The sequence below is a fragment of the Chanodichthys erythropterus genome, chromosome 3 (assembly GCF_024489055.1).
Source record: "Chanodichthys erythropterus isolate Z2021 chromosome 3, ASM2448905v1, whole genome shotgun sequence".
Classification (NCBI taxonomy): Eukaryota; Metazoa; Chordata; class Actinopteri; order Cypriniformes; family Xenocyprididae; genus Chanodichthys; species Chanodichthys erythropterus.
Window position 1 is genome coordinate 44,618,070 of NC_090223.1, and position 144,179 is coordinate 44,762,248.

At 38.8% G+C, this 144,179-nt stretch overlaps 3 protein-coding genes across 6 annotated transcripts; 2 read left to right on the top strand and 1 right to left on the bottom strand.

Annotated features, from left to right (window-relative positions):
- Positions 1-11,782: 11,782 nt before the first annotated feature.
- Positions 11,783-14,917, bottom strand: uncx (UNC homeobox). The gene is made up of 3 exons (XM_067375963.1): positions 14,659-14,917; positions 14,045-14,220; positions 11,783-12,793 (listed from the first exon to the last, which is right to left on the bottom strand). Exons 1-3 carry the CDS (start codon positions 14,915-14,917, stop codon positions 11,783-11,785), a joined length of 1,446 nt encoding a protein of 481 aa, XP_067232064.1.
- Positions 14,918-27,791: 12,874 nt separating this feature from the next.
- On the top strand, positions 27,792-36,589 carry zfand2a (zinc finger, AN1-type domain 2A). Of its 3 annotated transcripts, XM_067382463.1 has the most exons (11): positions 27,820-27,923; positions 28,295-28,426; positions 28,524-28,610; positions 30,746-30,840; positions 30,948-31,079; positions 31,156-31,307; positions 31,406-31,528; positions 31,987-32,077; positions 32,170-32,246; positions 33,514-33,595; positions 36,260-36,589. In XM_067382463.1, the coding sequence occupies exons 3-11, from the start codon at positions 28,556-28,558 to the stop codon at positions 36,296-36,298; spliced, it is 846 nt and encodes a 281-aa protein (XP_067238564.1). In that variant the 5' UTR covers positions 27,820-27,923; positions 28,295-28,426; positions 28,524-28,555; the 3' UTR covers positions 36,299-36,589. The 3 variants fall into 3 exon arrangements, with proteins under 3 accessions (XP_067238563.1, XP_067238565.1, XP_067238564.1); XM_067382462.1 differs by lacking the exon at positions 28,295-28,426 and having other exon boundaries at positions 27,792-27,923; XM_067382464.1 differs by lacking the exons at positions 28,295-28,426; positions 31,406-31,528; positions 31,987-32,077; ... (1 more) ...; positions 33,514-33,595; positions 36,260-36,589 and having other exon boundaries at positions 27,792-27,923; positions 31,156-31,311.
- Positions 36,590-39,482: 2,893 nt separating this feature from the next.
- Positions 39,483-99,457, top strand: galr2b (galanin receptor 2b). 2 transcript variants are annotated; one of them, XM_067375973.1, is made up of 5 exons: positions 39,483-39,616; positions 86,614-86,847; positions 89,969-90,051; positions 90,603-91,000; positions 96,999-99,457. In XM_067375973.1, exons 3-5 carry the CDS (start codon positions 89,998-90,000, stop codon positions 97,759-97,761), a joined length of 1,215 nt encoding a protein of 404 aa, XP_067232074.1. In that variant the 5' UTR covers positions 39,483-39,616; positions 86,614-86,847; positions 89,969-89,997; the 3' UTR covers positions 97,762-99,457. The 2 variants fall into 2 exon arrangements, with proteins under 2 accessions (XP_067232074.1, XP_067232084.1); XM_067375983.1 differs by lacking the exon at positions 39,483-39,616 and having other exon boundaries at positions 86,087-86,847.
- The last annotated feature ends 44,722 nt before the right edge of the window (positions 99,458-144,179 follow it).

Genomic DNA, 144,179 nt, shown 5'->3' on the forward strand with positions numbered 1-144,179 from the left:
TTTTCGTTTTAAAAAGCATAAGTTTTGCTATGGTTACGGTAGTCGTTTACACTACGCCGGCTCGATATACACTTTCGAAAATGCTGCAGACACCGTTTTCACCGTTTCCAACGTGGGGTTGCATTTCAGTATAAACGGACCAAAATGGAGACTTTTGAAAAAGATGGCGTGGCTGCCCACGTTCGCTCTGCATTTCCTTGACAACCGTGCAAACAATAACATGGAGAGTGAACTGCAATCTTTGCTGGTTTTGTTGTCATTTTTAGCAGCCATTGTGCAGTTAAACTCTGTGGTTTTTTTAATACTGCAACCACCTACATATTGCAAGAGGCAACTGTTTACACTTGTATGTGCATACCATGTGTGCATGAACAGTCATGTGACGTGTTTTCGGTCGTGTAGTGTAGACGGAGATCGTCTCTGAAACACTGTGGAAACGCCAGTGTAGACTAGGATCATTTTTTTTTTAAAATGCCATTTTAAAATGAAAAAGCACTAGTGTAAACAGGGCTTTAGTATAAAGAACATTTTATAAATCTGAAATGGAAAGTTTCCATGGATATTAACGGTTCTTCATGGAACCATAGATGCCAATAAAGAACCTTTGTAGTTCTTAAAAGAACAGTTTTTTTTTTTTTTCTTAGTGTGAAGAACATTTAGTTTTTTACTCTAAAGAACCTTTTGTGGAATGGAAAGATTCCAGACATGGTAAAGGTTCTTCATGGAACCATAGATGCCAATAATGAACCTTTATTTTTAAGACTGTACTTCACATTAACAGAAGTAGAATACAGTAGCTGTGAATAGCAGTTCACGTGGACTTTTTAGCCATATAACAGATTGCATTGTTAACCCGTAGCATGCCACCAATTCAGTTTTCTAAGATCAGAGATTTCTTTTTCAGAGGTCTAAAATCTACATGGTTTCATGGCATACTTACTAGATTATCTCCAGACATTAGGTGTAGTAAACATCTGTGTATCAGCGCTCACACCATTTGTGGCACTTGCCATCAGTGGCATAGTTATTTAAAACTTGTGAAAGATATTTGAGATATTCTCTGTTAATGTCCTCATTTGAAGCACAAAAAAGCTCCATGGGAGGATTTTTGAATATGAGCGGTGCTAATGCGTGTGATCACACATTAATCGTCTGACAGCATCTCACTCTCCACAGCCAGTCTATTAGGATTTTACACAGAGGTAGGGTCTAAGTGTCAGGTGTCATAATTTAATTGTGTTGTTTTCTAATGTCTCCCCTTCACTTTTGGGATGGGATTGCAGGCTAATCTATGTAGTGTTACAGTATGTCACTACCCTCTTTCCTGTCTTTTATTTTGATTTTAAACAGGGGATGCAAGTAATTCACCTTCGCATTCAAGTCTTCAAATGAGCCCAGCAGGACATCTGGATCATTATCTCAAAGCAATTGCATTGTAATGGGATAAATTAAATGTTAATCTTGCAATAGGAGGAAGAAGTCATCAGTTTGTTTAGTTGTTTTTCTCTGCACAAGACCGTATAATGTGAATTTAAGTACATGGACAATGGATGGACATTGTTGTCCAGCACCTGTATGCTATTCTCATTTTAATAGCTGAGTTAATAACAGCATAAGCGTAAATAATGAATTCTGTGAAACAACTGTTTTTTAATGTTCTCTCATACAGTATTTCTGGTCCTCATATTTTGTCATTTATAAATAAAGGTGATTACTTTATTCTAAGAAAATTCTCTTTGTTCTTGATCACTGGCAACAGATATTAACACATGCCATACACAAGAGCAGCTCCAATTTGGCAAACGCAGGGAATTAGTCTGGTGAATGACAGAATGAGGGGGGAAAAAATCCTTCCTAATAGCCTAAATATTTGGAAATTCCTTCCATGTGTTTATCCGTGCACATTCCTCACTCATGCTCATGTATTTTATTCCAAATAAATGAACTCGGTTTTGATAAGCTACTTCGGAAGCACAATTGTTTGTTGAAGTTAATTACTGAGTCAGTATATCTACAATGAATCTGTCTTCACACTATTGTCCAATGTTGCATTTCCATTTTTATATTATTATACTGAAAATCAAGTTACAGTACATTTTTCCTGTGTTATCCCAAATTAAAATTCTTCCTGACATTTACTTAACATATATCACGTCTAATTGAATTTGTATTTGCTAGCAAGACTGCTAGAGGGAATCATGATTTGCTGGTGGAAAATGAATGTCCTGTTGCTAGACTGTGTGTATGTCTTAAAAGGTATCGGTGGTGCTTTAATTAATTCTTGCCTGCTTTAATCATTTATTTTGAATGGCTGAGCAGCTTATCAATAGCACCAAAATTAGTGTTATGTCCTAAAACTTCCCTTCCTCAGGTTCTCCCCTGGTCGCCAATACAGTGTTGGATAAAAGCAATCCAAAGCCAACCCGGAGCTACTGATAGATATGGTCACACTTTAGAGAGGTAAACAGTATTGATTCAGTTCCACTATTGTCTCTAATTTTCTTCCAGACATTGAGCAGTACAATTCTTTACTAATCACACTCACTTATAGGGTTGGAACAAAAAAGTTTGAGTGTGTTTTTCTTTGACTGTTTTGTTTTATGGTAAGGTGATCTTGTCTGTATTAAAGTCTTTCTGTGCTGTCACATCTTCCCACTTTCACTGCTCTAATGTGATTGATTGTGCCAGCATCGGGGCCGTAGCACTAGACATGTTTGAAAGTGACATTTCAGACCTAGTTAGAACCTATTTCTCCTCACTGTTAAATAAAAAAGTGGACCCTGAGTGGGATCAAGTTTTTGGGGCCTGTCCTTGAGCCTTTCTTAGCCCTAATGGGATAGTGAATGTCTGTACAACCAGGGAGTCCATAGGATTAAACCTTCGGTAATGTGCATATAAAGTCTGAGCCACTGGCCAAGCTGTGTTAAAAGCTTTTGCCATTTTGGTGTAATGATGTTGCTGGGAGGTGTTGACTTCAATAGGGCATTTAAAAACCTTTTGATATAATTGCAACTGAGGGATATTAAGACGTAAATTCACAAAATCGAAACTATCGTTATGAATTGGGTTATGGTGTATTGATTGTAAATAATAAAAAAAAAAAGAATAAATAAAAACCACTTATAACCATTTTTCATTGCTGAAAGTTTAATTTTTGTTATCAGCCATTTTTCCTCAAACCATAGTTAGTCGGTAATCATTACGCTCATTGTTTTGAGTTTAAATGATTTTATAATTTTACCAGTATTATCCATAATGTCACTGTTAGGCAGAAACCTAGTATCTCCAAAAATGCAAAACAAACAAAAAAAACAATGTATTTTTTAAATAATTAAACACTGTGTTGATATTCTGGCTTTATATATGTTTAGACATATTAATATTTTACTAAAATCAAGCTCAAATTGAGTTAGGAGGTTTTTGACCATGCAGTGAATTTCTGAAAATTTCAGACATACCTGTTTTGTCCATCATTGGAATGGCCGCATCTGAGGCAGTGAGTGCATCGCATTACGTTTTCACCAACTTACAGGTTATAAAGTTTATTATAGCTATATGGGTGCTCCGTTTTTTTCTGTCATTTGGCCAAAATCTTATAAAAGATGAAGTGGTACACACAGGATTTTTAAGACAATACTGTTTATGACTTGACATCAATTGCTAGACTAAGATGGTCTTCTCTGTGCCTCAAATACATAAAACATTAGCCTTTATGTTATATAGGGTTTCTTGAGAAAAATTAGATATTTGCAAAACTCACAGACAGACATAAAGGGTGACCAATAGTAATGATTTATGAAGTAAAAAAATAACGAAATATGGAGTGACGGTAAGATTATGCTAAAGAAAAAAAAATCGTCCATTACAATGTACAAATCATTGCAACTTTGGTCTGCAATGAGATGAGCACTGCAACAATATTACAGTTATAGACCTTAGTCCAAGTAGACGCCATATTGGATTTTACACAGAGGGATAGATTTTACAATGGCAATGCATTGTATAACGATCTAATTTTCACAACCGACAACTTTTAAAACTGTTTTATGGAGTTTTTCTTGATAATGAAAGTTTTTGGAAAGATGTTCATTGAACAATCGGTAATTTGCTAAACAACAATAGGCTACAATCAACTGAACACACTGTACTTCCATCCCTCAAAGCCTCGTTTTCATTCCTGTCAAAAATGTAAATTTGGCACTACCCTTACCCAATCTATACTGAAGTCCTTTGAGGTCATTTTCACTACAATCAATATCTTAAGTCTGGAATAGCTACACAACTTTTAAAATCCTATCCTAAGCAAAAAACGGCATCATACAATAAAATACTGAGGATCACACACTAAACTTACAGTAGCCTAACTGAACGTCAAACTCTCGCAGAAAACGATGGAATTACCATAATTTCGAGATTCTGACTTGTAAAAAACACTCGCGTAAACTGGGGATTTTCTAAGAGCTCAGACTTGTACCACCTGACAGCTTCAAATTAAATTTGGCATTGATAGTGTTGCCATAGAAACGCATAATTGACATAGAAATGCATAATCACGTCTGAAGAAGAACAGCTCAGAATTGTCAGGTGTTCTCGTTACGGTTATTAAGACATGGCGTGAACAGCATTATTTTGGCGTTGATAGTGTTGCCATAGAAACAGATAATGAGAGCAAAGATGTGAACAGCTCCAACTGGAACGTCACGGGTTGTCATCTCGTAATTACGGTAATTACGACATGGCGTGAATGCAAAAAAACATATAGGATAGGAGACACATGTTCTAAAATGGTCTCAAAATATTGAACATGTTTGATAACTTCTGACTGGATGGAACCATATTCTGGAGATTAAGCTCCAGACTATGATCATGCACTACACTCCTACTGCCCAAAACCTACAGACTGTATTTGACTTCCGGCAACAAGCATCGACTGCAAATCGAAGCAAAAATCGGGGCAAAAGTTGTGTAGTGTATTCCAGCCTTGAGACACAAGATGGCACCAGTTGGATTTGTATGGAACGAAATCAAGTCAGTGTGCTACGAGCAACACGATCTCCCAGTACTGCATATCTATAGCACGAGTTTGTTTGTATTTGGCATGCTATTTATATGCTGAAATTACTTTTTGCGTGCATATGATACGCAATGGATAGGATTAAGTGTGGGGTAGGGGTGTGTTATATGTATGCCATATATGTACGGTGTTATGTGTACGGTGGCTAATTTGTACGAATTCGTAAGACCTCACTCATATATGATTGTCTAAACCCCAGTGACAGGTAGGTTTAGGGGCGTGGTTAGGGGTAGGTAATTTGTGCAAATTTGTACGAATTTGGCAACTCGTAAAATACGTACGAATTGCTATTATTTTTTGTCAGATGCTGAATGCATCAGAAACTGCAAAATTCTGAAAGTCCTCTTTGCTCCATATAATTATTTTTATGGGCTACTGTAAATCTGTAAATATTGTCAATTCCGTTCTGAAATTATACTCTTCGCTTTTCATTTCATTGTGCAAAACAAACAGAACTTCATGTGTAAACTGGGCACATAACATTATGAATTTTTGTTGTACCTTTTGTTTGCATAATAAAGAAACAGCTCCTCTTAGAGCCTCTCTAGAGTAGTTTGGTAATGGATTGAGAAAGAGCTTTGACACAATGTCCTTCAAAGTTCACCTGAAAGGAAACTTATTTTTTTCAAGGCGATTGTCTCCCTGTGAGACATCTCTTTATGATGCTGTGTATTCCACATCAGGTTGAACGAGTCTTTTATGAATCGGACTAACTGTGTCCTCTCCGTATGAAATGGGGAAGGTTAATGCGGTTTAAGGTATAAAATAATTACCAATTATCCCAGGGTTAACTACACCCTTTGGCAATTCCTTTCATGTCCCGCTATGTTGGACTTGACCCAAATCAATGACAAAAGTTACCTTATAAATCCTTATAACAAAGTTTGACCTTAGCATGGTGGTGGTTGTTTGGAAGAGAGGAACAGAGAAAAGCTGTGAGTGATCTAGGGCGAAAATAAAAGTCTACTATAATGAAAAGCATAGTTAATATTGAATTCAAAATGTCTGCATGTGCTAAAGCCTCCAGGAACAGAAGTCTTTATTCTGAAATCCAGCACTAGATGCAGATTTTTACAACGGCCCTTCAAACTGTCACTTTACCGTTATGTGAAGTCATTTTGATGTTAACAAGTTCTTTACTGAGAACATCAACACATTTACACCTTCTACTGAGCTGTGATGGGTTACATTAGCTTCACAGAATCCATTTTTAATACTGCTCTCTTACCCTGTATATTTTTAAAGAAACAGCTGGATTGGTAAATGGTCAAAGGGGAGCTTATTTATCTTTCACATAACTAGAATTATTTGTGACCCGTAAAGGGTCGACACTTACAAATAGATTTGGACAGTGTTGCCTTAACATCTGGAAACACTATTTAACTCATCCCATCTCAGGAAGTTTTCACACTTCACGCTTCATTAACCTCTAGGGTCTGGAGTCCCTGGGAAGACAGGGGAGTGAAACGCCTGTTTACACAGAGCCTTCTAAATCACCAGCGAGAGCTTTAGCCATCACTGTGGCACATCAGCGCAGGTGAGGAACATACAGGTGCCAGGCTCTCGAGGATCCTTCCCACCCATCTCCATTTTCACTTCTAATTGATAATGAATTAGCTTTCAAGTGAGAATGAACTGCTAGTGTCAATTCACAGTGAAGCAAATTATGTCTATTTGGATCTTACACTGCCAAGGCCTGCATTTTGTGGATGCCTCATTGTGTGTGTGTGTGTGTGTGTGTGTATATATATATAAAGGAATAAAGCTTCAGTTTTTTTGTTCAGTTGTGCAAAGCATGTATAAGAAAGACTATAGGTGCGTCCCAATTTGCGTACTTATGCACTATTCTATTACATTCTATCACAAGTACAAATAGTGCAGTAGTGTGTTCACACAGAAAATTCCAAAAAGAAAAAGTGCACTTTAAAAACTCGGATGATACATTATATTAACGGGAAAAACGGAGGGGGAGGGGGGATCAGACCCGATGTTTAGTGCAAAATAAACTTATAATATTCATACACTACATGGATGAGTACATATTGCATATACAGTGTATAAATGCATAGTGCATAAGTTATTTGGGATGCAATTTTTAGCTTGATGGACATTTTTACTTAATGAAGTACTACTAATTGCCTTTCTTTGTTGTGACATTATCAGTCAGCATTTTGAAATGAGAAAAAAAAAATCTTTTGCCAATAGCAGTTTTGCTTTAATACAAACATTTAAGGCATTGAAAAAGGTTAAATTTTTTTAAACAAAATTGCAGTGTCACAATGTGGACTATTTGTGTCAATGCATTTTCTTTTCATTATAATTAGTAGTGAAATATTTTCATTAAATATTTCATATTTGTTCAAACAAATACAATTTTAGTAACCTATAGCTTAAAGTAGCTGCCACATTTTCAATACTAACATTTTAATATAATGGATAATTTGCTGGAGCCTGAGGTCATTGAGATCCAGAAAGATGTGCTGGCTCCACATATTCATGAATCTCTTGTTGAGATTGTTGTCATGGACCACCAAATTCTTTTTTGGCCAGAATTCAGTGGTTTATCAGATGAAATGTAGGTAATGAAACACATCTCACAAGGTGATAATTAGAAAAGAAGTGCAAAGCAGCAGTCACAGGCTGTTAGATTTTTAATAACCACAATGACCAGGGGAGTTAGTGTTAACATTTGGGTCATGTTTATCATACTGACTTACACCAGGTCAAGAATATGTATGAAAAAAAAAAAAAAAAAAAATTCAAATGCTAACATATGTGATGCTGTTGAGAAAAAGGTCCATTATTTAGTGGGATTGTTTTTAATGAAAATCTGTGTTTTGTTCCCTATTGTACACCTTTTTACTGAGGAGTGTATTGAAAATTCTAGAATTATTAAATTATGAAAAAAATAGTGTTTAAACATACTAATGTAGATGGAGCTCTGTATTTATTTATTTATTTATTTATTTATTTATTTTTTAACTTTTTTTTTTAGTTTGTTGATTGCATGGCTAAACTTAATACCAGAATGGCCCATTCTAAATAAAAAGTGCATTATGAGCTGCTCTTAAAGCTGTTTTCACTCTTTTAATTGCCCTCAAAGGGAATTATTTAATTAACTCACTGAAACTTCCCCATTCTTTGTAAATTAGAAGATGTCTGTGTGAAAACTCGCTTGCATTTTTGTTTCAAGCTCAGGAAAAAAATCGATAATCTCTCATATTATAAGGGGGTGATTGAATCAAAGTTCAGTCATATTTCAATAAGAAGGAGTGTTGAAGTGATTGCAGGGACAGAAGCGTCTACCATTGGTAGCCAAAGAAAAGCAGCGCCACTTAGATCTTTCTCACAATCACTTAAAACGGTACTTGACATTTGGCTCCTATCCTGCAGCTACTCCGCCATGCATTTTAGGATTACTTTACAGCGTATGCCCATTAATTCACCGGCGGACTTCAACGCTCTTATCTCTGCCATGCAAACGCGGGATGGGGGATATAACTGACATGTGCATTGTTTATTCACGATCCCGAAATTGATTAACTCAAGCAAGGTGTAAATAATTGGATATTTTATCACTTTGTGTTTTAGGTTTTAATTTTCGTGAATTTAATTAATAAATAAAGAGCTTTCTGTTATTTATGTAATTTAATCATTCTCAAATTTGTTCGACTGCCTATTTTTGCAGTCAAAAATACTGATCCTCAATCGATTTAGCAACACCTTACGATGGAGTTCTTCTAATTCACCCTCTTTTCGACATGTCATTCCCCAATTAGTTTCATAATCCAAAAAAAATAAAAAATAAAAATGCAATTCAGGTGATTTCCTGGTCTACTCAAAATATATGTTTTCGTCATGATACACGAGCAGATATAGCCTAACTGTGAATATAACATTGCATTGTCAAAGAACGCTGTCAATTAAGGTATAGCCTAACTAAACCCAATGTTTAGTTGGGCTATATATATATATATATATATATATATATATATATATATATATATATATATATATATATATATATATATATTAGTTTATGAAAACCACAATTAAATGCAAAAAGACATCAAGTGAGCTTTAATTCCGTGAAGATTTATACGGAAAGCCATGTTAAAGCAGCACCCTAATAGAGAAGCAGAATATAATCACTATTCGGTTGGCCTTGCACCTGTCCTCGAGGTATACTAGGCGCTCTGTGAGTTTAGCGAAATATAAAACGACAAAAGAAAATAATCTACAAAGCACTCAGGGAGGGGTTAAGACTGGGTGTTGCAAATGAGGCTCTTGAAATCACCTTCATAATTAATTGCGCGAATTTGATTCTATTAAATAAAAATAACACGTATTGAGGAACTCAATTAGCATTAATTAAGCTTGATATCCTAATTTGGAAAATGTGTTGAGGAAAACAAGCGTTTTCCGAGTCGTTTTACCCCTGATGTTGTTGAATACCAGCTTTCTGCCTTTGGGCTGCTTTTCTCTCCTCGGAGAGTTGAAAATGAGAAATGGAGATGGAATATCAGGAGGTGCTAAATTAGCTGCCTGATCTGCACTTATTGCTGCACACACACCCCCATTACTTTGCTGTTCTCTCTCTCTCTTAACATTCCAGGCATGGCGCGGCGTCGAGATAGCAGATTTATCAAATGGGAAAATGAATGCATGATGATCAGTTAAATTGAAAATCAGCGCCTGCATGACAGCCCGACCTGACACCTCCGTAATTAGAAAGAAAAATGATGGCGTCCGATGCATAATAGAGCAAAAACAATTTACACTCTCCCATAATGATCCAGCGTTCAAATTGAAAATTTCTCCGGGTAGAAATTGAATTCATAAAGTATGATTCATGGAGGACACATCTCCTGGAGGCTGCCTGGGCCATATCGATTGATAGTTTGTCCTGAATCATACAGCGTGCTGCTTTCAGGCAAAAGCTTAACTACTTAAGCAAATCGCTAATTTCACCTTAAGGCCACCAGTGTGCAGCCAGCGATACTCCCATTCAGATTGCAAATGAATTAAACATGAACGCGCCCCAGTAGGAAAAGACAGCAGCAAATTGAAGGACACCTCCAGACAACATTTTCCAAACACTTGCTTTTTTTATATAGATATATGTACAAAAGGCAATTCTCTGACTGAAATAGAGATATTTTATTCGTTGACTTTGAGATAGCGCAGGATGATGTCTTCAAAAACCCAATCTTTCAAATATGAAACGCGTAAATAGGCTAATTATTGTTTTTGTATAGCAACTCTGGGCCATCAGCATCATTATTGTGGCGCACTGTGTGCAAAATGTGTTCTTATTGATTGTCCTGACATCTTTTCTGCTCTCCCCTTGCCCACTTTAGTGTAGTCTATTTGCCCTGGACGCCATATGCCAAGTCTTAAGTCTTAAGTCTCTGGTGAAAATTATGTAAATATTATGAAAGAGACACTGGCTTAGAAATTCATTTGCGCCAGCCTCGCTGATTACTTTCAATTTATTTGCAAATCAAGACCAGTGGAAGTGATGAGACGACCAGGAGATGTTTAAGAAGACAATAAACGAGTCCGTGTGACCAAATTAAACACCTTGGAAAATGAAAATGCTAAATTCATTATTGGTATTTGCCGTGCAGTTATATTTCTCACGAAAATTATTCTATGATTTTATTGCCTTCTTTTCTTACCTCGCCTTTAGATCTGGTCAGCAGTGCTAATATTGTCAAGGCGCAGATGTCTGGGAGCCCCCACAGGGTCCCATGGGACCGCCAACCCTATTAGAACAAATGTGTTCTGCTATTGTAAATAGGCACGTTTGCTTCGCCCGTCCTATTACAGCCGACGCATGATCAATAGGCTGATAACACAGGAACATCAATATAAGCGACAGAACAATGAGGGATATCATCGAACATCTATCTTAATATAGCCAGCTACAAGGGCCCTGACAAAGTGAAAAGCTCATGAAAATTCCGCCCCACGAATTCCCATCTCCTATCCAATATGCACAAACACACTCCCAGCTGCCGGGGCTATTATTTTCGTATTTCAATTTGACACCCCAGCCTTTCATGCTAATTCTATTATTCTTGGAAGTTTATGTGATTTCATATCACTAGAAATCGGTAATGTATTATAACCCTTTGGGCTAAAATAAACTGAATCCCTGCAGTAGCCACCGGGAAAATAATTACTTTCATATCAAAACTCTGCAGGAGTCGAACGGGTCTTTTCGCCTCCGGCTCGTAACCTCATTTCAGTGTAGCTTATAGATGAATAAATTTGTTAAAGCAATACACAAAATACAACACAGGGTTTGGGAGAAGGAGCTATAGCCCACAATATAAGCTCTATTTAGGGCCATGCACGCTTAAGTTTGTTGTATACAATCGATTTATTTATGAAAAACTTACATATATAAATATCTTAATACTTTGTACAACGTTTGAGGTTTTGTCTTGGTATTTTTTTTTTTTTTTTTTTTTTTTTTTACAGTTTCTTATACAGGGAGCTGCTGCTATTTGTTCAATAAACATTTGATAGCCCACCACACACATACACAAATTATTCACACAGATATTTCCCCTAATCAGAATATAAATATGTCAATGAAAACGATACGTTTCGATATGTCGACTTTTTTCCTCTTCGCTTAATCTGCGGAGAAGTGTCGTGAGATATCGACACACTCCTCAGTTTCTACTCTGATTTCATTTATTCCATATCGACGTCAACTGAGTCTTTGTCGGTGTCCTTGTTGGTTGTTGCTGATTCTGAATTTTGTGGTGGATAGTCAGGTAACGACTGCTCCTTTTTCTCCGACTGTGGAGACTTTGGATCGACGAGGTCTAACTCTATATCTTGTGGGCATCTTTCGTTACAGCTGCCCGCCGAGTGACCATTAATGGTAGTCTGTGGTGAACTGCTCTGTGGTGAACACGTTATGTTGCCCGACTGACTGACCTGGCCTTTGATTGCTCGCGCGCCGCTGTTTACACTGTTGTCCTTGGCGTTCCTGTGTCCTAGGTTTCCAGCAAAGGAACTGTCAGTAGCTGGCCCTTTCTGGCCATTTTCAGCATCAGGACCTGGTGCTGTGCTCTTCAAAGCAGTCTGTGGAACAATGAAACCGAGAGGTTGTGTAATAGGGTAAAGTAAAAAATGTCCTTTCCCTATCAAAGGCCGTGGTGTCGGTACTGGGAAGTCCATTGGCGGCTTGCGCCTCGGCCTGGAGTCCGACAGAAGGCTTTCCACGCTAAAGGGATTGAGTTTTTGAAGAGTGGAAGACCTACTGTTGGAGCACATCAGGTTTGACTGCTGACCGCTGTCGGACGAGTCCAGCTCGGATCCACTCGCGTCTTGGTCTGCGTTTCTTTGGTTCTGGAGTTTCTGTGGTGTTTGGTCACAGCTTGGTTGCGTTTGGTTTCGGCCCATGTCGCAATGGATGCTTTGTTCACTGTCCGTTACTTGTGACAAGCCACTGTCACTGTCAGATCCTGGGGTGTGAAATAAGTCTCCGGGAAGGAGTTTGTTCTGGGACTTTAAAAGCCTTCTTTCTTGTTTCCTTTTCTTTTTCTCCAGCCTCTCCAGTTCTCTGCGAGCAATTTCCTCTGGGTCCATTGGCTCGCCACTGCAGGTCGTCGGATGAGAGTTGTGTGCAGGTCGCCCCGGCCCTTTCTTCGTGTTCTCCTTTTTTCTCCATTTTGCCCTCCGGTTTTGAAACCATACCTAAACATGAAAAAAGGACATTTATTTTCATGTCATTAAAATACTGAAATAGACCTATATGACCCAATTATGAAACAGACCTTTATATAAAAATACAGACCTTCTTTTAAACATATTATATACACATTATATTTACTTGTACATTTTATACATACTTATTTACTTATACATATTATACTTGTACACACACACACACACACACACACACATATATATATATATATATATATATATATATATATATATATATATATATATATATATATATATATATATACATACCCACTATATTTACTTTATGGTATTATAGAAAATCTTTTCTTTTTTGCTGTTTTACTAAAAATAAAAAACTTACATTTTGCTAAATAATGTGTTGCCAGTATTTTTTTTTTATAAAATTTTTGTACATTTAATGAATATGTATTATAAGTGTGGTAATGTTATAATACATTGAAAATATGACTATAAAATGGAAATAAAACACAATTATCCAGACAAAACAATTTCATAATAATGCTATTGTGCAAATATACCATCGTGAATGTTGTTCTAAAAGTAGGCCGCATCCTAAAACACACAGATTTATTATATTACGCTCCACACATTTTTAGGCAAGGAGTTTTATAGGCCAAATTCAGATCTAGAATCAAAATTATAGAATCAAATATTCTATTACATAAATAATGATAACAAACAAACCCTATTTTGCAAACCTATATCTGTACTTTTCAACGGGGCAGATTTAATAAGATCACATACATCTATCAAATTGAATTTAGTATCCTAACATTTTTATAAGAATTGTGCACAATCATTAATGTATCTTTCCTCCCCCAATATCAAAAAACATATTACCCGACTGTATGTAAAAGAATCATAAAAATATTTTTTTGTATTATATTATTTTATTTTAGTGCAAGCCGGTCTCTTGATATATTTTGGGGCCTACTGTACAGTCTACAAAATGCATTATAAAACAACAACAAAAAGACTATTTCGTACACAAACATTTGCCGTTTTTTAAATAATTTAAACTTTAAATAAATGTTTCTAAACCGTAATGAAGGTATTTTTTAAAACAAAAGCATATTCTGTGCTTTGTACAAAAACCTTTCATGCAAAGAAAAATTACCAAAGCAGAACTAAAAAAAAGGGGGTTATTCATAAAATCATTTTCTGAAATACCTTTTGGATTTATCGGTTTCATAACGTCACACCACAACACATGAAATATAAATTTAGTGTATTTACCTGCACCCTCGATTCTATCAAATCCAATCTCAGAGCAAGTGCTTCCCTCATGAACACATCTGGATAGTGACTTTCATTAAAAGCCTTTTCTAATTCTTCCAGCTGCCAGCCAGTGAAATTGGTACGAGTTCGTCTTCTTTTACAACCCGGGCTATCCTTCTCTGGATCCCCCGAATCTATGTGAGAAACAATAAATTAGCATTGCTTGTAACTTGCACATGTCCACCAAAACAGTGGGCCCACTAAAATTCTTGGTAGTGTTTATTTTTCTGCCTTTACTATTAGTGTATAAGAACGGATAAAATGAAAGCCATCGGGTTTCTTTTCTCTGCGAAGTAATAATAGCAAGAAAATAGCTAATACGAAGAAAAGGAAGTGCGTCCTGATCAATACATTTGTAAAATGTTTTATATTAGCTTCTCTTCCTGATAAAATTCAGTCTGCTTTAATTTCCAAGCCTGAACACATGATGAGAGAATCCTTTGTTTTGTTTCCCTGGGATACTCTTCAAAGCTTTATGGTGGGGAGAAAAATCTTTGTTTTACAAAACACATGCTTTCTTTCTTCCACCAAAGACCCTCATGCCAGTTTAGGACAAGTGTCTGTTTGCTTACCTGTCAGTTTGTACTGTTGGTTATCTCCATTCATACCGCAGCCAGACGACAAGAGGGGGTTAGAATTCACCACAGAAGCCGTGCAGGAGCCGTTAAGTAATCCGTCTATTGAGAAAGGAACCGCGGCCGTGGATTGAAGTTGATGACCGGCTAATTCGTACACATGATGGTGGCTTAGATGGTACGGAAAGCTCACCATCCCACCGAGCGAGCCTCCGAACTGGGCATGAGGTGGATCCAGTATCCTGCTGTCCATCATCTCCCAGGCAAAAGGAAACGACGTCTGGTGGTTGGTGATGTGAATTTAAAAAACATGCAGCGAGAGTGGCCAGCGAGGAGGGGACATGATGTGGAGAGTAGGATGAGCTGTTCTTTATCAACACGAAGCTTCCAATAATTAGCTTAGGCTCTGGGAATTTGAGACCAATGAGAAGCGTTAATCGGCGCTGACGTCAGAGACGTAGTCTGAAAACGCTTTCCATATCGATTGCTAATTAAACCTGACATCCACCTCAATAAACAATATCAGAGCTGTCACAACAAGACAGGAGGGCTTTGATAAGAACTACATCACGACTACACAGGGGGCCTTAGAGGGAGAGCGATCAGATTTGATACCCAGTTAAACGCTAAATAGACACTGAAATCTCACCTCGGACTGCAGCCACACAGAGCGGCGGATTCATCACCGTTTGAGACAATGTCCCTTTATTCATTTCGACTCTTTTGCACACACAAACAAACACACACAAAAAGAAAAGAAAACGGGGGGAAACAAACACACAACCGTACCGATTCGTCAAGTCGAAATGTTGCCATGTGAACAGGTAAGATTGTAGTGCACTGCTAACAAATTGACCAAACCACTATTTTTATTTATGTGGCGATTCTTAGGCAACTTGTCACAAGTCAATCCGAAGATATTCGTCAAACAGAGCTGTCAAATTTAATTCCGAACTACAAACCAGAGAAGCGTCACGAGTCTAACAATGCTTTAAAAAAAAAAAAAAAAAAAAAAAAAATGGAACGACGTACTCATTTGATATGCTGGAGGAATAAATGAACTTTTAATTACACGAATAGCTAATTAGAAGGCACTCGACATTTAACAGAAAATTAGATATATTTCCCCTGCCATAGCACTCCGGTGTAATTAATGTCATTTAAACAACTGATGTACAAATTGTGCGCGGTTTATTTGTGGTCATTGTGTAGCTACAATATCATGCATGCTTTAACTTACAACATTTGCTACACTTAGGCTATGAAACAATATTGGTTTATTAATGTAAGCCGCTCTCCCATGAGTATCAATTAATATTTTATTGCAATCCGACAGTGTGTCATTATGGGGGAAAAATACAAAAGAACAGCGAGAGCGTAAATAATATTTATTAGGCTATCATCATTTTTGATATTTTGAATTAAGAAGTGGTTTGTGCACCTTAATCTATCATTATCATTAATTGATCGTATATTAAAGTCAACAGTGACATATACATTCATGCAAGTGAACTGTGTTTTTGAATACAGAATGGTAATCAATCCCACGTCCTGTCTCCCCCTCTCATTACAGAGAATTAATTCCACTTTATTTGGCCAATGTCTGGAGTTGTCATAATGTTAATCTGAGTTGAAATTTCGCTCCCCACTCACTCCCTGACCCTTGGCACTCGGATTGGCGTGTTGTAATAACCCGAATCTTTCAACAGAGGCCCTGATAATTGTTACCTTATTAGCATGCAAATTGTTTAATTAATATTATTATGAGGAACTATATAATCCGTTCGTCTCTTGACCTCGAGCCCAAATAGCACCCCACTGCATTTCAATGTTTAAATTTTAATGAACCCTTTAAAAATGTCTCAAGATCTAGCCTTTTATCCCTCTATCATACAGAAGCTGCTTTTAGAAGTTTGAGGAATCTTTGAATGTTATTTTCTTTGTGTCTTAAACTTATTTTATCATACTGTACACAAGTATGAATTATTCGGTTTATCCAGATCCCTTTTTGAACATCAGAATTCTATAATTGCAGCTTTGACAGTTCAGGGCGCGGTCCCGTCCTGGCGCGATCTTAGCAGCCCTTGACACGCGTTCCCGGGAGACATTGCATTTAAATCCGTTTTTCTACAACCAAGTGCCATTGTCAGATCCTAGCTTTAATTAACCCGATAATAAGACGAACACGACTTGCTTTCAGGGCCGTTGTTAGACTGTCTGATTTGCCATTTATTTGTATTCTGGAGTTTCATTCACAAATTAGGCAGTGTTCAGTGGGCCACATTTATAAATAATGTCTTAGATTGACCACAGACGTTATTGTGTACCTACTGGACATCTAATTTGGTTTATTAAACATGAGCTCAGTGAATCACAAGGTGTTGTGTTCCTCTTTATTTATTCAGATTTCAGTCATCTTAAGGTCAACACTATCTATTTGTCGTGTGTAGTGCAAAAAGTATGTAACTTTCGAAAGGTGTGTAAACAATAATGATAGATCTTTTATAGCCTAATAATCGCGCATGCTTGGCATGGCTTATCCAAAGTCCACAACTTTATTAGATCAACGCTCCGAGGAAAGGATTGAGTGAGTCAGGACTGGACCCAGCATCCACAAAATAAGCATGCACCACCTATATTTCTGTTATATACTGTTCAAGCTCATTGCCCCGGAACCATTATGCAACTGGGGCATATCTTAAAATCCCAACAACCCTACCCAAGATGTCTTATAATTAGCGAGTGGAATTTCAGTTACATGAAGTTATCTGAACTCAAAGGACGTACTGAAGCGTACCTGAGCAGAACCCACCCAAAGCTACCCTTGAAACCATGCCTCTGGCAAAAAATGAGCATGTGCAATCAAGTAGACGTCACTGACCCCATTAACGGCAGGTGTTCAGATGTAACGCCTAACCAAACAAACTAATCAAAGCGCCCATCCAACACCGACGCCCGCATCACTAACATTACATAAAATCAAATTCATTTTTAATTAGGCTAGCAAATTAATACGCAACAGCTGAGGAGTTTAATTACTCAATTAACTTCACGCGCGTTAATTTTTAACTATCTAAATTAAGTTGCACATTATTCGATTTGATGATAATTATAGAATTAAATCTAAATTAATTGTTGTGGATGATTTGATACGACGAGATGCAGCTCCAATTAAAGAAAGAGACGTGGCGCTGGTGTTTTAAACCAAATCCTTTGATTCGATTTTAGCAGGCAGGAAACGCTGTTTCCAAATTCTCTCTGATCATGAAAATTTGCCCCCTCTCCTTAATCCCTACAATTAAAAGTTTCCTCCATCTAATTATCTGTAATTGTGCTGCTGTCAAAGTAGAATGGAGAAGTGAAAGCGATTGATTTGGACTTTTAATTCACTTCATTTCTGATAGAAGGGAAAGTAATTCCCTTCAAATTACCTCATTCAATCCTGACACCCTAATACCCTTCAAAATCTTTTTACTCACCGCATTTATATATTAAAAAGGAATCTAAAATGAGTGCGGCCTCCTAATAATAATAACCAAACTTCCATTAGAATAATAATTTCATTTCAATTAAAACTGACTTATCACCTTTGCTAAAACGTGCTTAATATGCCGAAAATTATCAATGCTTGAAGGAGCCCAAACTGGGGAGTCTAATTGTAATCAGCAAATCAGAGGTGCTTGTCGCTCCCGTGCCATCGCAGTGAGGCAGTTCGGAAATAGAACTAATTTACTCAACTCCCCCGGGAAATCCGCTCAACAGATTAACATTTTCAAAATATAGTAATGATATAATTTGAGAAATGGTGACGCCAATTTGTGAGAAGCCTTTGTGCAGAATCATTTGCATTTTTTCCACCGCCTGCATTTTTCCCGTTAATTACAGCTCCACAGATGAAGGGTGTGCAGTTTGACTCATTGCTTATTATTCAACTTCAATCTAGTAATATAATACAACGGGGAAAGAAAATAACCAAATCTTCCTCCTAACCCCATTTAATTCCTGAAGTGTCTCAGAACTTGAATGCATAGAGACAACTGTCTCCCTTAAGAACCAAAAGTGGCAAACTACTGGCGCGCGCGCATTATAGGTGTTCAGAGCTGTGGCGTGGACTGTCACGTGAATAATTCCCTCCAAAATTGAAGGAAGGACATGCTTGTCATGAACTTGGCCTATGGGCAAGTGGGCCTAAAGAAAGACCCAATCTAGACATCATCACCTCGTTAACTCGACCTGCCTTTGACAACAAATACACCGCCATGCGAAGTCCTGATCGTAGCCTATAGCCTCTCCGGGCAGTGTGAGCCAGAAATGGTTAAACATTTCTTTTGTTAAGATTTGGCTGTCCGTTAATCTCCTGCCAGGTCGGTAGCTCACGTTGTAGGGATCTGAGGCAAGGAGAGCGTTAACTATTATCCACAGCCTGGCCATCTGCTGCTGTAGAAAATTCAAAGCCCAGGAGATCTGCATATATCCACATCGTAAACGAGGAAAGATGTTTTAATTAAGAGAAATCAGGTTAACTTAGCGCTAATTAACAAGCTATCTTCTTAATGAATTGTGTGTGCTGTTCTCTTTCTATGAAGCGAATAGGACATATTTCATTTCCAAAAACCAGTCCCCACTGCACCATCCATGAAAGGTGCATTATGCTCACTCGTTTATTAGGCCTCCTAAATTTTACAGTACTAAGTTTAATCAACGTCAGCGACTCGTCGCATCAGTTCGCAAGTCACTTTTGAGCATGCGTCGACGTGCTTAATTGATTAAAGTTCTATTGCTCATTAATGAGCTTGTGTCTTTTTAATTACCACTCTTCAAAAACCAATTTAGTCAGAAATCGAATACATGAGCGCCATCACGCGGTGGTCCGTTTGTAATAGGCTATGACATTTCATACTGGTATGTCTATCCTTTTTACCAAGCAAAATAACAGTTTCCGTGCTATTCAAGCTATTTACTTAAGTTCTCGCTATACGCATTTAAGTCATTACACACGTATTAAAGTCATTTTTATTTTTTCATGCCATGGTGATCTTCTATGAACATCCTAAATGGCCCTGACATTTCGTTTCCTCCATACCTCACCCCATCTGTTCACTTCTATCGTCTCTTGTATTAGTTCATTGTCTCTGACACGTTTATTGACGCCTCTTTTACATTCTCCCTCCCTCCAACTTTACTCTATAGCCCCGAGCCGCCTCCTCTTCTGGCCCATTAACTCATTGAGAAAATCTGCTTAAACAAAAGGATGAAAGGCGATCCTCAGCGTTAACAAGTCGCGCTGTCACTTTCGTCAAAGCAGCCGACTTGGAGCATGTTTGCAGCCTCTCCTTCAGCCGTGAACTTACGAACAATTAAAAAACGAGCTATGTTAAAATGCTTTTTTTCTCCTGAAACACAGCAAAAATATTTTTGTATTTATTTATTAGTCTATTTGTATAACAGCCTACATAAAAAAACAAAACAAAAAAATATATATATAATTTTTTTTTATTCAGTTGGATACTTTATTTTACAGTGTCGTAGTTACATTGTAATTACTCAAATAAGTGCTGACTACTATTAATTAACTACATGTACTTACTACAGAGTTACAGTTAGGGTTAGGGTTTGTTTAGGGTTAGTTACTTGTAATTATCCATAATTTTCTATAGTAAGTATGTGTAGTATAACGTGTAACTACGGCACTGTAAAATAATTTATTATTTTAATTTATTAATGTATTGTAAATATGTTATTAAGTAATCATAATTAATATTATTATTCTAGTAGTAATGCATTAACCACACCTTATCCATTTGGTATCACAGATAAAACAGGATGTTATTGCAACCTGTACTGCAAACTTGCATGTATACGGTTATAGATAAAAAATGTTGAGTATTATGTGTCCTATCATATTCATGAGTTTGTTTTCAGTCATCTACACATCCTTAAAATAAAGGTTCTTCAATGGTCACAAAAAAATCTATTTTTGTCTGTATTGGGTTCTAGAGTTGCTATAGTGTTCTTTGGAAATTCTTTCTTAAACACATACAATTGCTTCTCATAACATTTCAGTTCTGAAGAACTAGAGAACAAGCTTTAAAGAACCTATTCTCTTACAGGATCTATATAGAAGTTCTGTCAGGTGTTTCACCTTTTAGAGGTTTCCATCATGGCATAATTTTATGGATTAAGTTTTAATTAATTTTTCATTTTAATTAAATGTCATCAATTACACCACTCATAAATATAATTAATTACTAGAAAATATTGAAATAACCTGTTAAACATGAAAGTATCATGCAATCATTTCTGGCATAAAGGGTTCCTTAAAATTGAGATTTCTATATAGAATCTTTTTTTTTTTCTAAGAGTACGAAAACCCTTCTAACTGCAACCTTTATTTTAAGAGTGTAACTTTCGGTAAACCTTTCCTTTTTTCTTTTTTTGTTTAAAGAAAGTGCTGAAAATTTGTGTTGTGCTTTTCTGACATTTAGACAAATGCCTAATATTTACACATCCAAACCTGCTTTGCAATTCTTAATAAGAATTACTGATATGTCCAATCACAAAAGCTTAACAAGCCTTCAGATGCAATGGTTTATTACGCGCAATTATCATTCAGACAGCCTATCAAAATTCAATCATGCATAAAGGGATTATTAACCAAGAATAATACTATCTCATAATAGAAAATACGTTGGATTGCTTCCCTTCAATTTGTCGTGGCAGTAATTACTATCCAATTTAGAGTCACTGCCTAGCTTATATTTCTGGATGCGCTCAACTGAATGCAAGGACAAAACAAAGAAAGACTTATTTGTTTATAGTTGGACTCAAGGAGTTGGTCACTGCTGGGTCACTGAACACACTTTAGGGCAAAGAAAGTTTGATCATGTACTTTTAAAATAGCCAAAATTATTATTTATCTTTAATTATGGCTGTGTGAATAAGACTCAATTGCTTCCTGTCAGTATAAGTTATATCATCAGGACAACAGGGACCACCTATAAGAATTCTCTTATATAACATTTGCATTGTGTCCCTCTGAATCTCACACCCTTGAGCCTATGAGGATTTTTAGTGCCGGGTGCTCAGCATAGAAAAGTGTAGTCACATTTCAGCAGGAAACCCCCGCAGTTTAGAAGGTGTGAATGTGCGTATGAAGCACGGTATGTCAAACACACCTATGAAAAAAGTGAAATGCTTTGCAAGTACTGGACACCTGGGAAATTTGTGACACCGCTGACAGGGTGAGTGAGAAATGGTGATGAGTGGCCCCTAAACAAAAGTGTTTATGATGCTATTTGACAGACACTGTCACCACACAAAGAAATGGAGGCTGACCTGGAGAGACATTTTGGCAGGGAGCCACCGCACATTTGTAGGCATAAACGTTTGCTCTTGCAAAGAAGGGATAATAAGCGGGTATGAAATTATTACAATCATTTTACTATTCAAGCAGACAGAGTTTCAGCGACGTAAAGGAATCCCGATGATGAAGCAGGTGTTCTCCAAGAGGTGCCATCTGGCAGCAAAATTAGCAGCTTATGAGCCAGGTGCTCTTGTACCAGGGAAGAATCTGAGATGAGCTCAAAAGTGATCTTTTACACGGGCCTCCAGGAGCATGACTGAGCACTGTTGCATAATAAGAGGCGACGACCGGGTGCTCTTTGTTTTGAATTATTTAAATGCGAGGGTGTTTATGCGTGTTGTGTAAACCTATTCTGCAAATATAGGAATTTCAGATCTTTAAATTGGATCAGTGCTTGAGTGATCAATACACTAATTAACCTGTTAGAGATTATTAAGGGTTTCAGAATCCATGTGTTTTCACAGCCTGAACATTAGCTGTTAATCTTCTTGACTGCATTCATTTTTCACACTTGGTTTATGTATAGATGCTTTTAAAGGGATATTTCACCTTCAAATGAAAATTCTGTCATCATTTACTCACCTTCATGTTTTGAAGAACATTGGACCCCACTGACTTTCATTGTATGAACAACAGTCATTCCTCCAATTATCTTCTTTTATATAATGAATGAAAGTCCAACAGGTTTGGATCATGGGGAATGACAGAATTTTCATTTTTGGGTGAACTTAAATGAAAATTATTAGGTTATTTACCCTCTTCCATTTGGGACTAAGGGTACTTTTACACGACAACGATGTACTAAAAACGGTAAAGTTTTCTCTTTGCCGTATGAACGTTTGCCTTGCAAACTACATAATAGGAACAGAGCATGTGTCCCAGTGTGTATCCCTGTCTGGGAAGATTTTTGGTCCTATGTGACGCTGTCTACCCATGTGACACAATAACTTTGACTTCTTATTATTTTGCACTACTTATATGCAAGATCAGTGTTTTTTTATTTTTCTCTCTGTCCCTTTTTCCTCATTTAGTATTTGTTTATTTTTGTTGATTGCAACCACTGTATATATATATTTTGGCCTTATGTGTATATACACATCTGTAATCTGTGTTTTGTATGAATTTCTCATGTACCGGATGAAAATAATAAAAACCTGAATTATAAAAAATGATAAAAAAATGTTTTCCCTTTGCACTTTTTGGGTGCACATGACAAAGTTGTGAAAATGATCCCCCTTCACACAGATTCATGAAAAACGATTAAAAAATCTGTATTATTCTTGCCAGGCCAATAGATGGCGATGTCACTTTAAAAAAACAAAAAAAAAACACTATGCGCATATAGACTAAACACATAATATGCATGCGCATGACATCACTGTTTTCACAAATTCATGTTTTTTTGTTCGTTTACACAGAGACGATAACTCTATCATTTTCAGAAATTTGCAAATTTTGAAATCTTTTTTCAAAAGTTGCGTTTTTAAGCCCCCACAACACTGTTGTCGTAAATGAAAATTTTTCAGAAAACTGAAAAACTTAAAACTTTTTATGTGTTTTGGCCGTTCATTTACACGAGAACAGCGTTTTTGGGGCCTGACATCCCAAACTTTTAAAAAATGGATTTCAAAGTGCAATTTTTTTAAAATGATACCATTATCGTCTCCGTGTAAAAAAAAAGAAAGAAAAAAAACATGAATTTTTGAAAACGGTGATGTCATGCGAATGCATATTACGTGTGCAGTCTATAGGTGCCTAGTGTTTCTTTACAAAGTGACATCTCCATCTACTGGCCTGGCATCAATAATACGGCATTTTTGATCATTTTCAAGGATCTGTGTGAATGGGATCGTTTTGACAAGGACAACTTTTCAGTTTTTAGTACATCGTTGTCATGTAAACGTACCCTCAAAGTAAAATCATCTTTTAAAAAATATCCTGACCTTATCTTGACTCTCTCTCTAATGGTGCTGTTTTGTAACTGACACACAAGTCAGATCCCCAGTTCATGGGATTCATCAAAAGTTATTAAAAGGCATATAAGCCTAATTAATAGTAAAATATACCAAGCAAATGCGGCAAAACTTTGATGAAGGTTATAGATGCAAACATTGAACAGAACATCAGTCCTGCATGGCAGATTCTGAAACATAATATTACCCAATGCCCTTATTTGATTTAGTTATCTCTGAGTATGGGTACAGAAGTGATTCATTTCAAAAGAAATAAAACAATCTCTAATATTGACTGTTTCACCTTGCATATCTATAGCTTAATTTGATAGTAATATTGAAACCATATTATATATACATTGATAGGCATATTTGTGATGACATATAATTAAGAAGTATTAAAAGTATAACATTTTAAGGCTCACTCAAAAAAAAAAAAAAAAGAGAGACATTACTGCCACCTTGTGGTGAAAAGATACGAGCCATGCACACACACACACACACACACACACACACAAAACAGGATTTTGTCCTTTTCCAGCTTGTGGCGTTCCATTAAAGATTGTTTTCTTTAATGATTGCTATTGTCTATGTTCTTCTCAAGACCAAATATTGCCATAGCAAGTAATGCTTAAGTCCTTTACTGACTTTTCTGATGGTAATTTGCCTGTACCTTCTCTTTTGTTACAGGAAGAACTAGAACAAACAGATCTGCAGCAATCAAGGTCCCTTTTTCTAACACATCTTCGCCACGCCGTCGACATGCTGTCAGGTGATCTCAGTCCTGAGTCCTCCTCTGATAACTGGTGTGATGTATCTGGCAAGAGTCAAAAAGAGAAAACACAGCCCTTATTGGTCAGCAAGATGACACATATAAAAGCACAATGTTCCAGAGTCATTTTCAGCACTGTCATCGTGACGTTTACCTCTGATGGTGACTTGACATTTGATTAGCCACTTTCTGATTATCTTTTATTTCTTGTGATTACAATATTTTTTTTGTTTATATATGTGTGTGTGTGTGTGTGTGTGTGTGTGTGTGTGTATATATATATATATATATATATATATATATATATATATATATATATATATATATATATATATGCTCATCTACTTCTTGAGGCTGACAGTATGTTTATGATTAAAATATTAAAATATATTATCCGAGATATCCGAATTAAATTCAAAGTATTTTAGTCTTTTTAGTCACAAAGCATGCAAACCACGTTGTTTATCTCATATCTAACATAGTTTGATCATCTTTGAACACATTTATTTTATCATGTATATTTTTAATATATGCATACATATTTGTTTAGTTATATTATATTGTTATATTAGCCTACTTATTGTTATAGCGCACAATATCAAATGTGTCGTCTCGTGACCAAATCTAATATTCGTGATCACAATCGAGTGATTTGTTTTTGTACTAAGAAAATTGCTGAATCACGTCCTCTGGTGGTATCTTCTGGAAAACTCCAGCAATAACGTGATTACGTCAGCCAGTGCGTGACTAGTCAGGGCGTGCGTGATAAAGGCCGCCTGAAGCCAGAAACGATAAGGAACGCTTAAACCCCATAACCGGAAACACAAGCCAAACTGCTTTTCATTTGTAAAAGTCCTTTAAAATGCCCGTGAAAGCTAATCTGTGTTGTTGTTGTTTTTCTTGTGGTATACAATAGCAGCACAGATTAGTTTAAAAAAAAAAAAAGAAGACGAAAAAATCCTTATGTACTATTTTTTATTTATTTATTTTTTTAATTTATTTTAAAGAGGGCATGATTTATGTTCCCTTGTTTGGTATCATAAACAGGGTTATAATGATGGTACTGCAGTAAACTACTCAATATGCTACTACTTACATTTAATTAGACATTTGGTGCAAGTGTTTGGTTAGTTTGCATCACCCTGGTGGCACATGCTTCTGTAATATAGAGTGGCACACTGTCTGTATAGTTTTGAATAGCCTGCAGAATATAGGCTAAATGGGATTGCACAATGAAAAGCAGTGTGGTGAGTGTATTGCATCTATCAAACATTGTTACTATATAATGACTGCATTTAATATGCATCGCTATTCTGTTCCATACTTTCTTTTTGATAGCAATAAAAGGCTATCCAAGACTATTTTCATACATGAACTTCTGGTCCAATATTCTCCTCTTGTTAAATTACGCACATTTCAGCGTATTACTTAAATAACGATGTTTTGGGGAAAGTGCAGTAGAAATAAAGTACAACTTACATGCTACTAACATTCTGCTTGCTGCTTAAAGGCCCACTGAAGTGCCTTGGAACAAGCAGCTTTATTCACTGTGTTGACGTGATTTCCAATGAAACAGGTAGACAGGGCAGGATATATCTAGAAGCTCCTCCCCTTTTTTCAAAATAGCCAATAGTGTTTTGCCAAGATCACAGGTCGGCCAGAGCCATTGAGCTCGTAAAACCCAATTTTCCTCATAATCTCTAATTGTTTCTCCTTCATATTGCTTTAAATTATTGCATTGTTTGTAGAATTCAAATGTGTCCAAGCGTTTTGTGGTCTGTGCCGACTCGCGCATATGATCCACTCTGTGCTCTCGTGTCTCCAGACTCGAACTCGAGCTGCAGCGGTTCACGTGACAATAAAAATCATATTCACATCAATAAAAATCATATTTACACCGTCTGAATCGTTCCCTATCCTCTATACAGTGCCATATATGCCTTTCACCATGTAGAAACTATTAAATGTGTGAACAAATGACCGATTTCAGCCACAGCTTCAGTGTCTGTTTATAGTGTAGGAGGAGGCGGGACAGGAGATCTGACGAGAAGCTGAAGACCGTGTGACCGATGTGATGTTATGAAAATCCATGATCCATTTAGCGGAATTGAGAGACTGTTAATTTTGAATGCTTGTATTTCCTAAATGTGAATTTTGTCATTGCTTTGGAAGTCCTTAAAGGGTTAGTTTACCCAAAAATGAAAATTCTGTCATTTATTTCTCACCCTCGTGCCGTTACACACCCGTAAGACCTCCGTCAATCTTCGGAACGCAAATGAAGATATTTTTGTTGAAATCCGATGGCTCAGTGAGGCCTCCATAGGGAGCAATGACATTTCCTCTCTCAAGATCCATAAAGGTACTAAAAACATATTTAAATCTGTTCATGTGAGTTCAGTGGTTCAATATTAATATTATAAAGTGATGAAAATATTTTTGCAGCACCAAAAAAACAAAATAACGACTTATAAAGTGATGGCCGATTTCAAAACACTGCTTCAGGAAGCATCGGAGCATAAATGAATCTTTTGTGTCGAATCTGCTGTTTGGAGCACCAAAGTCATGTGATTTCAGCCGTTGGCAGTTTGACACGCGATCCGAATCATGATTCGATACACTAATTCATTTGAGCTCCGATGCTTCCTGAAGCAGTGTTTTGAAATTGGCCATCACTAAATAAGTCGTTATTTTGGGTTTTTTTTGGCACTCCAAAAATATTCTCGTCGCTTTATAATATTAAACCACTGTACTCACATGAGTAAATCAATATGTTTTTAATAGATCTTGAGAGAGGAAGTGTCATTGCTCCCTATGGAGGCCTCACTGAGCGAAGGTCTTACGGGTGTAGAACGACATGATGGTGAGTAATACATGACATTATTTTCATTTTTGGGTGAACTAACCCTTTAACCTTAAGACTAACATATTAATGCTAAAAGCTAAAAAAAACTTTTGATTTCAGGAGGACTTTAAGGACAGCCATAAACAGCTGAACAGCGAATATAAACATTGAGGACTTTTATTTTGAAAATAAAATCTCCTGTTGCTGCCAGATTCAAACTTCCAGAGATGACATCTCAAAAATCCGCAGACGAGTAGAAAAACCCCAAACACAGTGGATGTGCTTGTTCGAAGCGAAAGCCTTTAGAAAGGAGAGGATTTGCGCGCAATTTCGGTAAGCTACACATTTACTGTCATGTCTGTTGAAATACATTGATTAAAATATTACGTTTTTACCGTAAAACAAACGACAACCAGTTATTATTTGTTTCTGTATAATTAGCTGTTATTTAAATCACGCGATTTGGATTTAGATTTGTTAACAGTCGTTTTATTTCACCTTTCCCGGATCGGTCTTTAACTAAATGATGTTGACTTATTGACTAGTTTATCGTGTCACATTTTAATAACAACAAAAGAGCTCTTTTAGTGTTTGTGCCCCTTCATAAAATTGTCTATACTAAACAAGTAACAGTAGAGTTGTAGTATTTTTAGTTGTAGTAGTTGTGATATTGAGATGTTTCTAAGTTGTCCTGTATGATTCAGCATTAGTAGATCAAACTGAAGCCTCTTCCAGATACACAACAGTTACGTAATGGCGTTAGCTTATTATGCTAAACTGGATGGATCACCAACTCAACTCTTGAGAGGCCTTCCGCAGCCTGTTTTAATCATTAGGTGAATTCACAATGTTTGTACTGACAGCTTGTTTGATTGAAATGACAACTACAGGTCACTGTAGGTCAGAGGTGATGTTGTTTTTTCCTGTTTACAGTCCATTAGCTGAAGGCTTTTCACCGCTGTGCCATGGAGTTTCCTGATCTCGGGGAGCACTGCTCAGAGAAGAGCTGCAAACGTCTCGGTATGTATTTTCTCTCACATTACACAACCTCAACAGGAAAGGCCTGGTCAGGCTTGTTATTTTGCTTGTCAACATTTTCACTGGCCTCAAACAATGATACATTTTCTTTTTTAGTAATATATACACCACATTTCAAATGATTGGGGCCAGCAAGGACAAATTAAAGGTGCAATATGTAATATTTTTGCAGTAAAATATCCAAAAACCACTGGCACAGTGTTACATATTTTGTTCACTTGAGTACTTACAATTTCTCAAATGTTTTCAAATATTTGTAAATCGTGAGACAATTGCAATTTTAACCAAGCCTCCGGGACGTGTGAGGAGTCGCCTGTCAATTGCGTCATACCCGCGTTATCCTCGGTTTCCGGTTTTATTTTGTAGAAACTATGGAAACACTAAAGACGCTTTAATATATTACACATTTTAATAGACAAGGGAACAACTGTTTTTATATATTTATAGACAGAAAACTAATTGTTGTTATATAGCTCAACACGTTTAGTCTTATTGTTTAAATCTAATTTTCTTGATCTTTTGTGAGTACCATGTTTTACCATGCCTCAGAGAAAAACACTATTTTGTGAAGAAGATAATATAGCATAATCAGATGCCGCTTTATTTTCAGTAACGGTAATACAGCATTTTCTCCATCATACAATACGTTTTAAAATTAATTTCATGCCATTTATCAACACAAGCCATCCAGCCATCCAACGTTAATAATCTCATCCATGAACGTGGTTTCTTCCTGAGTCCTATCCTGATTATTTTCCACTGGTTGTGAGGTGAAGACCACATGTCCCAAGATTCCACACTCAAACTTGGCATCATCAAGCTACGCCTTTGTTTTGAATAGACCTCTAGCGATCTCTAGTGGACATAAATCTTACATACTGCACCTTTTAAATTGATCAAAAATGAAAGTAAAGACATTTATAATGTTACAAAAGATATTTATTTCAAATAAATGATTTTGCTTTGAACTCTATATTCATCCAGAAAAATCCAGAATCCAGAAAAAAAAATGTATGAAGGTTTACATATAAATATAAAACGGCAAAAACTGTTTTCAATATTGATAATAACAAGAAATGTTTGAGCAGCAAATCAGTATATTAGAATGATTTCTGAAGGGTCATGTGACACTAAAGTCATCATAGGAATGAATTACATTTTTAAATTGTTCAAACAATTTTAAATTGTTATAGTTCTCAATATATTACTGTTTTTACTGTATTTTCGACTTTTTTAATAGACTTTAAACTTTTTTCATTTAATAATTTATTTTGCACAAAAAATTATGTACATTATTAACCTTTTCTTTGGCAATAATAGTTGAAACTTGTACCGCTCTAAAGTAACTCCATGACAGTTTTGTAAAGAGTAATGTATGGTCAACTGCTGGTCAAAATAAACCAGACGGGGTGAAAATAATCATTAGCCTGCTTATTACACAACCATCTACCTAATAATTAAATAAATGAACAGGAATGTTGAGTTGTTCTGGATGAGCGCTCAGTTATACAGTGTTGCTTTAGGCATTGGCCTTTATCAGATGTACTCTGATTGACTGACCAATCAGAATTGGAGAGCATGTAATAAAAACTCATACACATGATGGCATATCGGATTTGCTGATCATTTCAAACCTGTTTTAACTAATGCTTCTAAGCCTATGAAAAGTCACTCTCGCTGTTTCCACCATTAAATGTGAATTATTAATGTTTGTATGTGGGTTTTACCTCTTCCTGATCACATGGTGAATGGCAAATACATTAAATGACATTAGGTGTGGCATTTTCTCTTTTATGACCTTCTTTATAACCACAAAATCTAGTCTTGTGATAGACCAGTGTGTCAGCTGGGGCAATTAATTGTGCAGTATTCGGTCAATTTGAGCAAAAACATTGTCTGATAGATAATTGATTTTTCTGATTTATGTCATTTCAGCAGTTATTGTACATATTATTTGCCATAAATTATTTACATGCATTATAACAGCCACCACCCACTGAAAAATCCATAGGTCACTAAGATGGTTTTATAACATTGCTGTTCCCTTAGTGATTCAGCATTAGTCGATGCTTAACCTTTTTTTTTTCTCTTCATAATGTCTTATGTGTACACTATAGATTTTCTTCCTATGAAATGTGATGCCTGTGAAGAAATTTTCTGCAAGGACCACATAACGTATGCAAATCACAAGTGCACTTCATTATATAAGAAGGTGTGTATAATTGTGTCTAATGAATAATAATCTTGCCCACATTGTATATTTTACCAATGCTTAAAACATAAAGGTTGTTGCTGATACATGTTTGTTTCCTTGAGCAGGATGTCCAGGTTCCTGTATGCCCATTGTGCAACACCCCCATTCCCATTAGAAGAGGGGAAATGCCAGACATCAAAGTTGGGGAACACATAGACCGAGACTGCAAATCTGACCCTGCTCAGAGGAAACGAAAGGTAGTCGATACGCAAGAAGAGAGAAAAGTATGTCTCTGCAAAATGTGTACTGACCCAATTGTTTCTCACCCCACAGATCTTTACAAATAAATGCTCCAAGGGCGGCTGTAAGCAGAAGGAAATGATCCGGGTGACATGTGACCAGTGCCACTTGAACTTCTGTCTCAAACATAGACACCCACTCGACCATGACTGTAAGACTGACAGCAAGCCAGTCTCCAAATCAGGGTAAGCACAGTAGTTTTCATACTGATAAGTTATGCTTTCTGGAGGCTTTGTACACCAGTAATGGTGAGTTATTTATTTATTTATTGTTTTTTTTTTAGGCATGCTGCTTTATTGAGGGCTCAAGCCCCTTCTTCTAGTAATGCTGGGGCGTCATCCACTAGAGGGAGCTCTAGGTCCATGTCTAATGGAGTAACTGGAAACACCAGACCTCAGAGCAGCAGGTAAGCATTTTTTTTTAAAAAGCGATGCCCTCAAGTGTCAAGTGAATATACACTACTGCATGCATGAGGTCCAAAATACAGCATAAAGTGTAATATTGCCTTAATCTGACTGTATAGATATTGAAACTGCTGCAAACTTTTACTAAACAAATGGAAAATGCTAGATTTTCTAATACATTTATTTCATGCATGGAAACCTTGATACATTTTTTCAGGATTCTTTGATAAACAGAAAGTTCAGAAGAACAGCATTTATTTGAAATATATTGAAATTTATTTGAAATCTTTTGTAACATTATAAATGTACTTACTGTTACTTTTGATCAATTTAATATGTCCTTGCTCAATAAAAACTAGTTTCATTGAAAAAAAAAAAAATCGTACTGATCCAAAACGTTTAAACAGTAATTCATTTTGAGTGTTTTCTCAGGTACTAATTACTGTCTTTTGTCCCTCAGTGCACTAAGGACATCGCCTGCATCTCCTCCCATGGTGTCTCCCACAGCACAGAATGTAATTCCCTCATCAGTGTCATATCAAGGCGGGCTGGTGCGTTGCTCATTTTGAGATAGGCTTTTAAAAACATTGTAAACTATGTTTGACTGTCTTTGAACCATGAGTTGTTGTGTTTTATTTCACAGACGGAGGAGCAAGCCCTCCAGAGAGCATTAGAAATGTCACTGGCTGAATCTGCTCGAACAAGCCAGCCAACTCTAAGGTATTTCTGACCTCTTCTGGCCTAACAATAAACCCTCAAGGCTTTTAAAAATATTATTGTAAACAGTTAATTAAATGAATCCATTTAAAAAAAAAAAAAAAACATACTGGAATTTCTTTTTTATTACATTTGGTTCTTTTAACGGTTATGGAACGTTTATGAGATTGTGGCAATGTGGCTAGATCAATACATTTGAACAATTATGAAAGCAGAAAGACTATTGACAGCGCCAGGGCTTTCGTTAAAACTGCAGATTATAGTTGCGCATTTTTATATCCTCGCCCACGGACAGTCGGATCGACGGTGGGTTATTTACAGAACAGTTATTTATAAGAGTAGGTTTGTTTTGTATTAAACTTTGTCTGTTCTTTAAACAGCATAATGGTAAAAATGGTAACAGCTTTCTGAAGGCCAATTCAAACTGCACTGACAGACGCAGACCAACGGTGACAGTCTCCAGATTACAGCATGACACTTTTTAGACATTCTAAATCAGACTCAGCATGTTCAATTGGTGAAAACCCCCGACTCCGACAGGGGGTAACACACTGATCCAACAAAACCCAACGAAGTGTCTGTTGCTGTCTATCAGCGTCTGTAAGTGCTGTGTGAATTGGCTTTTTCCTGTAAACAATGGCGTTTTGCTTCGGGGGAGTTGGGCGGAACTGACAGAATTGCAGTTTCTTTCAGTTTTCCCCTTCCGTTTGGCATAAAACTCTGTATTTGTAGTCATCCAGTTTGAAATGTTGACTACAAACAGGTTTTTCAGATTTTCCATCACAGCGTTCTTTCCATATTTACCATTCTTTGCAGCCTTTAGCCACTGCCTACAACAGGCTGGATCCTTTACTGGAAACCTAAAGTAACTCACTCCCGCTAAATATTTACTCTTTGAATTCTTGCATGTGGGAACAATACAATTCGACACCAATTAAGACTAAAAGTTTGCCAAGAAGTATTTCCTACTAAAGCAAGATGGTATGTGACTCTGGTAACAGCAACATTATGGGTGTTGAAGTTCTCCTACCTATTTGGCAAAAGGGAAGACGATAGCCTTTTTTCTTGTTTTCTGTAGTTGGGTTGCACCGATTTCAATTTTCAGGCATCCAAGTTTTATGGAAAGCCCGTTTTGCCAGCAGTGAAGTTGAAAAAATATTTATTATTATTATTATTATCTATTTATTTTTATTTATTTATTTATTTTTACTAATTTACTGTAACATTGTAATCTGAAATCCATGATGATAACTGACTGTGTGCATTTCAGTCCTCAGGAGCAGGAGGATCTGGCCATGGCTCAGGCTCTCGCTGCTAGTGAAGAAGAATACAGGCGACAGCAGCAGAGACAGGTAGCCAGAAAACTTAACAGTCAGTAGCATGCTATGCTAAAAGGACCTCATCTAGGTACATAGCCCAAGTGGCACCTTTGTTTATGTCTGATCTTTTGGTTGCTGGGCATACTGAAAAATACTGAAATGGTTAGTATTTTTTAATGTATGTAGCTAAAGATTATGAAGTATCAACATCTGACATATTGAAAATGATTGAGCGGTAACATCTGGGCTGCATCTGGGAATGCAATAACATTGTACTATTTAGAGAGAGTTTATTAAATAAACACGAAAGTGTGTTTGGTCCATCAATTATAATTATTTTTCCCAGTTGTTATATGTTACTTTTAATTAAACGTTTATTGGATGCAACCGAACAGGCCTGGGTTTGAAGTGCACTTTAAAACTTGAAATTGAATAAACACTTTGCATGATAGTTGTTTAGATGTTCTCTTGTTAATAGTGATGCACCTAAATGGATTCTTCACCAAAAAAACTCCACCCAAACCGAAATGAAAGAGAACCAATTATTTATTCAACAGTTAATTAATCACACTTACTTATTTAATCAACACTAAAATAAAAGTTGTTGCAAGTAAACATTTAAATTGCACATAAGGCAGTTTTTATGTAAACCTTTTAATAATATAATTGTTTCTACTGTAATTCATTGTTGAAATATTAATCATTTAAACAGTGACTGTAATAAACTTGTTTTCATGACAGATTTATTCAAACAAGATTATTCAAAAAATATTTATTTATACATTAAATAATGAAGACATAATGAATATGTAATATTGTGTGTATTTAATAAAATGCTCCTGTCTAGAGTTTTTTTTTTTTTTCTAGCCAACTAGAAAAACTAGCTATGGTCACTGAATGTCTTTTCTGAGGTAAATGTGTCACTACATAACATTGTTTACAAGCTGTTTTATTGGAACACTGAGTGATTACATTAGACATGATACATTTCAAGAAGTTCTACTGTTTCTTTCAACACATTTTCTGATGTTCATTCATGTTTATTTGGTGCTGTAACTAGTAGTAAAGAGGAAGACATGATCAGTTCATGTGCCGCTTAAACTTAGGCGGCTACAGCGATCTGTCAGAACAAATGAAAGAGCCACAAAATTATGTTTGTTTAAATTTCATTATAGAATTGACAAAATTTGAAAGCTCATACCCTACGGACCCTTTTCACAGACTGTCATTAGCATCGTAAATCTTCCATAGTTTTTTTTTATTTATTTATTTATTTTTAAATGTATGTACATTTATAACATTATACTTAGTATTATATTACCTTTACATCAAATTACAAAAAAAGGTTAACACTGTTGTGAGGGCATTTTTAATAGAGCGGCTATGGGATCATTCTCTCTTCTGACTGCCGTTGAAAGTTGTGAAAACACTGAGTTTTTCTTTTGCTGTTTGAAAAAATGGGGACACAAAAAAATATATTTAATGTATTCTCTCATTCACTTCCGTTTTCGAGAAACCTGGACATGTGAAAAGGGTCTACTGGATGACAGATGCACTACAAATAATGTTTAGTGAAGTTTTATTCAGGCATCAACTGAAAACAGCATAGCATTTCTGTTAATGATTTCAGCCCTCAAATAATTTTTGACTGTAAATTAAAATTCATTTTCGCCTGCTGAAATTTCAATGCATCTCTCCTTGGTAAAATTAACTGATTTGTGGCTGTATGAAATATTTGCAGATTTTATGTTGCTTGCAAAAAAAAAAAAATATATTTAAGCAAAATACTCCATTTTATAATGGTCATCAATGGAAAAATATTTCACCCCCAGTATGGTGTAGTTACTATGAAAGCTTGTTTTCGCCACTAAATTTAAAAATAAAAAAAATAAAAAAGGTAATTGCGACTTTTTATCTCACAATTCTGACTTTTTTTTTTTTCTCAGAATTGCAGGATTTAAACTTGCAATTGCAAGTTATAAAGTCAGAATTGAGTGTTATAAAGTCAGAACGGTGAAATATAAACTCACAATTCTGACAGTTTTTTTTTTCCTCAGAATTGCGAGTTCATATCATGCAATTCTGAGGGAAAAAAAAATGTCAGAATTGTGAGGTCAGTCAGTCTTTTTTTCCCCCCTCACAATTGGACATTATAGCATGCAATTGCGAGTGTGTATCTTACAATTCTGAAAAAAGTCAGAATTGTGAGGGGGAATTGTGAGGAAAAAGTCAGAATTGCTAGACAAACTCGAAATTGCAAGAAAGTCAGAATTGCGAGTTTGTCACTGGCAATTCCGACTTAATAACTGGCAATTCCGACTTTATAACTGGCAATTCCGACTTTATAACTGGCAATTCCGACTTTATAACTGGCAATTCCGACTTTATAACTGGCAATTCCGACTTTATATCTTGAAATACTGAGTAAAAAAAAAAGTCAGAATTGTAAGAGAGAAAGTCTCAATTACCGTTTTTTTTGTTTTGTTTTGTTTTTTTTTCATGGTGGAAACAAGCTTCCATAAGTTACGATATCACCTGCAGGTGCTAACCAGCCAAACCTCATTTAAAAGGCATTTGTCATAAGCTGCATGCTGGTCACCATCAACCAGGTTTTGTTATTTTGTCTGTGAGAGATACTACTAAAGTGATTAAATACTTGATCTCTAATAGTTTTTTCATTGTCTTTGCAATCCACAGGGGGGAGTTTCCAAACAGTCCAGCTGCTGCCTGTCTTAATGTGAGGTGGCACTGACCAACTTTAATCTGCCTCAATCTGCACATAAGCACCAATAATGTACCAGTGAGCTGCACATGTGGATTCCTTAGTCCAGCATATAAAGCTTCTACTTCCCAAATCAACACATCTGAAGGCTATGTCGTCATTGTTTTTCTGTTTCTTTAGTGTGCTTCTTAGACGGGCAATTGTGCCGTTTTGGCAAGTGGTGCTTCATGTACATATTTTATATAGTTATCATGTTAATCTGTCAATCAATGTAGATGTCTTTTGAAATAAATTATTTTAAAGTGTTTATTTCACGCTCTACTTTGATTACACCTTGAACCAGAGCTCCCAACATCACTCGCTTTAGTCTTTATTAAATATTAAGAGAGAGGTTATTATTTTTAAGCAGTATAACAGTGCAAGGCTAAGTTATATAATTCTGAGGAATTATTATAAAAAAGGAATTAAAAATACAAGAACCCCAGATCATGAAATGAATGATGTGCATTAAGTATGTTTCAAACTCCAATGTGAATGGTACAATAATGTAAAATTTTTTAAAGGGAAAAAGAAAAAAGAAAAAAAGCATGAAGGTCCTCTCATGCCATGAGACTATGTTGGCCTAACTGCTCTACAACAAAAACACTGTTATAGATTTATAAAAGAGTATTTGGGTAAAGACATTTTTTAAAGATAAAGATTTTCCTTTTTTTATTATTTATATTTTATTTTTATTAAAAGTGTAGCTTTAAAACAAACTCAATGCATCAATCTTTTGAACGCATTTACCCAGCAGATCTGTCTGTAGCACCAGAACTGGTGGTTTGTCTCTAGTAATGATTAATGTTTCCAATAAAGACACTGTCAATCTGTCATCTGTGAGGTGAGTCACAATATGAAATGCTGATAGATTAATGGGAATTAATATGCATTTTTGTTTTTTAGATGCTGGCAGCACTGCAGCCATCTTTTTGGTTGTATTTATTGTGCTTTCCAAACATGAAAAATAAAATAAACTTAGGTTCTTTCTTAAAATTTAGGATCTAGGTAATCACATCCATTATGAAGCCAAAGCGTTCACGTAATGATGTAACCGATGCATTAACACTGAAAAGCTAAGTGGTATAGCACGTCAGAGCTCCATGCCTCTTCATTCAGGGTCATTTAAAAATTACACCAGACCTGACATCCACAGAGACAATTATATATAATTACACTAATTCATATTCCAATCCTCTGTCATTTTTCTTTTAAATTGATTTAATTTTAGAGAGTCAAATGTACACTGTATTTTTTTTGTTGTTTAAAATGAACAAAATTTAAATAATGAGCCAACACATCATCAACCCTTCTTCCAAAACGTTTTTTTATCTTACCCTGATTGATAATGGTATGCTCATAAATGTTAGCCTAATATTTTGGACCAGGCGGGAAATTGTGTACACACATCACTCATCCACCCTTTTCACAGACTGTGATGACGCGTTTTAACGGTCATCAATATCGTAAATTCGTAAAGTTTTTTTTTATATTTTTTTTTTACGTACAAAAAGTATTTATGTTTATAACACTATAGTATTATACCTTTGCATCAAATTACAAAAAAACTAGTTAACGCTCCTGTGAAGGTGAAGTGACAGTAAAAATCGCTCTTTTTTTTTTCCACTTTTTGAAAATTGTGAAAACACTATTGTTGAGTTTTTATGTTGCTATTTGAGCAAACAGAATAAAGAAATATATATATTTAATGTATAGAGTACCTCAGAGATGACGTGTTTTTGTAGGCCAACCCAGAAGTTAGCGGCGCATGGGTTCCCTCGATCGAAGGCCTATGCATTTTTCCCATTTTGGAAAATTGCAAAAAAATAAGCTCTGTGTTTAACAAAGGGTTATGACACTTACACGTTTTGCCTATCAAGATAATCTTTACAAGTTAACACAACATTTATAGATTTTGAAGCCTAAATAAAGGTAGGCTATAAACAGACTACAGCACACCATGGTCGTGGATCAACGTCACCACCACCAAGCTTCCTCAAACTTTATTTAAAAACATCCTTTCTGATTATGATCTGCGCTGTATATGAATACTTATCCACTTTTTCATGAGAAATGCTGTCCAAATGTCCTGTTTGTCATGATGACGTCTTAAGTCCCCGCCAAAGGAAGTAGTCCAATGTTAGCAACCGCCGTTTTTAAGACGCAATGAAGGTTTAAAAAAATCACAAGCGGGTTATAACTGGTGTGTTTTATGTCATAGATCAAAACGTGAAAATATTTAGAGGCTTTGTTAACCACAGACCTTATTTCATAGGACTTCCGGTTCCAACGCCGTCAAGTCTATGGGTTTTTTGAATGGGTTTTTGCTAAATCGCCTGAAATAAGGTCAGTGGTTAACAAAGCCTCTAAATACTTTCACGTTTTGATCTATGACATAAAACACACAAGATATAACCAACTTGTGAGTTTTTAAACTTTTACTGTGTCTTAAAATCGGCGGTTGCTAACAAATTGCTAAAAGGGACTACTTCCTTTGGCGGGGACTTCAGACGTCATCATTAAAAACGGGACATTTGGACAGCGTTTCTCATGAAAAAGTGGAAAAGTATTCATAACAGCACAGATCATAATCAGCGAGCATGTTTTTAAATAGAGTTGTTTTTAAAATACAGTTTGAGGACGCTTGGTGGTGACGACGTTGATCCGCGACCATGGTGTTTTGTAGTCCGTTTATAGCCTACTGTTAGCTTTTTATATCTGACGACTTTATTTAGGCTTCAAAATCTATAAATGTTGTGTTAACTTGTAAAGATTATCTTGATAGACAAAACGTGTAAGTGTCATAACCCTTTGTTAAACACAGAGCTTATTTTCTGCGATTTAGCAAAAACCCATTCAAAAAACCCATAGACTTGACGGCGTTGGAACCGGAAGTCCTAAAATGCTAACTCACTTCCGGGTTTTGCCTACAAAAACGCGTCATCCCTGGGGCACTCTATTCTCTTACCCAACTATGACGACTTCTGCTTCTGAGAAACCCGGAAATGCGAAAATGGTCTATAAATAAAGAAAAGTTGTTTCGGCTACCTTAATGTGTGTAAAGTGTGGGAATAGGTTAGTTGTCACAATGAGTGAGAAAGGTTGACATGGAGCCGCTAAATCTCGAACCTCCAAAGAACTACCCATTTAAAAATAAAAATAATAATACAGAGGAGTGTGCTGGCAAAAAGAGAATGCGACAGCTCGTAATAAAAATGGCTTGCCGTTTTGGAGATCAAGGGATTTTAAATGTTGTAAAAGCAATGCAGAGATGGCATTTTATTACTCAATAGGTGAGTAAGGTATTTTATTGAACAGATAAATAAGCATTATCTATTGTAAAGGGTCATTTCATTATGGCTGTTGTATCATTGTGATGGAATGTATTTTCAAGGAATTCACTGTGTCTATTAATGAGCAAAGCTACAGTAATGTCTAAGATCCTTTCCATCTTAACTGGTACATCATGGTACACTGACTGACCTAGAAGTGAAAGTGTTATGAGCAGTAGGATAACCATATTCATTCGCACAGTAACGCAGAGCCGAAGCACAAACAAAACAATATGTTCTTCTGCAAAATGAATTAGTTTTTTTTTTTTAAACCCCCAGAGTACCAAAAGTTATATAGTGTATCTTTAAAGACGTCTCAATATTTCTGGTAAGCATACTGAGGAACTGCATGCCACACATGTTTACATCAGTGAGGATGTAGTTTTGGAACGGTGTTGAGACAGATTGATGACGGTATTGGGGATAACAGGCGCAGGTGGGTTTGAGTTAAAGGTGTTGTTTTTTTCTCTGGGCACAACATGAATTCAGGCTTGTTCAGATGTGTGCAGTCGTTCCTCATCGTGACAGAACTGCACTGGGTGCTTTTGCCGTCTGTCTGGTTAGATTCCCATCACAGAGTCCGTGAGGCAAACACAAGTGCACACTAACAGCACCAGCCATAGTCTGCAGCTGTGACACTGTAAGCATCTGTCAATATTTACAAGCTTTTCCAAACTAAGTTGTGCCAATTCAGCCATAGAAGAAAGTATTTGTCACTGCTGTACTCTTATTGCAGTTCAGTACAAGTCTTTATGGAATGCTAATGGAAATGTATATTTTACAAATAACCGCAAAGGGATGAAATAAAGTCCAATATGAATCAATATGAGAATCAAATAAGAGCCTGCTCCCATTTTTCAAAATTAAGTTTATCTTTGGCTTAAAATCGTATACAGACCTTCATCTACAACTTGAAACGAACACATGAAAACAACACTGTGTAAGTCATGACAAACTAGTTCAATGTCCTTGTCTCTCTTTCAAATAAACTATCCTTCAAGCAAGGGATTTCACAAAACAGCACCATTTAGTTTGTTTATATAGAGCCCCATTTGGCCTAACACACTTCAGCTTGGGATAAATTAATTATATCATCATCAATCCCTGGCAAAGATCCCCTAGCATTGTGGGGGCGAGTTTTGCATGGAAAACACTACTCACTTCTCCTTAAGAAACTGTAAAGATCTAGTTACATTTTTTTAAAATGTCTCATTTTGATTTCGTTTTTACTATTCAAAAGCTATATGTTGAAAGTTAGAAATTATAATACATTTATTCAGCAAGGATGCATTAAATTGATCGATTTATAATGTTACAAAAGATTTCACATTCAAATAAATGATGTTCATTTGAACTTTTTATTCATCAAAAATTCCTTCTAAAGAAATATCACAAAAAAAAATATTTAGCAGCACAACTTTTTTCAACATTGACAACATGACATATTAAAATAGTTTATATTAGAATAATATTTCAAAATATGACTATTTTTACTGCATTTCTGATAAAAAAAAAGCCTTGTGAGTATTAGTGTGCTTTTTTATGTAAAAAAAATGTAGAGATTAAAAAAACAACCTCAAACTTTTGAATGGTAGTGTTTATATAAAGCACAGTTTAGGAGTTTGTAGAATTTAAAGAGGTCAACATGGATTAGAAGCATTTGCTACAAATACAAAACAACTGATGAAATGAGTGTAAAACAGTAAAATAAGGCAAGTTGTGATATATGGCTAAGTTTTGTAATTTTGCTTTTTATTTATTCCGGTTATGTCTGTTCCTGCAGTAGCAATGCTTACCACCACCATGCTGTAAAAAATATTTTCATGATTTGTTATCATAATATTTTTCTTTTGTCAAATCAACTTAGATAATTAATGTAGATCAGATAACATTATATTTTGAGTTTCTGTTAATTAAACCAATCACATTCACTGTATTAACTTTTTTATTAATAAAGGGTTAATAAAGGCCTTCTGAAGCTCTGAATCTCTACAGTAGATTTAGTCATCTAAAATCTAATTTAATTTACTATTATAACCCTTATACCTGTAAAATATATAGAATGTGTCAAATAATATCCTTCCTGTGACAGAAGATACAGTAGTTCACTATGAATTAAATAGAAGTTAAATTAAATGAAATACAGTTTACTGTGTAAACAAAATAACAATAATGACCAGGAAAATATAATAATTATAAACCATTCCGAAATACACAGTGACTCTTATTCTGAAATGTAGCCTGTAGCAGTAGCAGCTTGCTCATTTAAGTTCAGATGAGGGAGATAAAATATGCATTCTTTCAACCGTCTAAAACATACAACCATTTAAACATTGTGTGGTAAACATTGTCATAATTCATCAACATTAGCTTATAAGCAATCGCTTGTTATAAATGTGCGCTATTCATTGATTACGAAGAAGTCTGAAGTGCTGCTGCGTGAGCCTGTTGAGCACTTTACACTTCAAATGTCGCATCTTCCACACAGGACAGCAGTCCTGAATGGATATCTTCCCAAATCGTCCCTCTCTATCATTTTCAACTCGTTTTTATTCGTTGACGAAAATTAGAGTAGATTTAAGTCATAGTTTTAGTCATTCAAAAATGCTTTTTTTGTTTGTTTGTTTTTTTAGTCATCGTCTCGTTTTCGTCCATGAAAAAATGTTGTTGACGAAAGTTATACCGAAAATTATTCGTCAACGAAATTAACACTGTTATGAAGTAAAAATATCTAGTCTTCTGTATTAAAGTTACAAAGAAAGTGTCAGTTAATTTTTTCATAAGTTTATTCGTAAGTAGAATACGCAAGGCGGTCTGGCGGAAGCTAGATATTTTATTTCATAACTTGTTAAATTTAGATATTTAAACTTAGATAATTAATGTATTTCAGATGACATAATATATTGAGTTTTCTGTTAATTAAACCAATCACCATTGTATTAACTCAGTTTTTTAATTTAAATAAACTAAGTTAACTTACTTTTTTTAAGTTAAACCAACAATTCTTTTTTATAGTGCACCATAATCCTCTTTTCTTTTATAAATCAATGCATCTTATTTTGACTGGCAATTGCAGTCTTTGTGTCCTTTATCTTGCTTCCCAAGAGCCAGGGTTATAACAGGAAGATGAGCAGCCATCAGACCATTTTAAGAAGAAAGAGATGGAGGAGACACTGTTCATAAACGTAACTGCAGAAAAAATAGCAAGAACCGAATGAACCCAGTGCCTACTGCACATGAAATACATAACAGACATATAGGCAATCAATAGATAGGAATAGAAAGAAACTGGCCAAAAAGATGCAAGAGTGTGAGACGGGGAGCAAAAAACTTGCTTGCAATTACAAAATTTTGGGGATCCTGACATGACATCCTATTATGAAACATAAAGAGTGTTTTTAATTTTTAAAAAATCTACTCAGTCACCTCATACCCTGTGAAAAAAAAGAATGTGATAATAAAAGGGTTTGCTGAACATAGAGCTGCTTTACTGTGGGTATAGTTTATAAATATAAGCTTACTGTGTAGCTTATCAGTTATAATCGTGGGTGCCATCACAAGTTTCGTCGTTACTTACATAGTTCAATGATTTGGTGTTTCCCGAAACCATCGTTCAAATAAACATTCACAAACTGCATCGCAAACTTGTGTGGTTGAGTAGTTAGAAGAATAGTTTCTTGTTTTTATTTTTTGAGCAAAATAAGCAAGTTGACATTAAGTACAATGTATATCTTTTATTTCGAATATATACAAATGTCATTTACATATTTTAGTTTGTCAAGTGATTTTAAGCACCCAGTTTGAAGAGTGCGCATGTGCGTATGTTCTCTAGTGAATGACTGAATCTGGAAATAAAGCAAAATAATGGAGAAAAACAAGAAGTAGTCCTCAGATGTCATGTCCACACTCTAAAAAATAAAACACTGGTTCAACAACAAAAAAAAATATGTTAACGTTTTCCACAGCTAATTGGGAAAATTACATTAATTCAAAGCAATATTTTGAGTTGATCCAACATAATGTTTTAAGTAAGGTGAAGACGTTTTTTGCCACAATAAAAACACATTTCTAAGTAACATGAACTTAAAAATGGTCAACATGAATGCAACTATTTAAGTTGATCCAACATAATGTTTTAAGTAAGGTGAAGACGCTTTTTGGACACAATAAAACATATTTGTAACATGAACTTACCAAGCACCGCTTGTCACCATGATGGTAAATCTCCAAAAACCCACATTAACAGAAACTCTTCTAAATTAGCATAACAAAACACTAATTACTGCTAAATCTCCCTTACCATTAATCTTGTGCAAAAAACATTATATAACACTTAATTTTAGCATTTACTCTCCCTTTCAAGTGCCATGGGCAAAGCATGATGGGAAATATAAATCCCAGCCCAGTTTCACTTAACTTAAGTTCGTCTAAATTAAAAGAAGTGTTCATACAACTCAAAACAATGAAACACGTTTACATGTCATCAGATTGTATTTTACATTAACAGAACTTAAAATTAAATACATTTTTGATTAACTGAAAATGTTAAACTATGACAAGTCATGATAATATATCAAATCAATATGCATAATATGTGTGTGATCCAAGCTCAATAAAATAACAATTACAAGTAAAAAGTCTAACAGCATTTCAGAACTTGATCTTTTATTTCACAACAATATATAATATATTTAAGTAATGACTAAAGGTCCCCTGAATTAGTTTTTAAAATTGCATAATTTATAGCTGAAAATCTAGCACTAATTAGATCTCAAACAGATTCATTTAAAGAAGTTATTACTCCACCACCTGCGTGACATTGTTCACCAACGTGGTTGAATGACAGGTTTGCGACAATACGGTTTTGGGAAACAGTTGTGACTAGCTAGTTGATTTGTTGAGGATGTATTGTACTATGGTAGTGAAGCAGCGTCATTGTACGATCTTTAAATCCAGAAGTTTCAGGTTCAAACCCCAAATGGCCAGATTCATGGGTCATCACCACTGTACCAGATCATCTAACCTCTGATGTCAACAGTTTACTGTATCAGTAGTAAGTGCACTGAAACTTTCATGGGGGGGAAAATATGATGTAAAATATGTGTGGAGAAACAAAGCAGTCTTCCATTTTCTTGTCACAGTTTCATAAGTGGTTATATTTTAGTGGAGTTTCTCTGAAATGGCCAGAAACTCTTGCTTTGAATTCAGCCTTTCTCCATGATTACAGTAGTCAGTGAGACAGGTCACTGTTTACACTGAGTGCTGTGGAGTGTAAAGAGAGCCTCCATTTCCCCTGGCTTAATGAGTGGGAGGGCAAAGGGCCAGTGTACAGAGCTTCACCCTGCCTCCCTGCTCCATTATTATTCTGGTGATGAGCCTATAACTCTCCAAAAGAAAACGCTGTGTGGGCAGTCTGTATTGTCAGGTTTGATGTTACTGATATTAATATTTCACCATTGTCTGCCTTCACAACAGAACCGTATGGTGGAAATAGCAGTTAAAACTGGGACAAAATGAGGTGTTTTTGTGATAGCAGATGCATTGTGGATAGCAAAGTGAGTACACTATGAGACTTATGCCGATGTTCTTGATGTATTTCTCACAGGAAGTCAGCTGTCTCTTTAGAGAATTACTGTTGTTCTTTGAAGTGATCTTTCAGAGGGAGATGACGCCTTCTGGAGAACATATTCACTGAGTCATGAAGTCCTCAGGGATGTCAAGGATGTACTGTTTGGAGAGTGATCTTAGTTGGGGGGGTTTTAGGACCCAGATTTTACATCAATAGCCACATTTAAATTGAAACTGATTTAATTTAAATCACTAAACAATACATATTGATCGGCACAAACCATGATCCTTCCTGCTGCAAGTGAATCCTTATTTAATCTTGTTAACTGTATTTAAAGTCTTGAAAGTACAATACTGCCTCACAATGCTAAGTTGTGAGTGAATGATGTGCTGTTATTTTATACTCCTACTGTGGTTAAAAACCTTTTAGCCATAGCACACAAAGCACAACAGTAATTAGCCTAATTGCTAATTGTTAGCCATGATGAAACATGTTTAACAAGACTAGCTTCAGTATTCTCAGTAAGCAGTTTCTAAAGGTATATATAAGTAGATCCGAATTATAGCGCTAATATGTACGGAAGAGGATTAGGGCCAAGCAATAATAAAAGTTGATTTAAAAGTTTAATTAAATTTTGAGAAAAAAATCATTAAATTTTGAGAAAAAGTCGTTAAATTACAAGAACAAATTTGTTAAATGATGACTTTTTTCTCATTATTTAATGACTTTATTCTCATAATTTAATGTCTTTATTCGCAACATTTTATCTCGACTTTTTTCTCGAAATTTAAAGACTTTTTTTCTCATAATTTAACGAATTTGTTCTCGTAATTTAACAACTTTTTTCTCATAACTTAATGACTTTATTCTCAACATTTTATCTCAACTTTTTTCGTAATTTAATGACTTTTTTCTCATAATTTAACGAGTTTATTCTCAACATTTTATCTCGACTTTTTTCTCGAAATGTAACGACTTTTGTTCATAATTTAACTAATTTGTTCTTGTAATTTAACGACTTTTTTCTCGTAATTTAATGACTTTTTTCTCATAATTTAACGAGTTTATTCTCAACATTTTATCTCGACTTTTTTCTCGAAATTTAACGACTTTTTTTCATAATTTAACAAATTTGTTCTCGCAATTTAACGACTTTTTTCTCGTAATTTAATTACTTTATTCTCAACATTTTATCTCCATTTTTTTTAAATGTAACGAGTTTTTTCTCGTAATTTAATGAGTTTATTCTCAACATTTTATCTTGACTTTTTTCTTGAAATTTAACGAGTTTTTTATCGAAATTTAACAACTTTAATCTCGAGATGGTTCTATTTTTTTATTATTGCTTGGCCCTAATCCTCTTCCGTAAATATGCAGTGACACATAATAACCAAATTAACTTAACTGAAACTAAAATACCAGTCTGTCCCCAGTATCAGGATTATTTTATAATATTAAAGAATGTTTTTATAATTTGTACATTTATATTTAATAATTTTATATTTTAATAATTCCATATTTATATCATATATATTATGAATGCAGTGTTTCGATTTATAATTTCATAACATTATTTCTGCAATAGTCATAACTTCACACTATCACAATAACATTAAGTAATAACATTAAGCCATGTTGACAATAGCTATCAGTATTATTAGTATCAGTGATATACTATATTATTTTCTTAATTTGGTAATTTTGTTCTGTTTGTTTTGTAAAATTTTATTAGTTTCGATTTTTTAAATGTCTATAGTTTTAGGATTAGTTAAAATGAAAATTACCCCATAATTTACTTACCCTTAAGCCATCCTATAGGTGTATATGACTTTTTTCTTTCAGACGAATACAATTGGAGTTATATTAATAATCACCTTGATGCGCTCCAAAGCTTTATAATGGCAGTGAATGGAAACCACCTGTTTGAAGCTCAAAAAAGAACATCCATCCATCATAAACATACTCCACACGGCTCCGGGGCTTAAATAAAGCGATGTGTTTGTGTAAGAAAAATATCCATATTTAACAATTTTTATAGTCAAATATATAGCTTCCAGACTGCCTTCTGTATTCAACTTACGGAAAAAGTGAAACAGATGTTGCGTCAGTTACGCTTTTTTGTAAGTTGAATAGGGAAGGCGTAGGATGTAGTGTAAGCATTTTGATCTGCGAGAGACATTAAACTTTCTTTGTAAGTTGAATACGAATAGCAGTCATGGTGCTTTATTTTAATTTATAAAGTGTTAAATAAGGATATTTTTCTTACACAAATGCATTGCGTCGCTTCAGAAGGCCTTTATTTAAGCCCCGGAGCTGTGTGGAGTACGTTTATGATGGATGGATGCACTTTCTTCACTGCCATTATAAAGCTTGGGAACATCAGGGTGATTATTAATATAACTCTGTATTCGTCTGAAAGAAGAAAGTCATATACACCCATAGGATGGCTTGAGGGTGATTAAATTATGGGGTGAACTAATCCTTTAAATTTTAGTTTTTAGTTTGAGTTTATTTTATTTAAGTTATTTAAGTACTTCAAATTAAACTAAACAAAAATAAGAAATGTTGCCTTGGCATCTAGCTGAAATCAAATATATTTTATAAAATATTTTAATATTTTATTTTATTTCAGTTCATGTTTATTTCATTTATGGTTTTTAATGGTTTTAGTTTTAGTTAATAACCCTGATACTTATTCACAAAAGCCAAATTATGGGTTGTGAATCTCATTTAGGTGTGAAAGGACATGTTACTACAATAGAAGATTCCCAGAAAGAAAAAAAACACTATATCTTGATCTTTATGTTGAATAGTATGCATTGATATCTTGTTTCACATATTATTTAGTTCACACACAAGCTGTAGTTTTCATTATGATACCCAGTAGGTTTTGCCTGTCTAGCACAGCTTGCACAATATCAGTTTTACTCATACGTCAAAGCTTTGTTTACATAATTACACTCACTACATTACTGCCTGTAGTTTTCCCTACACATATAAGCTACTGTTATTTGTACAAACAGACTATTATTGTTGTTGTTTTTTGCATTCGAGCAAGTCTATAACACAAAAGCATCCCAATTCACACACAGCGAAACGTGGCAAATAAATAGCTCTCAATTTCAATCCAACACTCTCAGTCAATGAACATCCTGTGAAAACAATCTGACCTGATGGCACATCCAGGGCCGGATTAACATAAGGGCTAGGTGGGGCTGAAGCCCCAGGGCCCGCGGGTAGAGGGGGCCCGTGATTGGCTGGAGGAAATGAGATTGACAAGTCAAAGGTGGTTGATTTGTGTCTAATAAATAACAAGAAAAAATGATTGGAAAATGTGCCTGACTGATAAATCACTGTCCAATCAAAATCACTTTACAATTCGCGACATGACACCGGGAAACGCCTCTTTGCATTATACTATCGCATCGCATGTAGACTAGAAAATTGGCCTTTATTGCTTGTTCAGCCTCGCTGGTGTTCAAAATGATTAAAAAAGTGATAGTGTTGCGCAAAAAATGAAAAATAAGCTTGAAAGGGAGAAAAGGGATGCTAATCTTACAGCAAAAATTACAAAACTAACTGCTTCGGTTCACATAAAACATCCGAGCCAGTGGAAGACCCCGCGTGCAGCGGCAGCTCACAATTATCTTCACCCACCGACACCGTCGCCGATCTGCGTGCTTTACACGTTGAAAAAGCTGAGATAGCAGCTGCATCAAGTTATTATTTTTATTACGAGTTAAGCCCTATTCGGATAGTAATTGTTTCTCATTAAAACGTAAGGTGTTTTCAACATTTACAGGGACGAGTCGGTTGATTTTATTGCCGTTTGAATTCAGAATGTCATTGTTTTTCTCTCATCATCATCACCCGTGTAAAAACCCCGAATTAACTTTCCTACTGTTTTTTTGACGAACACCAATGTCGTGTGACTTGTCTCCACTATCTGCCTTTGAAGTACATTTTATCAGTTGCAGTTCTGGTGCCGCATCCGTACATCTCGACCTCGACACATTCACATCACACGTTAACACAGCGGTAGAGTTACTCACGGGACACTGCACTTATTCGCAATCACAAGTTCTTTATTTGCATGTGCTTTAAAAGCCAGTTAAACCTGTCATTCGTGTGCTGTTCTGAGATGCGCTTTTTCTGACCCCAACCCCATACACCCGAAGCGTGCACACACACTTAAGCCTGTCAAACAGCACCTGACTACTGGACTTCATCTTTCGCGTCTGATTGCGCTATAATACTGTCAAATACACAAAAGGTTTACATAAACACAGTTGGTTATGTCTGAAGTGAGTTGAGAAAATCGGACGCGTGCAGGTCTTAAAGTGACAGCATCCTAATAGTTAGCATGCGGACCCTTGTCCTTAAAGGGATAGTTCACCCCAAAAATTAAAATCCTGTCATCACATACTCACTTTCAAGTTGTTTTAAACCTGAATGAGTTTCTTTCTTCTGTTGAACACAAAAGAAAATATTTTAAAGAATGTGGGTAACCAAACAGTTGCTGGTCCCCATTCATTTCCATAGTAGGAAAAAAAAAAATATAATGTGGAAATCACTGGGGACCATCAACTGTTTGGTTACCCACATTCTTCAAAATAGTTTATTTTGTGTTAATCAGAGGAAAGAATTATTGTGTCAGCAATATAGGCAATACAATTTTAAAATATGCTAAATATTTTATATGTTAAATATATTTTAAAATATGTTAAATAGCATGGAATATTTAGTGTGCTTATATAAAATGATTTGATAAAATGAAATTTTTAAAAAATATAAAAATAATAATAATTAAAAAAAAAATTCTTGTGGTACAAGACACTGTGGCATGTCAATCATATGAAAGGGGGCCCTTAGTGTTGCTATAGCCCCAGGGCCCAATGTGTTCTTAATCCGGGCCTGGGCACATCTGTTAGGTGTGTCTGAAATGACACACACCCAGCCTAGTGTTTTTGTGCAAGCCTCAAGCCCTCTCAAGCTGTGTGATGATTTTCACAATGACGCACATATTTGAATCACTATGCGGAGGCTCATCAATTTTTTTCTGTATTTACTCAGCCTGGACACACATTTTTTATCAGAAGTTGCTTGTATTTTAAAGCCCTGCATGACATATTGTTATTGTCTGTGTCAGAATGATTCCACAATAACAAAAATAGAGGTTATTGACAACAGAAATGCTCAAGACTGAATTATAATGAAGCTGTGTATATATATATATAATATAATATATCAGGGGCGTTTCCTCCGAGTAGGCAAGGGAGGCAGTGCCTCCTCAAAAAAATAGGATGAGAAAATAATCCATATTACATATAAAACAACACAAATATTACAAATTATGACATTAAAAAGAGCGCAAGTCACGCGTATTTCTTAAGGAACACTGCCCAACAGCGACACCCGCAGGTAAAGTTACACAGAGGAGTCATGCCTCCCTTTCCTCGCATAGGAATCTATAGAAAATCATCAGAACCCCGGCGTGCGGTGGGTTTTGTGGGGGGTAATTGAGAATGAATGGGGGAAAGTCACGTGAGAGGAGGCAATGTCTCCATCGCGCTATGATTGGATGTAATTGGTTATGATTGGATATGATTGGTTTGTGCGATAAATCCCGCCTCTTGTTGACGTGCGCGTTCCGCGCGTAGGTTTGACTGAACAAATGATGGCGTCAATCGGAAGACTAATTGAAAAGTAAGTAAACAGATCACCCAGTTAGATATATCACTACTTTATGTTACGTCAAAATCAAATTAAATGGACTGAAAGCATGATGACTGCAGGGTTTTTTAGTGCAATCAGCTTGGTGAAATTAAAAATACAATTCGTGTCTGTGACAGACGGTGTTTACGGAGCATGACTGATGATCCAAAATATTCTAGGTTGACAATTAAAAAGAAAAACCGCAATAAACAAATAAAATATATTGTTTAAATTATTATTGCCTTTAGTTATTATTTTGGAATGAATGTAGAAATGCTTAAAACACTTGATGCTTGATGAGATTGACTTGGTTTTGATAAATAGAACATTACATTGTTAATGTAAAATTACAAAATAGAGTTGTATTTGGTTTCTTTTTTTTTTTTTTTTGATGTACTGTAAAGTAATGTTCATTTAACAAGGAAGATTTGTCAACTTTAAGAGTAATGCACATGAATTTACAATGATTCATAAAAAAAAAGTGCCTCCTCATTTCAGAGCACCACTGCACGCCACTGATATATATATATATTCAAATGAACAAAGAGACATTGCACAAAAAATAATGAATAAAAGCCTAAATACACTTCTTTTATTAACAATGATATAGACTAAATTGGTGTTGTTAGACAGATTTGCACTTGTATATCATTAGTGTGCATGAGGCATGATTGTTTGCTCTTTTGCATTGCATAAATGATGGTATTGATTATATTTAACAAGGGACAGGCTATATAAATGATGGTTTAGTAAGAATGATTAAGCTAGTTGGCCATTATGCCACAGACACACTCAGTTATTATGCAATCAATGAGTTTGCAACACACTGACAGGTCTTGCAGTGCAGATAAATAGGTGTTTAGAGAAGCTTTATGTCATAAGAACATTGACTGGCTGTAAAGGAGCTTATTGCACAAAATTTGCAGAATATCAGCTCGTTAGATGTAGAGCAGGAGGAAGAGAGCTGTCTGTTCGCTTCTCACCTCTAACCCCAGACAACGGTCCAGTGATGACCAGACATAAGGACATGCTGCCTAATTAAGCCAGTCATTTGAGTGCAATTAGCCATCGAATGGGGTTTATTCTCTGCAAGTTCGAAATGTCAGTTTCATTATCTCTCTCGTTAAAAGCCAAAAAATCAGCACAAATAGCAGCTGAATGTAGTTTAGCATGCATTTGTTAAAAACCTTTGGTCCTAAGGTAAGTGTAGAGAGGAGCTTTGATTTCATGTCATTGAACATCACAGGGATGCAACAGTAATGGCTATGTATTGGAACAGTTTGTCTGTACAGACTGTACACAGTAGCCAACAGTAGCCTTATTTTGTGTTCGGGTCATTTTGACCCACAGAGGATTTTCGTTTTCCTGAAAATGTTAGTTAATGTTATTGAATTGGACTAAAACTTACTGACTTTGCTCACACAGGTTATAACTACTTCCCAAAATGTTTTGGATCATTTATGTATTTATTTATTTTTAGATTTTTTTTTCTACCTTTGTTACACTTGAGATGTTTATGGAAGAGGATTAGGGCCAAGCAATAATAAAAAAATAAAACCATCTCGAGATTAAAGTTGTTAAATTTCGAGAAAAAAGTCTAAATAAAATGTTGAGGATAAACTCATTAAATTTCGAGAAAAAAGTCGAGATAAAATGTTGAGAATAAAGTCATTAAATTACGAGAAAAAAGTCGTTAAATTACGAGAACAAATTGGTTAAATTATGAGAAAAATTTCATTAAATTTCGAGAAAAAAGTTGAGATAAAATGTTGAGAATAAACTTGTTAAATTATGAGAAAAAAGTTGTTAAATTACGAGAACAAATTCGTTAAATTGGTTTTATTTTTTTATTATTGCTTGGCCCTAATCCTCTTCCGTAGATGTTTCTGGTAAAAAATGATCAGCCTACAAAAAAATATCTAATTCTCTCAATGTACTATATTATCACCAAATCAACAGTAATCATTGTTGGGGGTAACACATTACAAGTGACTTGAATTACATAATCAAGTAACTACTAAAGTAACGCAATACTTCATCATATTCATGTTCAAATATGTACCGTACATGTGTGCTTGCAAAGATAAAGGCCTCTACCACACAAACACACACATGTTCATATACACAAACAATGTATTCTGAGTATTACAGGCTTTCTTTTTCACAGAGATGAACTTTATCTTCAGATCCATGAGGCCTATGATCAATCAGTTTAAAAAAAGTAATACAAAACCTGTCCTAACAGAAACAAAACAAGTTGACAAAAAGATTGAATCCAACATTTGATGATAATATGGCAAAGCAAGAGTTTATTAAAAAAATGTTCTTCTCTTCTCTATTTTTGAATGTGAACACCTCGAGTGTGACTCTGTTCCATTCTATACAAAATAAAAGTATTTCAAAACAAACTTCCTGGTTAAATATTAAAGCACACTAGTGTGATACACTTTTCCATTTCTTTTCCATATTTTCAAAACACAGCATTAAATATAATAGAGAATGCATTGCAAAGGGTAATATCCAGTGTAACTGACTGCAAAACAGATTTTCCATATGTTGTCTGACTTTGAAAGTCTTAATTGGAAAGTCTTTGTTTGCAAACATTACCAAAACTGTGGGTCAAAAATGGGAGACAGAACGCGATCTTGGGTTTAAAAATGCGGGGGGAAAAACAAATTGAAAGCGCAAGATGCTGAAAGAGTGGTGAAATGCTTTCTGTGGGTCAACGCGGTGAATTCGGCCGACCGTTTTTAACACAAGCGAAATCTGACGTCATTTTATGACTGTTGCAATGTCCGTAGAAAGACAGTGTGTTGCCCTTTAAGGGATTTAACTTTTAAATATCTGCTTTATTTTTGTTGATATATATTCTCAGGCAAAATAAGAAGTTCATAATTACTTTTCTGTTTATCTACCTCATTTGTAAAAATTTATATTATTTGTTACTTGATGATGTCACTGCCTGTTTAGTCACTTCCTCTAAAATACAGGGAACTACACTGCGATCAAAATGATCGCATATGCGACCTTTTGAAATGCCATTGCGACCCTAATTTCTATGGGGTCACAAATGTATCACTGATTATTTTTGTACCAATCCTTATGTTTTAGGCAATATGCTATGATTTACTATAAGCATTTATTAAAACAAAAATGTGTATTTTAAGAATACGTTTTATAATGTGCTCTGAGCATTCAACACATCAAGTTGGCGTCAAAACCGCGACCCCCCGCCCCCTCCCGGAATGGTGTAGGCGAGGCGTAGCCTAACGTTGATTTAAAAAAAATATACCTCTCGTTAAGACACATGCAGCAATCGGATATATATATCAACATAGCCTTCAATCTGTACGTGTTGAAATGAAGCAGACAATTTACTCCTATTTTAAGAAGGGAATTTCAAGTGTAACAGAACCATCACTTGATGTCGATGCGACATATCAAACGGAGCCTGTGAGTGTGAATGATAAGGCTGAGAAGGATTCGTCAGGGAAAGCATACGCGGGAAAAACGATACGGACATATGAATTTCGACACCAGTGGCTCGAAGAATACCAGTGGTTAAGGTACCAAGACGGAACAATGCACTGTGTGTACTGTAAAGTCTGTGGGCCTTCAATTGCTGGACTGTCCAAATTTGTAACTGCGTCAAAACAATTCAAACACGAATCATTGAAGCTTCATGAGAGTATGAAGCACGAGAAGTGTAGAGACAGGTACATATCCCGTGACTTAGCAGCACTCCCCACTGCATTTCGGCGTCAAGATTTAGCAAACCGAGCAAGTGAGGAATCTCTGAATTTATAATTAAGTTCAATGTAGCTTATAATATAGCCAAAGAATAAATGCATTTCACCAAATTTAAATCGCAAATTATTCTTTTGAAGAAGAACGGGGTGGCCATTAATCCAACATACGCTAACTACAAATCATGTGCTGAATTTATTGGAGTAAAAGACCTGTGCCAAAATTTCTTTTTTTTGTATCTTTAATACAGAAAAGTCAATAGCTGCTGAAAATCTATTATTATATTATTTTATTGATTATATTTATTTTATTCTTCCTTAAGAATTCAGGAGTCTGCCCATCTGCATAGCATGTTGAAATCCAAAAGAAATTCATTTTGCATTTTGTGTACTGTATTTTTTATTGCAGTAAATCTATCCCAACCAATGTTAAAGAAAACAAGAATGTGGTTTAAAAGATGGCAAGTAAAATAAAAAGCACATCTGTATGCAATACAGTTTCATTATTGTTCATTATTATCCAGAGTGGCTTACTATAAATAATTTGTGCGACCAAATCATGTTTTGCGCCAGTAACTGAAAAAGTTAGTAGCGCAAGTGCCACCAGTGGAAAAGGTTAGTGTAGTTCCCTGAAATACTTCCTGGTTCTGCATGCAAACAAGGAGACAGTCATGGTGTGCTCTCGCTCCAACAATCCATTGCATCCACTCTAATCCATCATAGAGGCAATGCCTTTTCACCGCAACATGTCAATGACAAAGAGTGACAGTAAATGATCAAACTTACTACGACTCTGTCTTCATTGGCTACGGTTTAACTTGGTGTTTAGTCAGAGTTTCAACACACTGCAGGAGAACACTACAGTGAAAAGGCACCGTTTGATGTTTAAAGTGGTTAAGATGGCAACCAGCAGCAAGTCATCTGTGTGCAGTGCTAGAAGTGGCAAGTCATCCACGTCGTCTGCGAGTGCAGCTCATGCCCGGGCCAGAGCTGAAGCCGCCAAAGTGAGAGCGTCATATGCTAGCCAGGAGGCTAAACTGAAAATGGAAAAGGCTGAAATAGAAGCTCAAAATCAGCTGTAAAAAGTAAGAATAGACACTGAGTTGGAAGTGTTAACGCTACATAGAGAAGCTGATGCAGCCGCAGTGGAGGCGCAAGTACTGGAAGATGCTGAACTATCAATGCATGCTGCAGTTGAAAGAGGAAGGTCTGAATCGGAGAAAGTTCAAATTGAACGTACCAGTGAATATGTCAATTCTCAAATTAACCTTCAGAGTCATTCTCCCTCTCCAGTCTTATCAGCCTCACCCGTCGTTCCTCCATCCCACGCTTATTCACATACCAGCTTCATAACATGGAGTCCACCTGTGAGAGACATTTCACGTGCACCGTCTATCAATAAGCCAAAGTCTGAGAAAGCTGATAGTATGCACTTACCCGCATTAAACCTACCTGATCTGTCTGCAGGTGCGATGAAGTCTGAAGTCAGAAGCCCCATCATGAACGTGCATGCTAAGTCATATGTTCCTAGATACATTCCTCCAGTTAGCACGCCACCTCAGGCAGAGCCTTTGGCACAGTATTTAGCATGAAGGGACCTCGTTAATTCAGGACTGTATCAATTTGACGATAAGCCCGAGAATTAACGGTCATGGTATTCTTCGTTCACCAGTGCAGCTCGTGAAGTTCACCTCACAGCAACCCAAGAATTAGACCTCATGACTAAATGGCTGGGAAAGGAATCTGGCGAACAGGTGAAACGCATCCGCTCAGTGCATGTCAGCAACCCCAATCTCGCTTTACATAAAGCATGGGAGAGACTACGTGAGTGCTATGCTGCACCTGAAATCATTGAAAAGTCATTATTTCAGAGGTTGGACAGCTTTCCTAGGATTTCAGGTAAAGACCACACCAAATTACGTGAACTCTGAGATTTGCTTATGGAAATTCAAGGTGCTAAAGAAGACGGCTACCTCACAGGTCTTTCATACCTCGACACTTCACGTGGAATTGCACCAATTGTAGACAAGCTTCCATATGGGCTTCAGGATAAGTGGGTGACTTCTGGGTCATTCTACAAGGAAGAAAATCATGGTCAATTTTCTCCCTTTGAGTATATCTGTAACTTTGTGTGCCATGAGGCAAAGAAGCGAAACGACCATAGCTTTATGCATCAAAGCAGTGCTACAGCACCCACAAAGCCTGACAGATCCATCGTGAAGAGTTTCCATACCAACAAACCTATCTCAGTGCACAAAACAGATGTGTGTGCAGTCAATGATGACCCTAACAAAAACTGTCCATTACACAATAAACCACACCCCTTGAAAAAATGCAGAACATTTAGGAACAAACTCCTTGATGACAGAAAGGCCTTCCTCAAGGAGAAAGGAATATGTTTCAAATGCTGTTCTTCAGTTTCTCACCTCGCTAAAGAATGCAGGTCTTCTGTGAAGTGCACTGAATGCGGCAGCACCAATCATGATGCAGCCATGCACCCTGGCCCATCACCTCAAGTAACTAAGGCTCCTTCACCACCACAAGAGGATGGCGGGGAGGGAGAAGATCGTTCTAACACGGCCGTTGTCAGTTCAAGCTGCACAGAAGTTTGCAGTCCAGGTCAGTGGAGCCGCTCATGCTCAAAAATCTGCCTTGCAAAGATATACCCCAAGGATTTCAAGGACTTGGCCATCAAAGCCTATGTAATTCTGGATGACCAGAGCAATCGTTCATTAGCTAGACCAGAGTTCTTTGAGCTGTTCAATGTGGAGAGCAAACCATTCTCATATAATCTCAGAACTTGCTCTGGCATTGTAGAAACCTCCGGCAGGAAAGCAGAAGATTTCCAGATTGAGTCACTGGATGGAAAATGTTTTATCTCTCTTCCACCACTCCTTGAGTGTCATGAGATCTTGAATAATCGGTCTGAAATACCAACACCAAGTGCAGTCTTACACCAACCTCATCTCCGACACATTGCCAAGCACATTGGAACCAGAAGCAGAAATACTTCTGCTACTTGGAAGAGATGTCATAAGGGTACACAAGGTCAGGCAGCAGGTCAATGGACCAAACAATGCCCCCTTTGCCCAACGTCTGGACCTGGGCTGGGTAGTAATAGGAGAGGTGTGTCTGGGTAATGTACATAAGCCAACAGTCAACACATTCAAGACCAATGTGCTGGAAAGTGGTCGTCATTCAATCTTTCAACCCTGCACAAGCTTTATGCAGATCAAAGAGATGCAGCAAAGCTGTAACATGTCTGGCAAGGCAACTGAGAAGACACTAGGACAGACAGTGTTCAACAGAACTGAGCATGACAACAAACCTGCTCCATCCATGGAAGATACAGCTTTCTTGAAAATAATGGACACACATGTCTACAGAAACTATGCTAAAAGCTGGGTAGCTCCTTTACCGTTCAGAGAACCACGCCAGCCCCTGCCAAACAACAAAGAGCAAGTAGTTAATCGATTTACATCCCTTCAACGTACCCTGAAGAGGAAACCTGAGATGCAGCAACAGTATGTGGAATTTATGGAAAAGATATTTGATAATGGACATGCTGAGGTAGCACCACCACTGAAAGAAGATGATGAATGCTGGTATCTTCCAACATTCGGGGTCTACCATCCACAAAAACCCAGTCAAATCAGGGTGGTCTTTGATTCCAGTGCTCGATGCTCTGGTGTCTCTCTCAACGACGTGCTCCTCACGGGCCCGACCTTAATAACTCTCTTGGGGGCGTCCTTCTGCGCTTTCGGAAAGAGAAAGTTGCAATCCTAGCGGACATTCAGCAGATGTTCCACTGTTTCGTGGTGCGTGAAGACCATTGCAACTTCCTACGTTTTCTATGGCACAAGGACAGTGATGTCAACAAGGAAGTTGTTGAGTATCGGATGAAGGCCCATGTCTTTGGAAATGCACCATCTCCTGCAGTGGCCATTTACTGGTTGCGAAGAGCCATCAGAGAAGGTGCACAGGAGCATGGTGCTGATACCGTCAAGTTTGTGGAAAGACATTTCTATGTTGATGATGGTTTGGTATCTGTACCTTCTGAAGATGAGCCAATTGATTTGCTCCAACGAACACAGGCTTCACTAGCTGAGTCAAATCTCCGCTTACACAAGTTTGCTTCGATCTCTCAGACGGTAATGGAAGCTTTCCCTCCTGAAGATTGTGCTCCAGTAATCAAGGACCTAGATCTGAGTGGAGAAACTTCACCCACACAACGGAGTTTAGGTCTGCTGTGGGAGATCACAACAGACACATTCACCTACTCCACATCGACCATTAACAAAACATTCACCCGCCGTGGAGTCCTCTCCACTGTCAACAGTGTTTTCGATCCTCTGGGTCTACTGGCACCTGTCATGATCCAGGGAAGAGCCCTTCTTAGAGAACTTACCTCTGAACTGTCAGACTGGGACACGCCCCTCCCGGAGGACAAACTAAGCAAATGGGAAGTCTGGAGAGATTCTCTCCAAGACCTGAAACAGCTTCATGTTAGACGTACATATACTACAACCTCACTCACTGAAGCAGTTCACACAGAATTGTGTGTATTCTCAGATGCATCGACAAAGGCCATAGGTGCTGTGGCGTATCTGAAAGTGCTTCAGAAAGATGGGCAAGTTGAAGTAGGATTTGTTATGGGCAAGGCAAAGCTAGCACCCCTGTCTGAACCCACAATCCCAAGGCTAGAGCTGTGCGCTGCTGTCTTGGCAGTAGAGATGGCAGATCTGATCCAGGACGAGCTAGATCTAGAGTTGAATGGTGTAAAGTTCTTTACAGACAGCAAAGTAGTCCTTGGCTATATTTATAATGAGTCAAAATGATTCTATGTTTATGTTCACAATAGAGTCCAACGTATCCGTCACTCCTCAAGACCTGAGCAGTGGAACTATGTACGTACAGAAGAAAACCCTGCAGATCATGCATCAAGATCCTTACCTGCATCCTTCCTGGTGCAGACTTCTTGGTTCACCGGTCTCTCCTTCCTGCATCAGCCATCTGCAGCGAAAACACAAACAAATGAAACATTTGAGCTAATTGAACCTGAAAAGGACTCAGAAATCCGGCCACAAGTGCAAACATGTGCTACTAACTTTAAAAAACCAGAGCTTACCTCCGACCGATTCCAACGGTTCTCCACCTTCACCTCCCTGGTAAGAGGAGTAGCATTTCTAGTTCACATAGCAAAATCCTGCAAACACACAAACCAAAACGGTAAATGCAAAAGTTGGCACCGATGTCACTTACCTCGTACTCCAGATGAAATGGATCAAGCAAGGAATGTTATCCTTAAAGCAACACAAAAAGCTGCTTTTGCAAAAGAACTGTCGGCCCTTCAAGCTAACCAAGCAGTGTCCAAAAGTAGCCACTTGCGGAAACTCAGTCCGATCATGGAGAATGATTTCATCTGTGTTGGAGGACGACTAAAGCACTCTCAAGTTGCAGTTGTAGAAAAGAACCCAATAATTCTGCCCAAAGATAGCCACATCTCCCTACTGCTCACTCGGCATCACCATGAGCAAGTGAAACATCAAGGCCGTCACTTGACGGAAGGAGCGATTAGGGCAGCAGGACTGTGGATCTTGGGAGGCAAGGCACTAATCAATTCAGTACTCCACAAATGCATAATCTGTCGCAAGCTGCGTGGAAAGCTGGAAGAACAACGCATAGCAGACCTGCCACCTGAACGCCTCAAAACCTGCCCTCCCTTTACGTATGTGGGGCTAGATGTATTTGGACCCTGGTCTGTCACAACCAGACGGACCAGAGGAGGGCAGGCAGAGAGCAAGCGGTGGGCCATCATGTTCTGCTGTATGAGTTCGAGAGCTGTACATGTCGAGGTCATTGAGTCTATGGACACCTCAAGCTGTATAAATGCTCTCAGGAGATTCTTTGCACTCAGAGGACCTGCAAAACAGCTCCGTTCCGATTGCGGTACCAATTTCATTGGAGCGTGCAAGGAGCTTGGAATGGACAAAATGGTGCAGAGGTACCTCAGGGAGCAAGGATGCAGCTGGGAATTCAACCCACCACACAGTTTTCACATGGGAGGCTCGTGGGAGCGTATGATTGGCATTGCCAGAAGAATACTAGATTCAATGTTTCTGCAGCTGAACACTCGCTTAACACATGAAGTTCTTTGCACACTAATGGCAGAAGTTACTGCTATTATTAATGCACGACCACTCTTACCTGTCTCTGCAGACCCGGAACAACCTTTCATACTTTCACCATCAATGCTCCTTACACAGAAGACAGGAGTTCCACCTCCTCCTGGCGACTTCTCAGACAAGGACCTGTACACAAAGCAATGGAGACAAGTTCAGGCTCTTGCAAACCAATTCTGGACCCGCTGGAGCCGTGAATACTTACCTTGCTTGCAACACAGACAGAAGTGGACAGTACCTCGCAGAAACCTTCAAGTTGGAGATCTAGTTCTGCTCAGGGACAAGCAGATAGCCCGCAACTGCTGGCCCATGGCCAGAATCACTGCCATATTCCATGGGAAGGATGGACATGTAAGAAAGGTTGAGGTGACTACAAGTGACCAAGGCAATAGAAAAACCTTTCTAAGGCCAGTTGCAGAAGTTGTTCTACTTCTACCCAAAGAATGATCTAGAGGTTATGGTTTAACACTCTCAAAAATTCAGTGACCTCACATAGGTCAGGCGGGGAGTGTGTTGCCCTTTAAGGGATTTAACTTTTAAATATCTGCTTTATTTTTGTTGATATATATTCTCAGGCAAAATAAGAAGTTCATAATTACTTTTCTGTTTATCTACCTCATTTGTAAAAATTAATATTATTTGTTACTTGATGATGTCACTGCCTGTTTAGTCACTTCCTCTAAAATACTTCCTGGTTCTGCATGAAAACAAGGAGACAGTCATGGTGTGCTCTCGCTCCAACAATCCATTGCATCCACTCTAATCCATCATAGAGGCAATGCCTTTTCACCGCAACATGTCAATGACAAAGAGTGACAGTAAATGATCAAACTTACTACGACTCTGTCTTCATTGGCTACGGTTTAACTTGGTGATTAGTCAGAGTTTCAACACACTGCACGAGAACACTACAGACAGTATGATATTTCATACTATTTATTTCATATTTTCATATATTTTCGACAGCGAAATTACGCCAAGCGTCAGTTAATCTGATCACACTTTAAAAGAGAATGATGAAGCGCATAATGCCATGTAAGAAATACAAAAAGGAACCAAAGTTCTCAGACTCAAGATAGGCTAATTGACAAGTTTGTTGGCGGGTACTTACAAAATTCGCACACGACGATGAGTTTTGACGAGCTGCACGTCACGTTCAAAAATAACAGAGCACCTCCTGCAGTCCAATTTATGACATATGCATGTGTTTTTATAAAACAAACTCAGTCGAATCCTTGAATGAACTCACTGAATCCGACAGTACGGTTACCCTACTGAATCAACATTTTATTCACTGACTGACTTGCAAAGTTCCATTGAAAAAGTAAATGTAATGAAACAGAAAAAGAGCTCAGTTTCTAATGTCATACTATGACAAGGAACAATACAATGAATTTCCCCTTATATTTCACACTAAAAAAGTTGTTGGTGAGTCTCAAGATTGATTATACCTAGCATAAAAAGTTTGAGAATCCCTGCTGAAAACCACCAAAGAGTTCAATATTTCCTGCAGAGAAACACATTCAAACAAAACCTCTGAAATTCCGTATCAGCCAGGAGATTTACAGCTATGCTAGACTTTATTTTTGTTTTACTGTTCTATGTGCAACATGGCCTTAACTCAGATCTCTGTGTTATTATTTCAGTGCATACTATTTAGTTTTCTGCAGTTTAAATTAAATTCAGACTCTTAAATTGAGCTGAATACTGTGTGACTGGTGAGGATCAAGGTCCAACATCAGCCCTTGATCCTCTTAATTCAAATGCTTTAGGCTTGTCTTTAAATGATGCTAGTCAAGGGCACAGGCATAATAGATGTAAAGTTTTACTGTCTGTCATTCTGTGGTCACCTTTAATCGGCTTTGTGTTTTCAAAAACTATTGAAAATTAGCAAGATCACTTCATACACGACTTTCTTTCATTCATGTTCTCTTGTAGTGATTAGCAATGAATACTCCAACCATCTGGCTGTTGGACATTTTGTCACATCTCCTCCCACGCTGCATGTCCACCATTTTTGAGAATATTCAAATAACATGATTAAGCAAACGAACATGCAAAAATTTCATGCAATCTATAAAAGATACATTTTGTCAGGGTTGCACAGTGTGAGATGGGATCTGAAATTTGATAAATTGTAAGTTGTGTTTGTGAAGTGAGTTTTTTTTTTGCATTTATTGTGGTTGTCATCATTGCAGACAGAATGAAGCAGATGAATAATACAAAATTACAGTGATAACTCAAAATATCAATACTAAAAAGAATGAAAGTAAACTATTTTGAATGGAGGTCTTGATCCATCTGTGTTGCATTGATGTAGACTGTCTTGTAAAAAGAAAGTTTGTAGTTCACATACTTGAAAACCAATTTAAAATGTGACAGATTAGGAGAGTGCGGGACACAAACTAATGTGGGGTTAGTTGTAACACACATGGCTTAAATACTTCCACACATGCTAGCATAAAGAAACTTAGCATACTAGTTTCCATAGATACTAGTTAGTTACTAGTTGCCATATCGACAATATATAGAGAAAAAAAATGCTGTAAAATTCAGAAATCTTTGGGAGATATCACTGAACATTTATTTAACAATAGCAAAAGTAAATTTCTGACTTAAGCTAATTTTTCATCTAGATTTTTTGTGTTTATTTAAAATTAAACAAATCCGACATGTGTGCAATTAATGTGGAACAAAAGAAATTCTCTGAACCCTAAGCAGATTTACACAAACTGAGGAAGTCAAAAAGCGTTAGGTTGTGCCCTGCTCTCTCCTACTCAGAACCAAGAAATTCTTTCTTGAAACAAAAAGCATTATTGAGTTTCTTTATAAGGAAACATTATTATGAATATGAAATGGGTGACAATCACACTCAGTGACACTGCTTTTTTTGAAAACCATTAGAGATAATTTTAGGATAATTTCTGAACTAGAGACACACTAGTTGGCCCAGATTTTGCTGCTTGTGTTGCTATGACGACAAGGGAGAATTCTCAGAATATGCTATGAATTTCATTTGATTGTGCTGTTTTTAAATATTTTAACTTTGGAAATGTGTGAGGACAAGACGTATGGATGACAACAGAAAACAGACTGAAACATGTCTCGTGTTGGTCTCAATTCTTCAGCAACTGAAGAAACTATGCTGAAATGACTGGAGTTTTTCACCACTTGACTTACACCGCGGAGCTTTTGAAAACTAGGCTGCAGTCTGATATGTAGAGATCCACACTGAGGGCAGCAGATAACTGTAGTGGAGTGTGTTAATAATCCAGAGACGCTGAGTTTTTTCAAGCTGTACCAATCATGGAGACCAGTGACAGAAATTGTTTTACATTAATTTGCCCCTTAAATTGATTTCCAAGGGCATTTTTCTAAGCTTATTAAATATTCGCATCATCTTTTATGTTAACATCTTCAATTTAATCAATAAATTCAATTGGAATAATACGATTTCTGTCATAACTCTTGGAGTGTTTGGCATGGTAATGAATATGACAATGTTGATGTATGGTCTTGGCGGAATAGATCTGCTACGCTTGCTGCTGTTATTGCTGCTGCTGTTATGGTTGTTGCTACTGTTATTACTGCTGTTTTAAAGAAAATCAAATCTAATTCGAGCTGCAGGTGGTGCATAACATCTTTAATCAGGACAGAGTAGTGAGGTGGATTTTTTTGTTTTCTATTAAGCAAAATCAATTTACATACTAAGAGTTTAATAACTCCATGCACAATACACTGATTTTTAGACAGCTCCACATTGTCACTACTGGCACCAAAAATAGCCAAAATTGGGTCTGGGTCTAGTGGTTTTCCTAATACCTTTGACAGTAATTGAAAAACTAAAAATCCAATAATTATGAGTATTAGGACATTTCCAAAACACATGTCCTATTGACGGGGAAGTTTGACTGCATCTGTCACATACTGGGTCTGCTGCTGCTGTTGTTGTTATTGCTGCTGCTGTTGGTTATTGTTGCTGCTGCTGCTATTATTGCTGCTGCTGCTGCTGCTAGTGTTGGTTATTGTTGCTGCTGCTGTTGTTGTTGCTGCTGTTGCTGCTGCTGCTGTTGGTTATTCCTGCTGCTGCTGCTGCTGCTGCTGCTGCTGTTGTTGTTGCTACTGCTGTTGGTTATTATTGCTGCTGCTGTTATCGTTGCTGCTGTTGGTTGTTGCTGCTGCTGTTATTGCTGCTGGTGTTGGCCATTGTTGCTGCTGCTGTTATTGCTGCTGTTGGTTATTGCTGCTGCTGTTGTTGTTATTGCTGCTGTTGGTTATTGCTGCTTCTGCTGCTATTATTGCTGCTGCTGCTGCTGCTGTTGGTTGCTGCTGCTGTTATTGCTGCTGCTGTTGGTTATTGCTGCTTCTGCTGCTGTTGCTGCTGCTGTTGGTTGCTGCTGCTGTTATTGCTGCTGCTGTTGGTTATTGCTGCTGCTTCTGCTGCTGCTGTTGTTGCTGCTGTTGGTTATTGTTGTTGCTGCTGCTGCTGTTGGTTATTGCTGTTGTTGTTGCTGCTGCTTATTGCTGCTGCTGTTATGACTGCTGTTGTTGGTTATTGTTGTTGCTGCTGCTGTTGCTGCTGCTGTTATTACTGCTGCTGCTGTTGGTTATTGTTGCTGTTATTGCTGCTGCTGCTGCTGTTATTACTGCTGCAGCTGTTGGTTATTACTGCTTCTGCTATGACTGCTGTTGTTGGTTATTGTTGCTGCTGTTGCTGCTGATGCTGTTATTACTGCTGCTGCTGCTGCTGTTGTTGCTGCTGCTGTTGGTTATTGCTGCTTCTGCTATGACTGCTGTTGTTGGCTATTGTTGCTGTTGCTGCTGCTATTATTGCTGCTGCTGTTGGTTATTGCTGCTTCTGCTATGAATGCTGTTGTTGGTTATTGTTGCTGCTGCTGTTGGTTGCTGCTGCTGTTGGTTGCTGCTGCTGTTGGTTATTGTTGCTGTTGCTGCTGCTGGTTATTGCTGTTGTTGCTGCTGCTTATTGCTGCTGCTGTTATGACTGCTGTTGTTGGTTATTGTTGCTGCTGCTGTTATTACTGCTGCTGCTGTTGGTTATTGTTGCTGTTATTGCTGCTGCTGTTATTGCTGCTGCTGTTATTACTGCTGCAGCTGTTGGTTATTACTGCTTCTGCTATGACTGCTGTTGTTGGTTATTGTTGCTGCTGCTGCTGATGCTGTTATTACTGCTGCTGCTGTTGTTGCTGCTGCTGATGCTGTTATTACTGCTGCTGCTGCTGTTATTACTGCTGCTGTTGGTTATTGCTGCTTCTGCTATGACTGCTGTTGTTGGTTATTGTTGCTGTTGCTGCTGCTATTATTGCTGCTGCTGTTGGTTATTGCTGCTTCTGCTATGACTGCTGTTGTTGGTTATTGTTGCTGCTGCTGTTGGTTGCTGCTGCTGTTGGTTATTGTTGCTGTTGCTGCTGCTGCTGCTGCTGTTATTGCTGCTGCTGTTATTACTGCTGCAGCTGTTGGTTATTACTGCTTCTGCTATGACTGCTGTTGTTGGTTATTGTTGCTGCTGTTGCTGCTGCTGCTGATGCTGTTATTACTGCTGCTGCTGCTGCTGCTGCTGTTGTTGCTGCTGGTGATGCTGTTATTACTGCTGCTGCTGTTGTTGCTGCTGCTGATGCTGTTATTACTGCTGCTGCTGCTGTTATTACTGCTGCTGTTGGTTATTGCTGCTTCTGCTATGACTGCTGTTGTTGGTTATTGTTGCTGTTGCTGCTGCTATTATTGCTGCTGCTGTTGGTTATTGCTGCTTCTGCTATGACTGCTGTTGTTGGTTATTGTTGCTGCTGCTGTTGGTTGCTGCTGCTGTTGGTTATTGTTGCTGTTGCTGCTGCTGCTGCTGCTGCTGTTATTGCTGCTGCTGCGGTTGGTTATTGCTGCTTCTGCTCATGCTATTATTTCTGCTATTGCTGTTGTTATGGCTGCTGCTGTTGGTTATTGTTGCTGTTGCTGCTGTTGGTTATTGCTGCTGCTGCTGTTGTTGTTGTTGTTGTTGTTGCTTCTGCTTAATACTGCTGCTGATGTTGGTTATTGTTGCTGTTGCTGCTGCTGTTATTGCTGCTATTGCTGCTGTTATGGCTGCTGTTGTTGGTTATTGTTGTTGCTGCTGCTGTTATGACTGCTGTTGTTGGTTATTGTTGCTGCTGCTGTTGCTGCTGCTGCTGCTGTTGGTTATTGTTGCTGCTGCTGCTGCTGCTGTTATTACTGCTGCTGCTGTTGGTTATTGTTACTGCTGCTATGACTGCTGTTGTTGGTTATTGCTGCTGCTGTTATGACTGCTGTTGTTGGTTATTGTTGCTGCTGCTGTTGCTGCTGCTGTTATTGCTGCTGCTGTTGGTTATTGTTGCTGTTATTGCTGCTGTTATTACTGCTGCAGCTGTTGGTTATTACTGCTTCTGCTATGACTGCTGTTGTTGGTTATTGTTGCTGCTGCTGCTGATGCTGTTATTACTGCTGCTGCTGTTGTTGCTGCTGCTGCTGTTATTACTGCTGCTGCTGCTGTTATTACTGCTGCTGTTGGTTATTGCTGCTTCTGCTATGACTGCTGTTGTTGGCTATTGTTGCTGTTGCTGCTGCTATTATTGCTGCTGCTATTGGTTATTGCTGCTTCTGCTATGACTGCTGTTGTTGGTTATTGTTGCTGCTGCTGTTGGTTGCTGCTGCTGTTGGTTATTGTTGCTGTTGCTGCTGCTGCTGTTATTGCTGCTGCTGCGGTTGGTTATTGCTGCTTCTGCTGCTGCTATTATTTCTGCTATTGCTGCTGCTGTTATGGCTGCTGCTGTTGGTTATTGTTGCTGTTGCTGCTGTTGGTTATTGCTGCTGCTGCTGTTGTTGTTGTTGTTGTTGTTGCTTCTGCTTAATGCTGCTGCTGATGTTGGTTATTGTTGCTGTTGCTGCTGCTGTTATTGCTGCTATTGCTGCTGTTATGGCTGCTGTTGTTGGTTATTGTTGTTGTTGTTGCTGCTGCTGTTATGACTGCTGTTGTTGGTTATTGTTGCTGCTGCTGTTGCTGCTGCTGCTGTTATTACTGCTGCTGCTGCTGTTGGTTATTGTTGCTGCTGCTGCTGCTGCTGATGCTGTTATTACTTCTGCTGCTCTTGGTTATTGCTGCTTCTGCTATGACTGCTGTTGTTGGTTATTGTTGCTGCTGCTGTTATTACTGCTGCTGCTGTTGGTTATTGTTGCTGCTGCTGTTGCTACTGCTGCTGTTATTACTGCTGCGGCTGTTGATTATTGTTGCTGCTGCTGCTGCTGATGCTGTTATTACTGCTGCTGCTGCTGCTGCTGCTGTTGGTTATTGCTGCTTCTGCTATGACTGCTGTTGTTGGTTATTGCTGCTTCTGCTATGACTGCTGTTGTTGGTTATTGTTGCTGCTGCTGCTGTTATTACTGCTGCTGCTGTTGGTTATTGTTGCTGCTGCTATGACTGCTGTTGTTGGTTATTGCTGCTTCTGCTATGACTGCTGTTGTTGGTTATTGTTGCTGCTGCTGTTGGTTGCTGCTGCTGTTGGTTGCTGCTGCTGTTGGTTATTGTTGCTGTTGCTGCTGCTGGTTATTGCTGTTGTTGCTGCTGCTTATTGCTGCTGCTGTTATGACTGCTGTTGTAGGTTATTGTTGCTGCTGCTGTTGCTGCTGCTGTTATTACTGCTGCTGCTGTTGGTTATTGTTGCTGTTATTGCTGCTGCTGTTATTGCTGCTGCTGTTATTACTGCTGCAGCTGTTGGTTATTACTGCTGCTGTTGGTTATTGCTGCTTCTGCTATGACTGCTGTTGTTGGTTATTGTTGCTGTTGCTGCTGCTATTATTGCTGCTGCTGTTGGTTATTGCTGCTTCTGCTATGACTGCTGTTGTTGGTTATTGTTGCTGCTGCTGTTGGTTGCTGCTGTTGTTGGTTATTGTTGCTGCTGCTGTTGGTTGCTGCTGCGGTTGGTTATTGCTGCTTCTGCTGATGCTATTATTTCTGCTATTGCTGCTGCTGTTATGGCTGCTGCTGTTGGTTATTGTTGCTGTTGCTGCTGTTGGTTATTGCTGCTTCTGTTGTTGTTGTTTTTGTTGCTTCTGCTTAATGCTGCTGCTGATGTTGGTTATTGTTGCTGTTGCTGCTGCTGTTATTGCTGCTATTGCTGCTGTTATGGCTGCTGTTGTTGGTTATTGTTGTTGTTGTTGTTGCTGCTGCTGTTATGACTGCTGTTGTTGGTTATTGTTGCTGCTGCTGTTGCTGCTGCTGCTGTTATTACTGCTGCTGCTGTTGGTTATTGTTGCTGCTGCTGCTGCTGCTGCTGATGCTGTTATTACTGCTGCTGCTGTTGGTTATTGCTGCTTCTGCTATGACTGTTGTTGTTGGTTATTGTTGCTGCTGCTGTTATTACTCCTGCTGCTGTTGATTATTGTTGCTGCTGCTGCTGCTGATGCTGTTATTACTGCTGCTGCTGCTGCTGCTGTTGGTTATTGCTGCTTCTGCTATGACTGCTGTTGTTGGTTATTGTTGTTGCTGCTGCTGCTGTTATTACTGCTGCTGCTGTTGGTTATTGCTGCTGCTGCTGTTGTTGTTGTTGTTGTTGTTGTTGTTGCTTCTGCTTAATGCTGCTGCTGATGTTGGTTATTGTTGCTGTTGCTGCTGCTGTTATTGCTGCTATTGCTGCTGTTATGGCTGCTGTTGTTGGTTATTGTTGTTGTTGTTGCTGCTGCTGTTATGACTGCTGTTGTTGGTTATTGTTGCTGCTGCTGTTGCTGCTGCTGCTGTTATTACTGCTGCTGCTGCTGTTGGTTATTGTTGCTGCTGCTGCTGCTGATGCTGTTATTACTGCTGCTGCTCTTGGTTATTGCTGCTTCTGCTATGACTGCTGTTGTTGGTTATTGTTGCTGCTGCTGTTATTACTGCTGCTGCTGTTGGTTATTGTTGCTGCTGCTGTTGCTACTGCTGCTGTTATTACTGCTGCGGCTGTTGATTATTGTTGCTGCCGCTGATGCTGTTATTACTGCTGCTGCTGCTGCTGCTGTTGGTTATTGCTGCTTCTGCTATGACTGCTGTTGTTGGTTATTGTTGCTGCTGCTGCTGTTATTACTGCTGCTGCTGTTGGTTATTGTTGCTGCTGCTATGACTGCTGTTGTTGGTTATTGCTGCTTCTGCTATGACTGCTGTTGTTGGTTATTGTTGCTGCTGCTGCTGTTGGTTGCTGCTGCTGTTGGTTGCTGCTGCTGTTGGTTATTGTTGCTGTTGCTGCTGCTGGTTATTGCTGTTGTTGCTGCTGCTTATTGCTGCTGCTGTTATGACTGCTGTTGTTGGTTATTGTTGCTGCTGCTGTTGCTGCTGCTGTTATTACTGCTGCTGCTGTTGGTTATTGTTGCTGTTATTGCTGCTGCTGTTATTGCTGCTGCTGTTATTACTGCTGCAGCTGTTGGTTATTACTGCTTCTGCTATGACTGCTGTTGTTGGTTATTGTTGCTGCTGTTGCTGCTGCTGCTGATGCTGTTATTACTGCTGCTGCTGTTGTTGCTGCTGCTGATGCTGTTATTACTACTGCTGCTGCTGTTGTTGCTGCTGCTGATGCTGTTATTACTGCTGCTGCTGCTGTTATTACTGCTGCTGTTGGTTATTGCTGCTTCTGCTATGACTGCTGTTGTTGGTTATTGTTGCTGTTGCTGCTGCTATTATTGCTGCTGCTGTTGGTTATTGCTGCTTCTGCTATGACTGCTGTTGTTGGTTATTGTTGCTGCTGCTGTTGGTTGCTGCTGCTGTTGGTTATTGTTGCTGTTGCTGCTGTTATTGCTGCTGCGGTTGGTTATTGCTGCTTCTGCTGATGCTATTATTTCTGCTATTGCTGCTGCTGTTATGGCTGCTGCTGTTGGTTATTGTTGCTGTTGCTGCTGTTGGTTATTGCTGCTGCTGTTGTTGTTGTTTTTGTTGCTTCTGCTTAATGCTGCTGCTGATGTTGGTTATTGTTGCTGTTGCTGCTGCTGTTATTGCTGCTATTGCTGCTGTTATGGCTGCTGTTGTTGGTTATTGTTGTTGTTGTTGTTGCTGCTGCTGTTATGACTGCTGTTGTTGGTTATTGTTGCTGCTGCTGTTGCTGCTGCTGCTGTTATTACTGCTGCTGCTGTTGGTTATTGTTGCTGCTGCTGCTGATGCTGTTATTACTGCTGCTGCTGTTGGTTATTGCTGCTTCTGCTATGACTGTTGTTGTTGGTTATTGTGGCTGCTGCTGTTGCTGCTGCTGTTATTACTCCTGCTGCTGTTGATTATTGTTGCTGCTGCTGCTGCTGATGCTGTTATTACTGCTGCTGCTGCTGCTGCTGTTGGTTATTGCTGCTTCTGCTATGACTGCTGTTGTTGGTTATTGTTGCTGCTTCTGCTGTTATTACTGCTGCTGCTGTTGGTTATTGTTGCTGCTGCTATGACTGCTGTTGTTGGTTATTGCTGCTTCAGCTATGACTGCTGTTGTTGGTTATTGTTGCTGCTGCTGTTGGTTGCTGCTGCTGTTGGTTATTGTTGCTGTTGCTGCTGCTGCTGTTATGACTGCTGTTGTTGGTTATTGTTGCTGCTGCTGTTATTACTGCTGCTGCTGTTGGTTATTGTTGCTGCTGCTGCTGCTGATGCTGTTATTACTGCTGCTGCTGTTGGTTATTGCTGCTTCTGCTATGACTGCTGTTGTTGGTTATTGTTGCTGCTGCTGTTATTACTGCTGCTGCTGTTGGTTGTTGTTGCTGCTGCTGTTATTACTGCTGCTGCTGTTGATTATTGTTGCTGCTGCTGCTGCTGCTGATGCTGTTATTACTGCTGCTGCTGCTGCTGTTGGTTATTGCTGCTTCTGCTATGACTGCTGTTGTTGGTTATTGTTGCTGCTGCTGCTGTTATTACTGCTGCTGCTGTTGGTTATTGTTGCTGTTATTGCTGCTGCTGTTATTACTGCTGCAGCTGTTGGTTATTACTGCTTCTGCTATGACTGCTGTTGTTGGTTATTGTTGCTGCTGTTGCTGCTGCTGCTGATGCTGTTATTACTGCTGCTGCTGTTGTTGCTGCTGCTGATGCTGTTATTACTGCTGCTGCTGCTGTTATTACTGCTGCTGTTAGTTATTGCTGCTTCTGCTATGACTGTTGTTGTTGGTTATTGTTGCTGTTGCTGCTGCTATTATTGCTGCTGCTGTTGGTTATTGCTGCTTCTGCTATGACTGCTGTTGTTGGTTATTGTTGCTGCTGCTGTTGGTTGCTGCTGCTGTTGGTTATTGTTGCTGTTGCTGCTGCTGCTGTTATTGCTGCTGCTGCGGTTGGTTATTGCTGCTTCTGCTGCTGCTATTATTTCTGCTATTGCTGCTGCTGTTATGGCTGCTGCTGTCGGTTATTGTTGCTGTTGCTGCTGTTGGTTATTGCTGCTGCTGTTGTTGTTGTTGTTGTTGCTTCTGCTTAATGCTGCTGCTGATGTTGGTTATTGTTGCTGTTGCTGCTGCTGTTATTGCTGCTATTGCTGCTGTTATGGCTGCTGTTGTTGGTTATTGTTGTTGTTGTTGCTGCTGCTGTTATGACTGCTGTTGTTGGTTATTGTTGCTGCTGCTGTTGCTGCTGCTGCTGTTATTACTGCTGCTGCTGTTGGTTATTGTTGCTGCTGCTGCTGCTGATGCTGTTACTACTGCTGCTGCTGTTGGTTATTGCTGCTTCTGCTATGACTGCTGTTGTTGGTTATTGTTGCTGCTGCTGTTATTACTGCTGCTGCTGTTGGTTATTGTTGCTGCTGCTGTTGCTACTGCTGCTGTTGATTATTGTTGCTGCTGCTGCTGCTGCTGCTGATGCTGTTATTACTGCTGCTGCTGTTGGTTATTGCTGCTTCTGCTATGACTGCTGTTGTTGGTTATTGTTGCTGCTGCTGCTGTTATTACTGCTGCTGCTGTTGGTTATTGTTGCTGCTGCTATGACTGCTGTTGTTGGTTATTGCTGCTTCTGCTATGACTGCTGTTGTTGGTTATTGTTGCTGCTGTTGCTGTTGCTGCTGATGCTGTTATTACTGCTGCTGCTGCTGTTGCTGCTGCTGTTATTACTGCTGCTGATGCTGTTATTACTGCTGCTGCTGTTGGTTATTGCTGCTGCTGCTGTTATTACTGCTGCTTCTGCTGCTGTTGGTTATTGCTGCTTCTGCTATGACTGCTGTTGTTGGTTATTGTTGCTGCTGTTGCTGCTTTTATTACTGCTGCTGCTGCTGTTAGTTATTGCTGCTTCTGCTATGACTGCTGTTGTTGGTTATTGATGCTGCTGCTGCTGTTATTACTGCTGCTGCTGCTGTTGGTTATTGCTGCTTCTGCTATGACTGCTGTTGTTGGTTATTGTTGCTGCTGCTGTTATGGCTGCTGTTGTTGGTTATTGTTGCTGTTGCTGCTGCTGTCATTGCTGCTTCTGCTGCTGCTATGGCTGCTGCTGTTGGTTATTGTTGCTGTTGCTGCTGTTGGTTATTGCTGTTGTTGTTGTTGCTGCTGCTGCTTATTGCTGCTGCTGATGTTGGTTATTGCTGCTGCTTCTGCTGCTACTATTATTTTTGCTATTACTGCTGCTGTTATGGCTGCTGCTGTTGGTTATTGTTGCTGTTGCTGCTGTTGGTTATTGTTGCTGCTGCTGTTGGTTGCTGCTGCTGTTGGTTATTGTTGCTGTTGCTGCTGCTGCTGCTGCTGTTATTGCTGCTGCTGCGGTTGGTTATTGCTGCTTCTGCTCATGCTATTATTTCTGCTATTGCTGTTGTTATGGCTGCTGCTGTTGGTTATTGTTGCTGTTGCTGCTGTTGGTTATTGCTGCTGCTGCTGTTGTTGTTGTTGTTGTTGTTGTTGCTTCTGCTTAATGCTGCTGCTGATGTTGGTTATTGTTGCTGTTGCTGCTGCTGTTATTGCTGCTATTGCTGCTGTTATGGCTGCTTTTGTTGGTTATTGTTGTTGCTGCTGCTGTTATGACTGCTGTTGTTGGTTATTGTTGCTGCTGCTGTTGCTGCTGCTGCTGCTGTTGGTTATTGTTGCTGCTGCTGCTGCTGCTGTTATTACTGCTGCTGCTGTTGGTTATTGTTACTGCTGCTATGACTGCTGTTGTTGGTTATTGCTGCTGCTGTTATGACTGCTGTTGTTGGTTATTGTTGCTGCTGCTGTTGCTGCTGCTGTTATTGCTGCTGCTGTTGGTTATTGTTGCTGTTATTGCTGCTGCTGTTATTGCTGCTGCTGCTGTTATTACTGCTGCAGCTGTTGGTTATTACTGCTTCTGCTATGACTGCTGTTGTTGGTTATTGTTGCTGCTGCTGCTGATGCTGTTATTACTGCTGCTGCTGTTGTTGCTGCTGCTGCTGTTATTACTGCTGCTGCTGCTGTTATTACTGCTGCTGTTGGTTATTGCTGCTTCTGCTATGACTGCTGTTGTTGGCTATTGTTGCTGTTGCTGCTGCTATTATTGCTGCTGCTATTGGTTATTGCTGCTTCTGCTATGACTGCTGTTGTTGGTTATTGTTGCTGCTGCTGTTGGTTGCTGCTGCTGTTGGTTATTGTTGCTGTTGCTGCTGCTGCTGTTATTGCTGCTGCTGCGGTTGGTTATTGCTGCTTCTGCTGCTGCTATTATTTCTGCTATTGCTGCTGCTGTTATGGCTGCTGCTGTTGGTTATTGTTGCTGTTGCTGCTGTTGGTTATTGCTGCTGCTGCTGTTGTTGTTGTTGTTGTTGTTGCTTCTGCTTAATGCTGCTGCTGATGTTGGTTATTGTTGCTGTTGCTGCTGCTGTTATTGCTGCTATTGCTGCTGTTATGGCTGCTGTTGTTGGTTATTGTTGTTGTTGTTGCTGCTGCTGTTATGACTGCTGTTGTTGGTTATTGTTGCTGCTGCTGTTGCTGCTGCTGCTGTTATTACTGCTGCTGCTGCTGTTGGTTATTGTTGCTGCTGCTGCTGCTGATGCTGTTATTACTGCTGCTGCTCTTGGTTATTGCTGCTTCTGCTATGACTGCTGTTGTTGGTTATTGTTGCTGCTGCTGTTATTACTGCTGCTGCTGTTGGTTATTGTTGCTGCTGCTGTTGCTACTGCTGCTGTTATTACTGCTGCGGCTGTTGATTATTGTTGCTGCTGCTGCTGCTGATGCTGTTATTACTGCTGCTGCTGCTGCTGCTGCTGTTGGTTATTGCTGCTTCTGCTATGACTGCTGTTGTTGGTTATTGCTGCTTCTGCTATGACTGCTGTTGTTGGTTATTGTTGCTGCTGCTGCTGTTATTACTGCTGCTGCTGTTGGTTATTGTTGCTGCTGCTATGACTGCTGTTGTTGGTTATTGCTGCTTCTGCTATGACTGCTGTTGTTGGTTATTGTTGCTGCTGCTGTTGGTTGCTGCTGCTGTTGGTTGCTGCTGCTGTTGGTTATTGTTGCTGTTGCTGCTGCTGGTTATTGCTGTTGTTGCTGCTGCTTATTGCTGCTGCTGTTATGACTGCTGTTGTAGGTTATTGTTGCTGCTGCTGTTGCTGCTGCTGTTATTACTGCTGCTGCTGTTGGTTATTGTTGCTGTTATTGCTGCTGCTGTTATTGCTGCTGCTGTTATTACTGCTGCAGCTGTTGGTTATTACTGCTGCTGTTGGTTATTGCTGCTTCTGCTATGACTGCTGTTGTTGGTTATTGTTGCTGTTGCTGCTGCTATTATTGCTGCTGCTGTTGGTTATTGCTGCTTCTGCTATGACTGCTGTTGTTGGTTATTGTTGCTGCTGCTGTTGGTTGCTGCTGTTGTTGGTTATTGTTGCTGCTGCTGTTGGTTGCTGCTGCGGTTGGTTATTGCTGCTTCTGCTGATGCTATTATTTCTGCTATTGCTGCTGCTGTTATGGCTGCTGCTGTTGGTTATTGTTGCTGTTGCTGCTGTTGGTTATTGCTGCTTCTGTTGTTGTTGTTTTTGTTGCTTCTGCTTAATGCTGCTGCTGATGTTGGTTATTGTTGCTGTTGCTGCTGCTGTTATTGCTGCTATTGCTGCTGTTATGGCTGCTGTTGTTGGTTATTGTTGTTGTTGTTGTTGCTGCTGCTGTTATGACTGCTGTTGTTGGTTATTGTTGCTGCTGCTGTTGCTGCTGCTGCTGTTATTACTGCTGCTGCTGTTGGTTATTGTTGCTGCTGCTGCTGCTGCTGCTGATGCTGTTATTACTGCTGCTGCTGTTGGTTATTGCTGCTTCTGCTATGACTGTTGTTGTTGGTTATTGTTGCTGCTGCTGTTGCTGCTGCTGTTATTACTCCTGCTGCTGTTGATTATTGTTGCTGCTGCTGCTGCTGATGCTGTTATTACTGCTGCTGCTGCTGCTGCTGTTGGTTATTGCTGCTTCTGCTATGACTGCTGTTGTTGGTTATTGTTGTTGCTGCTGCTGCTGTTATTACTGCTGCTGCTGTTGGTTATTGCTGCTGCTGCTGTTGTTGTTGTTGTTGTTGTTGTTGTTGCTTCTGCTTAATGCTGCTGCTGATGTTGGTTATTGTTGCTGTTGCTGCTGCTGTTATTGCTGCTGTTATGGCTGCTGTTGTTGGTTATTGTTGTTGTTGTTGCTGCTGCTGTTATGACTGCTGTTGTTGGTTATTGTTGCTGCTGCTGTTGCTGCTGCTGCTGTTATTACTGCTGCTGCTGCTGTTGGTTATTGTTGCTGCTGCTGCTGCTGATGCTGTTATTACTGCTGCTGCTCTTGGTTATTGCTGCTTCTGCTATGACTGCTGTTGTTGGTTATTGTTGCTGCTGCTGTTATTACTGCTGCTGCTGTTGGTTATTGTTGCTGCTGCTGTTGCTACTGCTGCTGTTATTACTGCTGCGGCTGTTGATTATTGTTGCTGCTGCTGATGCTGTTATTACTGCTGCTGCTGCTGCTGCTGCTGTTGGTTATTGCTGCTTCTGCTATGACTGCTGTTGTTGGTTATTGTTGCTGCTGCTGCTGTTATTACTGCTGCTGCTGTTGGTTATTGTTGCTGCTGCTATGACTGCTGTTGTTGGTTATTGCTGCTTCTGCTATGACTGCTGTTGTTGGTTATTGTTGCTGCTGCTGCTGTTGGTTGCTGCTGCTGTTGGTTGCTGCTGCTGTTGGTTATTGTTGCTGTTGCTGCTGCTGGTTATTGCTGTTGTTGCTGCTGCTTATTGCTGCTGCTGTTATGACTGCTGTTGTTGGTTATTGTTGCTGCTGCTGTTGCTGCTGCTGTTATTACTGCTGCTGCTGTTGGTTATTGTTGCTGTTATTGCTGCTGCTGTTATTGCTGCTGCTGTTATTACTGCTGCAGCTGTTGGTTATTACTGCTTCTGCTATGACTGCTGTTGTTGGTTATTGTTGCTGCTGTTGCTGCTGCTGCTGATGCTGTTATTACTGCTGCTGCTGTTGTTGCTGCTGCTGATGCTGTTATTACTACTGCTGCTGCTGTTGTTGCTGCTGCTGATGCTGTTATTACTGCTGCTGCTGCTGTTATTACTGCTGCTGTTGGTTATTGCTGCTTCTGCTATGACTGCTGTTGTTGGTTATTGTTGCTGTTGCTGCTGCTATTATTGCTGCTGCTGTTGGTTATTGCTGCTTCTGCTATGACTGCTGTTGTTGGTTATTGTTGCTGCTGCTGTTGGTTGCTGCTGCTGTTGGTTATTGTTGCTGTTGCTGCTGCTGCTGTTATTGCTGCTGCTGCGGTTGGTTATTGCTGCTTCTGCTGATGCTATTATTTCTGCTATTGCTGCTGCTGTTATGGCTGCTGCTGTTGGTTATTGTTGCTGTTGCTGCTGTTGGTTATTGCTGCTGCTGTTGTTGTTGTTTTTGTTGCTTCTGCTTAATGCTGCTGCTGATGTTGGTTATTGTTGCTGTTGCTGCTGCTGTTATTGCTGCTATTGCTGCTGTTATGGCTGCTGTTGTTGGTTATTGTTGTTGTTGTTGTTGCTGCTGCTGTTATGACTGCTGTTGTTGGTTATTGTTGCTGCTGCTGTTGCTGCTGCTGCTGTTATTACTGCTGCTGCTGTTGGTTATTGTTGCTGCTGCTGCTGATGCTGTTATTACTGCTGCTGCTGTTGGTTATTGCTGCTTCTGCTATGACTGTTGTTGTTGGTTATTGTGGCTGCTGCTGTTGCTGCTGCTGTTATTACTCCTGCTGCTGTTGATTATTGTTGCTGCTGCTGCTGCTGATGCTGTTATTACTGCTGCTGCTGCTGCTGCTGTTGGTTATTGCTGCTTCTGCTATGACTGCTGTTGTTGGTTATTGTTGCTGCTGCTGCTGTTATTACTGCTGCTGCTGTTGGTTATTGTTGCTGCTGCTATGACTGCTGTTGTTGGTTATTGCTGCTTCAGCTATGACTGCTGTTGTTGGTTATTGTTGCTGCTGCTGTTGGTTGCTGCTGCTGTTGGTTATTGTTGCTGTTGCTGCTGCTGCTGTTATGACTGCTGTTGTTGGTTATTGTTGCTGCTGCTGTTATTACTGCTGCTGCTGTTGGTTATTGTTGCTGCTGCTGCTGCTGATGCTGTTATTACTGCTGCTGCTGTTGGTTATTGCTGCTTCTGCTATGACTGCTGTTGTTGGTTATTGTTGCTGCTGCTGTTATTACTGCTGCTGCTGTTGGTTGTTGTTGCTGCTGCTGTTATTACTGCTGCTGCTGCTGTTGATTATTGTTGCTGCTGCTGCTGCTGCTGCTGATGCTGTTATTACTGCTGCTGCTGCTGCTGTTGGTTATTGCTGCTTCTGCTATGACTGCTGTTGTTGGTTATTGTTGCTGCTGCTGCTGTTATTACTGCTGCTGCTGTTGGTTATTGTTGCTGTTATTGTTGCTGCTGCTGCTGCTGCTGCTGATGCTGTTATTACTGCTGCTGCTGTTGGTTATTGCTGCTTCTGCTATGACTGCTGTTGTTGGTTATTGTTGCTGCTGCTGCTGTTATTACTGCTGCTGCTGTTGGTTATTGTTGCTGCTGCTATGACTGCTGTTGTTGGTTATTGCTGCTTCTGCTATGACTGCTGTTGTTGGTTATTGTTGCTGCTGTTGCTGTTGCTGCTGATGTTGTTATTACTGCTGCTGCTGCTGTTGCTGCTGCTGTTATTACTGCTGCTGATGCTGTTATTACTGCTGCTGCTGTTGGTTATTGCTGCTGCTGCTGTTATTACTGCTGCTTCTGCTGCTGTTGGTTATTGCTGCTTCTGCTATGACTGCTGTTGTTGGTTATTGTTGCTGCTGTTGCTGCTTTTATTACTGCTGCTGCTGCTGTTAGTTATTGCTGCTTCTGCTATGACTGCTGTTGTTGGTTATTGATGCTGCTGCTGCTGTTATTACTGCTGCTGCTGCTGCTGTTGGTTATTGCTGCTTCTGCTATGACTGCTGTTGTTGGTTATTGTTGCTGCTGCTGTTATGGCTGCTGTTGTTGGTTATTGTTGCTGTTGCTGCTGCTGTCATTGCTGCTTCTGCTGCTGCTATGGCTGCTGCTGTTGGTTATTGTTGCTGTTGCTGCTGTTGGTTATTGCTGTTGTTGTTGTTGCTGCTGCTGCTTATTGCTGCTGCTGATGTTGGTTATTGCTGCTGCTTCTGCTGCTACTATTATTTTTGCTATTACTGCTGCTGTTATGGCTGCTGCTGTTGGTTATTGTTGCTGTTGCTGCTGTTGGTTATTGTTGCTGCTGCTGCTGTTGGTTATTGCTGCTGCTGTTGTTGTTGCTGCTGCTGTTGCTACGACTGCTGTTGTTGGTTATTTTTGCTGCTGCTGCTGTTATTGCTGCTGCTGTTGGTTATTGTTGCTGCTGCTGTTGTTGCTGCTTCTGCTGCTGTTATTGCTGCTGTTGGGTATTGTTGCTGTTGTTGTTATTGCTGCTGTCGTTATTGCTGCTGCTGTTATGACTGCTGCTGTTGGTTATTGTTGTTGCTGTTGTTGCTGCTGCTTATTACTGCTGTTGTTGGTTATTGCTGTTGTTGTTGTTGCTGCTGCTTATTGCTGTTGCTGTTGGTTATTGTTGTTGTTGTTGTTGCTGCTGCTTATTGCTGCTGCTGCTGTTATTACTGCTGCTGTTGTTGGTTATTGCTGCTTCTGCTACGACTGCTGTTGTTGGTTATTTTTGCTGCTGCTGCTGTTGTTGCTGCTGCTGATGCTGTTATTACTGCTGCTGCTGTTGGTTATTGTTGCTGCTGCTGTTGTTGTTGCTGCTGCTGCTGCTACTGCTGCTATTGCTGCTGTTGGTTATTGTTGCTGTTGTTGTTATTGCTGCTGCTGTTATGACTGCTGCTGTTGGTTATTGTTGCTGCTGTTGGTTATTGTTGTTGCTGCTGCTGTTGGTTATTGCTGCTGCTGTTGTTGTTGTTGTTGCTGCTGCTTGTTGCTGCTGCTGCTGTTGGTTATTGCTGTTGTTGTTGTTGTTGCTTCTGCTGCTTATTGCTGTTGCTGTTGGTTGTTGTTGCTGCTGCTTATTGCTGCTGCTGTTATTACTGCTGCTGCTGTTGGTTATTGCTGCTTCTGCTACGACTGCTGTTGTTGGTTATTTTTGCTGCTGCTGTTGTTGTTGTTGTTGCTGCTGTTGCTGCTGCTGTTATTGCTGCTGTCGGTTATTGTTGCTGTTGTTATTGCTGCTGTCGTTATTGCTGCTGCTGTTATGACTGCTGCTGTTGGTTATTGCTGTTGTTGTTGCTGCTGCTTATTGCTGTTACTGTTGGTTATTGTTGTTGTTGTTGCTGCTGCTTATTGCTGCTGCTGTTATTACTGCTGCTGCTGTTGGTTATTGCTGCTTCTGCTACGACTGCTGTTGTTGGTTATTTTTGCTGCTGCTGCTGCTGCTGCTGCTGTTACTGCTGCTGCTGTTGGTTATTGTTGCTGCTGCTTTTGTTGTTGTTGCTGCTGCTGCTGATGCTGTTATTGCTGCTGTTGGTTATTGTTGCTGTTGATGTTATTGCTGCTGTCGTTATTGCTGCTGCTGTAATGACTGCTGCTGTTGGTTATTGTTGTTGCTGCTGCTCATTGCTGCTGCTGTTGGTTATTGCTGTTGTTGTTGCTGCTGCTTATTGCTGTTGCTGTTGGTTATTGTTGTTGTTGTTGCTGCTGCTTATTGCTGCTGCTGTTATTACTGCTGCTGCTGTTAGTTATTGCTGCTTCTGCTATGACTGCTGTTGTTGGTTATTTTTGCTGCTGCTGTTGTTGTTGTTGCTGCTGCTGTTATTACTGCTGCTGCTGTTGGTTATTGTTGCTGCTGCTGTTGTTGCTGCTGCTGCTGTTATTGCTGCTGTTGGTTATTGTTTCTGTTGTTGTTGTTATTGCTGCTGTCATTATTGCTGCTGCTGTTATGACTGTTGCTGTTGGTTATTGTTCTTGCTGTTGCTGCTGCTGTTATTGCTGCTGCTGTTGGTTATTGCTGCTTCTGCTGCTGCTATTATTTCTGCTATTGCTGCTGCTGTTATGGCTGCTGCTGTTGGTTATTGTTGCTGTTGCTGGTTATTGTTGCTGCTGCTGCTGTTGGTTATTGCTGTTGCTGTTGTTGTTGTTGCTGCTGCTTATTGCTGCTGCTGTTGGTTATTGTTGTTGTTGCTGCTGCTTATTGCTGATGCTGTTATTACTGCTGCTGCTGTTGGTTATTGTTGCTTCTGCTATGACTGCTGTTGTTGGTTATTGTTATTGTTGCTGCTGCTGCTGCTGTTATTACTGCTGCTGCTGTTGGTTATTGTTGCTGCTGTTGTTGTTGCTGCTGCTGATGTTATTGCTGCTGTTGGTTTTTGTTGCTGTTGTTGTTATTGCTGCTGTCGTTATTGCTGCTGCTGTTATGACTGCTGCTGTTGGTTATTATTGTTGCTGTTGCTGTTGGTTATTGCTGCTTCTGCTGCTGCTATTATTTCTGCTGCTGTTGTTATTGCTGCTGCTGTTGATTATTGTTGCTGTTATTGCTGCTGCTGTTGGTTATTGCTGCTGCAGAGCAAGTACAGGACTTGCTACTGACAGCATATACATGACACACTGCTGCGAGCAAGCAAGACATGCTGCTGTTGTACATAATAGCATACATGAATTATCCATAGCAGATCTCTATGTGGAGTTGGGGAAGGTGGAGGGTTTCTGAAAGCATGCTGCCACTGCTACAGCAAATGCTGACCAAGTATTTGAAGGTTGGGCAATGAGTTCAGAGCGAGGCTACTGATACACCAGTCAGCTGGGCCCTATAGAGAATGATGTGATTGCCAGCAGACTGAGTTAAGGACCTATCAGCCTGTGCAATCTAGAGTTTCATGACAGAACTTTGTATATATAGGGCTGTTATCTATTAAATAAAATCAGTATTAACAAAAGCCATTTTTGCACAGTAGAAGTGGTACAGAAGCTGCAGCCACTTCTGCTGTGACATTTAGATGAATTTACACAGACTGTTTAATGCAGCTCAAAGGAGGCATGTGTCATTAAAAAAAATATGTTCTATACTATATGAGTCCATTAATTGCCCACTTCAAATGTCGCTGCTAGTTGCAGGTCATTCAGGTACTTTTTGTTTACTGTTTTATGAAAAATATGAATTTGGACATGCTACAATTTTAAATACTGTTTTTTTTTGTCTGTATTATATAGCAGGCATATTCAAACACAGTCATTAAAATCATTAATCCAATCGATTCTTTCAAAACAGTTGATTCATTCAGGAACAAAGTCTTCTGTCTGTAATGAATGAGTCATTGAATCATTCGCTCATTGTAGTAATTTTAATTACTGAAATAGAAGTATCTAGATGTCATACAGTATTAATTATTTTTAATTGAAATGTTGTATAAAATCAAGATCACATACAATAGTGCTGATATTTGTGGAAATAGCCCTTATCTTGAATTTTGGAAGAAATTGATTAATTTTGGTGACAAGTGTCTGTTAATTGCCAACCATGAATAAAGTGGCTGAAGTGACATCTTTAGCAGCTCTCAGTTTATCTCTGCAAATGGACTATACAATTACATATGCAGTGATATTCCTGTTATGACACACTGGTCACACAAGAACAGATGATTTCAATGTTTCAGTTAATTTCCACACATGGACCACATAGCCTGCCTCCTGTTCTTCATTTCAGTGGCAACGAGAAACTTGTATTACAAATTCCCCATAATAAATAACACATATAGAGCACAGATGAGAGACAACATAAAAATTTGATGCATCGTGCCCTTTACTCAAAGAATAAGTGTTTTGAAATCAATATCATAGATGAAAATAAGAAAAAAAGACATACAGCATGAAATTATCAGGCATTCTGCTGAATCTTACACTGAACAACAAGAGCGCAATCAGTCAGAGGTCGTAACTGTAATGATGCTCTTTGTATTCAAGCCCCGTCTGCTATTAGAGATCGCTTGAGGGATCCATTCCCATAGTCTTCATCAAAGTGGCAGCAGTCCCCAGTGACCAACTCTACCTGTTTCCAGACTTTGCACAGCAATTCAAAAACCCCAGAGTAAAGAATTGGAAATAGCAATAAGGGCAACTTTACCCTAAAGAAATATGGAATACATAAAAAAACAAAAAACAAAAAAAAAAACAGACAGCATACTGAATTCTTATTAGTGATGATTGACTGTTTTATTTAAGCCTCTCTGTTTGTTACGTGAACCCTGTACCTGTTGTATTGCACTTTCAACAAGCATGACAGATGAATAGCTGAGGGAGAAAATCACATGTCCTGTCTCACACATTATTGGAATTGCTTCAGGGTCTTCCCTGAGATGTTAAGTGAATGTTTAATATAGAATGTGCTGAGGAAGATAGAAGAAAAAAAGCTGTCTCTGAAATCCAAACTGACGCATGTATAAAACAAAATCTATGGTTTGTTATAAAAATATCTGTAGGTGATAATGAAAATTATAGGTGACTATAATTTGACAAAACATCATAGGAACTACTTTGTGATGAAAGACAAGTTATTTTCCATTTCTTTAGATATATTCTAATGTATTTTTATATATTTGTATACTGATATTAGTTTATTACCATTACGAATTACCATTGATATTTCAATTTTGAAAAAAAAAGGTTCCAATACATACAAACAAATGTGTCTGTATGCACACATAAAATGCATCAATTGTGTGTCACTGTGAAGTTCTATGACCGTGGCACAACAAAAGAACTGGATGTGGCAACATGATTTCATCTGATTTTAGGTTCTTGAACATCAGCGGGGAAACCCTAGAGTACCAAACTGGAGTGCCAAAGGGAATTTCATTAGTCCATGTGGATTGAGTTACTGTACTGCTGAAATGGCTTTCATACATTTTCCATAGCCAATTGGACAATAGGAATGGAGACAATGATGGAAGTAATTTAATCTTGGAGGGCAATAACAATAACTTTTGTAAAAAGTCTCATACAACCCGAATGTCCGGAAATGTTACATCCAAATGTTATATCTGCTGTTTGTTTGCTCCTGGTCTTGGTCTGCAAAGGAGTCATGCAGGTCACAACTGTGCACTGCCTTTGAAATTCATCTATGAATGATGCACCGCCCAGACAACACATATGTTACAACCCAAATTCCTGAAATGTTGGGATGTTTTTAAATTTGAATAAAATGAAAACTAAAAGACTTTCAAATCACATGAGCCAATATTTTATTCACAATAGAACATAGATAACAAATGTTTAAACAGAGAAATTTTACAATCATCAATTCAATCTCATTTCAAATTTGATTCCTGCTACAGGTCCTCTTCTTTTCAAAACAGTTTGAAGACATCTGGGCATCAAGGTTATGAATTTCTGGCGTCTTGGTGTTGGAATTTGGTGCCATTCTTGCCTGATATAGATTTCCAGGTGCTGAAGAGTTCGTGGTTGTCTTTTGTTTAATGATGCGCCAAATGTTCTCCAGGTGGAAGATCTGGACTCCAGGCAGGCCAATTCAGCACCCGGACTCTTCTATGATGAAGCCATGCTGTTGCAATAGCTGCAGTATGTGGTTTTGCATTGTCCTGCTGAAATACACATGGCTTTCCCTGAAATAGATGTTGTCTGTAGGGGAGCATATGTTGCTCTAAAACTTTTCTATACCTTTCAGCATTCATAGTGCCTTCCAAAACATGCAAGCTGCCCATACCGTATGCACTTATGCAGCCCCATACCATCAGAGATGCTGACTTTTGAACTGAATACTGATAACACGCTGGAAGGTCTTCCTCCTCTTTAGCCTGGAGGACATGTCATCCATGATTTCCAACAAGAATGTCAAATTCTGAGCATAGAACACTTTTCCACTTTGAAACAGTCCATTTTAAATGAGCCTTGGCCCAGAGGACACGACGGGGCTTCTGGACCATGTTCACATATGGCTTCCTTTTTGCATGATAGAGCTTTAGTTGGCATCTGCAGATGGCACGGCGGATTGTGTTTACTGACAGTGGTTTCTGAAAGTATTCCTGGGCCCATTTAGTAATGTCATTTACACAATCATGCCGATGAGTGATGCAGTGTCATCTGAGGGCCCGAAGACCACGGGCATCCAATAAAGGTCTTCAACCTTGTCCCTTACGCACAGAGATTTCTCCAGTTTCTCTGAGTCTTTTGATGATGTTATGCACTGTACATGATGAGATTTGCAAAGCCTTTGCAATTTGACATTGAAGAAGATTGTTTTTAAAGTATTCCACAATCTTTGTACGCACTCTTTCACAGCTCTGCCCATCTTTACCTCTGAGAGACTCTGCCTCTCCAAGACATCCCTTTTATAGATAACCATGTTATAGACCTGATATCAATTAACTTAATTAGTTGCTAGATGTTCTCCCAGCGGAATCTTTTCAAAGTTTCTTGCTTTTTCAGCCATTTGTTGCCCCCAACTGTTTTTAGACCTGTAGCAGGCATGAGCTTTACTGGATAAAAGTGTAAAATTTACTGTTTAAACATTTGTTATGTTATCTATGTTCTATTGTGAATAAAATATTGGCTCATGTGATCTGAAAGTCTTTTATTTTTAACTTCCCAACATTTCAGGAATTCGGGTTGTATATGTAACATGTATATGTGTTGTCTGGGCGGTGCATCATTCATAGATGAATTTCAAAGGTAGTGCACAGTTGTGACCTGAATGTCTCCTTTGCAGACCAAGACCAGGAGCAAACACACAGTGGATATAATATTCCTCTTTGATCGCTGTGATTTTGCTAAGTAATATGTGCTACTGGATCAGCATCTTTTGTTGAGCTGGAACAACATTCCAAAAACATATACACCACCCATAAAATCAGAGGGAAATTATAGGTGAAAAATGGAGAAGAATCCCCTAACCCTTGTTGTAAGCTTGTAAACTTGACATTAACAGTAAACCTATTCCTCAAATCTGATTGGAATGTTGTTCCAGGATCAACAAAGATGTTTAACATTTTTGAATTTAAATTTGAGACAAATGTGTATAAAATGTGCACTTTCAGTTTTGCAGACATGCCATCCTTCTGTCATATTAGCATGAGCAATGATGCCTTGGAGATGTATTGATTTGGTCATAGTGTGTATCCAATTTGGGGGGTGGGGGGACTGTAAACGGATTGCAATTGAATTCCAATCTCTTGGGAAATATATTCCAATAGATTTCTAAATTATGCCTCTAAAAGAAAAAATGCCCATGTGCAAAAGTGATGCCAAAAGTAAATACCACGTGAGTTCAGGCCTCCTTCTGAATAATTTACCATGTTCTTATTCTAGATTTGTGCATGTGCGTATCTTAGCCGCATTGATGCAACATTAGAAACGCACATGAAAAGATCTTTGTGGGAATGTGAATAGAGAAAGAAACACTGCATGTTCTCTCTCTCTCTCTCTCTCTTGCAGTAAAGTGTGAGCCTTTACCACAATGTGGAGGAGGAGCCTCCATATGTGAGGGGGAGTGAGGGCGGGAACGTAAGAGGCATAGAGAAACGGAGAAGCGGAATGAGAGGAGATGAAGCTTGTTCAGGAGCTGTTACATTCTGAAAGCATCACTAGCTTTTCTGGAGACTGGAAGCTTCTCAATATTACAATGACACTGAGTTGTGGATATACAGTCATGGTTCATCTCATGAGCTGGTAAGTGAAAAGCAACTGTTTGAAATTGTCATACTGTCATCAGATGTGGACTCTCTGGCATGTACATTTCCTAAGACACCTCAAGAATGACGTTTAATGCATGTATATTTCTATGATGACCTTGGACAGCATGGGCGTTCATTTTACATGACTTAATTTATCTGAATTTATCTTCACCCTACAAGATGAATTTACTGTATATACTGCATTGATTTGACATGTAATGCATCTGGGTTACAATGTTTCTTTCTGTAACGTCTCCGTATACTCAATTTATTCTGCTGCTGCATTTAATATATCTATACATTTCATATTCTTTAATGAGTCTCTTTTGAAATCTCACTCCACAGTGATGTAGTTCATGTACGGAGATGCTTTTAATTGGCTCATGAGTTCATGAAAGTTTGACTCAATTAATTTTAAATGGCAAACGAGTTTAAAAGGGGGGTTAGTGACACAGGCGGTGCTATTTGAGGCGGTTTCGTGCACCATTCGACAAGTGACAAAACGGATGCACTCTGTCACTGTAACCAAAGGGATCAGTTAAACAGCCCTGCTTCTTGAAGGACGCTTGATGTTATATTCACTGACAGCTAGACAGCTGGCTTCACATGAAAGACAGTCAGGTGTGTTTACAAAAGGGATCGTTCTGAAACAAAGATGCCAAAGACTGAGATGCCAAAAGCCAAACAACACAATCTCTTGTGGTATGAATCTATAAACAACCTAACCTGCACCGTCTGATTAATAACACTGCAGCATAATTCACAGATCCTCAGAGCTGATCTGGTTAAGAGCTGTTTCTGAATTGCATTGGTGATTTTCAAATAATTTCTGAAAACACTTGAGAGATGGGAGATGAAAAAGAGAGAAGCACTTAAAGCTACTGTTGAGAAATAATTAAAAAAAAAAATTGGTTTTGAGATGCCTTAACAAAGTCAATACACATCAACAAACCTCTATTTTATTTTTAAGAAATCAAATGTCTGTTGAAATGTCTTCATTTTCTTTTTGCTCGTCTTTCTCTCCTCTCCTTTCATCGCTTTCTAACTTCCCCTTTACTCTCAATTATCGATAAAGACATTGCAGAAGCAAGAAAATATATGTGATAAATGTGTCCAGGAAAGCTTAACCTCTCAGAGTAAATTGCTTCCTGTTCATTTACCCCAGTTTACTGCTATAAAGGTCTTGCTAAATAATGAGTCACTCTTGGTTCCTGCTTGAGAAAAAAAGATTGTGTGATCTTAAGGCTTACATTGTTTAATCAAACAAAACAATCAGTAGATGTAATGAAATTGGTTTTGAAGAGGGATTGAAGATTGGTATTTTAATTATATTATGATGAATGTCTGACAGCCAATTACAGACTAATAGAACGTGCGCATTTCTGCATGGAGCAGATTAGTCACCTATATTCTACATACTACTTTTTTTTTATTGTCAGCTGGTTATGTCACATTTTTAAAATGCACTTTGTCGGCCTATTAGGGAGAACAGCTCCACATTTGCTACTCCAATTTCCTGAAAGCTCTTGCTTTTTCCACACTTAATAATGCTCTTATTTCAGGTTTGCATTACTTTTGCAGGATTCACCTGTTGCATTATATTATTAGTATATATCATTTTTATGAAAGGTTTAGGTAACACTTTAGTATTGGGAACAATTCTCACTTTTAACTAGTTGCTTATTAGCTTGTATATTGGCTGTATATTTGTACTTATAAAGCACATATTAATGGCTTGTTCTGCATGACTATATTCTACATTCCTAAATCCGTACCCCAAATACGTAAATTTAAAGGGTTAGTTCACACAAAGGGTGAAAATAATGTCATTTATTATTCACCCTCATGTTGTTCTACACTTGTAAGACCTTTGTTTCTTCAAAACACAAATTAAGATGAAATACAGTGAGGCCTGCATTGACAGCAAGATATTTTACATTTTCAGATGCCCAGAAAGGTACTAAAACATATTTAAATCAGTACAGTGGTTCAACTTTATTATTATAAAGCTCTGGGAATACTTTTTGTGTACCAAAAAAACAAAATAATAATTTTTCCATAATATCTAGTGATGGGCGATTTCAAAACACTGCTTCACGAAGCTTCGAAGCTTTACGAATCTTTTGTTTCGAATCAGTGGTTTGGATCGCATATCAAACTGCCAAAGTCACGTGTACTTCTAAAATTTTGAAACACATGATTTATTGAAATCACATGACTTTGGTGCTCCGAACCACTGATTCAAAACAAAGAAATTGTAAAGCTTCGAAGCTTCATGAAGCACTGTTTTGAAATTGTCTATCAGTAGAATATTTTTGAAAAGTCATTTTTTTGTATTTTTTGGTGCACAAAAAGTATTCTCGTCGCTTTATAATATTAAGGTTGAACTACTGTAGTCACATGAACTGTTATAAATATGTCTTCTATACATAATCTTAATTTATGTTCCAAAGATGAACGAAGGTCTTACGGATGTGGAAAGACACAATGACATAATTTTCATTTTTGGGTGAACTAACCCTTTAAATGCTGCAACAATTACCTTACTAACTATTAAGCAGTAAATTAAGAGTTTATTGAGGCAAAGGTCCTAGTTAATGGTAAATATGTGTTTTCCATACTGAAGTGTTACCATGTTTTTTTATTTAATTCAATTGTAATACTTTAATAAAATAAATATTTTCGAGCACTAATATTAACTGACTTGAGAAGAAAAAATGCATAAATTATTAAAACTTCTCAGAGACTCAAATTAAGTTTTTCTTCACTCCAATTATTCTGTACCCCACATCAATTTTTTTCCTGGTTTTAAGCATAAATCTACCAAAATTTTGTCAATTTAGATGCAATAAATTTGAGATATGAAAACAAGTCTTATCTCGCACAATTTTGCAGTGTAGTCTGAATTGGCATGTAAATCAAGTGTAACCAGAGATGAACTATTTTGAAACTGAATTTAACTCAGCTGAATTTAAATCCATCGATTCAAAACTTATTAATGGTGCTAGCAAAATATTATTTATTGGGAAGTCAACCATGTATAATTCACTATGTGTGCTTTTTAATGGAAAAGATAAAAATTGATGTCTTTTTTTTTTTTTTTTCAATTCCCATAGCCCGATCAATATCTGAAGTGGAGAAGTCGATGCTGGCTGATTCTGAGCAACACCTATTGGGACATACTGTGGACTTACCACTGGTAGGAAATTGCATTCCTTCTCATTCGTCAGGTCTAACCAACAATAACATGCTAATATGATCCTGCAATAATCCAATGTATTGCACCCCATAATACCATGCCATATTGACACATCTATATTTTTATCCAAACAACTTTCCACTAAGATCTCTGATGATTACAAAGTGAATTTTTCCATTTCATTTTGATTAGCTCTCAACCAGATGGTGCCATGCTCTTTATATCTCAACAAGACTGGTTCATTGCCTTTGGAGAGGTCATGATAGCTTTCTGAAATTGATTTGAGTCTTGACTCTTTGTACTTGCACAAGCTTTCATGATCTTTTGTAATCAAAATGTACTTCATGTTCATCAAAATGTATGACTTCTTGAGTCTGATCCTCCTGATATTTCCTCTTAGTGCTGGTCTAGCTATAAAACTTCTCATAAGAGATTTTAAATCTCATCACAATGTGATTCAGTTTCCGGAAAGATTTGTGAGATTTGCAGGAAATTGCCTAGAGTCTAAGCACAAACTACATCAGTGTCTCATAATTTATGACCTTTTGCAGGGCTCTGGAACTTACCGTCTTAAAATGTCAGATCACGAGGACCTGACTAAAGCCATGGGCCACTGGAACTCCTCCGAGAGCTACCAGCTCAACCCAGCCAGTGTCATTGTGTCTGTGGTCTTCTCGCTCATCTTCCTCTTAGGGACCATTGGGAACAGTCTGGTACTGGCTGTGCTCCTCAGAAGTGGACAGGTTGGGTACAACACAACCAATCTGTTCATCCTCAACCTCAGTGTAGCCGATTTCTTCTTCATCATCTTCTGTGTGCCTTTCCAAGCAACCATCTACTCTCTGGAGGGTTGGGTTTTTGGGTCCTTCATGTGCAAGGTGGTTCACTTCTTCATCAACCTCACCATGTATGCTAGCAGTTTTACTTTGGCGGCGGTGTCTGTGGACAGGTGGGTGCTCTCTTTTTCAATTATAGGCTCTTAAAAAAAAAAAAAAAAAAAACATTTTTCAGAACATTTTTCACACTCTTGCTGGTTTATTTAATTTGGTCAATATGTAGTCCAACAGTGTATATGCATAAAGTACAGGGCAATTGTCATTGTTTCTCCAATTAATTAAATTCCCATCATAGTGTCATTTCTGCCACATCTCAAATGATGTTTTGTGTTTAATGGCATTCTGTGATTGGAATTATGGTGGTGGAAATTACATTTTTTAACATTTTTGAAAGAAAACTTTTTTTATATAGATAACATTTTATGTGTCCTAATACACACAATAAAATAATATTTGTGCATAATGTAAAAAATAAAATGCAGCTAGTTCGGAAATGACACCATGAAATATTCTGTGGTCAAGTGATATTTACCTTTTTTTTGATTTTCTTTGTTTTTCTCAGTTTCTCAATGCAGTAGAAATGATGCTACATCTATAGAAGGGTAACACTTAAGTTTAGGGTCCAATTCTCAATATTAACTGGTGCTTATTACTATTTGCTGTTTAGTATTTATAAAGCAAATATTAATGCCTTATTCTGCATGACCATATTCTACATCCCTTAAAGAATTAGTTCACTTTCAAATTCAAATTTCCTGATAATTTACTCACCCCCATGTCATCGAAGATGTTCATGTCTTTCTTTCTTCAGTCGAAAAGAAATGAAGGTTTTTGATGAAAACATTCCAGGATTATTCTCCTTATAGTTAAAGTTTAAGCTGTATGTCCTACGCCTTCCTTATTCTACTTACAGAAAAAAATGGAACTGGTGCTGCGTTCGTTACGTAAGTAGAATAGGAAAGGCGTAGGACATACAGCAAAAGCTTTTGAAAAATACAGAAATGCGGTTTTGGCGGAAGCACTTGGAAGGCGATCTTTTCTTTTCGACAGAAGAAAGAAAGATATAAACATCTTGGATGACATGGGGGTGAGTAAATTATCAGGAAAATTTTATTTGAAAGTGAACTAATCCTTTAATCCTACCCAATACCTAAACAACAACCTTACTAACTACAAATAAGTAGTAATTAAGAGTTTAATGAGGCAAAAGTCTTAGTTAATAGTTTTGGACCCTAAACTATAGAAAATATTATATAGATTATTTTCACATATAGAAATGGTTCTTTGTTTAAAATATCATAGTTCTGAACATTTAATCATATTTTTTTATGAGAGATTGTCATAATATAAAATGAGAAGTCATGATCTGGGACAATGGTAAAACAAAATCTATGCATAAAGGTATTTGAAAAGTAGTACAATTATGATGAAATGATGAATACATGTTAAAACTGTTTAATGTGATATTCATATAACAATCAGAAGAGATTTGAAATCTATTTGTTTTAATAAACGTCATTAACCCCTGGGACATAAAAGTATATATATTATACTAATCCTGTTAAGTTATGTTCACTCTAGGCATAATAACTTCACAGCTTACCTTTAATACTTTCCATGTAGCCCCATGGGGTTTAAAATGATAGCCTATATGAGAAACCAACAGTATTGTAATTGGTCAGGGGCCAGTTATGTTATTTAATGAAATGGATCGTCTGAACACAAGGAAGTCTTGCAAATTGCAGCGGCAAAGGTTGGAGTTTAACTGGATAAATGTCAGTGGAGTTATCAGCAACTACCCACTTTATTAATAAAACACCCCCAAAAACCAGCAGCCCATTATCCTGTCTTTACAATGAAGTAGCATCCACCCATATCGCTAAAATTATGTTAGGTCTATTTTAACATTAAGGTCAAACTAAAGCACCAGTGAAGAGTGGGTCTTGCTGAATGAGAAAGCCAGGCAGGCTTTTTTTTGTTGAAATAATGGCATAAATGTAACAAGGCCACTGATACGCCATAATGTAATATGTTACTCTCAGCCTGAGCAACAGACCCACTGCGCTCCATCCATCCTGAATGTGTTTATCTTTGGAAAAAGCATGTTAATCTGCTTTGTCAAAAATGATTCTGGGCTCAGCGGAGACTGAGAATCCCCATCGGAAATTGCCTCACCTTTAGGTAGAAATCAAGAAGACACATTCATCTTGTGCACAGAAACACACTGACTATATTGATCATGTGTTTTTGGTCAAACTCAGTTTCAGGAAGCACCACTCAGCTTTTGATGAACATTTCCTGTTCTTCTTTTATACATGACTAAAGAAGTCATTTTATACATGACTGCATTGTAAAACTGTGACATTAAAAAGATACTGTGAATTCAATTAGTTAATTTATTTAAAATATAGTTCATTGCACTTAAAGGTGCCCTAGAATCAAAAAATGAATTTACCTCGGCATAGTTGAATAACAAGCGTTCAGTACATGGAAATGACATACAGTGAGTCTCAAACTCCACAAGAGCCATCGCTACTTTCATTTTTAAACACTTGCAGTCTGTATAATTCATAAACACAACTTCATTCTTTATAAATCTCTCCAACAGTGTAGCATTAGCCCGTTAGCCACAGAGCATATAGCCTCAAACTCATTCAGAATCAAATGTAAACATAAAAATAAATACTTTACTCACAGGAATCGATGCATGCATGCAGCATGCATGACGAACATCTTGTAAAGATCCATTTGAGGGTTATATTAGTTGTGTGAACTTTGTTTATGCACTGTATAACTGTACTTATAGTCGAGAGCTCGGGAGGGCAGGGAGCGAGTGATTTAAAGGGGCAGCGCAGCCTGAATCAGTGCATAGTTAATGATGCCCCAAAATAGGCAGTTAAAAAATTAATTTAAAAAAAATCTATGGGGTATTTTAAGTTGAAATTTCACAGACACATTCAGGGGACACCTTAGACTTATATTACATCCTTTGAAAAGACGTTCTATGGCACCTTTAAAGTAACTTAAGCTGAACTTTGAATGAGTTGGAGCATGCTTTGCATCAGACTGTACAAGGAGAATAATGTTAAAATTAAGTGTTATTTGGTGTTTTTTGCACAGGATTAATATAGGAGGAGATTTGTTAGACTTAAAAGGGTTTCTGTTATGTTGCAGTTTTGCAGGGGCTAATAGTGAAGAGTGTGGTTTGGTCGATGATGGGCTGCAAAATCTTAAAGGAAAACCCAAAAATGAAAATTATGTCATTTATTATTCACCCTCATGCCGTTTCACATTCATAAGACCTTCGTTCATCTTCAGAACACAAATTAAGATTTTTGCCAAAACAATACACCCTGCAGCATTGTTTTGAAATCGGCCATCACTTTATAAGTCAAAAATATTCTCGTTGCTTTATAATATTAATATTGAACCACTGTACTCACATGAACTGATTTAAATATGTTTGTAGTACCTTTATGGATCTTGAGAGAGGAAGTGTCATTGCTCCCTATGGAGGCCTCACTGAGCCATCGGATTTCAACTAAAATATCTTAATTTGTGTTCTGATGATTAATGAAGGTCTTACGGGTGTAGAACTGCATGAGGGTGAGTACAGAATTTTTGGGTAAACTAACCCTTTAAGACTATGCTTCTTGTTGCTTAAAGGTGGAGTAAGCAATTTCTGAGAAACATTGCTGATATCTGAAATCAACCCAAGCAAACATACTTTATTGGTCCCACCCCAAAATCCACAAACATGCAATGCAAGAGTGGATGCATCTCATAGCTGAAGCGAAGGAAAATAATGCTTGGCAAAAAATAAAGTGAATATTAAGAAAGACAAGGAAGAACAAAAAATGAACTTACAGACACCAGCAAGTGTTTGAAATAACTTCCTTGAGATCCGATGGGGATTCTAATCACCACATGATGCAGAAATATATTTAAATGCGATGCTAAAGGCTACTTATGCTAACTAATAGATGCGTCCCAATTCATGTACTTGTGCACTATTCTATGATGTTTTTTAGTATAAATAGTGTGAGTAGTGCATTCACACTGAACATTCCAAAAAGAAAAAGTACACTTTAAGTACCCGGATGATGCACTAAAATAACGGAAAAAACAAAGTGTGGAATGTTGGACGCTTCATGCACTCAACTGATGCAGCTTTAATTACGTAGGGGAGGGGGAGAGGGTATCAGACTCCATTGTTAAATGACAAAATAACCTTATACAATTCACACACTACATGGATGAGTACATGTTGCATAAGTACATAGTGTATAAGTGCATAGTATATAGTGTGTCGTTCGGGACGGAACTAATGTGATAATAAATACACCAGAGACTGATCAGTTATGATTATAATTGTGTATTTATTTAGTTTCAGGTTTTATTTGTCTCTTTCTTTTGTCTTTGTTGATAACGGACTAATGCATCCCCATATAAATTACATGCACTTCGATTAACTCGTATAACTCGTATAACTCTTGTTTTCTGTTTGTGCGCTCTCTCTGTTGCTCTGGCTGAATGGATAATCGTGAGATGGAAGAGACTCCAAAAACCTCCTCAGATCACATAATTTCATGGAAAATTAATAGAAATGCTCACTCTTTGTAAAGAAATGTGACGTAAACATAATATTTTATCAATATTTTTCTAAATGTGTAAGCCTTTGGACTTAAAAGCCTTAAAGGGATAGTTCACCCAAAAATGAAAATTTGATGTTTATCTGCTTACCTCCAGGGCATCCAAGATGTAGATGACTTTTTTTCTTCAGTCGAACGCAAATTATGATTTTTAACTGCAACCGCTGCCGTCTGTCAGTCAAATAACAGCAGTGATTGGGAACTTGAACAATAAGAGTCAAAAAAACTTCCATAGACAAATCCAAATTAAACCCAGCGGCTCGTGACGGCACATTGATGTCCTAAGACACGAAACGATCGGTTTGTGCGAGAAACCGAACAGTATTTATATAATTTTTTACCTCTAATACACCACTATGTCCAACTTCGTTCAGCTTCCGGCTAGTGAGGTCTGATCGCGCTCTGACAACGGAAGTGATGTCTCGCGCTCATTGAAGTATTTGGGCGAGACATCACTTCCGTCATCACAACGCGTTTTTTGACCTCACTAACAGGAAGCTGAATGAAGTTGGACATAGTGGTGTATTAGAGGTAAAAATTATATAAATACTGTTCGGTTTCTCGCACAAACCGATCGTTTCGTGTCTTAGGACATCAATGTGCCGTCACGAGCCGCAGGGTTTAATTTGGATTTGTCTATGGAAGTTTTTTCGACTCTTATTGTTCAAGTTCCCAATCACTGCTATTATTTGACTGACAGACGGCAGCGGTTGCAGTTAAAAATCAAAATTTGCGTTCGACTGAAGAAAAAAAGTCACCTACATCTTGGATGCACTGGAGGTAAGCTGATAAACATCAAATTTTCATTTTTGGGTGAACTATCCCTTTAATGGAGTTGTTCTGTGCTTTCCTGTGATCACAAATAAATGGAAGCAGGTGCAACCAAATAGGTACATGTTCTCTTTTGATGTGAAATGGTAAATACCAGTTTTATTCAGCATGGTTGATGTGCACTCCTGACACAAATGAATAAATTACTGTCAGTGTAACATTTTTTTATTGTAAAACATTGGTCAAATATCGATGCTGGAATCTGGTAGCTCTGGAAATCTTTAAGACAAAATTTTTGCTTCTGTCATGCTCATTTTGGAATGGCCCGACAGTGGATACGCAACTTGATTTTGGCCTTTGTGATTGAGGTCCGAGGCTATTGGCCCCACATGGCTCGTTGTTAGCCCTGCCTCGCACTGGCACGACAGTGGAAAAGTGTCTAATGACACTCAAAGACAATTTTACTTACATAAGGAGTTGAAACACCGCAACCTCTGCTTCCATATTCAGGCCTTCCCACTTAGGTCTCTCCAGCACTGGAAAGCTTTTCTAAAATTAACATGGTTCCTAAAGCATAACCCTTCTTTTTCCAGTAATATTCCACTGACTCTCAGCCATCTCTCTTTCTACAGTCTTTCTTCAAATCTCCCTCTTGCTCACTCTCTCTCTCTCATTTCTTCTTTTGTAGGTATCTGGCCATTCGTTATCCCTTGCGCTCCAGAGAACTGAGAACGCCGTGTAATGCCGTAGTCGCAATGGTTGTCATCTGGGGCCTGTCGCTTGTGTTCGCCGGGCCTTATTTGAGTTACTACGACCTCATCGATTTCGAGAACAGCAATGTGTGCGTACCTGGGTGGGAGGAGCATAACCGTAAGGTTCTGGACACATGCACCTTCATTTTCGGCTATGTTATTCCTGTGCTCATCGTGAGCCTTTCCTACACACGCACCATCAAGTACCTCTGGACAGCGGTCGACCCCCTCGATGGGATGTCGGAGTCGAAACGAGCCAAGCGCAAGGTCACCAAGATGATCATCATAGTCACAGTGCTCTTTTGCATCTGCTGGCTACCGTACCACGTGGTCATTTTGTGCTACCTCTATGGAGACTTTCCCTTCAATCAGACCACGTATGCCTTCAGACTGCTGTCCCACTGCATGGCCTACGCCAACTCCTGCCTCAACCCTATCGTTTACGCCCTGGTGTCCAAACACTTTCGCAAGGGCTTCAAGAAGGTTTTCAGCTGCATCCTCAGCAAAAAGGGACGAAATAAGGTGCATGTGGTCCATGTGGCCAACACTGTCCCTGGCTTCGAAGCGGGCTCCACTGAAGTGTCTCAAATGAATGAAGAGAACGCCAGACAGAACGAGAGCGAGATGGTAAACCGCCCACTCGCAGAGCCGCAGGAAGCCACTATGACTATAACATTACCCTTCCAGAATCAGCCATGAAAATAAAGCACACGGCTAATGATGCCTTACGGAAGCCTTATTAAAAAACTCAAACAGAGCCGGAGGATTTCAGCAGCTTTGATCGACATCACAATGGTTTTGCATTGACTGAATGATCACAGTGGAGACCACAGTTATTTAAGATTCAAATAGCTGTGCAAATTGAAATCGTACATTCAATTTGGTTCTCGTACAAATGCATCTTTATGTTTTGCTTTGTTGTGTTGGTTCCAATGCTAAACAATGTCTTATTAACAACCTCCTCTATTTTTTAAGCAGCATTGTCTGTTTGTTTTCTATTGAAGTGTTACCCTCTGAGCATGTTTCAATTTAATGCTGTGATGACTATTCTCCTGTGAAAATTTGTTACAAATTATTCTGCGTAACACTTTAATACCTGAAGAGCCCAGTGTCTTTATGTGAGCAAAGCTGTGATTTCCTACTGTGCTTGAAGCTTTGAAGAGGACTCTTTGATTATGCTCCTCAGCTTTGCTTAACAAGCTCTTTAAAAAAAATATGCTTGCGTTAAGTACTGTACTGTTTGCTTTTACCTCTAATATTCTCTGCTCTTTTAGAAAGCCTGGAAATTGTTTGATTGTTGAGTTTTATATCAATAACTATATTACAATACAAAAGCCCTAAAAAACAAGGTTATAAAGGAAATCTCAGAATACAGGCAACAGTAAGATGTATGATTCTTGTGCTGCATTAAAGTAATATTCTGGATTCAGTAAAACAAGTTAAGCTCATCCGACAGCATTAATTGTATAATGTTGCTACAAAATTTAATTGTAAACGGTGCCTCCTTCTCTTTAAAAAGGCATATAATGCTAATAATGGGGATATAAAATGTTAAAGGGGTCATGACATGGATTTCTTACACTTTTTAATGTGTTCCTTGAGGTTCACTTATAATATTAAAAGTGATTCTTTTTCTATTTTCATTTTGACCCTCTGTCTGAAATTATCTGTTTTTGAGGAGTGGCTCCTTTAAAACTTGTCAGTATATGGCCTCTGTTATGAATCTCTAACGTTGTAATTGCATAGGAAACAGTATCAACAGCCATTGTCATTTACCTATAATCTGTGATGTAGCTGCTGTCAGATCCAATATAGCTGACTGCTTCATCTGTCATCAAGTTTCTTTGCGAACTCTCCATTAAACTGTGCCTCATTTACAAAACAAAATGCTCCGAACAAACATATAATGTCATTATAAGCGGTATACTATTTGCTTTTGACACTGCATCCTTTGTAGGCAAATGTCAGCCGTTAAGTGACTGAATGCCAGTGGGTGGGGCCTCTGGTGAGATGATGTAAAACTATTCGTTAATGTCTTGCTCTGGAGGCAGTCATATGCAAATTTTTGTCCGTGTGAAGTCACAGATCCCGCAATATCAAAACGAGCAGTTTTTGGAGCCTGAAACGAGGATGTTTTAAGCTGTGAAGGATGTTTTAATGGTTCAAAGACCTCTTATATGTCAAAAGATCAAGGAAAATTTGATATCTCATGACATGATCCCTTTAAAATAATCACTGATTCTGTGCAGACATTTATCCAATTTTACAACATTGTTGCCACGACCTTAAAAATTATGAAAACAACTTTACAACCTTAACACAAAAAGTTTAATGGAGTGAAGTTATAAATTATATTATTTTGTGGTAATTGACATTATGCCACAAATGTTGTCAACTGAGCTTAACTACAGATCCTGAAATATTTCCTTATCTGTCTTCAGTTCATTAATTACGTATAATGTACTGTAGCTACACAACAAGTGTTATGTTGGAAGTTTTGAATTTGATGTTGACTGTGAATTTCAATAAAAAGTGCATTAGTATTCCTCTTGGGCCAGCATAATGTTTTAATATATGCAAATAAATCAGCAGATAAAATGACCCCAGTGCATTTAACAGTAGGCTGAGCAACCTTGAACCAGCCTTCGGGAGATGTTTCGTACTAGATCAAACTGTATTTCCCCTGTAGGCTCAATAAGAGAGCAGCAGCATTAAGTGAAAATTAAAATTTAATGTCTTCCATTGAAAAACAACTTGAAGCCAAAGGAGAGAGGGAAGCGTTGATGCATGAACCATGAAAAAAAACAGCTCAGATGCACTTCTGAAATTATTTCAATAACATGGTGTAAACTAAGAAAAAGGTAAAAACAAATCATTTAATTTAGTTTTAGCTCTCAGGGGTTTATTTTAAAATGCCATCCATCTTATTCAAGGCAGACTTTCTGAACCTCATAAATTCTAATGTTTCATCACTTGGAGAACGCTTTGGTAATCATTACAAATCAGCCCAGAAAGACACATTTCTTCTACCAGACATACTGAGTTTATGTTTATTTATTATTGACCTGGGCTATTTATTCCACTCTGATTATTAAACTCTTTGCTTTTTGAAAATATAACACCAGAACATTGCTCATAAATATGGAACAAAGCAGTCATGAAAATGTAAAAAGCTTCAGTATTATAACAAGGAAAATAAAGCCTCAGTTGGCTTGTTCTGCACATTATTCGAAAGCTTCCAATTAAGCACCCGCTGCCATTAATACGTAATTATAGCAGTTCACTCTAAAAAATGCTGGGTTAAAAACAACCCAAGTTGGGTTAAATATGGACAAACCCAGCAGGTTGGGTTAAAAGGCACCTATTATGCCCTCTTTCAAATGATGTAATATAAGTCTCTGGTCTGGTCAAGTTTCAGCTTAAAATACCCCACAAATTTGCCCCTATTTGGGGGTGAGCAAAAACATGCCCTTTACTATATTACTATATTGCTGGCTAAAAAAATAAATCCAAAATAGCCAAAAAATGGCTGGGTGAAAACAACCCAATCCCTGGGTTTGTCCATATTTAACCCAGCATTTTTTAGAGTGTTCATCCAAGGATATTTATTGAGTATCTCAGTGTCATTACAGTTCATTTAGCATATATGTCAAGCTGTAGAATTAAGGAGACATTTCCTAATGCTTGGAGTGATCTGACCATATGAACATCAGTGTCAAACATTGATCTCTCAGAAAATAAATAATTTAATATGTTAAGATCTCCATTTAAGGATGATATGAGGAGATCAACACAGCAACCTGTTGGCAACAGTATATTCCTCTCAGCGCTCCACTGTTTCCTGAGAAAACACCATTCATTTAAAACTCATTGTGTTAACATACTTAATCTACTTAATGCTGTGACATGATTTGTGCAAAAACTATCCAAAAACAGTGTTCCTCAATGACTTTCATAACATCTGCTGTGAATTTCAGTTACATTGACTGCGGCTTACATAACATTCACGTCACAAAAAAACAGGGTGTACGCAAACACACAAACTACATAACACCGCTTACTTTGGTCTTTATTAAAAGAAAATGAACAGGAAATTGCTGGAGGAAATTGAGGTGAGATTTGTATTATAAAGAGACAAGCTCATACAGTTGGTTTGTGTATTGTACTGTAGTGAATTATGCTGTAGACTTGGAGAATTGAGAGGGTTCATGTGCCTTAGAAAGGATAGATGAGATTTAATTTTAGGCTCATGGGGTATAGAAAGGTCAAGCACAGTCCAGTAGCACTAGGAATTTTCACTGTCAATCTGTGCATTAGTGGTGGGGATTTTTCTATGACTCTTTCTGCATGTTACATGGTTACTCCAGATGATGGCAACAAGTAACTAGTCGTTGAATCATTTACTCAACCTGTTTGTTCAAACACACTGATTCCTTCAGGAACAAAATAAGTATGGGCCTCTACTAATACACACACTTGGGGTCTTGGATACTTTAGAGTGCATGAAGTAAGTGCGCAAGACTAGGTCACAAAAATGTCAAAGCTCAGTGCCCTTGGCCCACACAAAATCCACACTATCTACATCGGAGAGATATTTAAAGGGGGACACATTCTACCCTTTTTTTTACAAGATGTAAAATAAGTCTCTGATGTCCCCAGAGTGTGTATGTGCAATGCTATCTCACGACCAATTCGTACATATTTTACGAGGTGGCTAATTCGTATGAATTTGTACGACCTCACTCGTATGAATTTCTATGATTTGTCTAAACCCCAGTGACGGGTAGGGGCAGGGTTTGGGCTTGGTCATTCGTATTAATTCATATGAATTTGTCAACTTGTTAAATATGTACGATTTACCAAAAAACATAAGAATTAGCCACCTCGTAAAATATGTATGAATTGCTGTGAGATCAAGTTTTAGCTCAAAATACCCCAAATATTTGAGCAAAAATGCACCATTTTTGTGTCCTTTTAAATGCAAATGAGCTTGTGCTCCCGGACCCCTTTCAAGGAGAGGGCAGGGCTTCAAGAGCTCATGCTCCGACATACCGGCAACAACTTTCTTTGGGACATTTTCTTCGAAGATTAGATTTAACCATTTAAAGTGGTTAATTTAACCAAATTTAACCACTCAGTGACTCAGACTCAGAGACATGCAACAGCTTATTCCACTGTGACATCATTTGGAACTATTTTCGATGGAAGAGAAAATAATAGATTTCATTTATGTCAAAAAACATGCCGTCAAACCTCACTATGGTCCATTGGTCTCTACCATCCTCTGATCAAGAACACACTGAAGTTATTTATATATTTGACTCAAGAGGCACTTCGTTGAGATTCTTAATTAGACAGCCAAGCCTGAGATAGCTTCTTCAATCAAGTGTAATTTATTTGCTGAAGACATCTTAATGACAAGATTTCAGAGACATAAACAGCAACAGTTTATTCACAGCACAAGCAAGATTCAGTTAAGAATAGCAAATTTCCCCAGAAAGACGCACGTGTGTTAAGCCAAGAGAGTAAATTACCTTGTGCCGTTCCTGCCACTCTGAGATCAATAACAACAGCTCAGCCGAGTCATTCTGGTGACCATATAATCCATCACATAGCATGTGCAATAAATTCAATCACATGTTGCCAGGCACACCCAATAAAACATGCAATTTAGGGGACTGTTTTTATAGGGCCACTTCTATGGATCTGATTACAATGGAAAGAAGTTGAATAACTGGCTCCTTTGCCCATCTTCAGGAGGATAATGACATTTCCTGAAATGGGTGGAAAATACCTGCTCTAGAAGATTGCTATTTGTATCTGGGGACAGGGTGACATGAGCTAGGATCTCATTTAGAAAACTCTTAAATGAAAAAAAATAAATCCTTAAAAATTGTTAAGATTTTACATCCTCCGTCATACACATTCAACTTTCAATATTTAATCATTTTAATATTGTTCCTCTAATTTGCACCTCTTGATACATGATTAAATAAAACCTGCTCTACGCTGCATCTGAAATCATCTCTTTTCTTTCGCTCTGTGCATTAGCACAAAGGAAAGCTGGAGGATGGCTTAGGCGTGTGTTCAAAACAGGTCACAGGTTTTATCTACAGTGCTTCTATTCAAGAGTTTCAACATTTCTCTCTTTCATTTGGTCATTCAATGTGATGGACTATTTAACTGGCTAGCAATCATGTTAGAAGCCTCACATTCATCTATTTTTTCTCAGAGCTTTACACATGCCATATCTGCTCTCTAAATGGGAGTCACTTGCTAAATACATATTTTTTGCATCTATTTATATAGCTGTTTTTATATTTTTAGAGAATGAGGGAAGATTCCTGTGAAATCACCATTTATCAATGGCTTGATGTTAATAAACTTCAATCAAAGTCATACAAGCTATTCACTGCCTCTGCATGTCATCAATTGAATGACTGTGTAAAATGTCAGACTCTTATCAAAAACGCCCCAAAATGCCACAACGCGTTCTTCTGATCCAGATCCAGACTAGAGACTGCTAAAGTGTGCCATGACAAAGTAGCGCAGCTTTTGGCATCATCTGTTGCTCTATCAGTGGCTGTCAGGCATGCCTATACTAACCCATTCCTACTCTCTTAATGAAGCATAACCCGTGGGAGCATGGCAGGGCTTTTGTCACAGTTTCAAGGCAGCAGAATGTGCCTCAACAATCAGACAATCAATTCAATATGTGGGTGTGCATAAGTGATAAAGAGTCTATTGAAATATAACCCACTTTAAGTAATGTCTTTTTTAGCTGTACAGAAGATGTGATTTTGTTGATAGAGAAGCATGCTGATTATTAATAGGGCTGAAAATCCAATTAATCACAGAGTCATTACTTGTAAGTTGTTACTGATTGTAATAACCTCAATATTTGCAAAAAAAAAAAAAAAAAAAAAAAGCCCTACATCAAGATCATTCAAAGATACAAACATTATATTGTTTTTTGTGTTTTCATATATCACGAAACATAAGAATATCACTTACAGCTTACAACCAACATTAGTGATCATTTTCTTAACTTTCTTCTTTTGCCTTATGAGAGCCATCATGGTTTGTTGGAGAGGCTATGCATTTGTAACCTTTAGAAATTTGCTTCCTTTGTGAGACGGTGCTAAAATCACAGTGCTATCAAGTTCACTCTGAAGGTGTGATGACACCTACAATTGCTATTGTTATGAGATTGTGACTTATAAAAAGTGTTCATGTCCTCAAAATTACAACTGCAGGACATTTTCTGAGAGCTCTGACTTGTAAAAGTCAAAATGGTAATGGCTTCAGCAGTAAAATGTCAAGCAGTTATCTTTTATATTTCAGTTTAATGTCTGTTAATGGGATAGTTCACCCAAAAATTTTAATTCCGTCATCATTACTCACCCTCAAGTTAATTAAAGGGATAGTTCACCTAAAGATGAAAATAAAAAAAATGAAAATCATTTACTCACCCTTATGTCGTTCCAAACCTGGATGATTTTTATTCCTCTGTAAAACATAATGGGAGATATTTGGATGGATGTTGGTAACCAAATAATTTCCATTGGCTTTTTGTCCATGCAATGGAAGTCAATGGGAACTGAAACATTTAAGTTACCAACATTCATCCAGTATCTCCCACTATGTTCCACAAAAGAAAGTCATACAGGTTTGGGATGCAATAATTTCATTTGCATAATGACCCATACTTGTTGTATTGTGGTTTTGTCTACTGATTACTCAAATTTCAGATTCATTTTGGCATTAATCTGTTGCCGTAGAAACATAATTCTGAATCCGAGGATGCATACAGTTCTAGAACATCCTAGGTTGTCATCTAGTAATTACAGTAATTACAACATTGGTTTTAACGCAGCATGAGTGTAAGGGCAAAAGTCTGATTTATACTGGGTAGAATTAGCCCAAAAAAGGGCTGCTTAACAACAGCAATTAAATAACCCATATCATCTATTAACTCTTATTCACGGGGTTGGGCGCACAAATGCTTTTTCATACCTGAAGACTGCATAATTGCAAGCTTGAAACCCCAATAAAATTTAACCACATACAAAGTTTGTTAACGTTAAGTGTGAAGAATAAAAATGAAAAAGCTTTTAAATATCAGTCTGCATATGTGGGGGACATCAGTTATGCTCATCTTTGCTTGAATAAAACAGCTATTTTGTTCATGAAGCACATACAAAAGACCTAAACCGGAAGCGATTTAATTTGTTTTACAGAATAAGGAAGTTACTGCGGTTACGCCCACTGAGTGGAAGAAAGACTGAGCGGCAGCATTGGTTTTCAGTGTGAATGCCGCGAAAAACACACAAAACGCATCCAAAATAAGAAAGAGCTTTGCGAGTGACCGTACAAATAGATCTGACAAGAAATCCGAGGTAAAATTTTAAAAGCAGTCTGACAGAAAAAAGAAGCAAATGGATCACTGCAATTCACAGAAACAACTGGACTCCAGGCAAAGAAACATGGATTTGCAGTTATCATTTTGAGTCAAAATGTTGGATTTTGGGGTAAAATCATACTCTATATATTGTATTGTTATATACTGTGTTCACAACTCATCAATGAAATATTTACCATCTTAAATTCTGCATAATTGGGTGTTTTTAACCCCCTCGAGCCGGTGGTTGCGCCAGCGACACAACCTTGCTTTTTTCTTATCAGTATGAAAGAGACTCAAAATATGCTGCGTTCATGCCACCTAATATTTACCGAAATCTTGAGATGACAACATGTGATGTTATATTTGGAGCTGTTCACGTCCATGGACTGATAATTATGCGTTTCCATGGGACCACTATCAACGCTTATTTATCTACAGTGGTCAGGTGGTACAGCAGCCATGTGGTACATCTGGGAGCTTTCAGAAAACTCCCAGCTTACAAGCTGTACTTACGAGCTCTATGAGGACATGAACGCTTTTTACAAGCTAGGATCTCGTAACTATAGGAATTACGAGGCCGCGTGAACGCACCTATACTCTATTTTAATCTGTGAAATATCTTCTTTTATTTGTGTACACTCAAGTAAAAAAAAAAAGTGTTGTGCTTCTTGCAAAATAAAGAAAACTAACATGATGCGTGATCAGTCGTCTCCCTCTGAACGAAGTCCAATCTGATAGTTTTCAGAAAAAGAACTGTAACTTAGAGAATTCCAATCACACAAAAAATTACACTGACAAAAACTATACAGGACTGGACGATATGACGATATAAATAACATTAACATAAGTGATTACTCAGATGTAGACCTACCTATATTGTATTTATATGAAGCATTCACAGGAAGATTTGCTTTATGCATTTCCCCGGCGTTGAAATCAGGCACATATAAATGTCAGGAAACACGATTCCTGGCTGCATGTCAATATCTATAGGTTTCTTTGACATGTTATAAGGAACACTTTCGTGCCCAACCATTAGTGTAATCCTTTGTTTTATTTGTGTTTTCGCATTTTCCACTATTAAATCCAGTCATGCAGCAGGTTCTTTTTGCTGAGGGAGCGCGTTCCGGCGGGAAAGTGATGTCAATGCATACACTCTAATAGACTTCAATTCAAACGCATACGAATGTTTCAGACTGGAAACGCAAGCTCGTGCAAAAAGATTTGCATTTCTAAAGTTCAAGTTTGGTGAACTCTGACCTTCGAATTCAGTAGAAGATTGATTTGTCACAGCATGACCTCTTGGCTGAATTCAAAGAATTATATTTTTGCAGTTTTGAATGTGTTACTATGTTATATGTTGAATTGACCTTTCGCCGGGAGTTTGATTGACAAGCGATCTAACCAATCAGAACGCCGCATCCGCCATTTTGTCCGACAAAGCAGCCAGTAGTTAAAAGATTAACCTCGGTGGAGTTAAACTTGAAGAATGGTGTGTATTGACGTCTTTCCGCGTTTGAAACAACATTCATTCTTATGTTCATGGACTAATAGGAAGAGATGATCGTTTTTTACGAGCGGTTGAGCTGAGGATCTACAGCAATCTGTCACGACCATGGTCACGACACATTAAAGAGCAACAAAACGGTTTTTATTGTTTGAATTTCTTTAATAACTACACGGTTTGAACAACCCGATCTCACTGCAATTCGTACGTATTTTACGAGGTGGCTAAATCGTATGAATTCATACGACCTCACTCGTACTAATTCATACGTTTTTTGCTAAATCGTATGTATTTTACGAGTTGACAAGTTCGTATGAATTCATACGAATGACCTACCCCAAACCCCGCCCCTAAACCTAACCGTCACTGGGGTTTAGACAAATCGTACGAATTCGCACGAGTGAGGTTGTATGAATTTATACGAAATAGCCACCTCGTAGAATAAGTACGAATTGGTCGTAAGATAGCGTTCGTTTGAAAGCTGGGACTTTGTTTAATATCATAAGTAACCTGCTCTGTCTTGTCTGTCGATGTGTGGTCAGTATCCTCTTTGTTCCGCGATGTATTTTTCACTGCGTGTGGAGTGACAGCGCCACGGCTTGTCGGACAAAGCAACAGTAACTAAGGGGGGCTGGGCTCGGCGAAAGGCTAATTCATGAGTTCATATAAAAAAAGACGCTGTAGACTGTGACGTCATATCATGACTGTTGCAGCATCCGATGAAATTTCACATGTTCATAGTCTAGTGTGACCGCGGGCAGTTTAATAGTTAAAAACAGATTAACCAATCATAAAAAAGAGATGATTCATTCTTTATGAATAACACTGATAAGCTGAACATGGAAAACTGAGACGTTTTCAAAAGCACACTTAATTTCCCGTGTGGACAGAAGGTAAAATCTCAGCATTAAAGACAGTCAAAGCATCTTGCATCTCATCAGCAGCAGTGCAACAACTTGTATGAGAAATGTAAAAATAGACATGCCATAATGATTTCACTCCCTCAGGTTTATTCCAGTACACTTAGAAAAAGGTTCAGTGGGGTTCAATACAGATCCCTAGGGTTCTTGGCTCAATTTTAAAGAACTCTTTATGCCAAAAAGGTTCTATTTAAATGATTGCATAATACTTTCTTGTTTAACAGGTTATTTCCATACTGATACAGTTTTTACAAGCTGTTTAATTAAAAATTAATTAAAACAAAAATGACTGAAAACTTAATCCATACAATGATTTGTGGATGAAGTGCTTGAAAGAACCCTTAGGTATAGAGTATTTTCTTCTAAAGGTTTGAATTTAATAAATCTTTTATGAAATGTGGCAACATACAGTATAGACACCATTTAAGACAGTCTTTCACATCTACTTTACAACAAAGGCTTTGCCGTTAAAAGCTGTATAACTGCCTTTTCTCTTCAAATCTTAAACACAAGGTTGTCTCTAATGTCGTTCACAGTAATGTTCACAATTTTGAGACAGCTAAACATGATCAAAGCCACATTCTTGCATAAAAGCAATTAGCTAAATGTGGCTGAGATCAGTATTCTCAAAGGGCTGTGCTTCACAAGATGCTACTTTATATTTGAAAGGCATTTATGCATCTTTTCCATTTCTTCATGCCTTATTCATCAAGAGTTTCAACATTAGGTAAAATCCTATCCATGCAAATCTATCTGAAGTTTTGGCCACATAGACTCTGCTCTATAAATTTCCTATTGCATATTCAAAGCTGTGAAGAAATGTCAATCTTATATTATTTATTTTAATAATTCAGGATGCGTCCAGTGCTTCAGCTTGATCTTGTCCTGTACCACTTTCCACAGGCCTTTGAGAGCAATGTTCACAATTCTTTTCTGCCCGCTGATCTACCTTAGTTTGCATGGCTCAAATATATTCACAATCCTCCACCTCTTGAACGAAATTGTGCAGGTCTTAGGAGAGAGGAATACAGATGGTTGAAATCTCTTCAGTTGCTCGTATACCCATTTACCTGTGCTATTCCCATAATAGCATGTTCTGTGATGTAATGAAAATCCAGTTCTAAAGGGTTGATATTCTTGCATCACTTATGGGAAAGTGAGTAATTCAAAAACAAAAAGCTTATTTTCAGGTGAAGTGCGCACCTTCTGCGGCACTTGTGTCTCCAAATGGAATTTTAAATAAGAATAATTATTGTTTTCAAACCAGGTTCCCAAACAAAAAACACATGAATGTAACTCTGACTTTATAGATTTTTTACAGAAATTCTACTAAAATAAACCAGCAGGAATTCCATGTTGGTCCAGGCTGGTATAGGGCTGGTTTAGCTAGTGGGCCAGCATGTTTTCTCAAGCAAAACTGAGCTGGTCCACCATCATTCCCACTTCCTATACTGGAGAATAGCAAACCAGCATCCCATGCTGATCCCAGAATGCAAAAAAAAAAAAAAAAAGTCACTGTTTGAATTTGAATAGGCAAACGCTTAAGAGTCATTATTAAAGTAATTATTATTTTTCTAACATGTTATATGTTTGGCAACAGTTCTTTTAACCCTAAAAGATGGAGTGTGTAGCTTTTCATCATGTATCATGGCTATATTCCAGGATGGCAATGTTGAATCTTGAGCCTGATGAATCTTGACATTGCCATCCTGGAATATGGCCATGATACATCTTCCTACATGGTTGTTTCAGAAATGAAAAGCTACACACTGCATCTTTAAGGGTTAAAAGAACTGTTGCCAAACACATAGCATGCTAGAAACATAATAATCACTGTAATAATGATCCATTCATTGATTCTTAAGTATTTGCCTATTAAAATCCAAACAGTGACTTTTTTTTGGCCGGGCAGTGTATCTTTATGCTGGTGATCAGCAATGCTGGATTTTTCAGCAAGGACTTCTTTTGTTGTTGCTGATCTTTCTTTCATATTTCGGCTTTTTTTTTTTTCTTTTTTTTTTTTTGCAGAGAGTTAGAAAAGGCTTTGGGAGGAAAAATACTCAAAATATTCAAGACTTTTCTTTCTATCACAAATATTTTTCTTATACAATAAAAAAATAAAAAAATATAAATATTTTCCTTTATTTTACCTTATGCAGCCATTTCAGATAGAACACAAGTTAATTACCAGCACCAATTAACATTCAATGTTATGAGCTCTATCAACGGCATCTGTGATATGCTGTCAATTACCACAGAAAATAATTTGGTTTGAAATGTCTGTAAAAATAATTACTTTATTCAACAATACCTTCTCTTCCCTGTCATTCTCCTACGTTATTTACATTCAGTGATTCCAGTTTCCACGTCAGAACACCGATTTATTACTGGCCGACGTTGTTCACGTGAGCAGCACGATGCATGTGTGTTAAATAAAGTTATTTTTTTGTTTTCACACGCAAAAAACATTCTCGCCACTTCATAAGGTTTGAACCACTGCAGTCACGTGGACTATTTTAATGATGTCTTTAGTACCCTTCTGGACCTTGAAAGTGTTGGTTAATTTTACAGTCTATGGTTAATTTGCTGTCTATGGGGGATAAAAAAACAAAAAAACTATCCGATTTCAACAAAAATATCTTAATTTGTGTTACAGTTATATGGTACTTTTATGATCCAGAAGAATTCTGGAGAGACTAGTGACTCATTCTTCCTGAGAAGGACAAATAAACTCTCTTAATCCTATGTATTCTCTATATAACCACTTGGGAAATGTATAAACATGTATCCAAGTTTCCCATCTCATGACTTTCCTTTTATAGGCTTTATTCTATGTATTAATTCTCTCTTTTGAACTATTTTGATATTAATGTTCCATAGTTGCAAATGTATAGTTAACTGAGATCACATTGGCAGCATGCTTGGTATCTACGGACTCCAACTTTCATTTCCTATTTGGTAATTTATGTCACATGTTACTAACTCTGTGACACATTAGTATTATAAGAATCTAGAAGGTTATTCTCTCATTCATCCAATCCAGTGTCTTATGCTAATATCTTGCTACAGAACAAAGACTCGTAAAACTTCCCTCTGAAAGGGGAACTCCTTATTGGCTCAGACACCTCAAGAGGGTGTGACATCTTCACCCCTTATATTCACTGATCACAAGGAACCCCCTCTCTTCCTGCTCTTCCTCCTCTTCTTCTCTTTTACTGATGAATGCTGACGTCAAGATGATGCTTTAAGAAGCTAGAAGCTTCTAAGGAACCCCAAGCTTGTGCCAGGCCTCGGCCTAGACCTTCCATTCACCAAAGATCCTCTGAATCCAGCCGGTTCTCTTTCGTCAAGAAAATATCAGCAAAGATTCAACGGGAGCCTCCACAAATTGCATCAGGACAGTTTTAATTCAACTTGGAGAGACATGCAAGTATCAAACTTAGTCTCATTATCGGATACATTGAGTATCCTTACCCCTTTTAAAGAAGGGCCTGTTAAAACTAAACTGATGGTTTGCTCAAGGCTGTTGATCTGCTGAATGTCCAACAATGCTGTAACTTCTTGCTTCCTGTACTCTGCTTTCTCTCTCTCTCTTGGTAAACTGTATGCATGTATGTGTGTGAATGTTAGAGTAGTTTAAGTGTTTAGTCTAGTTAATAAAGTCTTGTTCATGTCACACGTAAGGTTGTCCGTGTTTTGCGCTCATGTACGGGAGTCCCTATTCATGTCGGTCCTGACTACAGGCTTTTAGTAGAATAAGATTGTTATTTCCCATAACCTGGAAATGAACATTTCTTAGTTAATAAACAATTAACACTGTGTGTTCATTGAACAACAGGTTAATTGATTGTAATATTAATTTTATTACATTAAGTTAATTTTATTGACTGATTAAAATATTAATAATTAATTATAACTAGTTATGATTAATTATTCATATTTATTTTGAGCTAATTTGCTACATTTGTGTCCTAAAGATGAAAGAATGTCTTACAGGTGTTGAACAACATGAGGGCGAACTAACCCTTTAAGAAATTCTGACATATTCAATGTGGTATTCATATTAGAGGATCCACCTCTCAGAAATCCAATTCACTGTATTCCCTCTTGATTTCAAACTATCCCTGTTCTTTCTACACCTTCAAAAATATGTATTCACCAAACTCTCAATCTGAGGTTTCTATAGTGGTAAGGCGCCCTTGGTATGTGGATATAGTGTGAAATCGCTTAGCAACCGTGTGCAAAGCTATAACCAAACTCATGTCTAGACCAGATCAACATGTTAAACTCTCACAGGAAAGTGTCAGGAGGGGGCAAAACTATTCATAAAGTATTATAGTTTACACCAAACAAACTCCACTCAAATGATGTTGGTATTGCATAACCATTTACTCATTAGAAAAGTCTTTTCTTTTCTTTTCTTTTCTTTTCTTTTCTTTTCTTTTCTTTTCTTTTTCAAACATTGTAGATCACCTTAGGCAGTCATTGTAAGTGGCCCGCTCTAAATTCATTTTTTGTTTAATAAAAAGCATTAAAAATTGCATCGCCAGAGATACTGATATAGAGCTTAGATATTTTCCTTCAACAGAGGTTCTCATCAGTTGCCACTGCTTTTTAGTCTTGAGTGGTTGAATTCAAAGATGAACTCTTTCTTTTGAAGTTTGCTTGAACTCTATGTAACATACTGCCTGCCTGCAACATGTTTCAGTTAAAACATAATTTTCTGTATCTGTTTAACATGATGTTGTTATGTTTGTAAGGTTTTAATTCTTACACAGGGTGTTTTGAACATATGAGGGAGCATTTAACAGACAATTTGTTACATTGCAACAGACAACATAACATTTCCTCTTTATTGCTATACATATATGTATAGATTTGCATTGCTAAGTGCACAATGCACATTAGATAAAGAACAAGTTTGTTGTGAATCGATCATTACACCCCCACATAAGTTCTGATTTACTTCCAAGGACATCAATCATTTACTCTTGGCTCTGTATTCAAAGAGAAAAGCATGTCTAAGCAAAGATGCATTGTATACTCATTATGAAAAGCAATGAAATCTTTGCAGACTTTCTGTGTAGGTGTGAAAGAAACCCCCATTTCCCAGAGATGCTTTACTTTGAATAGATTAGATGATAAGTGGAAAGACTGCAGAGGAAATTCTCATGGGAAATATATTTCTCTAATTATTTGTGGAATTATTGGAGGCTGTATTTTGTTCATGTTTTGGACAGCTGTCACTTGACACATCTGTGCATTTTAAATAACAGACAACAATTAAATTGAATGAAGGCGTACTGAGTTGTGGTGTGTCTTAATTAAAAATTATATATATTATATAAATAAATTTGTGCAAATACTTGCATGCACAGATTCAGAAGCAGGGTATGAAGACATGCATTATGTCTTTATCTCTCACTTGTTTTTTTTATGTTATTATTTTCATGTTTTCTTTGAATTTACATCCAAAGATTTTTAATTCACCACTCTTCCCACACTCTGTTTGTTCCTGTGTACCTAAGAACAGCAAGTATAAATAAATGGTGCACTCTAGTTTTGATGGTTTAATCACAGGGACACACAGACCAACCCAGAAGCAGAATGATTTCTCTAGATTGATTATCTCACCATACACAGCTGCTGAGAATATTGGAGACCTGCTAAATAAATAATCCACAGCAATAATGCAGCACCACCAATATACCATTCTTCTCCCTACCTGGTAATAAAAGCCAGGATAAGACTTTTGCAGTTTGATTTTATAATGTAGTCTCATTTGTTGAGGGAGAATGTGTCTGCTTTTTAATGTAGTATTGTCTTTAATCCATTAACCCCAGATTATTGACTAAATTCTTCACTTTGACACAGAAGTATGATGCATTTAACAGTGGATACTTGTTTGTGAACAAAAATGCAAATAATTCTAGAAAATAATTGCAATTAAATTGAATGAAGTCATACCCAATCACAAAAACTCGATCACAAAAAACCCGATCACAAAAAATTGTTGATTTACCCTCTAACCATCCTTGTACACTCAAAAAAAAATTTATTTTTTTTTTGATGCTGTTCAGTTTATTTAAACAATTTATTTTGATTCAACACCATTGTATCAGGTTTCTGGTTTAAATGTGATTGATTCATGTTAAATTGACTTGAAAGGATTACTCTTTGACTTAACTTGATGTTTTCATATTAAAATAACATGTTTCAATCAAGTAAACCCAACCAGGACTCAATCAAACAGGATTCACTTCCCATCATGCTTTGAAAAGGGGCTGAACTAGGAGTGTAAATGTTGAAATAAAGTGTTATTTTAAGCAGTTTTTAGGAAGATGAGAAAATGGAAAGACTTTTTTAATGTTTACTGTTCTATTATGTTGGTATTTAAAAGTTTCTGTTAATTAATAGTTTTAGGGTTACCATTGGGGTGAATTGTTGCACTTGTGATTGGGTTGAGGACCTGCTAACAAACTTTCAAATGACTTTAATAAGAAAGTAATCACTGTGATAGTGCTCTGGGCTGCATTTCCCAAAAGCATTGTAAGCCTATGTTGATTGTAAAACCATTGCTACCAATGGACTTATGATCAATTTAGGCTTTACAATGTTTTTGGTTAAGGCAATTTAGGATGAATCCAGTATCACATCTAGATTTCTAACACAGAACATCACAAAAGTTATATAAATCACAAAATTAAACAAGAAGAATTAATTGTAAAAATTTAATGTATATGAAAACAATTAATTTTTTATTTATTTATTTATTTATTGTTTTTTATTTATTTTCCAAAACACTGCAAATTAGTTGGGCTGACACTATTAAATTAAGCTGTGCCCAACCATAGTAAATAAGTTGAATCAACCTTAATAAATTAAGTTGACCCAACGTAAGTATATTAAATTGGAATAACAGAATTGCATAATGCTGAAATAAAGCAACTTAATCATGTGGAAATCCTTTCCATGATTTTTTTATGTTCATTCAAAGAGTTATTTTTTGAGTGTATATAGCCTCGTTTCCACTCAAATTACCCGGAACAATTTGTCCCAGGAAATATGTTTTTTCCCCCAGACCTGTTGCTGTCTGCATTTCAATCGTGGTCTAAAGTACCGTGAAAATTAGTCCAGTGACGTACACCATAAAAACAAATTTGTTCAGTTTACTTGATTTAATTGTGCAAATCGTAGACTTAATTCAATGAAATAAGCTTTACTTAATTGTATTAAGTTAATCTTAATTAAACCATTTAAGTTTCACTTTATCTGTGATCTGAGGAAGTGTACTCCGAGTGAACTGCAGCACAAATAAATTAATTGCTTTGTTTTACTGTTTGTGGTCTTATTTTACAATCAGATTTGCTGTCTTGTGTCAGTATTACCCCAACAGTGACAGCAAATAAAATTGTAATGGTCTTATTAATTTAAAAAAAAAAAAACTTAACTGTTTCCATTGTTGTGTTTTGCATGAATATTGATGTCTGTGTGTGACTAGTACAAGGTTGATTGCAAGGCACTGGCTCAACTATAGAAGAATCAACCACCTTAAAAGTTTGATGTTTCACAATAGTATGGTGTTTATGATATGTTAGTGATATGATCTAAACCAAAATTCTACACAAAGTCTAAATTAGTTATTGGTTTAGTGACAAATTATGTCACTAAACCAACTTAATATGTTTATTTTTTAATCTATTTAATATGTCTCTTTCTTTGAAACCACAAATAACTGTAATTTGCCATTTGGAAATCAATTGGAATCAACTGGATGAGAGTTATAATAATATAAGTGAAGTTTCAAGTGCACAACCAAAATAAATGCTAATCACTAAAATGGTGAGATGAAATTTTAGGAAATCAACTTGAATTTATGGTCAATTTACATGACGTTCTCCCAAAAGTTTTAGTTGTACACTGTAAAAAAAAATCCCAGTAAAATTTACGGTAAAAAACTAGCTGCTGTGGTTGCCAGAACTTTACCGTAAAAAATACAGTACCAACGTAAAAAAAAATCTGTTAAATTTACGGTAAAATAACGTATTTCATGAACTGATATAATGTTAATTTACCAATCTAAAGAAGTACTAATATCTGTTTTGTATCTTAAAAAACATTTTTTTTTTTTTTTGCTTGATGAAATGGTAAAGTACTTTTAACTTGGTTTTTCTGAGTAACAAGGCAAAGCATGCAAACAGTAAATATTACTAAATTGTTTCAGAATCAGAAAGAGCTTTATTGCCAGGTATGTTTTCACATACTAGGAATTTATTGTAGCAACAGAAGCTCCTCCGTGCAACAGAGTGACAGTGACAAGACACATATAATAAAAAGAACAATATACAAATATACAGACAATTTGCAAAACAGCAGACACAATATACAAATAAAAATAAATTAAAATATGCAATTTACTATGTACAAATATGTTAGGTGTAAATTACAACTGTAGATAAAAATGTGTGTTAAATAAATAAATGAATAAATGAATGTATAATAGTGTATATGTGTGTGTTCCTCATTTATTGTCAAGTGTTCGTGAGATGGATTGCCTGAGGGAAGAAACTGTTCCTGTGTCTGGTCGTTCTGGTGCTCAGGGCTCTGTAGCGTCAATCAGACGGCAACAGCTCAAAGAGGGAGTGTGCTGGATGTGATTTTCTTTGCCCTTTTGCGCACTCTGGATAAGTACAGATCTCGGAGAGTGGGAAGGGTTGTACCAAAGATTTGCTCAGCAGTCCGGACTATCCGATGTAGTCTCCTGAGGTCAGAATTGGTAGCTGAGCTGAACCAGACGGTAATTTTAGAGCATAGGACGGATTCAGTGATGGCAGAGTAGAACTGTTTCAGCAGTTCCCGTGGCAGGTTGAACTTCCTCAGTTGGCGGAAGAAGTACAGCCTCTGTTGGGCCTTGAATGGAGTCAATGTGAATGTCCCAGTTCAGGTCCTGCGACATGGTGTTGGTGTAGAGGGAGATGAGCAATGGGGAGAGGACACAAACCTGAGGAGCTCTAGTGCTGATGGTGTGAGTGCTGGATGAGAATTTTCCCATCTTCACTAGCTGCTGCCTGTCTGTCAGGAAGCTAGTGATCCACAGACAGACAGTGGTGGCACTGAGAGCTGAGTTAGTTTGGGCAGGAGGAGGTTAAGGATGATGGAGTTAAAAGCTGAGCTGAAGTCCACAAACAGGATCCTTACATAAGTCCCTGGTTTATCCAGATGCTGTAGGATGAAGTGCAGATCCATGTTTACTGCATCATCCACAGACCTGTTTGTTCGGTAAGCAAACTGCAGGGGGTCCAGTAAGGGTCCAGTGATGTCCTTTAAATAAGCCATAACCAGTTTTTCAAACGATTTCATGACGACAGATGTTAGCGCCACAGGTCTGTAGTTGTTAAGTCCTGTTATCTTGGGTTTCTTTGGAACAGGGATGATGGTGGAGCGTTTGAAGCAGGAGGGGACCTCACACAACTCCAGTGATCTGTTGAAGATCTGTGAAAAGACGGAGGCCAGCTGATCAGCACAGGGTTTCAGACAGGCTGGTGTCACACCATCTGGGCCTGTTGCTTTTTTTCTTTTTTTTCTTTCTGAAGACCTGGCGCTCCTCATCTTCGCTGATCTGAAGTGGAGGAGTGGGGGAGAGAGGGGTTGTTGGAGGTGTTAATGGTGTTTTTTCAATCCTGCAATAGAACTCATTCAGTTCATCTGCCAGTTGTTGATTCACCACAGAGCTCGGGGATGGTGTCTTGTAGTTTCTGATGACGTTCAGACCTTTCCACACTGATGAAGAGACACTGTCTGGTATCGCGTCGTTCAGCCTGGTTTCTGTGAAACACAGAGCAGCAGAGTTTGAAAAATCCTTATTTGTCCTGGAGAGCAGAAGACGTTCGTCCATTTTCTTGGGAAGAGAGCAGAGGATCGCCATATGTATAGGCATCGCAGTCCGAAATCCACGCTGTCGAAGCTTCACAAGTGCGCCGGCTCGCTTTCCCCATCTGCGCATCCTGAAGCGTTTGAACAGCGCACCAACAACAAAGTTCAGCAAAATGTCCAATGTGATCTCTTGAGAATATGTGTTTTTACGTTAAGTGTGGTTCTACCACACGTACATTTACATTTACATTTACATTTCATACACAGAAAAACGTACAACATTGACGTATTTATAGCACTCAAATGTATAAATACGTGTTAACAAAAAAAAAAAAAAAAAAAAAAAAACGTAAATCATCTTAAAGTGTGAATGTATATGAATTCCTATGTATTAATATTAAAATCATGGCTTTAATGATTCAAATCTGTTGTATTCAATTGTCGTATCAATATATGTTTTTAGTTAAATTTATTGAAAGCAGTTTATTCATCTACTTAATAGGAAATAACATTTCTGTTGGAGCTGCAAACTCGTTTCGGGGGATTACATAATGTTGACGAGACTACACTTTGAAACCTTAAAATTAATAAAATTTCTGTAATTGTTTAACCATTTTGTAACATTTAGTTTGTTTGCTGTGCGATTTTCTCCTATGCAGTGCCTGACAACAACCAAGATACAACAAAAGCACAACATAAATTCACAAATCACATCCATTTTATTTGTTTGCTGTAGCCTACTCCATATCTTTGAAATCCATATGTTTGCAAGGAACAGATCCAAATTCAGCCCTTTATCCATCAATCTTCATCTTCATTCTCAGCAGCAAACGTCACAGTCAAAGCCCGTGCTAGTTAGAGAGAAGACAGATTCATAATTTCACCGATCAATAAATTAAATTCTGCTCTGTACGCTATAAAAACTATTATCGCCAGAGAGCACTGCGACTGGAAATCATCATCATTTGAACTACTTTTGGTACCACTTTTGACATTTAAATAAATAAATGACTGTGATTATGCTTTTTTTGTCTGTTATTTATTTATTTTAAACAGTATGTAGTTTTAAAAAAATGGTTATTGGTAGGTTTAGGGGTCGTATAGGATAAGTGGCTCAAAATATCGTTTTAATGTTATATTTTTACTAAAATTGTCATTTTCCTACACATTTCTGTCCATTATGTTTTATTAACATTTTGTATAAAATGGGTAGGTTTAGGTTCGGGGTGGGGTTTAGGGGTCTTACGTTTACCTAAAAAATGATAAAAAGGGAAAATATACATATGTTTTTTGACATGAAAGATTCGTAAATATTTAACTTTTTTTTTTTTTTTTTGCTGTATTTTTACATTTTGGTGCCATAATTATGTGCGTTCAAAAAAATTGACATTTTTTGTCTTTTAAAGTTACGTATTAATAACTATGTGACCAGGCTGAAATGTCCGAATAATTGAAAAAATAATTGAGATGCACTCTGCCGAATGTTCAGCAGTTCATCCCTTGTAAAACTAAAACAACTTAGGAGCTCAGCACAGTGGCATCCGAGGCGCTATCTTGATTTTGAAGAGCTTACTTAATTTTTTTAAGTAGTTAAGTAGTAGTTAAAACAACTGTCCGCATATAAGCTTGATTGTAACGAAGGAGGGACTCAGGTAGGGGATCCAAATGCAGCGTTTTATTAGAAGTGAGCGTAGTCATACAGGCAGGGTCAATCAGGAGCAAACAGGAACAGCGAGGGACAGGCAGAATCGTGGTCAAGATACAGGCAGAAGATCAGGGCTGGCAGATATCATTCACAGAACAGGATGGCAAGGCAAGGGTCAAAGGCAGGAACAGGAACAGACAGGGAAACAGGATAATCACAGGGAAACGCTTAGAATTGACACACAGAGTAATCAAGACTTCGCAAACTGGTGGTGTGAGTGTGAGTCCTTTATAGTCCTGGTAATGATGTGCAGCTGGGTGTGGTGATTAGTGTGGAGTGATTGTGAAGTGAGTGCAGGTGATAAGCAATGGAGGATCATGGGAAATGTAGTCCGGGATGTGACAGGAACAGATGTTGATCATGACATAACGCCCCCCTCCCGGAAGGCGTGTCCTCGCGACGTGAAGGAACAGCTAGGGAGGGGGGGGTGGGTGCATTGGAGATCTAGTAGCAGCCAGGAACGGGATCTCCAATGCAGCCCCTGGAACTCGGGCAGCCACGGTGGGTCAGGTGGGTCAGGTGGCTCGGGCGGCCACGGCAGGTCAGGTGGCCTGGGCGGCCACGGTAGATCGGGTGGTTCAGGCAACCACGGCAGGTCAGGCGGCTTAGGCAGCCACGGCAGGTCAGGCGGCTTGAGCAGCCACGGTAGGTCGGAGTCCATACATGGCCTTAGTGGCCTACAGTCCATTAATGGCCATAGGGGTTTATAGTCCATGGGCGGCCCTAGCAGTTCGGAGCACGCTGATGGTTGCGGCCGTGCAGGGTCCCCACCCACAAGCTCCCCACCCTCTGGTATATGGCCCCCCCCCAAAAAGTTCTTGGGGAAATCAACGGTGGCCATGGTCGATTCGTGGACAAGGAGCTCGTGGGGCGCTGGCAGGGCAAGTAGCACAGGTTCTGGAGCGGACTCGATGGCTGGAACACCCCCTATGTTCCTTGACACCAAAGGGGCGGCCATCTTGCCCGTAGGCACTGGCGAAACAGCCATCTTGTCCATCGCATCCAGAGAGCTGAGGTGCGTTGCAAGCGGCGAACTTGAGTGCGTTGCAAGCGGCAAACTTGAGAGCGTTGCAAGCGGCGAACTTGAGAGCGTTGCAAGCGGCGAACTTGAGAGCGTTGCAAGCGGCGAACTTGAGAGCGTTGCAAGCGGCGAACTTGAGAGCGAAGCGGCCAGCGGGGCAAACGGCTGCTCTGAGACGGCAGCAGGCCGTTCTGGGACAACAGCGGGCTGCTCTGGGACAACAGCGGGCTGCTCTGGGACAACAGCGGGCTGCTCTGGGACAACAGCGGGCTGCTCTGGGACAACAGCGGGCTCGGGCTGGCAGACTGCTCCCAAGTCCATAGAGCTCGAGTACATCCTCCACGCACGCATGACAGCCAAGACATAAAAAGTGAAGACAGCCCTCTTGGCCATCACAGGACTGACAGGGAAAGCATGCTGGACTGGAGTGGACTCACTGGCTGGAGCGGGCTCGGGAACGGATACACTGGCTGGAACGGGCTCTGGGCGATCAGCGGAGACGTGACGTTGCTCTGGGCGATCAGCGGAGACGTGACGTTGCTCTGGGCGATCAGCGGAGACGTGACGTTGCTCTGGGCGATCAGCGGAGACGTGACGTTGCTCTGGGCGATCAGCGGAGACGTGACGTTGCTCTGGGCGATCAGCGGAGACGTGACGTTGCTCTGGGCGATCAGCGGAGACGTGACGTTGCTCTGGGCGATCAGCGGAGACGTGACGTTGCTCTGGGCGATCAGCGGAGACGTGATGTGATGTTGTTGTGGTGGCCGCCATTTTGTGAGTGTTCTCTTTAGCGGCCGCCATGACGTGATTCACTGTGGTGTCGCATTCCTCTGCGATACCCACAGTAAAAAGTGAACCGACAGTGAACAGGGCAAAGTCCAGAAATTCCATGAGCGACCCTCGGGGACCATTGGTAAGTAAGCAGTTCTTTAATGGTTCGTTTAATCCATAGGTAAAGAAGTCAATGAGGGCGTGGTCCGGCAGATCAGATAAATTAGCAATCCCCAAAAATTTCTGGATATGTGCCTCGAGAGTACTGTTACCTTGACGCAGGCTGACGAGACACCATGCTGGGTCCATGCTGAGGCTGGACATGCTCACCGAAGCTGCTGGATCTGGGTATGGCGAAGTCTTCTGTAACGAAGGCGGGACTCAGGTAGGGGATTCAAATGCAGCGTTTTATTAGAAGTGAGCGTAGTCATACAGGCAGGGTCAATCAGGAGCAAACAGGAACAGCGAGGGACAGGCAGAATCGTGGTCAAGATACAGGCAGAAGATCAGGGCTGGCAGATATCATTCACAGAACAGGATGGCAAGGCAAGGGTCAAAGGCAGGAACAGGAACAGACAGGGAAACAGGATAATCACAGGGAAACGCTTAGAATTGACACACAGAGTAATCAAGACTTCGCAAACTGGTGGTGTGAGTGTGAGTCCTTTATAGTCCTGGTAATGATGTGCAGCTGGGTGTGGTGATTAGTGTGGAGTGATTGTGAAGTGAGTGCAGGTGATAAGCAATGGAGGATCATGGGAAATGTAGTCCGGGATGTGACAGGAACAGACGTTGATCATGACATAACGCCCCCCTCCCGGAAGGCGCGTCCTCGCGACGTGAAGGAACAGCTAGGGAGGGGGGGGTGGGTGCATTGGAGATCTAGTAGCAGCCAGGAACGGGATCTCCAATGCAGCCCCTGGAACTCGGGCAGCCACGGTGGGTCAGGTGGCTCGGGCGGCCACGGCAGGTCAGGTGGCCTGGGCGGCCACGGTAGATCGGGTGGTTCAGGCAACCACGGCAGGTCAGGCGGCTTAGGCAGCCACGGCAGGTCAGGCGGCTTGAGCAGCCACGGTAGGTCGGAGTCCATACATGGCCTTAGTGGCCTACAGTCCATTAATGGCCATAGGGGTTTATAGTCCATGGGCGGCCCTAGCAGTTCGGAGCACGCTGATGGTTGCAGCCGTGCAGGGTCCCCACCCACAAGCTCCCCACCCTCTGGTATATGGCCCCCCCCCAAAAAGTTCTTGGGGAAATCAACGGTGGCCATGGTCGATTCGTGGACAAGGAGCTCGTGGGGCGCTGGCAGGGCAAGTAGCACAGGTTCTGGAGCGGACTCGATGGCTGGAACACCCCCTATGTTCCTTGACACCAAAGGGGCGGCCATCTTGCCCGTAGGCACTGGCGAAACAGCCATCTTGTCCATCGCATCCAGAGAGCTGAGGTGCGTTGCAACCGGCGAACTTGAGTGCGTTGCAAGCGGCGAACTTGAGTGCGTTGCAAGCGGCGAACTTGAGAGCGTTGCAAGCGGCGAACTTGAGAGCGTTGCAAGCGGCGAACTTGAGAGCGTTGCAAGCGGCGAACTTGAGAGCGTTGCAAGCGGCGAACTTGAGAGCGTTGCAAGCGGCGAACTTGAGAGCGTTGCAAGCGGCGAACTTGAGAGCGAAGCGGCCAGCGGGGCAAACGGCTGCTCTGAGACGGCAGCAGGCCGTTCTGGGACAACAGCGGGCTGCTCTGGGACAACAGCGGGCTGCTCTGGGACAACAGCGGGCTGCTCTGGGACAACAGCGGGCTGCTCTGGGACAACAGCGGGCTCGGGCTGGCAGACTGCTCCCAAGTCCATAGAGCTCGAGTACATCCTCCACGCACGCATGACAGCCAAGACATAAAAAGTGAAGACAGCCCTCTTGGCCATCACAGGACTGACAGGGAAAGCATGCTGGACTGGAGTGGACTCACTGGCTGGAGCGGGCTCGGGAACGGATACACTGGCTGGAACGGGCTCTGGGCGATCAGCGGAGACGTGACAATGCTCTGGGCGATCAGCGGAGACGCGACGTTGCTCTGGGCGATCAGCGGAGACGTGACGTTGCTCTGGGCGATCAGCGGAGACGTGACGTTGCTCTGGGCGATCAGCGGAGACGTGACGTTGCTCTGGGCGATCAGCGGAGACGTGACGTTGCTCTGGGCGATCAGCGGAGACGTGACATTGCTCTGGGCGATCAGCGGAGACGTGACGTTGCTCTGGGCGATCAGCGGAGACGTGATGTGATGTTGTTGTGGTGGCCGCCATTTTGTGAATGTTCTCTTTAGCGGCCGCCATGACGTGATTCACTGTGGTGTCGCATTCCTCTGCGATACCCACAGTAAAAAGTGAACCGACAGTGAACAGGGCAAAGTCCAGAAATTCCATGAGCGACCCTCGGGGACCATTGGTAAGTAAGCAGTTCTTTAATGGTTCGTTTAATCCATAGGTAAAGAAGTCAATGAGGGCGTGGTCCGGCAGATCAGATAAATTAGCAATCCCCAAAAATTTCTGGATATGTGCCTCGAGAGTACTGTTACCTTGACGCAGGCTGACGAGACACCATGCTGGGTCCATGCTGAGGCTGGACATGCTCACCGAAGCTGCTGGATCTGGGTATGGCGAAGTCTTCTGTAACGAAGGCGGGACTCAGGTAGGGGATTCAAATGCAGCGTTTTATTAGAAGTGAGCGTAGTCATACAGGCAGGGTCAATCAGAAGCAAACAGGAACAGCGAGGGACAGGCAGAATCGTGGTCAAGATACAGGCAGAAGATCAGGGCTGGCAGATATCATTCACAGAACAGGATGGCAAGGCAAGGGTCAAAGGCAGGAACAGGAACAGACAGGGAAACAGGATAATCACAGGGAAACGCTTAGAATTGACACACAGAGTAATCAAGACTTCGCAAACTGGTGGTGTGAGTGTGAGTCCTTTATAGTCCTGGTAATGATGTGCAGCTGGGTGTGGTGATTAGTGTGGAGTGATTGTGAAGTGAGTGCAGGTGATAAGCAATGGAGGATCATGGGAAATGTAGTCCGGGATGTGACAGGAACAGACGTTGATCATGACATAGATATAGCCTGAACCTCGTCGTAGGTCCATCGGTCATATTTTTAAACTTTAATGTTGATTCGAATAGCAAACAACTCTGCACACACCACAACAGACTTTTAAAAATGGTGGTTGAAATAAAATTCGGCATGGAATCAATCAATCAAAATCCTGTGTGAACTCAACCTATCAGCATGTTCAGCACCCAACTCCCACCCCTGAAAGATCCTGAACTTTGAAAAAGTACTACCTCGTGAACAGGGACTTTCTGAGGGGGGGAATTTTTACCCGGAACCCTGTTAGATTATAGATATTTTGTAATTATAGATATTTTTATTACAAAAACACATCACTTTGCTTCAGAAGGTCTTTATTAACCCCCTTGAGCCCTATGGATTACTTTTATGATGGATGGATGGATGGATGGATGGATGGATGGATGGATGGATGGATGGATGGATGGATGGATGGATGGATGGATGGATGGATGGATGGATGGATGGATGGATGGATGGATGGATGGATGGATGGATGGATGGATGGATGGATGGATGGATGGATGGATGGATGGATGGATGGATGGATGGATGGATGGATGGATGGATGGATGGATGGATGGATGCATGCATGCATGCATGCATGCATGCATGCATGCATGCGCTTTTTTGGATTTCAAAAAAATGGTACCAGTCACTCCCATTTTAAAGCTTGAAAGAGCCAAGATATTTTTTTACTAAAACTCTGATTGTGTTTGACTGAAAGAAGATGGTCATATACACCTAGGATGGCTTGAGAGTGAGTAAAGTATGGGATAATTTTCATTTTTGGGTAAACTATCCCTTTAAAACTGCCCATCCAATAAATTACAGAACAGTTGCTCAGCATCCATAATCCCCCATATTTCTAAACACAAATAGACCTATTTCAACAAAACTATTCATAAGCCTTTCATACAACATATGCACCAACAAATGTATCCTAACCCAAAACTCTCAAAAACAAACCAAAACAAATCAATGAATTCCGATAGCTATAATAAAACCATTTAATGCATCTTGAACTTGTTGTCACAGTTGTTATGAATGCATATCATGTTCCTGTAAATTCTGGGTGACTGCCAGGGGTGCTCTAATCATAAACATTTCTTTGCACGTTTCATGCGACTCTGGCGGTAAATGTTCACAAAACTATGGTCACATAAACAGCTTCCTGTTTCAATCCTAAATTGCCCTCCAGAAACAGTAGTTAATGGTCAACATTGACTATTGAATTCACAAAGACTGGAACTTAAAAGGGAATGGGGTACATGGGAGTCAGTGAATCTACTGCCATCACTGAAAAAAAAAAAAATTTGTATGTGTTGTAGTAGGCAAATTCAGTCTCCTCCATTAACCATTTCATAAGATGGTAATAAGCATACACACGTTTGTAAGACTGTAAATATTCTGTCTGATTAAACGGATTGGAACGTGAAACACAGAGTGTAACCGAGTGTAGTGTCAAACTATAGCCATAAAACAGGAGGTGGTTGTGGTGGTTTGAAAGAGAATTCATAAATAAATAAGAACATTTTTGCTGTGAGCTGAGCTTGCACAGTTAGGAGTTTTATTTTATTTTTTAAATTATGCTCATGCTTTTTGAATTTTCATTTTGCCATCATAGGAATGTCCAATAATAATCAAAAACTATTGTAACATCTTTAGATTAGAATTGATTTTGTGAATTTTTACTAAGCTATACAAACTTTTTTCAATTAGAAAACTGTGAGGAACTGTATGTTATATAGCAAACTATTCTGCAAAGATTAATTTAGATTTTCTAAAGAATGCATTTTCTGAATTTTTTATGATTACTTTTAAGTAGGTCTTTGACAAAGGCACATAGTAGAAAGACCTTCATGTATTGTGAATAGTAAAGACATTGTGGAAACAAATCTGTTGTTATTGTGCAGTTAGTCATGTCTGTCTCAACACATGGATATGTAAGCTCTAGCGTAAGTTCTGCCGGGAAGACTCTAATGTTGCGTCATTCATTAGATCAGATCTAACAATCATTATTGAACACTCAGGTATAAAGCATTGGTACTTACACTTATCTGAGTTCGCAGATGCTGACGCCAATCTCCACCTCCATCCTCCCCACCACCACCAGGAGAGTCCCTGTCCATATCCCTGTGGGGGGTCGGCTACGCCCCTGCCTTTATTCTGGGCAGGACATGCCGAGCCTACAACCATTCGGATATGTGCTACAGACGGGGCCTACGCCAAAGAGCTTTATCTTTTTGTATAGCTTTCTGGTTGTTAATAAATTTCATCGTTATGTTATTTTGCCTCCCAAGTCTTTCTGGTAGAACTTCTGTTACTACTGTATTTGACATCAGCTACACTGCCTTCTGACTTTCCTGCTATTCACACACTGCAGACCTTGTCTTAACACCTTAGAACCCATCAAAAGTATGCTGATTATTTATTTATTATTTATTGTTCTTGCACCTCTTCAACTCAGTAATTTCTTACTCCATAATATTTTTTTTCCATTTACCTCCCACCAGGTAGATGGAAGTAATTCTGAGGGCTTCTAGACAGTTGTTGCAGCTGAAGATACAACATGTTCTTTTGATTTCAACCCATTTATCTCACACCCCTTTCATTTTCAAATTAGAGCCCATTACACTGTTAAGTGCAGTGCTGCAGAGATGAGTCGAGTACGGAAATCCACAATAAGATAGGCTTTTAATAGTAAACCAGGAATAGATAGACAGCGTACACACATAAGCAAACAAGATCACAGACAAGGAGTGCAGGGAGTGAGTCCAACTTAAAGGGAGTGCTGACGAGGATGACAGGTGCTGGGAATCCGGGGAGATGGCGGGAAGACTGATGAGGGAAATGCAGACAGGTGTACGGGACAGGCATGGATGTAACATACACCCACAATCTTCTTTTTAAATAATAAATTATTAAGTCATAATTAATGATTTAGTACCTTCACACTATAGCTGCTAACCTAAGCTGCTCCCAACACTGTTATACAGAGAACAATTTTCCTTGAAATTTTGAAATATAGGAGTTCAATATATGAAAAATAATGTTAGTTCTTCCCCTCCCAAAAAAGACCTTTTATTAAGACCTATTTAATAAGCTTGACTCGTTCTGAAATTCAGAAAGTACAGTACTTGCAGTTCTTCTGAAAGATCCTAACATCCAAAGATGAAGCTTACTTTTAACAACTATCCTGGAGGGGCGAGGGAGCCTTGTGGATCCTCGAGGATGAAGGTCCCAGGTGGAGAGTAGGGGGTGAGAAGCCAAGGAATAGCCGACTGGTTGACAGAAAAGGAGCTGAGGAATTAAAGGCAGCCAGCAGAAGTGGGGCCAATGAACTGTATTAGGTAGAGAATGCAGGAGAGGGAGTGGGACCATACGAGATGAACGAGACTTAGCAGTTGGGAATAACCTCTTATTCACATGGACATTGTTGTTGGTCAAACATACTATTGGACTCTGGCTTTTTAGGTTTCTCCTTGACTGCGTCGGGCTGAGGCATGAAGTCTGTGATGGCCGTTGTTAGGGGCTGGATGTGTTCGATGCCCAGACAGTGAATGAAGTGAATGACTCACTGGCTCCCACTCCTCAAAGGCAGTGAAATTCCCCTGGGGCCCGTCCACGGGCAGGCGTTCCTTGGACCGCACTTTGAGGCTTGTTTGAAAAATTACACAGAGTGAGTGGTCTGCATAGTGAGTGAGGCATAAATCTAGAAAGTCCCTCGTGTGGTCCTCAAGGGAGCAAACTCCCTGCTCCAACCAGAGGAGAAGTGCATAATTGTTAATTTATTTCGCCATATCAATCTTATCTAATCTATGTCTAGTGTTCTGTCAGGGTTGGCTGTAGTAAATCCACAGGAATGAGGCGTGAAGCAAAATGGCGAACTAACAATATCTTTGTTACAGTTTTTTACAATCTCTAGGATGCATTTCTCAATACTTAGGTCACTTTTTCAAAACTATTCATGCAGCTCTCCTAAACAACTTTAATCTTGGCACTGCAGTTAATTTCACATTCAAAATGCACTAAATCTACCAAAACACTTCATTCATGTCTCAAATCAACTCTTCCAGAACTCTAGCAAAGTTTTTCACCCATCAAACACACAGACCTAAAAAACACTATCATCAGGTAGCATTATACAATGTTTTATTTTGTAACATTTCTTAACAAAACAAGAATAACGTACTCGGTTACTAACGTAACCTCGGTTCCCTGAGATACGGAACGAGTACTGCGTATGGGGAAAGGTCTCCTTTTTCCCCGTTACTGAAGCCTTTTTCAATAACGCAGTGTAACTGCATCGTCATTGGTTCACTCATAGACAAGTTGTTGAACCAATGACGGCGCGGCATAGCCGCTCGGCCTATGGCGACAAAGCCCGCGAATATTCCCGCCGAAATGGGCGGGGTAGCTATATAAGCAGGCGCGTCGCCATAGGATTTCAGGTCATTCGACTGAAGCGACGACACTGAAGCCGCAGCCTCGTGGCACGGCATGTAACGCAGTACTCGTTCCGTATCTCAGGGAACCGAGGTTACGTTAGTAACCGAGTACGTTCCCTTTCGATACTTCACTCGTACTGCGTATGGGGAACGAATTCAACCGCGCCGTGCCACGGCAGGGAACGACTGGACTTGTCTTGGACACCGCGAGGGAACCAGAGGACAAGTGAGAAGGCTGGAGCCGTCGAACCCTTGTTACACTACTAAAAGGGGAGTTAACTCCCAGAGTGGCATGAAGCGGAGCTCAATAGAGGCCGCTGGATCATACCGAGATGACCGAGCTTGTAAGGTCGGGACATCCAAATGATAAAAACTGACAAAAGTGGACGGCGAGGACCAGCCGGCTGCCTCACAGATGTCTTTAATCAAAACTCCACTAGACCAGGACCAAGAGGAAGCAATTCCTCTAGTGGAGTGGGCTCTAACTCCTATGGGGCAGTTGAGGCCCATAGAGGAGTAACAAAGAGTGATAGCATCGACTATCCGACACGCAAGACGTTGCTTTGAGACTGAAGACCCTTTGGTGCAGCCACCAAAGCAGATAAAGAGCTGATCGGATTGCCGGAAAGGCTGTGATCGCTCAACGTAGGTCCTTAATGCCCTGACGGGGCAGGCCAATTCCAGCTCTCGCTTGTCCGACGAGGGAGGAAGCACTGAGAGGGAAATGACCCGTGCTCTGAATGGAGTCAAGACCACCTTAGGGACGTAGCCATGCCTAGGTTTCAAAACGACTTTGGAGTCGTTGGGCCCGAACTCAAGGCATGCAGGGCTCACGGAGAGGGCCTGCAAGTCACCAACTCGCTTAACCAATGCTAGTGCAAGTAGCAGAGCGGTTTTGAGCGTCAGGGGCCTGAGGTCAGCTGAACGCAGTGGCTCAAAGGGAGGCCCTTTAAGAGCTCTGAGGACCAAAGAGAGGTCCCAGGTGGGAACAGTGAGAGGACGAGGAGGATTTAATCGCCTAGAACCTCTCAAGAAACGCACCAGGAGGTTGTTTCGTCCCACTGACTGGCCAGCAATAGGAGCGTGAAACGCTGCAATGGCTGCTACGTAAACTTTGAGCGTTGAAGGTGTGAAACCCAGACTCAAACGCTCCTGGAGAAAAGACAGTATCGGAGATACGTCACACTCCACTGGGTCTATGTTGCGTGTAGAACACCAGTCAACAAAGACCGACCATTTCTGGGCGTAGAGGCGTCTCGTGGACGGAGCTCTCGCCTGAGAAATGGTATTCAGCACCTCCCTGGGGAGGTTAGCAGGCTCCCGTCGAGGGACCAGAGGTGCAGAGCCCAGAGTTCTGGCTGGGGATGCCAAATCGTCCTGTTCGCCTGAGAGAGGAGGTCCCGTCTCAGGGGGATCGGCCACGGGGCTTTCGTGGAAAGCCTGAACAGCTCTGAGGACCAAACTTGGCTCCTCTAGAGCAGGGCCACCAGGAGGACTCTGTGCTTGTCTTCCCTGATTAATCTGATGATCTGCAAGATCAGAGCAATCGGGGAAAAGCGTAAAGGAGGGTGCTGGGCCAGACGTGAGCCAGCGCAATGTCCTCCTTCGAGAAATAAATTGGGCAGTGAGAGTTGTCTTCTGAGGCGAAGAGGTCTACCTCTGCCTTCCCGAAGAACTCCCAGATCGTGAGAACTGTCTGGGGGTGGAGCATCCACTCGTCTGAGGGGACATTGCTCCGGGATAGCATATCTGCTCCCAAGTTTGTTCTCCCGGTTGTGTGAGTCACTCTGAGCGACTTAAACCTTGGTAATGCCCATTCCAGAAGACGCTTCGCCAGAGCGCATAAGCGGCTGGACGAAAGACCACCCTGGTGATTTATGTATGACACCATTGTCATGCTGTCCGACTGGACTTAAGACGTTGCGTCCCGTCAGGTGTGTCTAAAAGGCGCGAAGGGCTCGAATCACTGCCAACATCGAGGCAGTTGATGTGCAGATGGCTTCTTCATGAGACCACGAGCCGAAGGCCGGTCTGCCCTTGCAAAGAGCACCCCAACCTGTGTTGGGTGCATCTGTTGAGAGCACCGTTCTTCTGAACACCGCCTATAGGGGTACACCTTGACTGAACCATACAGGGTTCATCCAGGGTTTCAGAGCTGTCTAACAGGCCTGATTGACCCCGAAACGCAGGCGGCCGTGCCGCCAGGCGTGAGGAGGGACCCGGAACTTCAACCAGTATTGCAAAGGCCGCATCCGTAAGAAGGCAGAGCTGCAGAATCGGGAAGGCGGAAGCCATCAGCCCTAGCATTCTCTGGAAGTACTTCAGAGGGAGACAGGCTCTGTTCCTGACCAATGCCGCGAGCTGCTGAATGGCCAGAGCGTGCTCTGGCGATACTACAGCCGTCATACGGGCTGAGTCGAAGACTGCACCCAGGAACATTATACGTTAGCTGGGGAGCAGTGAGCTCTTGGCAAAGTTGACCCTGAGACCCAGACACTCCATGTGGCTGAGTAGCACGGATCTGTGATGCTCCAGCTCAGCTCGTGACTGGGCTAGGATGAGCCAGTCGTCGAGAAAATTGAGAACCCGGATTCCCAACTGTCTCAGTGAGGAAAGCGCCACGTTCACGCACTTGGTAAAAGTGCGAGGAGCTAGGGACAGCCCGAATGGAAGGACCAAATATTGGCAAGCCACGCCTTCAAATGCGAATCTCAAGAATCGCCTGAGATGGGGGGCTATCTGGATGTGAAAGTATGCATTTTTCAGGTCCAGCAAGCAGAACCAGTCCCCGGGGCAAACCTGCGCGAGGATCTGCTTCAGCGTTAACATCTTGAACTTCCATCTCATGAGGGAAAGGTTCAGGAGTCTGAGGTCTAAGATGGATCTAAGACCGCCATCACTCTAGGGAATGAGGAAGTAATGGCTGTAAATCGCTCTCTGAGGGGAGACCATTTCTATAGGCCCCTTCTCGAACAGAGACATCACTTCGACTCGGAGGACGTGAGCGTCGTCCGTGTTTACTGAAGTGGGAAGCACCCCGCAAAAACGCAGGGGTCTGCGAGCAAACTGGAGCGAGTAGCCTTGAGATATTATCCCCAGAACCCACTTGATACTCCGGGGATGGCCTGCCAGGCCCGCGTGACAAGGGGTTGAATGGTGCCGGTTGGCGGGCCGCTGGAAGGGGGGCCTGCATACCGGCTAGTTTTTAGAAATGCTCATGCATCCTCATGAACGTGGCTTGCGGGGTGAAACCGGCAAACGACACGCTGAGAAACTCAGTAAACAGATATATGCTTCTTGGAAAAATATACATGTGTCCCACCTGAGTCAGGGGAGAGCATCAAGATATATTCCACAGAGCGGTGTCGGAAGTGAGACCGCTCTACCTCAATGAACATGGCTTGCAGGGCAGAGCCAGCAAGTCACATGAACAGAGGTCCAGCATAATGAGCATGTTAGTTCCACCAAGCACAAGTGAGCATTGAGCTCGCTTTCAGTGAGCGCATACATCCTCATGAACGTGGCTTGCAGGGGCAGGGCCGGCAAACGACACGCAGAGAGACTGGAATAATATGCTACATCAACTGATATGCTGAATATAAATAACATAGGTCTCACCTAAGACAGGTGAGAGTGTCGTTATATTTCTCAAAGGACGCTTGCAGGGCAGAACCGGCAAGCAACGCGCTGAGAAATTCAGCAAACTCGGCAGAAATACGCTGTATCAACTGTATATATACACATATATATATATATATAACATATGTCTCACCCGAGACAGGGGGAGAGCGACATGTTATATTTCTCAATGAAGCGGCTTGCGGGGCAGAACCGGCAAGCAACGCATAGAAAAACTACAGAATCAGCTCCATTAATACAGTATAAAAACATGTTTCTCGCCCGAGTCGGGGGAGAAGGTCACGTTATATTTCTCAATCGACGCGGCTTGCGGGGCGGAACCGGCGAGCGACGCGCATTGAGATAAGGAAAAATACACTCACACAAATAGAAAATGTATCATGAGTCTCGCCTAAGTCAAGAGCATCATGTCAAATTCAGCTGAGAGATTGTTAACTTCTGCAAAAATCTGCTATATAAACTGAATGTTTATAACATGGGAGTCACCCAAGAGGGGGAAAAGTGACATGTTATATTTCTCAAACGCGGCTCGCGGGCAGAACCGGCGAACAACGCATAGAGAAGACTGAGTGCATACAGCAGAAAGATGCTCCATTAAATTAAGCATATAACATGTTTCTCACCCAAGCTAGGGAAGAAAGACATGTCATATATCTGAATTAACGCGGCTCGCGGGGGAGGGACCGGCGAGCGACGCACATAGGGAGAAATAAACTCACTCAGATAGAAAATGTATCACGAGTCTCGCCTAAGTCAGGGGAGAGTATCATGTCAAATTGAGCTGAGAGGGCGAGAGCTCGCATCCTCAACGAGCGCGGTTTGCGGGGGAGGACCCGGCAAATAACGCGTTCGGAGACGGCATTTGAAGCAAACGCCAGCAAGAAAGTAGAAAAATAAGCTCTGTACTCACCTGACGGAAGACGGCAGGGAATAAGCTGAATGCTCTCAGATGCTGAAGGCGGCACGAGGGCGGCGCGGTGAACAGCTGCTAGAGAACGAAGATCCGCGGAGCGATTGGCTCTGCATGTGCCACAGTTGTGGCGCGGCATTGAGGCAACGCCGCCGCCATGAAAACGGCGATTGTAGCTCTTTTAGAGCAGCGAGAGCCGCTGGGAAAGCTCTTTAGAAAGCGGCGTTAAGCCGCGGGAAAAGCTCTTTGAACGGCGCCGGATGGCGGCAGGAGACGCGCTGAGAGGCGGCCGGAAGCGGGAAGCGGGCGGCTCGAGAGCGGCGCTCGAAGCGGCAGTCTGCGAGGGCGCCGGCGCTGTCTTCGTTCGGCGGTCTCAGCTCAGTCCGCTGCGGGAGCCTCTTCAACGGCGGCGAGAACTTCTCCCTGGCGAGCTTCTTCCAGGCGGCGAAGGCTTCAGCCGGAGATCAGCGAAGAGTGATATGAAGTCGTCGCTGAAGGAGAGAGAACTGAAATCCTATGGCGACGCGCCTGCTTATATAGCTACCCCGCCCATTTCGGCGGGAATATTCGCGGGCTTTGTCGCCATAGGCCGAGCGGCTATGCCGCGCCGTCATTGGTTCAACAACTTGTCTATGAGTGAACCAATGACGATGCAGTTACACTGCGTTATTGAAAAAGGCTTCAGTAACGGGGAAAAAGGAGACCTTTCCCCATACGCAGTACGAGTGAAGTATCGAAAGGGAACACTCTCTGTTTATAATTCACTGCAGTTTATGTTACATAAACCATGTTTACATAACAAAATGATTCCAAAGTTTTCCCCTTTGAATGGATTATAATGAAATCGAAAGACTTACAATATTACTATAGAAATGTAACATATTTCTGTCTTATTCAGTTTTGTATTGTTATTGTTTTGAACGTACAGTTTTTTGTTCTCACTGCTTACACACAAAATCCTTACTTGTGACACAATTTCTGAAACCTGACACTCAAACAGCAGAACCACACAACAAATCTGCAAAACCATACACTAATTCTCTGCCTTTGACTCGGTTTTCAATTTAATGAAACACTTTTTGCAAAACACAACACACAATTCTCATGTAACACACAAATATCTAACAGGAAATATCTTGATTTCTTTTTTCAAACACAACCATTGTTTCTGTCCAACTACACATGCATGGTTGATGTCTTTCTTTTTTTTTTTGTACTGTGTAGTACTGTATTGACAACCACAAATGCATACAGTAAAAAAATTAAATAAATAGTTCGGTTTCAATCTTGTTTTTGTGTTTACTGTGAATTTTTCAACATCTCTCTGCCAATTACTTTTAATCTTGAACAGAAATGTAGATAGGAACTCATGAAAGAAGAGCTTTAGGTTTTGAATAACTGTGTATATGATATATTAAAAAACAAATTGAATATTATGGCAAAGGTGTTTGCAACGTAAGACAAATTTTTGCTTTTGAGATGTGTTTTTGATATTTTTAATGCAGTGCTTCATTTTGCAAGAGATGTGAGGCATTTTAAATTTTGTGTGTGCAATTCTTGGATTTGTGTGTTTCAGTCTGACTGCTCTTATCAGATTTTGCATGGTTTATGTTACTCTCATGGCACATAAAATGTAAATACCAGACATTGCTATATAGGAAACATGCTGAAAGTCGCTGAAGAGACATGGGCTTGCAGAATGACAATAAAACAGAGACATGTTTTGAAACCTGCAGAGCCAGCCAGAAACCTCAGACCAGCCAGAGTTGGTGTATGCCTACCAACTCAATGTCTTTGCCATAGAAACCAATGCAGATATTCCAGAAAATGAAAGAGAGGCATGGACACACAAATCGTATCTGAACAGTTGCGATACACAATGTGGACATGAATCATTTTAGGTAAGATTCAAATTGGATACAAAACAAAATCAGATTTGGAATGACAGTGTGAATATAGTCTAAGGAAAACTCAGGGCTTAAATACACAAGGGAAGATAATCAAAAGAACAGGGAACAGGTGTGTAACTAGAAACCATGGAAACAAACAAGGATCTAGAACTCAGGCAAACAGGAACAGGCAAAACCAAACTAAAACACAACGAAACCAAACATAACCTTTACACTGTGGCACATATCGAGTTTATACAGTGATGTGTTGTAGACAAATTTGTCTCTTTAGTTCTAGAGATCAAAGAGAGGATGGACATTTGCCATGTTAAACCAATTTCTGATTCACGAAAGCTTGACTTTTAAAATGATAAATGTTTTGAGAAGCTAACTTTAATATTTAGGCTTGCCTTTTTATATCTGGTTTTCTGTATCCAAGGTCATTCCACTTTAACTTTTTTAACTGTCAATCTTAAAGCTACAATCTTTTGTGAACTTGCAATGAATGTCTTCTATTTTTTTTTTTCTATGAGCAAATGAAAGACCATCTATTTTCAGAGAATCCATCTTTCTCTAAATGGAAATATAAGTCTAAGGCTGATGTCCTCACTTTGCATGTGCAATGTGCATAGTGAGAGGCCTCTAATATTTAATGGGGGAATTTGCACAACACTTCAGCAGTTGCATCTTATGAAAGCAGGAAATCAATGTCAAATCGCTTCTAGAGCTGATCTTCAATGGCAGCAGTTTATTAGCAGTCTGATCTCTTCACTCCTCCATCACTTTGAAAGTAATAAAAATAATTGCGACGTGTCTCCTTGGCTTGAACTCAACTGATTTAAAGAACCATAGGACATAATCAACTTCTTGATCTAAGATGTTACTTTAACAGCAGAAACATGCATCTAAAACTGGATAACTGAAGCTCTGGCTATTTATAAGATCAGAGGGGGGAAAAGTAGAGTAGAGTAGAGTTTCAGGGAGGTCCATGCAATAGTTGGCTGTATTTGATTGACAGTTTGACAAGTCAAGTAACAGCAGTTGTCACAAATGGTGTGTGTATTTATGGCCTGTATACAGTATTGCTCTCTGAACCGCCGAATGAGGGGCTGCACATCTGTTGGAACTCCAACAAAAAGAACTACGGATGAAGCTGTCATCATTCAGCACAATGGCAGGACCAGTAGATTATTAGGCCAACATGGGCTTGAAGAACCTCTTATATAATTAATGTTTTTAGGGGGGAAAAAATGTATAAATAGAAGTCAGGTGCAACCAACATGCATAAATAAACATAAAATAACCTGGAAAACATTTATATATTTTTATTATATAAGGTACAACCCTGTATGAGTTGATAATTCTTATTTGTTAAAAAAAAAGAAAGAAATTTGAAAAATATATTAAGATTAAGTCTTCTATTGTTTAAATGAATTATAGGTTATTAAGATCTAGCATATTCTTCACAAAATGTGACTATATGTACCACCATTTTTGCGAACATACAGCAGTTTACATACAATTAGCTGCAGTTTCTGCCTGAAACACTGAACAACAGTAGCAGTAAAATAACAACATCTTATTATTACTGGTGCAGATTATCGATTAATAATGACTTTTAGCGCTGCTTCTTGCACAATAAGACCTCAAAACAGTTTTACCATAGTGCATGGTTTATAAGCTAATATTTTAAGTCGCATAACCTCCATATAACTATAGGCCTGTATTTTTTCTGCTTTAATAAATTTGATCAGTAGCCACCTTATTTCTACACCCCATGACGCATCGCGCGAATTACGGGTGTAACTTCCGTTAAACTGTAAACAGTCAGTGAAAGGCTCACTCTATGAAAGCAATAATGCGTTTTAAAAAAAAAAAAAAGAAGAAAGAAACTGGGTACGATGACATTATTCTACTCACTCTTCAACCAACAAACATTAAAAGGACATTTAAAGTGTAAAAGCATCAACAAGATACTTTCAACAGGCCATGAAAAAGTGTGATTCTTCCACAGCAATAACAGACGGGTTAAATATAACTATAGTGATATATCTGTAGTATGTAATATATACGCTGCCTTAATAAAACATGTTCATGAACTCCAGCATTGCGTGATACTATTTCAAAGTGATTTCATTCATGCATTTTATTGTGAAAACAAACCTGGAAAGAGACGTGAGAATTTTTTGAGGAGAAAAACGAGAGATCCTTTGTGCATTCCAGTGAATTATTAATGGGATATATCGTAAATTATATCGGGAGAACAGACCACAAATGTGCAGTATAGCCTATGTTGTCCTTTTTCATACTATTACTGTGGGATACAAAAGAAAATAATTACGAGGATAGAAAACAGTGACTGAAAAGAGCTCTTGCCATAGATATTCTTGTGGTAACAGTTTACAATACGGTTCATTTGTTAAACATTAGTTAATGGATTAACTAACATGAACTAACCATGAGCAATACATTTGTTACTGTATTTACTAATCTTCGTTAGTGTTAGTTAAGGAGAATACAGTTGTTCATTGTTTGTTCATGTTAGTTCACAGTGCATTAACTAATGTTAACAAGATTTTAATAATGTATTAGTAAATGTTGAAATTAACAAAGATTAATAATGCTGTATAAGTGCAGTTCATTATTAGTTCATGTTAACTAATGTAGTTAACTAATGTTAACTAATGAACCGTATTGTAAAGTGTTATTCTTGTTAAAACATGTTACGTTAAAATACCAAGCGTTACATTATTCTCATGATGTCTGAAAATAAAACATGAAAGAAAAACTGACAGCTCATTCAGTCAAACTGATGAATAAGCTTTATTTGTAGGACAACCTTATGATTTGAAACGATTCGTTTCAGTCTTTTTAGAAGGAAGTTCCCCAAACCAGAAGTGCCACCCATAATTTGAAACACAGTAGGCGAGTCAGGAATAAAGTGGATAGTACCACTAAGCATCCATTTCATTTCCTAACTGCTGTGAAATGTGCAGGAACCAGTGTAATGAAATGGTGCCACAGTCACACCCTTTGGCGGCATAAATTGAACTCGCTTTTAGCAGGACATTTCGCTTCAAAACTGCAGCAATATGCGCAAGAATGCAATTTCATGTAAAAATTATGTTTGTTTTTTTTTTCATAAGACGGCATGTCATTTTACTTGAGAAAAATGAGATCCAGGCAGTCCAGCAATGATTATGTCAGAGATTAAATTTGAATAAGGAATAACAAATTGTATCTAATAGATGAAGATCAGAATATACAGAAAGAAAGAACAATAATTAAGACATTTGCAGATAGAAGAGAAGAAGCAGAAGAGCAAGGGAGAGCAAAGGAAAACCGAAGGAAAAAGCTAAACTATCAGTGACTTAGTCCATTTTATACCATAAGCCTAGGGAAATTTACATCCCACTCAAACTTATGTTTTGTTCTAATAAGAAACGGTCAAATGGATTCACCCATTATGTCATAGACTGGTCAGATATCAAAAATAGATGAAAATAGATATAGGGGATGTTTTGACCCCATTTAAGGGGAATTTTGCTGATCTTACATTATTACATGTCAGCAGAAATAATACGAAAACATCACTTCTGCAGTACTTGGCATACGTCCAATATCTAACCACAAACGTGTCAACATGACCTGTCACATTGGAACACTTGAATATAGCAAGCATGCATACTCTTAAATATAAAATAAGAATAACCATATAGAAAGTAAATACTTGAAAATATGATGAGAATTAATTATATGGATTAGGAGTACATGAATATATGAAATCAAAAGTCATATTTATAAATCATAAGCTATAAATGATTAACATAAATATGAATAAAATGCATGAATATTGATCATTTTGGATCCACCAGCATCATTAAATTTAAACTTTTTTCCTGAAAATGGTATGCAGGTTTTCAAAACCATGTAAAACCAGCATGAATGAAACTCTTATTTGTCACTGATCTGCAGGATTTTCCCCACATGAGGATTTGACTTGAACAGAAGACCTCACCTGACCCTAATTCCACCATCTCATGCTCAGTGTCTTGACATGAATTATATCTCAGAACGACCACCTCCCCTTACAGCAGCGCTGATCTGTTTGAGGCGCCATAATGTGTCCTGCTGGTAGTGTGTGATGAGGATCAACGAAAAACCACCACTTGGTCAACAGTGTAATTATAGATGTAAATACAGAAATCAATTACAGATGTATGTAATTATAATAATTTAAGTACAATGTAAAACATGCAAGTGCAAAGTATCAAATAATGTTAGTAAAGACACCTAATATGAAGTGGGGCCACTTTATTTCATTAACTTTAAGATTTATATGAAGTTTTATTTGAATCACATTGGATGGCACACTCAAGGTCTTCATTCACCTTGTCACAGTCGTTACCAGAGAGCAGCTGTGGTGTCTGCGTATGATGAATTGACGCACATGTGTCCAGTTGCACATAACGTACAAGGTTTCTCTTCTGATTGTTTTCTGATTGCTCTTTCACAGTTTCTTTCACAGTCTGTGGCACATGACGTAAAGGCATTGACAGTCATTTGTAAGCAAGGTAGGATCAGGCACTTTCATTATTATTACAAAAGTAACTGCAGGCCTCTTTCCTAGGAGATCATGCTGCAGCTCTATCAGAGCGGCGTAATTGATAACCTTTGAATACCAGGTCAGTCCCAAGAGGGATTGCATAATGGCTGTATCTTGAGGAGGAGGAGCATCTCTGACTGGTCAAGGTCTGTGTGAAGGCCAGGAGGAATAGCAGCACGTCAGAGATTGCATGTTCTTTCTGAAGTGGTACTCTGACTCTTCCATCTTGAGTATCAGTCCACTCTCATGTAAAAGTCACGCTTCATACAATACAATTTGTTTCAAAGCAGCTTTACAGTGATAACAGGAACATGATTCAATGATGCAACAGCTCTAAAAGAAAATACACTGCGTTCCAAATTATTATGCAATTGACATATCAGTAAGATTTCAGTACAATAAACATTCAGATTTTAGTTTTTCTAAGAAAATGTTTGTTTGTTTATTTATCCATGTCTTTTTAGATAACTGGTATCAGTCTCAGACAAAATAATTTGCCAGATCTATGGAAACCCTACTTAGAGGTTGTTTCACATTATTAAGCAAGTCGCAGTTCTCATGCAATATGGGGAGGAAGAAAGATCTTTCTGAAGAGCATGAAATGGTGCAATGTTGTGCAAAAGGCATGAAAACAATAATATTGTGTGAAACTGAATGGAGATTATCGAATTATCATAAGATTTGTGAGTGATTCCGAGCACAGCAGAACTTGGTCAGATAAAGGCTTATTGAGGAAAGTTCCTGTCAAAGTTCCTCCTGTGTCTCTGGAGTCTTGAGAACCTCACCATGCAGGCTGGCAGTTGTGCGTAAAGATGCATTTCAGCCACTCCAAACCAAACCTAACAAAGATGTGCCTTTTGCACAACATTGCACCATTTCATGCTTTTCATCTTCAGAAAGATCTTTCTTCCTCCCCATATTGCATGAGAACTGTGACTTGCTTAATAATGTGAAACAACCTCTAAGTAGGGTGTCCATAGATCTGACAAATTATTTTGTCTGAGATTGATACCAGTTATCTAAAAAGACATGGATGCTAAAACTAAAACCATATATATATATATATATATATATATATATATATATATATATATATATATATATATATATATATATATTTAATTTTTATTTTTTCATTTATTTATTTATTTTTTTTAAATAAATTTGTATAATGAAATATAAGAAAACTTAAACTTATTTTATTTCAGATAGTTGCCGAGGCAATATTTCTCATTTTCATGTAGTTTAAATTGATGTTGTCAGCAATGGGTTGCAAAATGGCGGAAATCAAAGAGCTGGATCTGTTCGCAAGCATTTTTTTTTTTTTTTTATCAAATCAACTCAACACACTTCTCAGAAAAACAAAAACATGATCAACAGAACAACCACAATGTAGAAACAAGATCTGTCAAAAACCCTATTCGGACGGGATTAGTTTTACGTGGGGAGGTGGAGTAAAGTAATTTTACCTCAGGATGTCTGTAATATTAATTGGCCAGTTCGCACGGGACAACACATCTCAGTAAAACTAGCAGAAGTGGGAGGGGTAACTCGATTTACGCACCGTCGTCACCTCCCTGTTGTCATGTGGGTAATCGTTAACGAAAATTAGTTTTGTGCCTCTGACAATTGCTTCGATCTTCTTTTTGCTCTGAATGGTATGTAGAAAATACTTGAGGATTGCCACAGACTTGTCCCACCACCTACAACACAAATGAATGTTTCTTCAAGTGCTTCCATGCTTGAAAAATGCGCAAAAAACTACATTTAAAGAGGAAATGACGGAATTTTACCGAACATATTTACAGCGGGTTTATTCGAACGGGATTAGTATTACCTGAGGTCATTTTTCCAGGCCTTTTTACAGAAGGTAAAAGTCGCCATGATCTTTCCTGACATTGTCCGTAATGATTACAGAGATGGCACATTCGGACGGGACTAGAATCACTGAGAAGCTCTGGTAATAATTACTTTACCCCCACCTCCCCATGTAAAACTAATCCCGTCTGAATAGGGCTAAAGACTGTAGACCAGTGGTAGGCAAGTTCGGTCCTAGAGAGACGCTGTCCTGCAGAGTTTAGCTCCAACCCTGAAAAAAAACCTTCAGCTGCCTATAGCCTTAGTAATCCTGAAGAGCTTGATTAGCTTGTTCAGGTGTGTTTGATTAAGGTTGGAGCTAAACTCAGCAGGACAGCGTCTCTTTAGGACCGAACTTGCCTCCCCCTGCTGTAGTGAACGAGATACTTAACAAGGCACAGGTGTAACTCATGATGGCTGATCAAAAACCATGGCAACAGAAGATTATGAACAAAGAAAACACAGGAAACTGAACTGAGCAGCACAAAACTAAGGGGCTTTTTACACGACACCTTTTTCAACTAAAAACTGAAACATTTTTATGTGTTTTGGCTGTTCATTTACATGACAGTTGATAATGCAAACCTTTGAAAACATGTTTAAGAGTGCATGTATTTGAAAACGATAATGAAACATTATTGTCACTGTGTGAACTACAAAAACGTGAACTTGTGAAAACTGTGACATCATGCGCGTGCGTATTATTACGTGTTTAATCTATAGGTGCATTTCTTTACAAAGTGATATCGCCAACTACTAGCCTGGCATAAATAAAGCATTTTTAGTTGTTTTTTTTTTTTTTGGTTTTTTTGCAGATCTGTGTGAACAAAACACAAACCAGATGTGACAGAACAAAATAACTAAAACAAAAACTGAAATAAAAATTAATAAAAACTAAATAGACGTTTTAAAAATACTATTAAAAATGACAAAAACACAACAAAATTACTTACTTAAAATGACAACCGAGAATATAATAGAAAAAAATAATCAAATAAAATAGTATCTCAGTGATACTAAAATAACTCTAGCCCCCAGTACTCCTCATTTTGGACTAGTCTGAAAGCGGATCCATAGAAACAACTCACTTTGTAGTGGCATTTAGCTTTTCTCACAAAATGCCCATGAGACATTGTGCATGTATGCATTCAAGCGATATATTGACCAGCCCTTAGCAGTACAGCCCTTAAGTAGAAATTTGCTTGAATTAGCCACCATATTTCACTTATTTGTAAAGCATATTTCACACTCATATTTTCATTTATCTTTTGTGAAATCATAAAACTCAGTGTATCTTAACTAAGATAACACCTCTAAGTAATAATACCATTGATATTGCTGAATATTTTTTATCTTTATTAGCACTAGCTATATGAAGGAACCCCAGATATGATAAGCAGCTTGTGAAGGACTTGCTCTTAAAATATAAAGGCAATTATATTTTAAGACCTATTTATACTGTGTTGTGAATGTGTGTGTATGTTTTTTTTTTATATATATATATATATAAATAATTGGTATTTATGTTATTGTACTAATTTTTTGGAAAATATATAAATAATGAAAGAAAATAATAATTCAAATTTATATGTATACAATATTGTTTGTTTCATTTTATTTATTTTACGCCGTTTTACTGAAATTTTCTGTAGACCCACTTGATGTCCCTTAATAGCCAACAATACACTGTATGGGTCAAAATTATAATTTTTTATTTTATGCCAAAAATGATTAAGATAACCCATTTGTGCTCAAATGTTTCTGAATGATTTCATGCATCTATTCATGTTAATAATGTCCTATCTGCATTTATTTTCCCCAGTTTTTTTTTTTTTTTTTTTTTCCTTGAAAATCACATTTGAATGTGTGGCGACTATAGTTGCTGATGGGCAAATATGTCGTATGCATCCCCTCAATGTAAAATTTAAATAGGAGGAGAACATTCGACATTTAACTCAAAATAACTGCTTTCAACTGTTCAATCTTTATTCATAAACAGATTTATTATGTATAAAAGTCGAAGAACATGAAGCCAAAAAGGCTGCATCTATCTTATAATCTCTTGAAAAAACAACAAACACTAAATCCATTTGTCTTAAAGTGGTGGAACAATGTGCAGAACAAAGTACAGTCATTAAGTTGTATTAAAAAGTGAAAATAAAATGAAAATAAAAAAATAAATAGAATGAAGAAAAATCACATGGGACATGCATGGGGGTGGGACAGTAGAGCTGTGGAAAGATTGCTCTCTTATCTCCTCCTTTTGACAGATTTATAAATTTTATTCTATTTATAGAGATATCAGTTAAAGGGTGAATTTAATTCTGGGTTAAAAACAACCCAAAAAGTTGGGTTGAAAATGAACAAACCCAGCAGTTGGGTTGTTTTAACCCAGTGATTGGGTTAAATGTTTGCCCAATCTGCTGGTCAGTTTTATTTAACTCAATATTG

What these genes read in the sequence shown, in the direction of transcription:
- uncx (XM_067375963.1), bottom strand. Translation starts at nt 14,917, where the DNA reads ATGATGGACAGCAGGATACTGGATCCACCTCATGCCCAGTTCGGAGGC. An exon ending in CCAACAGTACAAACTGACAG is followed by an intron (nt 14,221 to 14,658) that starts GTAAGCAAACAG and finishes TTTCTCACATAG; the next exon opens with ATTCGGGGGATCCAGAGAAG. An exon ending in TGATAGAATCGAGGGTGCAG is followed by an intron (nt 12,794 to 14,044) that starts GTAAATACACTA and finishes TTTCATGTTTAG; the next exon opens with GTATGGTTTCAAAACCGGAG.
- zfand2a (XM_067382462.1), top strand. Translation starts at nt 28,556, where the DNA reads ATGGAGTTTCCTGATCTCGGGGAGCACTGCTCAGAGAAGAGCTGCAAA. An exon ending in ACCAGACCTCAGAGCAGCAG is followed by an intron (nt 31,529 to 31,986) that starts GTAAGCATTTTT and finishes TTTGTCCCTCAG; the next exon opens with TGCACTAAGGACATCGCCTG. An exon ending in ACAAGCCAGCCAACTCTAAG is followed by an intron (nt 32,247 to 33,513) that starts GTATTTCTGACC and finishes TGTGCATTTCAG; the next exon opens with TCCTCAGGAGCAGGAGGATC.
- galr2b (XM_067375973.1), top strand. Translation starts at nt 89,998, where the DNA reads ATGCTGGCTGATTCTGAGCAACACCTATTGGGACATACTGTGGACTTA. An exon ending in ATACTGTGGACTTACCACTG is followed by an intron (nt 90,052 to 90,602) that starts GTAGGAAATTGC and finishes GACCTTTTGCAG; the next exon opens with GGCTCTGGAACTTACCGTCT. An exon ending in GCGGCGGTGTCTGTGGACAG is followed by an intron (nt 91,001 to 96,998) that starts GTGGGTGCTCTC and finishes CTTCTTTTGTAG; the next exon opens with GTATCTGGCCATTCGTTATC.